Source organism: Sitophilus oryzae, unplaced genomic scaffold, assembly GCF_002938485.1.
Source record: "Sitophilus oryzae breed Bouriz unplaced genomic scaffold, Soryzae_2.0 scaffold_1111_pilon_pilon, whole genome shotgun sequence".
Lineage (NCBI taxonomy): Eukaryota > Metazoa > Arthropoda > Insecta > Coleoptera > Curculionidae > Sitophilus > Sitophilus oryzae.
Genome location: NW_022145740.1, coordinates 1,747,392 through 1,869,745, shown reverse-complemented (window position 1 = coordinate 1,869,745; position 122,354 = coordinate 1,747,392). Strand labels below are relative to the sequence as shown.

The 122,354-nt window shown below is 33.0% G+C and overlaps 3 protein-coding genes across 3 annotated transcripts in view; all 3 read left to right on the top strand.

Annotated features, from left to right (window-relative positions):
• Positions 1-933: 933 nt before the first annotated feature.
• LOC115881915 (nucleolar protein 4-like) lies at positions 934-64,523 on the top strand. Its single transcript, XM_030899645.1, has 9 exons — positions 934-1,214; positions 37,014-37,068; positions 40,764-40,906; positions 45,857-46,000; positions 55,942-56,148; positions 58,431-58,577; positions 61,218-61,384; positions 62,022-62,230; positions 63,886-64,523. Exons 1-9 carry the CDS (start codon positions 1,170-1,172, stop codon positions 64,047-64,049), a joined length of 1,281 nt encoding a protein of 426 aa, XP_030755505.1. The 5' UTR covers positions 934-1,169; the 3' UTR covers positions 64,050-64,523.
• LOC115881932 lies at positions 52,119-53,790 on the top strand. Its single transcript, XM_030899662.1, has 2 exons — positions 52,119-52,337; positions 53,136-53,790. Exons 1-2 carry the CDS (start codon positions 52,187-52,189, stop codon positions 53,786-53,788), a joined length of 804 nt encoding a protein of 267 aa, XP_030755522.1. The 5' UTR covers positions 52,119-52,186; the 3' UTR covers positions 53,789-53,790.
• A 51,695-nt stretch (positions 64,524-116,218) lies between the features above and the next one.
• LOC115881555 (cadherin-related tumor suppressor) overlaps positions 116,219-122,354 on the top strand; it is a 136,867-nt gene continuing 130,731 nt past the window's right edge. Inside the window, 1 exon segment of the mRNA XM_030899097.1 lies at positions 116,219-116,608. Coding sequence (XP_030754957.1) covers positions 116,219-116,608 — 390 coding nt within the window.

Sequence of the window (122,354 nt, the reverse complement as noted above, 5' to 3'; positions counted from 1 at the left end):
ATTAATTGTGAATATACAGATTCTATAGAATTTGACACAACCATTCACAACCAAAGCATTCAAACATATTAAACCCTTATAATAAATGCCTTATTTTATGTCCAAGAATCCAAAAATGAAATCTGTTCCATAAGAAAAAATTTAACTTTGGTATGGATCTTAGTTCTGACACACCCTGTACATTTGAAAATAATTTTAAATTATGCACATTGCCTCGCTTTATATACCCATAAAAAATTTTGTTTCTACATCTTTCCGTTTTCGTATAATCAACCGAGACGGATGAGTTGCGTCACCTTGTATATACTTAGTATAGTTATCACTATTTTTAAAAAATCGTTTTGTTGTTTTTGCGCATATAAGTGAAGAGATCCAATATTGAATTGCTGTATGCATTTTTATTGTTTCTATTTAAGATATATATATCGCCTTGAATATATAGAATTTACATTGAAGCAGCAAAGTAAAGCACCAGTTTCGTGTTGCTACTACTACACAAACAACAAAAAAAAACTAAAAAAATATCCCCCCACCGTCCAAACTCGCATCATCACTCTCCAAACGAAACCCCCTCCTCCTTTCCAATCCCTCACTTTCTCCCACAAAAACCAGCAAGAAAAAGAAAACCTCTCACCACCACCACCAACCACCCCCTACAAAAAAAACACAAACCCTACAGCAACGTCCGAACTCGAGAACGACTGACCACTTCCCCTTTGCTTCTCCTTTCCTATCCACCTGGACTTTTTCTCCACCAAGTCCCCCCTCGCCGTCGTTGTCATTCTTCTTCCTAGCCCCCCCCGTCTGTTCCCCACAGCGTCGCGACGGACGGTCGAAAAAGAGCGCACGCATGCCTTAAGACGCCGACACCTACCCGTTATGTGTTCCCCCCTCAATCTGCGCCAATGCCGCCTCAGTCGTGCCCAGGCAGGCGATCCGACGGTCGTAATGCTTTTTACGTCACGCCGATCCATCGTGCTTCCTAACCTCAATCTTACGCGGCCCGGTTTCTAGGTTCTACAACATAATAAGGCGCTGAGTGTCTCGAAGAGGGGTAGTTTTTGGTGTGTTATATTGGGAGTAAAGTGGTTAAAGATGGATTGAAAGGAATATCTTTGAGGAAGTTGTGCGAATCTGCGGTGTTGTAGTTGTTCGAGAAGGAAAGGAACATGTCTGCTAAAAGGAAAGCCTCGGCTGTGATACAGCATCATAAGGTAAAGATTTACTTGGAGATGTACAGAGATGTTGTACAGTGAAACAAACCGATTTTAAGAAGTTTCAATATCTAATAGTCTCTATTTTTGTGGACAATGGATCGAAAGAACGAATCAAAATTAGAAGCTTGGAAGCTGAAGAACTTTTCTAACAGTATTTTGGCTAAATACCTATCTTTGAAATTGGATTAAAATAATCAATCAAAATTTGTCGGGACCTTATAAATGCAGCATTATTGCTATATACATTTTAGAGGTGTTTTGTTTTTGAAAACTTTTTTTAGACAACTGTATGAACGATGTTAAGACTATTACCCCAAAATTAGTCTCTATGGCTCATAATGTGTGTAATAATTGGACTGTGTGTAGTAATTCTACATTGAGTATATAAACACTTATTTGAATGCCAGTCAATTATTAGTCATTAGTAAGCTTACACTTGTCTAGATACTTCAGTATTGTTGGAAAATCAATGGTCTCTAGTAATTTATAGGAAATATATAGAAGACGGGCTCTAATTATTAATCATAAATGAAGCAAGATTTTTGTGATTTTGTGAAGCTTCAAATACCTACTACCTAGTCTTTATTTGTTTTAATTTTTGTGGAAAATGAATCAAAAGAACGAATCAAAATCAGAAGATTGGAAACTAAGAAAGAAAACTAACAATGTTTTGGTTGTATCATGTTGAAATTGGATTAAAATAATGAATCAAAATTTGCCGGAACCTTATAAATGCAACATTATTGCTACAGCTATTTTAGAGCTGTTTTGGTTTTGAAAACATTTTTTTTCCAATAATAATGTTATAGTATACAAGCTAGACAAATGTATGAACGACTATAAGACTATTCCCCAAAATTAAAGAGTTTCTATAGCTCATAGTGTGTGTACTAATTGACATAGATAACTAAATATATTGCTAAAAACAATAACATCTTAGGAATCAACAAGATTAAATTGTTTGAGTATCTAGAATGTAGAATACTCAATGTAATTCTACATTGAGTATCTAAAGGAACACTTAGTTGAATGCCAATCAATTATTAGTCTATGAGTACATTCTATCATTACATTTAGTAAGCTTCCGCTGTACAATACCCGTCTTGTGTATTGTCTTGTGTAATAAGTAGTGAGCAGTGATGTGTATGAATGCCATTTTTTTGGAATTAATTTGGTTTAGAATCATTGGTTTAAAATCATTGGTTTAGAATCAATGTTCTCTAGTACTATATAGGAAATATTATACAGAATATGATATTATTGATCACAAATCATAATGATAACTTTAGAACAGCAAGATTTTTGTGATTTGTGTATGAACTAAATATATTGATCAAAACAATAACATCTTCGGAATAAACAATATTAGATTGTTTGAGTACCTAAAGGAACACTTAATAGAATGCCAGTCAATTATTAGTCTATTAGTAAGGTTCCGCTGTACAATAACCGTCTTGATCTACAAGCAGTGATGTGTATGAATGTCATTTATGTCTAGATACTTAAGTATTTTTAGTACTATATAGGAAATATTTAGAAGAGAGGTATCAAAAATTTAGAAGAAAATAAAAAAAAATTGTGATTTTGTGAAGCTTCAAATCTACTGCTCTATATTTATTTCAATTTTTGTAGAAAATGAAATAAATGAATTAAAAGAACAAATCAAAATTAGAAGCTTGGAAAAGGAAACTAGGAAGAAAACTAACAATGTTTTGGCTATATTATTTTGAAATTGGATTAAAATAATGAATCAAAAATTTTCGCAACCTTATAAAGCTACTGCTAATAATACTTTATTGCTATAGTGTTTTGGTTTTGAAAACATTTTTTTTCCAATAATAATGTTCTAGTATACAATCTAGACAACTTTATGTGAACGATGTTAAGACTATTACCCCAAAATTAAATAGTCCCTATAGCTCCCGTAGTTTCCGAGATACCCATAGAGAACATCGTAGGAAACTCATCCTGTAGAAGAAGGGTTGTAATTATTAATCATAAATCTTTAGAACAGCAAGATATTTGTGATTTTGTGTAGTTTCAATTACCCAGTAAGAAAAGTTTTGTCACATTTAGGGAACAGTTACATATCTGCGTTTGATTGCTTCATATTAGGCAAAAGATGGGCCTGGTAACGTAACACCGACGTCACCTAGAACACATTTCCCTTAAAGGAATAAAATGTTCACTTGGTACCTACTAGTCTCCATTTGTCTCAGTTTTTGTGGAAATGAATCAAAAGAACGAATCAAAATTAGAAGATTGGAAACTAAGAAAGAAAACTAGGAAGAAAACTCACAATGTTTAGACTATATTATTTTCAAAATTGGATTAAAATAATGAATCAAAATTTATAAGAACCCTTTAATTTCAGCGTACTATTGTAATAGTACTTTAGAAGTGTATTTGTTTTGAATGGCATAGGAGCTAAACAAGTGTATGAAACACGTTAAGATTATTAGTCCAAAATTAAATAGTTTCTAACACATAGTTTGTACAATAATTCATATAGATAAATAAATTATATATTAGAAAAGGATATACTTATAGATCAAAACAATAAGATTTTTGGGATATGAAAGATTTCTTTTTCTAAAAGTATTTAAATGAATAATTAATAACTATTATATAACTATTTGAATGCCAAATTGTCAAATAAGTATATTTTATTGAATATTACCTTTTATTGAATATACCTGATATGAAATGATACCCGGCAACCCTACCGTTACCCGGCAATCGCAATTGCCAGTATCGCATTGAGTGTCAGGCAAAAGTATTAGGTAATCCCGAAACATCGAGTTGTATTCAAAAGATTATACAACGAAATAAAGGCTTCACATTTTTAATAGCATCGTCGACTTGAGGCAACAAACTTTTACCAAATCTTTCTTTTGCCTGTGGAACTGACAGAAATGACTTTTGAATTAATATTTCAAAAAATGATAATTACAGTATGGCCACCGAGCGATAATCACTTAAATGATTATCAATTATTAATCACATCCTTCTATATAGGAAAAATATATATAGAGTTGTATAATCAAAATTATTACGGGCACGTAACCTGAACTGTATTTTTAATACAATTATTCAATAATTAAATTAGAAATTTTTCAGATTAAATCAATTTATTTTTCATCTCGTTTTGGTTAGTCACAAACCAATTTAAATATCTTTAAAAAATTAATCATATTATATCATCTATGGTTTCTTTTGATGCTGGTGTTAACAGCTGATAAATATTCTAATTTCTTAAATTTATTGCCAATCAAACGAAAAAAATCAGAATAACCAATTATTTCAAGCAAGGTTGATCGCTTCGTTATTCATAGTGGGTCGGCCAATAAGAATGTTGAAATCATGAACTGCAAATTTAAATCATGTTTATTGGCTAGTTCGTTCTGACTCAGGGTTAGTTTCATTAAGAACTGACATTATTTAATTCAATCACAACTATATTATGTTGTCCATCAAATCTTGCTCTTATGCCATAAATGAATAATAATAATAATAATAATATAGCGGTGGTCTTAATACAGCCATTCACCACTTCTAATAGCCCTATTTCTCATTATTCTTCTGATTCTCTTCTTATTCCCATGGTATCATTGACTGGTCTTCTTGTAGAATAGTAGAATGCACATTTCGCAGTCCACCCTGTAGATGTGCAACGTAGGTACCGCCCGGTCGTACTTCAGATACCAGTTTAACCTTGGCGACGAGGTAGACCGTTAATGTTATTAAACACGTTTCGCTTTTATTTTTTCGTGCCTTAAATGCCGCAGCCGACTGAGATAAAACGAAGATAGGTGCACAGAGACAAATGTTCCGATCGATTGATATACAAATAAATACATGTAATCGATGTGATAATAAATCTGAAATTAGCACATCAATTAGTAATTGATATGCTTGGATATGTAAATTGTTTATCAAGATGTCAGAAAAATAATTAGTCAGTGATTATTATTACATACCTAATTAGTTGATCCAACAGGTGATTTTTTTATAAACATTTATACCGTCGTTTGGGGTGAAATTGATATCCGGGGGTGAAACTGATCACTAGGGATCGGCAAGACAAGAAATCTTGTCTTGACCAGCAATTTCTTGTTTTGTCTTGAAATATTTTCAAGAATTAAAAAAAAATCTGCCACCACTTATGGCGCTGAAACGTGGGAGCTAAACAAATTAGAGAAAAATAAGTTGCTGTCTCTTGAAATGGATTTTTGGCGAAGAAGTTGTCGCATTTAAAGACTAGAACACATCTCAAATCAAAGAATACGAGAAATTATAGGAGAAAAAGAAACTATTCTCGACGCCATTGACGGCAAAATACTAAGTTGGTACGGACACCTCCAACGAATGGATGATAACCGATGGCCGAAAAGAATTCATTCATGGACACCAAGCGAAAGGCGGAAACGTGGAAGACCACCACGAAGATGGAAGCAGGGCGTAGTTGACGCTATGAATTCTAGGGGCCTTCAGGAAAAAGACTGGACAGACAGAAATCTGTGGAAGTTGAGAAGCGGGAGACGACGAATGTCGTAAAAATCCGCAATATATATATATATATATATATATATATATATATATATATATATATATATATATATATATATATATATATATATATATATATATATATATATATATATAAAAAATCTTGTCTCGACCATTTCTTGAGAGTTGATTTCTTGTCTTGGTTCAAGAAATCTTGAAATTTCTTGATATCTTGACAAAGGGGGAACCCCTGTTTAAAATTCGTTTATTAAAGGGGAACCCCCTGTTTAAAAGTCGAGGTCAGATTGGTTAATGTGATGTTTATGCTTTATGCGTAAAATCCAGGGCCTGGCATCTAATTTTCAAAAAATTAAAAAACTTTGGGCTCATTATACTACAGTAGCCAAAATCATCAGATTTACATAATTTTGTTAATTATTATTATTATTATTATCTAACATTAAAATGAGTGATTGTGATGGTTCGTTGAGCAGCAAATCTGAGCCATTCGTAATTGAATCTGGTTCAGAATACCTACCACCTCAGACACCTGGACGTAGAAGTTTAATTAATGACTTTGACAGTAGTGACGGTGATACTTCTACAGATAAAAACAGCCAAAACAACAATGATAAAACCTACTCTACTTCAGTAGCCTACATTAAAATGTATTATTTTTTTTTTATTTTAAAAGTTTTACGTTAATTCAAAAAGTCTGTTTGGCACTGAAATAGACCCGCTTTGCAAAGTTTTTTTTTAATCTAATATCGTAGACCATAACATATCCAAAAAATTATAAAAAAAACATTTAAAAATTAAAAAATTATTAGGCCTTAAAAAAAGGTTCCAATTTAATTTGGCCCACAGTATGCCAACTTTGGACATCCGACTTTGGATGTACTTATGTCAACTTTGGACATTTGACATCCGACAAAGTACCGCTTCGTACAAATATTTTTTATTAAATTGTACTGAAGCTGTGGTTGGTTCCTTGTCAAACATCGTTGAAATATTAGTATTTTAATAAAGCACGCTTTTAGATGTTTCAAAAAACTTTTAATAAGAGTAACTTTAACTCTACATATATGTTTCGGCTTGTTAGACCTTTTTCAAGAGTTTTTTAAGAACTAATCGTCTAACTACACTGTAACTATATATATATATTTACTATGGGGGTGGGTTCAGAGAGTTTACAATAGGGGTAATAAAAAATGTGTTCAGAAATCCTTGTTGGTCGTTAACATTATTTTCGTTTTTAACAGATTTTAGTATTTCTAACTGTTCAATGTAATTTAAGCGTCTACCTTTTGTTTCTCTGTGTAGTAACTTAATTGAGTTTTCATTAATTTTGTGATTATTTACTATACAATGAGTTGCAAGACCAGAACTATGCTGGAGATTATTAATAGACTTTACATGTTCTTTAATCTTCTATCTTAAATATCTAAATTTCTACCTGTTTGGCCTATGTACACGGCATCACAATCATTGCAATCCACCCTATATACACCCGACTTATTTTTGACATTAGTTTTGTCTTTATTATTTAATAAAATTTGACCTAAATTTCTTTTATTTACGTTAATAGTTTTACATCCTATTTTATTGAGATTATTTGATATTTTATTAGTTAAATTAGGAATGTAGTTTAAAAGTCGATAATTGTTATTGTCTTTAGAATTAGCGGAATAAAAATTTTTCATTAATATTTTCTTTTGTTTTTTCTTTAGCATATTATCAATAAGGGAACACTTATATCCATTGTTGATGGCGATTTGTTTAATAATATTTAACTCTTTAATGAAAAAGTTTACTCCTTTAATGAAAAAGTTTACTACACTCTTTAATGAAAAAGAGTTAAATATTATTAAACAAATCGCCATCAACAATGGATATAAGTGTTCCCTTATTAATATGCTAAAGAAAAAACAAAAGAAAATATTAATGAAAAATTTTTATTCCGCTAATTCTAAAGACAATAACAATTATCGACTTTTAAACTACATTCCTAATTTAACTAATAAAATATCAAATAATCTCAATAAAATAGGATGTAAAACTATTAACGTAAATAAAAGAAATTTAGGTCAAATTTTATTAAATAATAAAGACAAAACTAATGTCAAAAATAAGTCGGGTGTATATAGGGTGGATTGCAATGATTGTGATGCCGTGTACATAGGCCAAACAGGTAGAAATTTAGATATTTAAGATAGAAGATTAAAGAACATGTAAAGTCTATTAATAATCTCCAGCATAGTTCTGGTCTTGCAACTCATTGTATAGTAAATAATCACAAAATTAATGAAAACTCAATTAAGTTACTACACAGAGAAACAAAAGGTAGACGCTTAAATTACATTGAACAGTTAGAAATACTAAAATCTGTTAAAAACGAAAATAATGTTAACGACCAACAAGGATTTCTGAACACATTTTTTATTACCCCTATTGTAAACTCTCTGAACCCACCCCCATAGTAAATATATATATATAGTTACAGTGTAGTTAGACGATTAGTTCTTAAAAAACTCTTGAAAAAGGCCTAACAAGCCGAAACATATATGTAGAGTTAAAGTTACTCTTATTAAAAGTTTTTTGAAACATCTAAAAGCGTGCTTTATTAAAATACTAAATATTTTTTGCTTAATAATTTTTTTATCTATCAATTAATGGATATTCATCATTCATTCTTATATTTTCAAGATTCTTATATTTTCAAGATTAAAATTTCAAGATTTTCTTGATTTCTTGTCAAGAAATCTTGATCTTGAGAAGTAATTTCTTGTCTTGTCTTGAAAACCAAAAATCATTTCTTGTGTTGATCTTGTCTTGAAATCAAGACAAGTTCAAGACAAGATCAAGAAGTTGTTAAGAAAATGACGACCCCTACTGATCACTAGGTTGCATTTTTAATCATTCAAATGTAGCGCGCGAATCGTCGGTTCGTTTAATGTTAACCCGCCAAGTGTGTTTAGTAGAAACATGACCAAAGGTAATGTGTACAGGTCACGTCGTTAAAGCGCTGTTTTTTGTCTAAAAAATACATTCAAATTGCTTAACTGTTTTTTTTTTCATTTACAACTTTTAGAACTTTGATTGGTAAGTCAAATTGTGATATAGTAACGAGCACACTGATTACATGGCGCTATTTGTTAATGTTTCTGCAAATCATATTCCGAAATTTAGTATCGATCGTGAATTATGAGGTTATACTTTAATTTGTTCGAAGGGGTCAGATTAATCGCTTAGTACGGGCGAGATTGATCATCGAATGATCAATTTCACCCCGTGAACAATCTACTGTTCTTTTACGAATCTACTGTTGACTTGAGGCGTGGTCCACGATCGTGGTTCACTACCCGTGTCAACCTAGCTTGATATCCACGAGGAATTAAGAGACCTAGAGGAAGACCAAGCCTGAGATGGGACCATGATATTAGGAAATTAGCAGGGATAACTTGGGCTCGCATCGCCAACAATAGATAACAATGAGCCCAACTACAAAGAGAGTATCTAAACATGTGAGGGAGGCTACACCGTAATTGAAAATGGTTGAATAAGCTGAGAATGATGATGATGATGATTAAGAAAATAGTAAACATATTTTTAAAAAAATATATATAAAAAATTGGTACAAAGATCTAGTAGAATGAGATAAAAAGTGAATTCGTTAAACCATTCTGTGCAGCAAAAAATGGTTATAACTTATAACGAAACCTAGTGTATAATATATCCATTAATCACCTATTAGAGCCGGAAATGCCGGTAGTAGGCTATTAAGTATAGGTTTGCAATTAACAAATGTAGTATAGTGGGCACACCGCCTTTACTAATAGTATACAGACTTATTTTATAGGTCGGAAACCTTTGAAATAACTTAGGCTTTATTGATTTTAACGAGGATTTTTCCCATCAGAAGATAGGAAACAGTTACTTTGCAATACGTATTTGTATGAGGAGATTTGAATGGGAAATGAAAGTCCGTTTCCCATTTGAAACTGGCTGAGTACCTACCCAAAGCACTATTTCATAATATTTGGTTAAAAAGTTGCATATTCATATTAAATGCCCGCATTATGCCAACATAAGTACTTAACATGTAATGGCAACGAAAAACCTTATTTTTAAAGTTTATGATATAGCGATTTTCCCTTAAATTTAATGACATAATATAACGTTATGTTGTTGACATTCGAAGAATTTTCTCAGAACTTACGACCGAGAAAAATTACGAGGTTTTTAACAGGACACTCTGTCTCCTCGATAAACATCTCAGTAGATTCAAGCTATAAGAAACAACGGCGATTGCAGATTCTGTGTGAAAAATGGGGAAACACCAGAACACCTTATCAGTGAGTGCCCCAAGACGACAACCATTCGTGCAATCTAAGTAAACATATATTATAAACTTTGGTACCATTGATATCGGAGATGAAGAGCTATCCTTTGTAAAACCGTCTCGGATACTGGCTTTTATCAATGCCCTGAGACTGTCTGATGAGTTATAATTCGTTAAAACTCAAGAAAGGTGGACACACAATAGATCTGTAGATCGCAGTGATTAATCCTACTCCTAAATATAAGACAGCCTGGCTGTCCACAAGAAATTTTATGGGAAAAAGTGTAAATTTAGAAAAGTCCTTTTGATAGCAAAATATTTACGAATTTTAAGAACTTTTATACAGATGAATGCCTTGCTCTAGGATAGGTATAAGCTGAACAATTTTAGGATTTAAATTAGTTCATACTGAATAACGGTCAGTGATGCATCTGGCTAAAACCATGTGTAAATTATATAAATTTTAAACAATTTCAGTACAAGAAAATATTGAAAATTTATGTTAATATTGGTATGCCCATTTTTAGCCGACCATACCAACGGGTATGGTAGGCTATTAAGATCGACAAAAAAAGTTTTTTTAATTTCACTCAAAATGAGTTATTTGGGTCATAAATGACCTAAATACAAAATATTTTCTGTCTGTCTGTCTGTCATTCTGTCTGTCCGTCTGTAATACGATAACTCCAAAACCCCTAAACCGATTTTAACCAAATTTGGCACAAAAATATTGTGGCACCCGAGAACCTGGCCATTAGTTTTTGGTGGGGGTTGGTAAGGGGGTATGGGAGGGGGTTAAAATTTTAAAAAATTGTAACTCCAAAATTACAGTAGCTAGCGAAGCGCCGTTTTCAATTTAAGATTAGGAATAATATTTGCAACAAAATTTGTAATAACATCAAAATCAGTCAAAGTCGCAGTTTTTGAGATATTCCGGGTTTCCGTAGTCCGTTTTTGAGAAAATCCGTGTGGAGAACTCCAAACTCTCATCGGACGCGACCCCAGGTGGCGGATAGGGGAAATAACTGCGGACCAAAATTGGAAAAATTCCTTTACTTTGAAACTAAAAGAACTGCCTACCAACTTTTTATTGTGCTTTCCGGCGCCAATTTTTTTTATCAGATTTTTTTCTATAAAAATGTGTACGCCATAAATGTCCTACTATTTTATAGACACATATATATGCTTTAATAGCTATGTTTTATACAAGACGATAAAATGGTATTTCATAGTTTAAATATCTTTGTATTTCATCGTCGACCGAAAAGATTAATTCACGAGCGATGAAATCGCGAGTTATTTCGCGATTAATTTCGGGATCAATCAATTTTATCGTTGTGTATAAAATAATATTTTTTTCCATAATGAGTTTTAAAAAATATTCAGAAATTATTATTTTAAGGAATTTATTCCGAGTAGAAAAAATATTGTGCTGGGGTGGCGTTGGTTTTTATGTAAATTGACAAATAAATAAAGCTGACTCTTTAGTTGTCAGTTTTAAGTTAATATTTTTAATTCTATTTCGTGTCGATTGCTGATTGAATTGGAGCCAGAAATGGTTCAAAACGAAATAAGTAAATTTCCAACAGATATTCAGGCTGAGGCGACAGAAGCCATATCCAAACTACTTCCATTTGAATCCCGAATAACTTATGAAAAGGAATACAAACATTTTCAAAAATGGAAGCAATTAAAAAACATGCGAGAAGAAATAAAGTTTTTAACCTATCCTCACTGACAAAGTATGATTTAATCTACCCTTGCGGTTAAAGTACTATTTTATCTACTATTTTTGATAGATATAAGGCAATTTTAACAGTTGCTATGGAAAAAAAAATATTGCTGTATATGTAGTGTTAAAAGCTTGCATAAAGATTAATTAACAAATTTATTACATTATATATTGCATGATTTTTTTAATTAAAAAAAATATTTTTAATACGCATTTTGTGACGGATAAATCTGAACATACATGAAATCAAATAAGACCTGAAAATAGGAAAATAAAGCGAATGTAATAAAAGAGAAAAAACCTTGTTAATTGCCGGTTTTCCCCATTCATTATTCTATCCCCACTACACAGCACCGTGTCTGTGTGCCTCTACCCTAATTTTCTAAATGGTATCGATCGGGTTGGAAATTATTCACCGCTATCCAGCCTGGTTTACGTAGTAACAGCGAAAAAAGGGCATGGAATGTGTTTCGTTGAACTCCGCAACTGCAACGAACTGCATATACGGGAATTTGTTGAAAACGTGAATTTAACAGCCGGTATTTTATTTCAATATTTAGTTTTAAAAGCAAATATTTACACTAATATGGTTATATACTGTTTTTAATATATTGCTAGATATTTAGAAGAGTACCTATTGTTTAAAACCGATGAAAAAAGAATTGTGCGTGCGCTGTGTGCGCATATTTATTATACCTCATACTTTCGTCTGTCTGTTGGTCCGTCTGCCAGTCTAGTCTGTCCAACGACAAGAGCCTTGACATTGATAGATGTGTCTGGTGTCTGTCATTTTAATTTTAAAGTAGTTTATTTTATTTTACAAAGAACTAAGTTGGTACAACTGGAACGCATAGCACAGGAAGCAGGAAAGTAATATATTTAGAATTTGACTGATAAGTGATTACTTCAAAATATTGTGAAAAAAAACTGTGTAAAACGGAAAAAATGTAATCGAGTTATTTTATTATAAAAAACGGTATGTGTTAATACAAAACAAACAAGAACAAAACACCATTTACCAAAAAATATAAAAAAGAACTATTTCTTACTTTCAAGCTTCAAGAGACTTCCAGCATTTATTATTATATTTATCAATATAACTTATGTACAAATACAAATTTGTAATATTCCACAGGAATAAATAAAACAACAAATAAAACATACTATTTTATTAATAATAACACTTACCAACTTTTATACCTTAAAGGTTGATTAATTAACTTTAATCTTAATTTTTTTGATTATTGGGTTTGGGCAAAGAAGAAATACAAACCCGAATTCAGAAGAGCAAACAAGTTATTGGATGTCTTAACAGCCTCTGGTGGGACCGAAACTTATCTGCAACAACTAAAAAGAGACTTGGAAGAACATTGGTGGAGTCAGTTCTTTGCTATGGTTCAGAGCTGTGGACTCTGAGTGCAGACGCGAAGCGCAAAATCCAAGTTGTTGAAATGGACTACCTTAGAAGAAGTGCAAGTATATCTAGGATGGAAAAAAAGACAAACATCGAGGTCGGGCGTATCATGAATGCATCGGAGGAGACAGTACTGGATCGAATCGAAAAATCCAGCTTAAAATGGTTTGGACATGTTCTGCGTATGCCGGAGAACAGGTGGCCAAAAAGAGTTTTTCAATGGGCTCCCCAGGGCAGAAGAAAGAGAGGTAGACCTAGAAAATCCTGGAACGGAACGGTTACGGAAGCAATGGAAGCTCGTAACCTAGAAGCTGATGACGCTCTAAATCGAGATGTGTGGCGTAGCGTAACGGGAAGGCAGCAATAGGCTGTAGTTGGAAATGAGTATTAAATACTTAAACCAAATCCCGTTTATATATATAATCTTAATTTTTTTAAACCTAGTACCTTTTGACATTATTTTTCTGCTGTACTAAAATCCATTTTTTACCTAACGTGTGATATCGATATTTTACAGCTACTGGCCAGTAGTATATTATGTTTGTACGATTCTTGTAGCATATACGAGATGCACTTATCTACGATGAAATGGTATACAAACTTTATTGATGGTAACTTTATTGGTGTATAAGACTTTCTGCCTGGGCAGCGAGCAGGGCCGTCCTTAGACTCTTGGCCGCCTGGAGCAAGCCCGAAAAAATGCGCCCCCCCCCCTCAAACAATCGTTTTTTTTATTTGTGCGAAGTTTGATCCGAAGAATCGGGTGTGAAAAAAAATTATGAAAGTTGTGCCACAGATGGTAAGAAATATTATCAAACGCTTTCCGAAAAATAGGAAATAAATATTGCCAGATTTTCAGAACTAGCATTTAAATTTTATATTTAAAAGGAGAGTCACATGGTACCTAACAAGAATAAAAAACATTATATGGTACACATTAGCCAAACTAACACCTAAAACTAACTAGTAAATAAATAAAAAAATAATAAGTAAAAAGTAATATAAATTATTATAAATTATTACTAAACAAAATTCGTAATAAATACATAGACATAATCCTGAGAAACAAAATTGCTAACATGGTCAAAACTAAAACTTTTTTCTTGCTTTTTTTTCGGCAAACTCTGAAATAAAATCGTCGATGAACGTCGCTTAATCGTTCTTGTGTCATACTTGATCTCAGGTAATTCTCAATTATTTTGAGTTTAGAAAAACTTCTCTCTCCGGTTGCCACTGAAACCCGCAGCGTTAATAAGATTCTTATGGAGATGTAAAGATTTGAAAAGTTTCCAAACAGATCGTGAATTTTTAAATATTTTAGTGTTTGTTTTGGACCACTGAAGTTTTCGGCATTATTTGGTGGTATTAGAGCAATTAGAGCTAAAATCTCGTCCCAAAGCTCTAGCCCATTAATATCATATTTGTCTCCGTCCGTTAAATAGAGATGAAGATCCATACAATGCTTTGATATTTCCTCTCGGTTGATATTCCTGATAACTGTGAAGTCGTATAAAAACGAAAAATAGCCCGAGTGAGCTTTTAGGAGGTCAAACCTTTCCTGGAGAGCCTCATGGATTGTATCCAGGACAACAAAGAAAAATTCGATTTTAAACTTTTCCCGTGGATCTAAAATTGGCTCATCCACTGATTCATACAAAAACTGTCTAGTTTTTTTTCTGGGACGAGCTTTAATGTCATTAGTAAAAACTGCTTCAATTTCCAGCTCTTCTGCCAGCTCTGCAGCATCCACTAATAATTCCCTAAAATGGTCATCAGTCCTTATTTTGACAAAATAGTCGTCGATAGCTTTTAGAGCTTTTGTGGTGTAGCGTTTTTTAAACCACTACCACTGCGAACGGCAGCTTTTCATCGGAGAGCCGTCGTGGATAAGGTATTTCACTAGAGAGAAAATTAATCAGTAATAATTAACAAAGGATATATAGATATTGGGCGCCAGGCATGTACAGAGAAAGAAAACACAGTTGTATAATACTTAAAACTAATAACTATATTTATTCATGACGTTCTTTGCTGATACATGACATTGTAGAGTTCTAGTAAATATATAGTGGTTATATGTCAGAGAAAGTGGTGGTAAGAGTCGTACTAAATATCAATGAAAACAACTACGATAAAATACAGGATATGTACAGTTTAAGAGAAAATATGAAATGTAGCATTACTTTAATTAATCTGATATATTCCATATGATGCTAAATCGAAGATGTTACAACCTGTAGATTCTAGAATCTATGTTTGATTATCCATCTATTAAAATAGTGCAATAATATCTATAAAAGTAATACCATTACAAGACGTAATGCAATGAAACCTAAGATCTAAATTATATTTTAAAGATTATATCGACATGAATGTTCTTAACAATCTAACCACTGAACATAGTCTGTACGATATTACTTAAGATGTACGTTATTATTTAAGACTGAAAATATAGAAAATCTAAAACATAAAAACTAGAACGTAAATCTACACTTAGCTGTTATTTATGTAATCTTGCTTCAAACAGTAGCAGCGTGAGGTGGTCTCGCATCTCTGTACTGTCTGTCGGCGATCCTGTTGGTCAAAACAACAAAAGGGGCCAGATTGAGGACACCATGAATCCTTACAGCCGTAGCTACTGACTAGGCTTAGAAATGGGAGTGAAGCAGCATGGGACTCAAGCTACATCCACGCTGTGGCACTCAGATGTAAGAAAAAATCGTTCTTATTGGGGACACTCGTCCAGAGGACATCTGTACATAAGATAATGTCTGTACATAAGGCACTACCCGTACCTTGGAAATAGTCTGTACCTTGGACACAGTCCGTACCTTGGAAATAGTCCGTACCTTGGACACAGTCCGTACCTTGGACCCTAAAAATATGAAACTCTTGTTTAAAACCAAACAAGGTCTAATAAACAAAATAAACCTACCTCGAAATACTTCCGAGGGCTCAATAAATAATAAACAACATGTCCTTTCTTCCATGTGACATTCTGGAGGACAAAAGAAAAGGGACGCCAACGTGCCAGCAAAACACAAATACAAGTTGGGACATCCGTAACTCTACCCTAAAAATATTCAATAATAATATCGAATCTATAAAAGGTAATAACTCATCTTTACCTGTAGCCTCGAAATAGCAGCTGATTCAAATTATACAGCAAGACTTAAATAATCACCATTTCCAAAAGCTGGGATACAATAGAGCGTCAAAACAAAGTGAGGTTAAGCCCGGAGACAGTTGACAGAAGCGATGTTGACAGCGCCTCCTCAGAACAATAACAGGGTTGTGTCGAACGATAACAGGGTTGGCGTCTAGGGAACGTAAAAATTACGCGTCAAATAAACTATCCGGCCTGAACGAGAGAGAATCCGGTGATGATAGGCCAGACATCATATATTATATATAAAAAAGACATGTAACGAACTAAAAACGTTACAGTGGACTCAATGATGTCGAGTTCTCATTCTGAAGCAGTTTACTAGTTGCATTTATACTGTTGGAAATTTCGTATCGAAAATGATCATTTTTCCAAAATGTAGTACTGACGTACCGAATTTGGTCAAAATGTACCGAATTCAGTACAATTGTACCGAAACGGCCGCCCTCAAATTTGGCCGCCTGGAGCAACTGCTCCTCTGCTTCACCTCTCAGGACGGCCCTGCACAGTGGTTCCCAGATAGGTCATTACTTAGAAATATTAATTTCAAAATGTTTGTATGAAACTGTTGCAAATACTTTTCTTATATTCCCCTGTAAACGATACATAATAAATAACAAAGTCAAGTAAGCCTAGTGTAGCTCTATTTTTATTAGAAATGTCACATTTTTGCTACTGGTATCAAGCTGACATAAACAGTTTTCAGATAACGCCAATTAGTTACTTACTTTATTAAAATTGATAAAAGCTGTTGCCTTTTCTGTAATGCACGATCGAAAAGAAGGTAAAAAGAACTGAAGGCAAGAAAAGAATTGAAGGCAACAAAAATAGTATTTTTACATTTTTGCTTGTCACTCTTTAAGACTTTTAACTACTTTCCCTTTCAAATCCTCTTAAACGGCATGATAATACTTGTTGCTTAAAGTATATTGCATATTATAAATTGCCACTGGCTGTCGCGAATTACCGCCGGACATTATAACGGGTGGTTAAAGATTGACTTTTTGTCTTAAAATAAAAGTAACGTATTTTTTCCTCTTCGTGTCAACTTATTTCGTGGACACATTGTATATCAATTGACAATAAAATTGTATTTATAGAATGAAACAACTGTCTCTTTTATTTTTTCAACATTTAAGTAAAATAAATTTGACCTCTTCAATATGAAAAAAACATACATATGGGCCAACATAATCTGTATACCTTTCCGAATAGTTAGAACTTAAAATGCAAATCACACGAACTGGGCCCAGTTTTTTTAATACATATTACATTAAGTGTTTTATATACATTTATTTAGCATTTGTTATCAATTTATATTAAAAAAGGTGCAGTCAAGCTATATCTAGATATCTAACAGTTATGACCGCGCAGCTAATTAAAGGGAACCACTGTGCTCTGCAGCGAGTATTAACTAAGTATAAACTGTGCTCTGAGTCTACTGTTATATGAATGTTATATGTCTGTAATATGTGCCAAATACTAAATTTTATAAAAAACTTAATTTACGAATTAAAGTTGATATAATTATGTATGTATAGGGTGAGTCAACGATAGAGTAAAGTCCATTATCTCGTTTGTTTCGAGGTTTTCAATTCAAAAAAAAATTAAATATAAAAGTTATAGAGACGGTTAAGATACACATTTTAAAATTATTATAGAGTATACAGGGTGCTTCAAAAAAGTGTGGCGAATATAACATATGTTTTTTTAAATACAACACCCTATTTTTTATTTTATTTTTAGATTCTGCATAAAATTCCATAACTTTTTTATATATCGTGTTATATACCTAAAATTAATAGTTTTTGTAATATTTGAATTTGTTTAAACAAATGTTATATTGCAGTGTGATAAAAAATTGCCGGTGATGCCCTTGTTTCTTAAGTTGGACAACTAAAATTTGGTAGGAGAATTTTATAGAGGTATAGAAAAAGACCTATGTAAAGATATTTTAATTAGATGGTACAGGGTGTTCAAAATATATTTATGAATTTCAACTACTTAAAATTAAGAAATTTCAAATTTTTTTAATGGTACACCCTATATATTATTATTTTTTCTGGTAGATTTTGCAAAACTCTTCAACTTTTATTAAGTATGTCATATACCTATTTTTAATAGTTTGCGATTTATTCCAATTTTTTTTATTTTTACTCATATTTTTAATACAACTATGTATAACATCATAGTTGCCATGACAATAAGTAATAATTATCAAAATTTCATGTCTTTTAAGCAAGTTAAGAACAAAATTTGAATTTTAGTTTAACTTGTTGTAATAAGTATAAATGGTAGAGATAATAGTTACAGATTTTCCTTAAATGAATTAGTCAATGTGACTGATATACACGAACAATTCAAGAAAAACATATTTTTTAGTTCAGTACTATTTATTATATAATACTTTGCTAAGTACTATAAGAATAGATGTAGATTATTTAAAAAACATATTCAGTGTGTAATGAGACGGTTTCGCGGCAGTTGTAATATTGGCTTTACGAAATGAATTATAAACCAGAATTACTACGAGAAAAAAAACTTTACTGTATGTCGAAGAAAATTTCTAAATGATTCTAATCAGTAGTCTTCAACATTTAGGTAATCTAGTATAACCCTAATCTGTCGCTTTTCGCTCCGACGGAAAATCCAAGTGTCATCTTTCATAATATAGAAATATTCCAAGAAATACAGGACTGCGATTTTAGTTTATTTGAGCAAAGTTAATTAATTTTAACTAATACCTGCAACTGTAACTAATTATTAAGCTACTTGTTAAAGATAAGTAATAAGTAGTTTTGTTTTGTCATGGTAACTATGATTTTATAGCGTAATTGTATTAAAAATATGGGTAAAAATAGAAAAATTTGGAATAAATCGCAAACTATTAAAAATAGGTATATGACATACTTAATAAAATTTGAAGAGTTTTGAAAAATCTACCAGAAAAAATGATAATATATAGGGTGTCCCATTTAAAAAATTTGAGATTTTTTAATTTTAAATAGTTGAAGTTCATAAATATATTATGAACACCCTGTATCATTTAACTAAAATATCTTACATATACCATTTTTTTTTCATCTCTATAAAACTGTCCTACCCAATTTTGGTTCTCCAACTTCAGAAACAATGGCACCACTGACAATTTTTTACCACGCTGCAATTTAACATTTGTTTAAACAAATTGAAATATTACAAAAACTATTCATTTTAGGTATATAACATTATATATAAAAAAGTTATATAATTTTACGCAAAATCTAAAAATAAAATAAAAAATAGGATGTACATATGTTATATTTGCCACACTTTTTTGGAACACCCTGTATACTCTATAATAACTTTAAAATGTGTATCTTAACCGTCCCTATAACTTTTATACTAAACATTTTCTTGTGAACCTCGAAACAAATGAGATAATGAACTTTACTCTATCGTTGACTCACCCTGTACAGCTTGCTAAAAAAATCATGAAAATAGGGCTAAAAATAGGAGAAATATAACGCTTTAAAATTGACCAAAAATTTCTCCGTTGCGTTTTTTTTTGCATCTGAGTGTATAAAAATCTAACTTAAGCCTTATATAAAAAAAACACTTAAATCTTTTTAAAGACTTATATCTTTTCTAAAAATGCTATATAATATAAATATTTAAATCACAAATCCTCTTTGATTTAAATCAAAAAAGACTTAAGTTTTCTGTGAGCTTGCAGCTCTGCTTGAGGACGATCTTAAAACGCAGTAGAAACTAATTTATTAGTCTAGTAAATTACTCATTTACCACGCACATATCTTGCTCATTTTCATACGCAATATATCTATATATATAAATCTGACTGTCCTGACTGATACTGGCTCATCAACGCCCAGACCAAACCCTTGACCCTAGAAAGCTGAAATTTTGCACAGGGGTTCCTTTTATGATGTTTACGTAAGATAAGAAAGGATTTTTAAAAATTCATCCCCAAAGGGGGTAAAAAGGGGGGTGGAATATTACAATATTTTTTATTTAAAAAACGGTCAAGTTTCCGAAAAAACGCTGAAACACGTGTATTTTATTTTCTTTTTTTACATATTTTCAGATTTTTTAAAAATGTATACAGGGTGTTTCGAAAAATCTGGTCATTGATTAATCACGATCCTGCTTAAAGCGCTTGACGTAAAAAGCTGATTTTTGGAAAACGGATTGACTTTAGGGTGTAGAGGTTCGATAAGAAGGGATTTTTCGAAACTCGAATTCTAAGGGGTGAAACCGCCCCTCAAATATTAGAATATTTTTTATTTAAAAAACGGTCAAGTTTCCGAAAAAACGCTTAAACACGTATATTTTATTTTCTTTTTTTACATATTTTAAGATTTTTTAAAAATGTATACAGGGTGTTTCGAAAAATCTGGTCATTGATTAATCACGATCCTGCTTAAAGCGCTTGACGTAAAAAGCTGATTTTGGAAAACGGATTGACTTTAGGGTGTAGAGGTTCGATAAGAAGGATTTTTCGAAACTCGAATTCTAAGGGGGTGAAACCGCCCCTCAAATATTAGAATATTTTTATTTAAAAACGGTCAAGTTTCCGAAAAAACGCTTGAACACGTATATTTTATTTTCTTTTTTTACATATTTTAAGATTTTTAAAAATGTATACAGGGTGTTTCGAAAAATTGATTAATTGGTCATTGATTAATCACGATCCTGCTTAAAGCGCTTGACGTAAAAGCTGATTTTTGGAAAACGGATTGACTTTAGGGTGTAGAGGTTCGATAAGAAGGATTTTTCGAAACTCGAATTCTAAGGGGTGAAACCGCCCCTCAAATATTAGAATATTTTTATTTAAAAACGGTCAAGTTTCGAAAAAACGCTTGAACACGTATATTTTATTTTCTTTTTTACATATTTTAAGATTTTTTAAAATGTATACAGGGTGTTTCGAAAAATTGATTAATTGGTCATTGATTAATCACGATCCTGCTTAAAGCGCTTGACGTAAAAAGCTGATTTTTGGAAAACGGATTGACTTTAGGGTGTAGAGGTTCGATAAGAAGGGATTTTTCGAAACTCGAATTAAGGGGGTGAAACCACCCTCAAATATTAGAATATTTTTTATTTAAAAACCGGTGAGTTTTTCGGAAAAACTCTTAAACGTGTATATTTTATTTTGTTGTTTTACATATTATTTTAAGGTTTTTTAAAAATTTATACAGGGTGTTTCATAAAATATAACCATTGAGTAATCACGATTCTACTTAAACTGCTTGAGGTTTAAAGCTGATTTTTGGCAAACGGATTGACTGTGGGGTGTAGAGGTTCGATAAAGAGGGGGTTTTCGAATTTCAAATTCCAAGCGGGTGAAAACGACCCACAAATATTACAATATTTGTTTTTTAAATACGGCGAGCCTTTCGGGAAACCACTTGGACACGCATAATTGATTTTGTTTTTTTACATATTTTGAAATTTTTTAAAAAATCATACAGGGTGTTCCAAAAAGTTAGGTAATTGATTAATCACGATTCTGCTTAAACTGCTTGACGTAAAAAGCTTATTTTTGGCAAACGGATTTTTCGAAAGTCAAATTCCAACGAGATGAAACTACCCCTCAAATATTATACCACGTTATATAATAATATCGCCATATTGTTTTTTCTCATGCTGACATAAATGTAAGAAAATTTTATCTTAGTTTGTATGTTAATGGAAATTCTTGCTTTGCTTGATCATCACCATTACAAATGATTAATCCGACGCGAACGAAGTCGCGGGTACACACTAGTACTAAATATAGCGTAATATAACGTCATTAGCTTGCACCAATTCCCCCAATATGACCAAAAGCTATCGATCCAAATCGAAATGTATGCACCAACGAAGGACGGAGGGCAGTGAGCTAGCCATAGGCGGGGGCCCAGGGGGGAACCGGGAGGCCCAGAGCTGTCCCGAGTCGTTCACGTCGAGCCGGATATTCGCAATGGCACGCTAACCAGATAACATTCTTAGGGCGACGCCTATACAGGGCGAGGCGAATAATACCCATAGTCTGTTGTTTTTGATAGCTTAGAATATGTTCTATATAGAATCGTGATCGAAAGCAGTCTATTCAGGGGCTTATCGATATGTTTTGTCATTCGGTGCTTTTAATACAAATTCTCTGTTATTCACGTGTTTAACAACTTTTTACTAACAGCTATTAAATTGGAGAGAATTTAAGAAGTTGGAGAGGATTTAAAAAGTGGAATTATTTTCAACTTATTTCTGTAATCTGTACATTTTCTGTTTCTTGAATAACATGCAAATTTTGTGGAATACCCCCCAAAATACACACTTTTATGCAAATGCCTAATAATGTTAACGTTTAAATTTATTTAAGAAAGGGAACAGAGAGGACGTCCCAAGAAAACATGGATGGAAGGAATAAGAAGGTCGATGAGCGAGAAAAATCTGACCGAAGATCAATGGGAAAATCGCACAGGGTGGAAGTTAGGCATCGGACAACGTCGTAGGACGTTCTGACCCGAATTTATATATATATATATATATATATATATATATATATATATATATATATATATATATATATATATATATATATATATATATATATATATATATATATATATATATATATATATATATATATATATATATATATATATATATATATATATATATATATATATATATATATATATATATATATATATATATATATATATATATACAAATTTTGAACCTAACCAACAATTCGTATTTATAGTGGTTTACAGTGCTTTTGATAAACCTACCAATATTCTCGTTGATTATTGGTTTGAAATAAATATAACTATATTCTCCAATCAAAATGCAAGTTACTTAACTCTAATAATCCTAATTTTGAGCTAGCAAATGAGCTTTACCTAGACCGTTATTCAGAAGCTACAAACCTATCGATGAAAATATGCATGAACATTTACTTCCTAGCACACAACCAGAGAATATTGGTACCCAGGTACAGTACATCTGCTGGATCTGTGTCTATGAAAGGAATGCGGACAAAAAACATTTAAATAAACAGCAATATATTTTATACGCCGATTTGACGAGTGCGTCACCGCAAATCTCTCCGCCCACTCATTTTATTGGCTACTGACAAATTTGTTGAATTTTTATTGATGGGACGCGTCGTCTGTTTTTTTACGAAAAACATCGAGAGAATATCGTTTCCCCTCTCACGGATACCCCGTAGCTACAGAACGGACAGACGTACTGTACAATAACAGGTTTATTCTAATGCTTTTCATAGCTTTAAATCAAATTCCTACCATTTTTTTCTGGCTAGTTTGTGCATCAAGGTCATGTCGTATCAAGGCCTTGAATTTTTACTCCCATGGCGCGTAAAGATGTTTCACTTCAATTAAATACTGCCATGACAGGATGTTAAATATTAATGATGGGATAACTTCGATCGAGTACTCGATTATTGAAATAACCGACATCGCTCGATTATGAAAAAGCGATACAAGTGACGAGTACCAAGCGACGAACGCAAGCGATCCTAGAATGAAATAAATTGAAATCCGATTTTAATGTGACATACTCGATAAAAAGCCGAGCGAATTTTCTACATACATTGGAGGTAGGAAATTTATACGACGCCGTATAATTGTTTCTGTCTTTATTCGTTGCGTATCTGAGGGACAACATTTTACGACATACATCGACAATGCTTTGAAATAAACTAAATCAAGTGATCAAGCGAATCGCTCGCCGCTTGCTACTTATCATTCATCACTGCGCACGCAACTTACTGCTTGGCGCTTGGTGTTAACGAGTACTTACAACAAGCGACGGGTGAAAAACCGTATGTTTAAATACGAGTGATATTTCGCTCTGGCGATCACTCGGTTATTGCAATCGCTTGAAACTAGAGTACTCGGTTATTGAAATTAATCGGTTTTTCCCATCACTATTAAATATCTGGGAATAACCCCGGACAGTAAACTTCTGTGAAACAGGCATATTGAGAACATTACCAGCAAAGCCTCAAAGGCTCTTATGATATGCAGAAGACTGGCGGGAAACAGATGGGGCATTGATTTTTTCGTTGGATGTATACCACGATAGTAAGACCCATGATTACTCATGGAGAAGTGTATCAAATTGGGGCTATTCATCAAATAAGTGCAAAGTTACACTTGCTGTTGTAACCTTAGATTAAGAATAAAAAGTTGTAACGTTTATATATATATATATATATATATATATATATATATATATATATATATATAAACGAGATTTGGTTTAAGTATTTAATACTCATTTCCAACTACAGCCTATTGCTGCCTTCCCGTTACCTTACGCCACACATCTCGATTTAGAGCGTCATCAGCTTCTAGGTTACGAGCTTCCATTGCTTCCGTAACCGTTCCGTTCCAGGATTTTCTAGGTCTACCTCTCTTTCTTCTACCCTGGGGAGGCCATTGAAAAACTCTCCGACATACGCAGAACATGTCCAAACCATTTTAAACTGGATTTTTCGATTCGATCTAGTACTGTTTCCTCCGATGCATTCATGATACGCCTGACCTCGATGTTTGTCTTTTTTTCCATCCTAGATATACCTGCACTTCTTCTAAGGTAGTCCATTTCAACAACTTGGATTTTGCGCTTCGCGTCTGCACTCAGAGTCCATAGCTCTGAACCATAGCACAGAACTGACTCCACCAATGTTCTTCCAAGTCTCTTTTTAGTTGTTGCAGACAAGTTTCGGTCCCACCAGAGGCTGTTAAGACATCCAATAACTTGTTTGCTCTTCTGAATTCGGGTTTGTATTTTTACTTTGCCCAAACCCTCGTTGATGATAGAAGTACCCAGGTATTTAAATTTGTCTACTTGTTGAATCTGGACGTTATCATTAATGAAGACTTCAAAACAAGCGTTGGAATTGACAGCTAAGTATTCGGTCTTTTTTAGACTAACCTGAAGTCCCCATTTGTTGTATTCTTGATTAAGCCTCTTAGTCATGAACTCTAGATCGTATGAGTCCTGCGCAATCACGAATCACCTGCGCAATCACGAATCGTCTGCAAAGCTCAGGGTAAATAGTGTGTTGTCCTCAATGGGTATTCCCATACCTTGACATTTCGTCTTCCATTCCCTAAGGGCTACTTCGACGTAAGCGTTGAAGATCAGAGGAGATAAGCTACATCCCTGTAATGTTTAAATACATTAATAATAATATATACTAATATTTACAATTAAGTAAAGTTAATATACTAATAGTATTCATCTATTAAAATGTTGGACCGATTTTTGAAGTTATTTCGTTTGAATCCATTACACTTCTAAATGGCAGAGATTTATTTTAAAATTGTGAAGTGTTAGAAATCCGGTATTTGAATACATTTCATTCGCAAACTCTAGTAAAGAACTAGTTTCTTCTGATGTCAGATTATATATTTATTCCCGAAGACTAATCAATGTCAAAAGATAAGCTGGAGTCGGGGCTGTTTTATACCTTTTTGAAACAACTGAATTTGGATCAAGCTAACTTCCGCATTCCCTAATTTAACTTCTAGTTCATTCCAAATTTCTACTGACATTTTGTTCTGCAATAAGTACTTACTTTGCACTTTGAGTATTAGCTGGTACTAATTTTATTCTCGACTTCAAGACAGTCATGACTATTTCCAAAAAAATCCCTTTGATCTAAGCGGCCGATTTTATTTGCGGAAATAGGGGCATCGGCAAAGTTTACAGAATAAAATATATTGGTGACCGATGTGGAAAAACGACACGAGCCGTAGAAATACTAATATTGTCAATATCGGGCAGAGTTAAAAAGATTTAACCATTTAGGATAGGACTTTGAATAGAAAATTGATTAAAATCAAAAAAATACGATTTAAATAAAAAAAATCTGATTTAAATAATAAAAATCGATTTTTTTGATTTTTTAAAAAAATTATGACTAATGTGCACCCTGTACCTAAGGAACATACATGTAAGTGAACGGACTGTAAGAAGATTAAACGAAGCACATCTTATGTCAAGTAGGCCTATTTCGGGACCAGAACTTACTAGGTCTATTGACTAGGGAAACCAAAGACAAAGGCATGATTTTAATGTAAAAATTACCAAAAAATGTTAGTGTGCTCTTCAAAAGCGAATATCTCCAACAAAAATGAAGCTATTGAGATGAACCAAAAAACAAACTATCGAGAAAAGACGTACCTAGATGATAAAATTATTTATAAATCCCTTGCTGTCTTAGCATATTCCACAGGGTGTTTCAAACTTTCACAAAAATATCAACATTTAGTTTGCCCTCGTATAATTGACAGATGGGAACATTCATTTTTAATTTAGAAAGAGGTACTGAAAAGTCAAATAATTTAGCTACATATTGCGTAAAAAATCATCAAAATCGACCTACTAGAACCCAATATATTAAACTTTAAAATACATCAAAATTTTAAGGTGCCTGTATTTCGTGCCGTATGCCGGTGGGTGTGTATTATTATTATTTTAACCTTTTTTCCATAGCAACTGTTAAAATTGCCTTATATCTATCAAAAATAGTAGATAAAATAGTACTTAACCGCAAGGGTAGATTAAATAATACTTTAACAGCGAGAATAGGCTAAAAACTTTATTTCTTCTCGCACGTTTTTTAATTGCTTCCATTTTTGAAAATTTTTGTATTCCTTTTCATAAGTTATTCGGGATTTAAATGGAAGTAGTTTGGATATGGCGTTTGTTACCTCAGCCTGAATATCTGTTGGTAATTTACTTATTTCGTTTTGAGCCATTTCTGGCTCCAATTCAATCAGTAATCGACACGAAAGAGAATTAAAAAAATATTGACTCAAAACTGACAACTAAAGAGACAGCTTTATTTATTTTTCAAATTACATAGAAACCAACGCCAATCCAGCACAATATTTTCGCTACTCATAATAAATTCCTTGAAATAATAATTTCTGAATATTTTTTAAAACGTAACTCGGTATGGAAAAAAATATTGTTTTATACACGACGATAAAATTGCATTATCGTCTCCCGAAATTAATTCACTTGCGATTTCATCACTGGTGAATTAATCTTTTTGGTCGACGATAAAATACAATTTTATCGTCTTGTATAAAAGTAACTATTTATCAATTTATTTTATCAATACTAATTTAATACTTATTTTTTATATATGCATAATGATGATAGCCAATAATTATATTGTGGTTGATTGTTTATCAAAGTTCATTTCCTTTTCAATCGAAAGACATCAAGCAACAATAATTGAAGCAACAAGCAACCAATGATTAAACCTTGTATAACATACTACTGGTTTGATTTTGCGGTGGAAACTAGTCTAAGCGTCCCTTTGCATATATTGATCGACAAGTTGGTAAATTAGGGTAAAACGATGTTGGGACTAGTAGTGGGAACTATCGAATGAATACTATCGAAACATTCGATAGTTGCAATTCATTCGAATAATTCGATAGCTAGTAAGAAAACATTCATCGAAAACTATTCGAATAAAAATTATCGAATAGATACGTCATCTGCCTTGAAATATTGTATTCTAGTAATTCGGCAGCAAAAACCATTCATTTATAAAATTCATTCATTTATAGTGTAATGGAAGGAAAATATAAATAAAAAATTAGAAATCAAAATTATTTATATTACTTTTTATTACTTTATATTACTATTTAAAAATAATATTTACTTTTGCTGGCATTTACTTCAAAAAATAAATAAAATATTTCTTCGTAAAAAACTACATGTAAGAGAATTAGCATAAACAAAATACAAACATTGTTAACCTTTTTTTTAAATTGGCACGTGTAAAACTTTCAATTTAATTTTCTCACCCCAAAATTTGAGTTCGATAACCATTTACTTAACCACATCACTTAAATATGATTATTAAGTTCAACTAATTCATATTATTAAAACATCTAAGATACAAATATGTATTTTTAAAATTAATTGTAAGTTCATCTCATCTCTCTTAAAAATTGCTACTTCTCAAAATTTTCCATTAAAAAAATTCAATCTAACCTAACCATAATATACCATATAAAATTAAATAATTGAAAGATCGGGCTACGGAAAATCACACAAATTTTCGGAAAAATTTTGACCACTTCGCACACAATCGTTAATTAAAAAAAACTACTAATTTAGTATTTTAAATATTTTAATAAACGCAAAAATAGCATAGTATTTACAAGGCGAAGTTATAAAAATTTGGAAGAACTAATAATGCACTGACGCACACAAAAATCAAACGAATACTAAATTTCATTTATCAAAAGCATTCGATAGTCGTGGCGCAACGATAACCATTTAGTCGCACGGCGAGGTTGTCACATATGCTTTAGTATACAAATGAATGAATGATTTTATTCGAATAAAACCATTCGATAGTTGAAATCATTCATTCAGTAACCATTCGATAGTCTAATTGATTCGATAGTTCCCATCGCTAGTTGGGACCTGTTTGTTAAGCCACATGACAAAGGATAGCTACATATTCTGCCATTTTATTCTACAGAAAAAATTATTTGAAACTTTTTAAAGAACTCCTTAAAATGAAGCAAATTGTTAATTTTGAATGGTTTATACGAATTCGTTCTTGAGTTATGAGAGATACAAAAATACTAAATTATTCAAAAACATGCCACCTTCAAATTCAATCTTTTAATGTCAAATTGACTTTATTGTTAAACGTTTTCCAACCCAGTGTGAGTACATAACAAAGTAAAACCTCTGACGAGGGGTAGGGGACAAAAAACTCACGTGTACTCACTTACAATACTAAAAAAAATTGGTCAAGTGCGAGTCGGACTCGCGCACGAAGGGTTCCGTACCATTCATTATCTATACAACATTAGACACTATATTATTATAAACTTTTTTTCCGATTTAGCTGAAATTTTGAATGCGCGTATAAGTAATTTAAAAAAAAAATGAAGAAACACATTACTAAAAATTGTATTAATCATTATTGGAAATTTGTACGTTGTAAGTTAACTAGAAACTAGATTCCTATCAGCCAATAAAACAGGCAGGCATTCGAAAAGGTTTTTTAGTACCATCGATCATCTACAAACAATTAAAACAGTCATTGAAAAAACAACAGAATACAATATACCTCTACATTTGGCCTTTGTAGACTACCAAAAAGCCTTTGACAGCATTGAAACCTGGTCATTTCTAGCTGCAATGGAGGACGCGAGAATTGATTCCAGATATTATTCCATTATTAAAAATATCTATGATAGCGCAACCTTCCAAGTTAAATTAGATGATGACCTCAAAACAGAAAAAATACTACTCGGCAAGGGCGTGAGACAAGGAGATACCATCTCTCCCAAGTTATTTACACTGGCACTGGAAAATGTCTTCAAGAAATTAGAATGGGAAAATAGAGGTCTAAACATCGATGGGGTACACCTTAGCCATCTGAGGTTCGCAGACGATATTGTCTTGCTGAGCACCGACATTCAAGAACTAAACACCATGCTAAATGAGCTAAATGACCAATCCCAGAAAATTGGCTTTAAAATGAATTTGAAAAAGACCAAGATAATGAGCAACAATATCCATAACATTACCGTTGACAACGTTATTATTGAAAACGTAGACCATTATATATATATTTAGGTCATAAAATCAAGCTGGGCAAGGAAAACCAAAATACGGAGATCAAACGCAGGATCCATTTGGCATGGGTAGCATTTGGAAATATGAGCAATATTTTCAAGGATAAAAAGGTGCCCATGAACCTAAAGAAAAAAGCTTACGACAGCTGCATTCTACCTGTGCTTACGTATGGCTTAGAGACTATGTCAATTACTCGAAAAACAGCAGAACAAATACGAGTAGCACAAAGAGCCATGGAAAGAATCATGTTGGGAGTCAATATTAGAGAAAAAAATACGGAATACCCACATACGTCAAAAAACAAAATTAATAGATGTCGTTAAAAGAGTGGCAAGTCTGAAGTGGCAATGGATAGGACATGTGGCAAGACAGGATTCAGACCGATGGCCCCAAAAAGTAATCCTATGGAGACCTAGGGAAACAACCAGGAGTATGGGCCGACCAAAAAAGAGATGGGTCGATGACGTCAGGGCAGTGGCGGGAAGACAATGGATAAGATTGGCTAGAGATCGCGAAGCATGGAAAAACCTAGAAGAGGCCTATATCCAACACTGGATGGAACCAGGCTGAGAAAGAAGAAGAAGTTAACTTATATATAGCGACGGCAAGTGGTGTTTTGGAAGTAGATACTAAGATTTTAATACCACTTTTTGAAGCCAGACCAGTCCACTGGCATAAAACCTTGTATTCATAAAAATACAAAAACGAAAAAGTACGGAGTACGAATACAAGTATGGAGAGAAATTTGCATCAAACTGAAAGATGATTTTCCTTGCTTTTCTTTTCAAATAACGACAGCGACGATTCAAAACCACAAAACAATAACATGTTCACGTTCTATACCGTCTCGTCGGCGTCGCGATCAAAAATGCAATTGTACTGGCTCAAACCGGGTGTAAAATCGGACTAGTGTGAAAGGTCATAGTGAAACCGGGTAGCCGGTGCCGTCTATCCGGTTCCGGCATGTGTGCAACGGCTCTTACGCTTTAAACCACGCGGCCACCGAGGACTTGAAAGATTCTATGTAAAATTCTTACTTAAAAGATAATGTTTAGTGAAAGTACTATTTTATTAATAAACATTTAATTAATTCTGTTTTTAGTATTTGTTCTTATAGCGGCAACATAGATACATTATCTGTAAAAATTTCAACTGTCTAGCTATAACGGTTCATAAGATAGACCTTAAGATGACATAAGATGACAGACGGACGGACAGCGAAGTCTTAGGAATAGGGTTCCCGTTTTTATCCTTTGGGTACGGAACCCTAAAAATTTATAAAATTTGGCCTAGTTTCTTCACAAAAGTGAATTGTTTATAGTGATTAATAAATACATTTTCTTTTAAAGCAGTGTGTTGACTTATTTACAAAATATATTTAATTTTTAAAAGGTTTTCGTATTCCATTATGATTTTGAACTTGTTTCCATGGCTAACTAAGTGAAATTAGTTAAGAATAGTTAGTATACGAATTGGCTATAACTCAGAACACTCTTTGAAAAAAAAAACACATTATAGCTTCTATCGCTGAAAAGCTTAAAAAATGGCGTTTCTTATGAAGTCATGGCTAACTATATGGTTTCTATTTAAAAAATATATATTATGTTAGTGTCATATGTCAAAAATGACAGGATTTAGAAAAAATCAGAGAACACAAACTCGTTAGGGATGTGATTATCTACAACTTTTATCTGAAAACTTTTTGTCTAAAATAGATTATAATGGAATTAGGGACAATTTTTAAAATACCTGAAATTTGTTTTTTTCGAAATATCTAGTAAGCCATGAACTTTTTCAAAAATCTGAAAGGCGCATATTTATGACCCCACAAAACTGCAATTCTTTCCCGATTAAACCGACTCTCTATCTCCAGTAGTTTCCGAGATACCCATAGAAAATATCGTAGGAAACTCACCCTGTATGTGTAATAGATACTTAGATTAAGAATAAAAAAATAGATATAAGTTAAATGCCCAGTTTGAAGAGGTTTGATTAGAAATATGCAAAGCTATAAATATCGTTAAAATTGTTGCATAAAATTAACGTTTATTTGCTGTAACGAAGCTGTATTAAAATCATGTTTTTATCGGTATTGAATTACCAGGAATATCAAATTATTACTCTAAAAAACTTATTTGCATGTGTGTTGTAAATAAAAAAAATAGAAACAAGTTTAAAAACATATTTTACATAATTTAACATCAATTTAAAATGGTGGACTACATGAGTAATATCAAGAAATTTGTAATGGAGATATGAATATATGATGATACTCTAACGTGAATGATATTCTAACATGAAAATTATGATTATTTACTTATAATATTCTTTGACTCGACTGGACCAACAAAGGATTAAATATAGGATAGGATTAAGATTTGCTGACGACATATAGTCCTAATTGCCAATAGTCCTGAAGAACTAGAAGCACAAATTAACGAACTAAATATGGCCAGCAATAAAGTAGGTGTCAAAATGAATTTATCAAAAACTAAAGTAATGTACAACGAACTGGTAGACAGAAAAGACATTCTAGTAAATAACACAACACTGGAAATAATAGAAGAATACATATTTTTGGGGCAATTCATACACAGCTTGGGATCTCTACTACCAGAAATTAACAGAAGAATTAAGTTAGCATAGAGTACTTATGGAAGAAACTCGATCTTACTCAAATCTAGAATACCACTTTATCTAAAGAAGAAAACATTCGACCAGTGTGTACTACCAGTGATCATGATCCATCATCCATGATCTTGTAACGTTTTTAGTTCGTTACATGTCTTTTTTATATATGATATATATATGATGTCTGGCGTATCGTCATCGGATTCCGTATCGTTCAGGCCTGATAATTTATTTGGCACGCTTGGCGTAATTTTTACGTTCCCTAGTCGCCAACCCTGTTATCGTTTGACACAACCCTGTTATCGCTCTGAGGAGGCGCTGTCAACATCGCTTTTGTCAACTCTCTCCGTGCTTAACCTCACTTTGTTTTGCCGCTCTGTTGTATCCCGGCTTTTAGAAATGGTAATAATTTAAATCTTGCTGCAAAATCTGAATCAGCTGCCATTTCGAAGCAACAGGTAAAGATGAGATATTATCTTTATTAGATTCGTTATTATTATTGAATATTTTTAGGGTAGAGTTTTGGATTGACCCACCTTAACTCGTATTTGTATTTTGCTGGCACATTGGTGTTCTTTTGCTTTTGTCCTCCAGAATGTTACATGGAAGAAAGGACAGTTTCTTTGTTTTCCCATATCTATGTATTGATTCCAAGTTTCGGGCATTATCCAAGGTCCTAGTAGTGTTCCAAGGTACGGGTAGTGTCCCCATATTGCCACAGTATAGATGTAGCGTAAGCCCCATGCTGCTTCGTTCCCATTCATAAGCTAGTTAGTAGTTACGGTTGTTCCAATTCATGGTGTCCTCATTCTGGCCCCATTTTGTTGTATTGAAGAACAGCTAAGTGTAGATTTAAGTTCTAGTTTTACATTTAACATCTAAAACATTTTCAGTCTTAAACAATAATGTACATCTTAAGTAATATCGTACAGACTATGTTTAGTGGTTAGATTGTTAAGAACATTAATGTCGATTTAATATTTAAAATATGATTTAGATCTTAGGTTTCATTACATTACGTCTTGTAATGGTATTACTTTCATAGATATTTAGTACAACTCTTAACACCATTTTTTTGACATATCACCACTATATATTTATTAGAACTCTACAATGTCATGTACCAGCAAAGAACATCATGAATAAATATAGTCATTAGTTTTAAGTAATATACAACTGTGTTTTCTTTCTCTGTACATGCCTGGCGCCCAATATCTGTATTTTTTGTTTATTGATATTGATTAGTTTTATCTCTAGTGAAATACCTTACCCACGACTGCTCTCCGATGAAAAGCTGCCGTTCGCAGTGGTAATGTTTTAAAAAAAACGCTACAATCTATGCATGCGAAACCTGGACACTTAAAATGGAAATTATGAGGAAACTGCAGGTCGCACAACCCTCAATGAAACGAAATATGCTGAGAATAACCAAGAAAGTCCGTAAAAGAATAGAGTGGATACGACAAAACACCCAGGTAATAGATTTGATGTCATCCACAGAATTAAATCCCTCAAGTGGTAATGGCAGGACACCTTGCAAAAAGGACGGACAACAGATGGAGCTCAAAAATTACAGCATGGTACCCACGAGGAATTAAGAGATTTAGAGGAAGACCAAACCCTGAGATGGTACTATGGTATTAGGAAATTACCAAGGATAACTTGGACCCGCATAGACAACAATAGGCCCTACTACAAACAAGGATCTAAATATGTGAGGGAGGCTACACCATAATTCGAAATGGTTGAATATGTTAAGAGAATAATGATGATGATGATGATTTGGGTGAACTGTTTTTGAATTTATGTTTGTTTAAGCAATACAACCGCAAGCAAAAGATAGATCGAGAGTATTATTTATTAGGTTTTGAATTTACTATTTGTAGGCCAGTCGCCAAGTATTAAAAAATAGCTTATGGCGGGAGCAAATCCGGACAAGCTAGAATCAGTTTTATTTTGTTTAGTTTAGTGTAAGGAACCACGTGTTAAATTTGCACCACCCCCAAAGCCCGGATTTGGCCGCCATCTTGGAAAAAGTGGCTAAAATTCGGTTTATTTTTCATTATTTGTCAGTAACTCGATTTCTATCAACTTTAGTGCAAAAAATGTGTAGACCAAAATTAAAGACGAGGAAACTTTATAAAAAACGTTCTATGTACTTTTTCCGTGCGACGACCCGTTTCCAAGTTATCTCGGTTTAAACACGCTAAATATATTATAAGCAGTTATTATTTCCTCTATTATTAAAATTGTTTTATTACCGGAAATTCATTTTGATGAAAAAATGACGGAAACAGTGTCTCAGGGAAAATTCTTGTCAAATGAGAGGAAAAAATGTCGAATAATATCAATGATATGTAATCGTTTGACGAATGAGGGCTTCCGAGTCAAGACGGATGATGAAGATGCTGACACATTAATTGTCAACACTGCAATTGAAGAATCACAATGAAACGGTAATTATAGTCGGCGAAGACACCGATTTACTTGTAATTCTTACTGCCTTAAATGAAGTATTTATTTTCTAAAACCAGGTAAGTGGAAGTCGCAAAGTAGAACGTATGCACCCCATAATATGAATCTAAATGCTTCAGTTATGGACAACATTTCATTTTTCCACTCATTTTGTGGCTGCGACACCAAATACGCATTATACAGACAAGGAAAAACGAAAATCGTTAAAGTTTTACAGAAAGAAAGAGAATTATTACAGACAGCTGCAACTGTCAAAGACCCAAACGCACCCCCAGAAGATAAAGAAAAAGCTGGAGAACGATTTCTTCTTCATCTATATGGATCCAAAAAATGCGACTCATTAGATAAGTACAGATACCAGTGTTTCGAAAAATCTATAACCAAAAGCTTAACAAACCTAGCATCATTACCACCGACCAAAGACGCAGCTCGCTTGTACTCCTTCCGTACGTACAGTCAGGTACAGCTATGGTATGGGAAAGAAAAATTACCTCTAGATTGGGGATGGAAAAAATCAAAGAATGGGTTGATGCCCATTGCTACTTCCCAAGATGCAGCTCCCCAAGAATTATTAAATCTGATTTCATGTAAATGTGCCAAAGGTTGTAACACATCTTGTAGTTGTCGCAAAGTAGGTTTGCGTTGCTCGGTAATGTGTGCACTTTGTCAGGGCAAATCATGTACGAATAGTTTGGAGATGGCAAAATTAGACGAAGATGAGTACGAGGACAATTTTCCTCTCGATAAAGATCAACGAAAAGAATATTCTGCACCTTATGAACCAGATCCGGAATATGATACACATGTGGAAGACATTCAGGAAGATTATATTGAACAGCCAGTAACATCAAAAAAACGAAGGAACTCTGATGAACCTTCCACTTCAAAAGAAACCTAAGTTGACGATATGTGGATTAGGCCTATTGGAAATGGGAAGACCACTCAAAAAAAAATCGCGCCGTATACTTTACCCCAAGGAAGCTCCCTGAGAGATAAGTCGGTTAAACTTGATTTTCCACCAGTCGCGCAACAATAAAAATTTAGTCCGTTATTGCGGTCATAATGCAAATTGCGTTCTGCCATTATGACCGCGACAGCAGGCTACTGCCATCCAGTAGCAAACAAGTTTTTAGGCTTTATGTCTCGGGGGTGCCGCTCAAGGTGGTGTGGAAACAAGTACAGTTAACCCCGGATTTATTGAACACGTACATTGTATCAAACTTTAATTTTGTTTTCGTAAAATTCGATACTCTGGGTAGTCGCACGAAAAAACAAATACAACGTTTTTTATAGAGTTTTTCCTCTTCTTTAATTTTGGTCTCTACATATTTTGCACTAAAGTTGACAGATATCGAGTTATTGACAAATAATGAAAAATAAACCGAATTTTAGCCAGTTTTTCCAAGATGGCGGCCAAATCCGGGCTTTCCGGGGAGTGCAAATTTAATACGTACTTCTCGACACCAAACTAAACAAAATAAAACTTATTCCAGCTTGTCCGGATTTGCTACCGCTATCGATGCACTTGCCGACTGGCTTATTGTCCTACTAGAGAGAATAAAGATACCCGTTTTTGCTTCTGTTCCATCTACGGTTACGGAGATGAAGCAAGCATACAAATTATAATATTGTTAATATTTTAAATATCAAACTAACATTAATAAACCGCTATAATCCGAAACACTTTATAAACATTCTAGATACATGTTTCTCTAACCATATTAGCATGATCAACAAATGATTAAAATATTAAACATTGAAGTACTAACATGATTAGTGAAAGATGCGTTTCTTTTGAGATTTCTATTCGCCTTTCTTTATTCTGATATCATTAGTTCTTTATTCTGATATCATTGTTAAATACTTCTGTATTATTTCAGGATAACTTGTCAACCCCTGAATCATCTGAAGAAAATGGCGAAGAAACATATAATGGTAAGAATTTAGAGAATTATATTAACTATTTTTATTATAAGATTAGATTATAAGCTTTATTTTTGGTTAGACCTTAGAAATCTATTGCGTCCCCTTTTCTTGAGTTATAACTCATCATACAGTCTTAGGGCTTTCACAAAAGCCATTTATCTGAGATGGTTTTACAGAGGTTGATTTTCCATCTCCGATATCAGTCGTAGCAAAGTTCATAGCACTAATGGTTATCGTCTTGGTGCATTCAGTGATGAGGTGTTCTCATGTTTCCCCATTTTCCCCACAGAATCTGCATTCGCCGTTGTTTCTTAGCTTCAGTCTACTGAGTTGTTTGGTTTGGTTGTGAGAGGAGACAGCGTCCTGTTAAAAACCTCGTTGCAATCGGATGATTATTTCTCTGATTTTTCGCGGTCGTAAGGTTTGAGATATTTCTTCGAGTGTCTTAGACCGTTGGAGAATTCCCATTCCAAGTTAAAGTTGAGTATTCCAGATTCTTGAGCTCCACTTTCAGATGGTTTCCACTTGGGAAGCAGAACGGTTCTGGTCCAGTCAGTGGATTGTTCGCTCCTTTTCTAGCTAGATCGTTATTAGCTTTTTTTATTAGCTTTTATACCATGGTGGACAGGAACCTAGAGTAGAAGGACTTTATTATCTTTGTCTAATTTGTTTAGCTTCTCTAGGGATTTTTTGACAAGCTTCGAATCGATTGTTACTGAGTTGATTGCTTTTAATGCTGCTCGACTATTTCTTGTTTCCGATAGTTCTTATCTAAGACAAGTTGTACGCATCTTTCAATATCATAGATTTCTGCCTGAAGGTTGCTGGGGTAGGGGTGTTCATTGATTCGGATTATTTAGTTTTGCTTTGGTTTTGGAAGTATCAGTGTACGTTATGGTATGTTTTTTTACGGCTGAGCAAACTCTTCCAATTCTTTTTGTTACTCAATACTATGATGAGGTGTTCCTCAAAGTTGGATATTCTGGGTATGTCAACCACTGGGAGAAATGCCTGTATTACTTTAAGATTGTTTTTAGTGGTCCAATAGTCCCCTAACCAACAGCCCGAAATAATATAGAATTTTGGTTTTATAGATATGTGATATACATATATTTTTGGTGTATTAAAAGGTTCGATATTTAGGGTTCAATTAAATTTTGTTTACTTGAGCTACTAATTGGCTCATCCTTCGATGTGCTTCGATAGTGTAAGGTAACATCCTTGTGTTAAATATAATACAAAATATTTATAGCAAAATATTATGTAAGCACAGTTTAATTCTATAAATCACAAATAAAGTATCTTTACAGAACAACTACTTAAGTATGAAATTCTCACTTTTCCGCTGCTATTTGTAACTTAATAAATTTTGGAAGCAAACAAAAAAACCGGCATAATTATTATTTATCCATTGTATGACAATCATCAACAACATACTTTTTTAGATCTTAAAGTTCTAGGTAGCATGGTATACAAAGCGAGTCAGTGGAAATATTTTCGAAATAAGTGGAAATATTTTACGTGTGGTATATTTCGACCACAGGCACACGTCTATGAGGTTTTTTTCGCAAAAAATGTTGAAAACTGTGCATTTTTTATTAAATTTTTCTGTAAATTTTAGAAAACTTTTTAAAACTGCCTGTTCACCGAAAATGTTCCCATGGTATAATTTCTTAATCTCTCCAAAAAATTCTTTATGGATATTTCGCCACTGCATTGCAAGAAAAATCTACAAAATAAAATAGATATTTTTTGTAAACACTTCTGCTTTTTTTTTCTTAATCTCTGATATTACGACACTAAAAGGGATGGATAGAAAAAATCCTGTGGTTCTCAATTTTTTTTAAAAAAATATTTTTTTATTTTCAAACTTGAATAACTCGGTTATTTTGGACTTATTTGAAAAACGGTAAAGATAAATATGTTTCTTTTTAGTGGAGTGCTTTAAGCCATTATGGGATACAAACCTCGGAATTCATTTACTGTGAATTAATTTTTATAAAACTTTTTGCATTATATATTTTATTTTGCACATATATTGTTAATAAGATATATTACAAAGTTTACCCATTTAAATTCGTTGTTTTCACTTTTTACTTAAATAAACACACATATACAAATGCATACATATATATGTACAAGATAACTCCGTATTCCGGAAGGCTCTGTATCAGGATTCCTATTTGAGATTTTCACTCCAAACCTTTTACAAAATATGTGTTTAATAGTTCACATTTCAAAAATATTTTTATAGATATACAGGGTGAGTCAAATATATATCTATATTTGTTTAGTTCAGTGAATTAGCTATAAAATTCCGGTTCCAAAAATACCTTCAGACCATAGAGTATACGAAGTGGTTTTTGAATTATGGCCACGTCCATGAGGACGTCAATCTGGACGTCCAGGAACCTACGTATGAAAACTTCTAATCGAGACGATCGACTTCAAATTGATAATGAATTGCACTTAAGGAACGTACATATTAACTAACGGACTAAAAGAAGAAGATTAAATGAAGCAAATCTTATGTCAAAAAGGCTTGCTTCGGGACCAGAACTTACTAGATGTGTTGACTAGGCCCAAAAGCAAAAACATGGTCTTAATGTAAAAATTACGAAAAAATGTTAGTGTCTTCTTCAAAAGCGTATATTTCCAACAAAAATAAAGCTAATGAGATGAACCAAAAATACACCATCGAGAAAGGATATATCTAGATGATAAAATGATTTTTAAATTTCTTGCTGTTTTAACATATTCCACAGTGTGTTTCAAACTTTCACCAAAATATCAACATTTTGTTTTCCCTCGTATAATTAACAGATGGAGAGTTTCATCTTTAATTTAGAAAAAGATACTAAAAAGTCAAATAATTTGGCTACACACTACTTAAAAATCATAAAAATCGGCCCATTAAAGCAAAATATATTAACCTTTAAAATACATCAAAGTTTTAAGGTGTCCATTTTTCGTGCCAGTGAATGTATTTCAAAAACTGGTCATATACTTCTCTAAAAAGAAGTCATATACTTTTCTAATGAAACAAACCTTTATTTTTTTAATAGAATCCAAAAATCAATTAATATATAGGGTGTTCCATTACAAAAACATAACTTTGATGTGTAACTTTTTTTCGGGACACCCTGTAGAACTCTATATAATTTTAGAAAATGCTTTAAATTGACTTACATAAGCTTACAAAAATTTCACTTCAATATAAACTTTTGTTCTCCTTGCAAAAACCGCGTCGTATATGACGCGCCACCCTGTATAATTCGATTTCAATAAAAATTTTAATTATTAAAATATAAGCAGAATAGGTACAGCTTATGCCTGAGATTTATTTACTTCAATAAATTTACTCAGCAAAAGAATTTAAAAAAAATGAAAAAATTAAGAAGGAATTAATTAAGAATTTACTAAAATAAAAAATTAAAAACAACGAAAAAAAATGGGTAAACATTTTAGTATTTTATCTATAAAACACAATACAGAAGGTTTCACATTAATACATTGACAGTAATTGAATTCCGAGGAAAAAGTCTCTGGGCACTCCACTATTTATCAAGATCTACCAGCCCTGAAAATATTTGCACTTATTTAAGACTCAACCTGTATAACAAACACAAAACGCAGAGAAAAGATAATAATCAACCAACCCTATTCAAAATTACAACTAAATACATATTTATCCTTCCTTTCAGGTACCAAGAACGGTACCAGCGACATATCCGACCTCACCTCGATATCGGGGAACGAGGAGATGGCAGGCCTGTGGGCCCAGTACCATTCGGCGCTGGGTCTGGCCAAAGGCAAGACGACCCCGCCCTCCATCAGAGACCCGTCGGTAAGTTCAAGGTCGCGGCGGTGGTACTCGCCAGACTCGCGGCTTTGGCAGAGACTCGGGCGACTTTTTCAGGCGAAATAAGGGGTACTGACCGATATAGCGGTACTTGTGCATATTATTCGGGTCTAGTTAGGATTGAGAGGCGTATTCTTAATGCCGGTTTTTTACAGGGTTGGAAAAAATCATGATCAGATTTTTTTGATTTAAATCAGATTTTTTTGATTTTAATAGAAAACATTATTTAAATCGGATTTACAAATAATTAGGACTTAATTCCAATTAAAATCCTATCCTAAATGGCTAAATCTTCATAACTCTGCCCAATACTGACAACATTAACAATTCTACGTCGCGTGTCATTTTCCCTCATCGGTCACCAATATATTCCGCAAAAAAAGTCGCTCGCATCAGATGAAAAGGTTTTTTTTTGAAATGCCACAAGAGTATTAATTTTTGTCATTTCAACGTCTAGGCACAAGCCTAAGCACAAAAGTACAAAAATATATTATTAAACTGATATTAAGCGTCAATTTCAACGAGTGTACAGGGTGGGTCAAATTCGACGCTTTTAAATGGAAACACCCTTTTCTATAGGAGATAGACAAAAACTAATATCGGTGTCTGGAGCTCAATTTTTGTCAAAAACATGATGGTGAAAACCGCATATCGATATCTGTTACCGTTTCGGAGTTACGGGGTGTTTTTCAAAAATATGCATTTTTAACAAATCGCTGTAACTTTTTTGCTATAGAAAATTTTGTATTTTTATGAAAACATTTCCAAAGCATCTTTTTACGTAGAATTTAATGGTTTAAGTATATTTTTTTTAAAATTAATAATTTAAGAATTATCAACAGAAAATTTGATTTTTTATATGGGACACCCTGTATATTTTTAATTTATTGAAAAGAATTTAAAATTACCTTTTCAAAAATATAACACACTTGATATTTTGCCCGATTCCCCTTCGAGATATAGAGTATATAAAAATTCGCCCGCTTTAAATAAGGCTTTGAACGGCACCGGCTGTAATGTAAAAAAATTCTAGCTGTGAGCATCAATTAAAACGAAAATAATATTTGCTATGAGAGATGCAGAATTTTATAACAATTTAAAATATATGTAACCAACATCAACACATTTAAACTATATTTAATAACAATAAAAATAAATAGCAGATTTTGCTACATACAGATGTTCTACATATCGACCGTCTTCTGTAATGGACAGACGGGGCAGTTTTTGAACATTTCTCGCAGAATTCATCTCAGTGGGGGTGAAAGATACCTTCTCATAACTGCTAAGTATTTCTAATTCTTGTCTAGATTATACGGAAGAATAAGGAACCTTTATTTTTCCGCAAATATATCCATAGGATTAGATTCATGGGCACTAAGTCAGGCGGCCTCGACGGCCAACGGCTGGGATCTTGGTTAGCTATTCAATTATTCTTGAAATTGGCTGCAAAAATTTGCTGATAACTTCAGCGTTCAGAGGCGGTGCGTCGTCTTGCTGGAAAAATATGTTTTCGAGTTCCATTAAGGGCATATCATCAATAAGGGGTCCTAAGCCTACTAGTTAAAAGTGGCGAACTTTTAAAAATTCTGTATTTCGAAGGGGATTATAACAAAATATCAAGTGTGCTATATTTTTGGAAAGGTAATTTTAAATTCTTTTCAGTTAATTAAAAATATAGAGGGTGTCCCAAATAAAGAATCAATTTTTCTGTTGATAACCCTTGAATTATTAATTTTAAAAAAATTATACTTAAACCATTAAATTCTACGTAAAAAGGTGATTTGGAAATGTTTTCATAGAAATACAAAATTTTCCATAGCAAAAAAGTTACAGCGATTTGTTAAAAATGCACATTTTTGAAAAACACCCCGTAATTCCGAAACGGTAACAGATATTGATGTGGGGTTTTCACCATCATGTTTTTGATGAAAATTGAGCTCCAGACACCGATATTAGTTTTCGTCTATCGCCTATAGAAAAGGGTGTTTCCATTTAAAAGCGTCGAATTTGACCCACTCTGTACAATTTGTTACTCGATTACTTACAAGGCATTGCTTTTTATATTATTTGCAACGTTTGAAATTGAACAAAAAATTATTTGTAATGTTTAATTTGTAAAAATATAGTATATTCTACTCAGAATAAAAATGTACTTTTGTGCCTCTCTGTTTACGCTGGTCCGTCAAACGTACAACCTAGTCAAAAAAGTATAATTTTTAATTTTTACTCCTTACACAATACAATATTGTTCGGAAATAGTCTTAAGTCGAGAATCAAAAGTGTAAAATAAAGAAATATAAAACAGCATATTTTCTGACAAAGATTTGAAGATATAGTCTAACATCAAAAGAACCGTTTTCTGCACTAGAGGTTGCGAATGAAATGTATTTGAACAGCATTTTTTTGTCACTTGTACATAAATTTCAAAATAAATCTTTGCCCTTTAGAAGTTAAAAGTCTAATGGATTCACACGAAATTACTTTAAAAATCGGTCCAACATTTTAATTGATGCATAGATATGTAGTAGGTATATGTGTTATACAAATCATTTTTGTTTTTTTATGTTCTTTGACCATTAAAATTATATTTTTTTATATTTTTTCTCTTGGTTTTAGGTCAATAAATAATTTTCCTTTTATTTCATTAAAAATCAATTTTTATATTTTATAACATTTACAATTTTTTTGTTCGATTTATTAAACGTATTTAACCGTTACAATAGCAAGTGTAACATTTTATTTAACGAATAGATATAGGGTATATATGTTATAGAAATATTTTTTATAGTTTTCTAGGACACATTTTTATAACTTTTACAGTTATTTTTCGTTTTATTATAAAGTTTTAAAAAAGTTGATTTTTTGATTTAAATCATCTGATTAAAATTAAAAAAATCACTTGATTTAAATCATTTGATTTAAATCATGCCAACCCTGCTTTTTTATAGTATTTTCTTTTTTTGGTAATTTATGAATCTACAGGGTTGTTCACCACAGACTGTATTGTAGCTAAACGATTAGATTTTTACAAATTGTAGGGCTATTAGAGCTACAATTTAAAAATATTTTTACAAGATACAGAGTGTCCCAAATAACTAAAAAATATTATAGTTGTATTTTTTAAACGGATCACCCTGTATATTATTCTATTTTTAGATTCTACGACTGAAATAAAGGTAAATTTGATTAAGGTTATCACACTTAAACCTTAACCGTTTTTGACATATTTTCAATTTTGTGAAATTGCAGTAAAAAAATTAAGGCTTCATTTCTCAAAGGGCATCGAAGTTTTTAATACTAAATATTTATTGAAATTTATTTATTGATCAGATATTGTGTTGCAACAATAAACAAAATACTACCTTATACAGAGTGTCTAAAAATTTATATTAAGTAATTACTAGCTCTAAACGGCAATAACTTGTTTAAGTTAAATAGAAGACCCTGTATATTTTTTATGAACCAGATGCACAATTTAATTGTCTATCAAATTATATTATACCATTTTTTAACTATCTCTCCAAGTTTTCGTAGAAAATGCATTTTCTTGTAATTTAGACTTCATTTATAGCCATGGAATATTGACATTTTAAATTATTTTTAAAGATGTAACAAATTTTTAAAGAGTAATACCAATATTGTCGATAGAGTTCGCTTATTTCATTAAAAGATAAAGAACTGTTTAGTTATTTTTTTGTTAAAGATGACCAATTAATATGATCCCAGTATTCAAACTACATTAATTGACTATTTATGTTGATTAATAATAATTGATCCAAATACTAAAAACTCAATTTTGTGTGTGTATTTTAAACAGTGTGGTAAAAAGTAACACCTTTTACACAATTTTATCTCGTTTTTTGACGAATGTTTATTTATAACAACAGAGACGTTCATTTTCATAACTTATTATTGTATTGATTTCTGAGTCAAATCCACATTTATTTAAAATAAATTATTAAATAAAATAATTAAGTATATAATTAACTATGTTTTTGGCGGAAATATTAGTGGAATATTAATAATAATTAGTAATAATTGGTAGGTATACTCTTTTACAAAGATTTAAATAGTTTTCTTTTTGGAACCAAATGGGCTTGCAATATCATTATTTTTACCACCTGTACGTTTTGTACATATGTTGCTTTTAAAAAATCTAAAATATCGATATTCCATGGGTATAGTGATAAATGAGGTCTAAATTATAAGTAATGCATTTTCTATGAAAACTTGAAGAGATAGGTAAAAAATGATATAATACAATTTGATAGACAATTAAATTGTGCATCGGACAAAGCTTAAAAAATTAATACATTTTAAATTAATTAACGCTCAAATTTAATTTTGATTGATGTCCTCTAACGGACAAACTAAGCACTTTTTTATAAAGGTAAATTATGGGCAATTAAATTATTTTAATTCGAAAAATACACAGTTGTTCTATGTCCACGGAATATTAGAACTCCCTGTATAGTTTGTAGATCTGCTTTGGAAAAATAAATTCTCAAAAAAAGAATTTTGTCAAAAACTATGGGATGTGGCGATTTTTTACAAGAGACAAAAAATGTAGTAAATACTAGAGGGGCCATTTTGCAAAAAGAAAATTTGTTGTCGATGGAGTCGGAAAATATTTATACTAAAATTTATGTAGGGTTAGGGGTAGTTTTCACCCTTTCCGTACTTTTTCTTGATTTTTGTGAATATTTAATGTTAAAGCACCTAGCAGTACATAGGCATCCAAAATCTCATTCAAATTGGAATAACGGGTCTTAAAATATCTGAAAAAACTTGTATATTTTTTAAGTTTCTTGTATATTTTATAAGTTTCATACCCTATATACCTTTTCTTTGATTCCAAAAATACATGTTCACGGAATATTGGGGAACCCTGTATATTCATAGTTTTCTAAAATAACGAAAATTTGATTTTAGAGTCCGGTGAATGCTGAAACAGGATCCGCTCACGATGAAACCAGTTCAAGCGGGAACAAAGACGATGAAGATGATGACGACGATGACTCCGATGACAAAATAGATGCCCAGGCACACGATCCAGAAAGACTGAAAGCATTTAATGTAAGTGATTTTTACTAGACAGAAAGAAAAATATTAACTATTAAGAATATTAGATAATATGTTGTCTATACTGTTTTCCTATACTAAGGGCTGGCAAAGGTTAGTCTTGGGTCGAGATTTCCGTAGGTAAGAAGAGTACAATGCGTTTATAATGTACTGAACAAAAACATTATAAATATAGACCGAACATCTCATTCATAAATACTCGTTGGTGGTGTATCAAACATTCCAATGTGTCAAACAAGGACAGAAGAGAGAGAGAGAAGTCTAAAATTTCCGACCCCGGCAACTAGGCGCATTTGGATTGTTCTAATGGCCAGTGGCGTATCGTTTTTTGGAACGAATTTAATTAGTAAAGTAAAAGTAAAGTAATTAGTAAAATGTTTACTCCATATTAATATACTACATTAACACTTTTTCGTCAGATGAGTTTTGTTATAAGGTCTAATATAATAATATAATTAATATCCCACATATACTTATGTTGAAACGTTAGTAGGTAGTAATCGCTCCAACATCAATTTTCAATTTAAACTTTCAGTTAATTCTATATAAACTTTCAGTTACTTTTGAATATTTACAGGGTGACTCAGGCTTCCGAAACAGTTCTATATTAGGTTTGTGGTTGGTGACTTTTCTTTCAATTTTTTTTCAGAATATGCAGGCAATGGTAAAGCACATTTTAGACATTTTTGGCCGGTGGTAACATAGTGGCCGGTTTAACATAGGTGGCCGGAACATATTTTCAAACTAAAGTTGTAGATTTGCCATTAAATTTCCATTCCAGAAATACCTAGGGTTGCCACCTGTCCGTTTTTGAAAAGGACAGTCCTTTTTTGGAATAACTTGTCCTTTTGACTTTTTTTGACTTAAAAAGTCATTTTTATTTACGTATTTTCCCTGAGAAAATTACCTACAGCAAACAGAAATATTATTTTCGTCCAAATTTAATTAGAGATGTTATAAAACTTATAAATAAATTTTTCTTATTTAGAATAGGCAACATTTAATCTCAAATGATAATTTAGGTTTTAGTTTTACCTTTTTTGATCTTAAAAAGAACTTTTTAAAATTAGTAATTAGTAACGATTTAGTTAGTTCGCAATCGATAGCTTCCTGTAAAGTACTATGTAATAGTTATTTAATCTTGTATTATTAATAACTTCCTATACCTAAAATCAATATTTAATGAGAAAATTGTGTTTTTTTGAAAATATAAGACAAGATTTCACTTTCGGTCTTCTTCTTGTATTATGATGGCTCTGATACGAGGCAATTACCTTTTAGTCTCTCAATAGAAGGCATTTATCATTAAAAGTATCAAATCTGTGTGCTACAGTATGGGATTTCTGTCGCATAATAAGGAATATTACGTTTATTTACAAATCCATTACTTTTAAAGGTAGCTTCATCAGACAATCAAATTTTAGTTAAATGTCCCAATCTTCATGAACTGTATTAAGCATATGTATTGCGGTTTAAATCACCCCGAGAATCACCCTGTATGTTGACAAAAATATTTTGAAAATGTGCGTTACAATGGCCTCCATCTTATGTAAAAAATTGAAATAAAAATTGCAAACCTAAAACGTAATAGGTAAAAAGCTTTTTTGGAGGCCTGGGTCACTCTGTATATAGGTATGTATAAAACAGGTAGCCTAAGAATTATTTACAGTTCGTCCCATTCTAAAAAAAGGTAAACACACCGTACAAATAACTCTAGGAAGAGGTATTTGTATGGTGGTAAAAAATTGTTTAAACGAGGCCGAAGGGGCAGATATAATAATGCAATCAAATGTAAAAAAGGGCGGGTAAACACCTTTGTTTATTTGTTGAGCAAAATTCCTTTAGAATATCGTATATAATGACCAAAATATGACGCAATTTTAAGAAAAAAAATGTCACTTTCTGGCTTATAATAAAGTTTCAAATGCAACGTTTATATTCAAATTTGTTATGATCTACAACAGCTAAGTAGTAATTGAGACGAATTATAATTCAATTACCGGCTACTACGTTCTTGTTTTAATAGCTCAAAATTCAACAAATATAATTAGAAATTATTTTAATCGTGAGAGGCTCCCTTGTGGGACGCCTATGTACGGCGATTACGGGGCGGCGGAAACAATACCTACCTGTGAAAAGACAAATTCGGGTAATTTGAGCTTATGTTTCCACACATTTGACACTGTGGTACCATATTGAAAATTTGCAGATTCAAAAGTACGTTAAACAATAGCAAAAACTACTGAAAAACACTGAAAAGTTCACTTCGGGCTTGATTCCGACTTCAAACACACCGTAAGCTAAACGTAGTACGCTATAACGGACCAAGGGCCGTCGCGAGGGGTGGTGGGACGGACGGCTCATTTCATTCTGGAAGACTAGCAGCGACGTTGCCAATAGTTCTAGACGTTTCAGCACATTAAACAGTAAACATGTCCTTTAATAGTAACGCATACATCCTCTGGTTAATAACATATTATTACGTATGCTTCTTTAAAAATAAACTATTAATTTAATTAAGAAATTGAGATTTATTGATATCCGGTGAAGGTTTTAAAGTCACCTTTTCTGCAAATCAAACTAAGTAGATAGGCGCAAATTTGAGATGTGGCAATGTCGCCTTCTCTATCTCAGTTGGTTTTTACAGTACGTAGTCAACCTCCGATTGTTTGATCGGGTGAAAATGCAAAATGTGATATCTGTTTTTCCTAAATCTATGGTACTGAACAAAGAGAGGACAGTAAACACGTTGCCAAACGTATGAAATAAACCGAGAAACTGTGCACATCGCTAAGAGACGTGGAAGGGGATATAGCAGATTTGTCGCAGTTGACCGGTCGACCCAATCAAAACCTCTGTCAGTACTTAAAGTTCTAGGGAAAGGTGTACGTCATGCGTTCAGCTTCACGATTTAATTACGTCTCGTTATACTTGATTTGTTTATTTATTAACGAGTCGTTGTAATTTTTCCTATAGCTTGAATTTTTTTAAGTGCAAGCTAGAAACACTTGCATTTTTGGTAAAAATAAGTGGAATTGAGTGGGTGTTTGATAGTGGTCGCGCTATTAGAACTCTAAATTCAAAAATCGATATCTCGAAATCTATTAGAAATAATAGATTGTAGTTTTTTCAAGAACTTTGTTTATATTTCTGCTGTATTTTCTTTGTACAGTATGTAAAAATCTTTATCAATAAAAAAATTACACGATTGCTGATAATTGCTATGCTCTAAAAATAAATGGATGGATTGTTTACAATTTTTGAATGGAAAAAACAACCTTATCGAATTTTTCTTATGTAAACATATTGTAAAATATCCGATCATGAAAATAAAAAAAAGTTTCAATATCAAAAGTGGTTCTTGAGTTATGGCGTGTTATGTGTTAAAAAGTTGAGTTTTTAAATTACCGCGATTACTGAGGTTTTCTCGTTATAAAAAAAATGACACCCTAACGATATCCTTATAATTCCATTTCAGATGCTCAGAAACATGTCTAATGATTTTATCTAGTTATCTCTTGGAAAAAAAGTCTTTTAAAAATCGCCGCAACAGCACACCGTCGGTCGGTCGCATTTCTCTCACTCCGACTTAATAAGATCCCTATGCGATTTACTTCCACACATGTAAATGCCGACCCAAAAGTAACAGTTGCCAGCACGGTATATTTAACAACACGGTGTTCAAAAAACATGTGCCATCTCTCGCGGTGAGATTCATTTCAGAATACCAAATTTCATTTAAGTCGGACGGTTTTTTCTAAACCGTAGGCTTTGAATTTTTACTCTTTTTTTTTATTTTTTTTAAGATTGATATTGATATTTGCAAAGGTTACGAAACACGTTTGGGTTTTGACAATTATTTATGTTGTTTGTAATGAAACGATATTTTTATTTAGGCATTGATATATTTCAGAAAAGATTTAAGGATTAAAAGATATAATATATTACTTTAATTTCAAAGTATCTGCATGAAAAATCAACGCTATTTTTATAAAGTGTTAAAAAATAGATTATGAATATTTAAATGTTTAAACTAACCTAAAATAAAACAAAATAACGTTGAACTACCCTCTATTAATTATTTTTTTAATTATGTTTATTTTTTATTATTAGTTATTATTATTAAGAATGGTGTTTTTTTATATCAAGTTTAGCTGCAAATATATAACGTTAATTATGTTTTATACCGGATGTTGCATCGTCGAGCGGGACATAGGAAATCCCATGTAAATTTTAATGGGGTCAATTATTGGCTTCCCTAATTATTTTAGAGAATAATTCTATTTAGGTTTATTGAAGAGCACGAAAACCCACATTCAAAAGAATAACTTTAGATATTTTTTATTAGCCCGTTTACGAGTTATCGTCGATTTCTTTTTAAATATTTCCCCATTCTTATGGCCCTGTATTTACTTATGAGCACCAGTCAAGGTAAAAGATAATTGTCAAATGAAGTTGTCATTTTAGAAATTTATCTATTTAGTGCTTTATTATTATTATTAAAAACTGATACCTACATCGATACAAATATTAGCCATGAATTACACTACCGAAGAAAAAGTATTGATGATTAAATGGTATTATCAAGGAAATAGTTATCAAAAGGTGTCGGACATGTTTGCTGCTCTGTATCCGAATAGACCGATACCTGGAAAATCTACAATCGCAAGGAATATCCAGAGATTTGAGACCAAAGGTATCCTAATTAATAACTGCAGATGTGAACCAAGGCAGGAACAAAGAGAAGATGCAAGAAATGATACCGACTTGGAAGTTTTATTGTGCGTGGAAGAGAACGATGGAAAGATCAGCACAAGGAAACTTGAGGATGAAATAGGAATAGATCACACTACAGCGTTTCGAATTTTGAAATGACATAAATACTATTCCTTCAAATATGAAAAGCACCAAGAGCTACGAGATGGGAACGAAATACGGCGGCAAGCGTTTTGCTTTGATATGATGAATTTTTAAAAAAAACATATGTTTCACTGACGAATGCACGTTTACGTTAGACAATATATGATGCTGCTAGGGAAAATCAGGAAGTTTGGTACCAAATGGATGGCTGCCCGGCACATAGTGCCCTGGCTGTTCGGGAATATTTAGACGATAGTTTTAACTGAAACGTTATTGGCCTAAATCATACAGTAAATTAGCCAGCAAGGTCTCCTGATATTTCCCCAAATGATTTCTTTCTCTGGGGCCATTTAAAAAACAGGATATACAAGGATAAAAAATACCCAAATCTAGACGAGTTAAAAAATGCTATTTCTGCCGAATGCAATAGAATTTCAGTTTGCCAACTAGCGAATGTAAGAAGAAAATTTTATGATTGCCTGGGTTATTGTCTAGCAGTCGATGGAGGAATATTTGAACATCTTCTTAAATCCTAAAGTTCTAACAATTTAATAGTACCTAAATTAATAAGTTATTGAATATTGTAATAAGACTATAATTAACCTTGTAATTGATTACTTTATTTTACTTTAATTCATATTAATTAGTATTTATAAATACATCTTTAAGATATCCGATGTAGGAATGAGTTTTCAATAATAATAAAGCACTAAATAGGTAAATTTCTGAAATGACAACTTCATTTGACAGTTATCTTTTACCTTGACTGGTGCTCATAAGTAAATACAGGGCCATAAGAAAGGAGAAATATTTAAAAATAAATCGGCGATAACTCGTAAACGAGCTAATCAAAAATATCTAAAGTTAAACTTTTGAATGTGGGTTTTAGTGCTCTTCAATAAACCTAAATAGAATTATTCTCTAAAATAATTAGGGAAGCCAATAATTGACCCCATTAAAATTTACATGGGACTTACTATGTCCCGTCCGACGATGTGGTGTTATCATTTCCAATGTGTCTGATGGTTGCAGCGATTGTGAAATCGATTGTGAGTTTTTTTTAAAAGACTGAAAAATCGGGAATCGCATGTCAAAGGATCGATTTAATTCGAACATTCCTACCTTCCTTAAACTTTTTATTCAAATATAAAACCCATCCCTGTGCGTGTTAATTTGCCAGGCGGCGCGATTCCGCGGCGGTCGTGGCAACGCCGCACCGTTTCCGCCCGACCTTTGTGTATCGCAGCCGGCGGCGCAGCGCGTCTACATTTTCCATTTTACCGCTTCATTCGCCGTTCGAGTTTCGCCTAGACGGGGGTGATGTCACCACATTGGATGTCGCTAACAGAAGAGCTGATCGAGTGCGTCAAAGCCCACCCGATATTGTACGACCGGCGGAACGAGGACTACAAAAATTCGAACAAACGGGACAAAGTGTGGAGGTCGATCGGCGAAGAACTGGGACAAAACGGTAAGTACATTTTGTTTAGAAGGATTAAGCATTTATAAAGGTAAGACAGCGGCAAAACGTCAACGTTTTTCGATTCCGCTACCGGCGTCTACGTCCCACTAGTAAACTCAGACACCTAACAATGTTGCTAAGTTGTAGTGAAAGTATCAGATACTTTAATAAAAAAACTTTGGATAAGTTAAGTACTGGGTACCTTTCAAAAGTGACTCACCCCTATATTTTTTTAATTTTTTTTAGATAAAAAATTGAAATTTGGTACGTTAGTATATGACCTAAATTAGGATTGATTGACGTATTCAATTGTTGTGAACTTCCTGTTTCACCGGAAATGTAGTTTTTAACAGTAACATGTAGTTTTACGAATCCTGCTTGTGAGCTTCCTAATAATTTAGGAATTGCGGGCAGATATTTTTTGTTTCGTATTTAAGCAATGCTTCCTAAATGCCAGCGATCGATCCAGTGTAACCCCAAATATTTTGGATTACGGCAACGTTCCAGCTCCATGCCATTCAATTTAACTTTTAATTTAAAATTAAAAGAGTTTCGGACTTCCATTGTCTTTATTTATTTTGCTTACACAACGTTTCGGTTAGAAGTATCACTGACCGTTGTTAAGTGTGAACTGATAACGGTCAGTGATAGTTGTCAGTGGAGTTCACACTTGACAACAATGACAACGGTCAGTGATAATAAATGAATATATATGATAGAGAATGAACTTTTAATTTTCTATTGGCATCTAATAAAGATGTAAGCTTTGGCGAGACATATTTTATTTATATACATTTTTATTTCCAGCTAATCTATTAAAGAAAAAATGGAAGAACCTGAGGGATTCATACGCGAAACATGCACGAAGGACTGTTTCGTTTACCAAAGATCGGAAAAAGCAAAAAGAATTGTTGTGTAAATGGAAATGGGCGAACGAAATGGAACCATTGCGACCTTATGTAATTGCCCCATATCCCGGACCAACAGGACAAGAAAATTCAGGCGCAGACAATTCAGACTACGATATTGACAACACAACAACAAGCAGGAGCGTTGTACGTAGAAAAAAAACTACATCCTTCCACAATTCGTCGGTTTCACCTAGAAATATTGCTAAAGTTAAGTATAGCAATCGTTTGAGGACAGCACCAAATACAGACTCCTCTCCAAAAAATGTTATAACTTATTTGGACAACCAGAATTTGGTACAAAGTGACAATAAGAAGATGGATGCAGTTGACATGATTTTCTCAGGGTATGCTTCGACGGTCAAGACGTTTTCGCAGCGAATGCAGATAATGGCAAAACTGAAATTTGCCGAGGTAATGTCACAATTGGAATTAGAAAATGAACAAGAGTCGGCTACGTCTTCGGATCAAATTGTTCAGGAAGTTAACAACACCACATATGATGAGTGTGACTTTTCTAGTGATGTTAAAGAAAATATTGATTTAGAATAAAGCATTTTGTACATATTGGTGTATTTGTTTTATATTCTACTCTCTATTCTACTCCCTTTTACAACATTATATACAGATCTATCTAATAAATGCCTGGATGTTTCACCAATGAAAGAGGAATCTAAAAAAATATATCTTTGTAAAGTACCACTGCATAGAATTCAAGTGGAGACTAGCTTGCCAGTGGCTTTTTCCTCCTAAAGGTTTGTTTTCAGTTAGTTACCAGTGACAACAAGACAGTTTGCCACCAGCGACGATGTTTTTGATTTTTCTCCTTTTTAATAATTAAGCTGTGCATAACAATGACTGCAGCCTCGACTATTTCTTGGTCGTCCATTATTTTCGCCAAAACAACTCTGCTGTGCGCGCACAACTGGATCACTTCATTCGTCAAAAAATAAGTTTTTAATTTGAACGTGCGCGCACGCTTAGCTCGTGCGTGCTCAAGTCTAAACGCACCCTAATATCTAACTATCTTGTCTATATGTTCAATTTTTATCAATGATGACATGTATTGATTATTTCAATTCCAAATATCTTGGGAATCATTACTCATAGCTATTTTTACCAAGAGACCTTTTTTACGTAAAAATCTACAAAAATGTATATTTTTGACTCAGTAGTTTTATACAGGTATGAACGAAAAGTTGTTACTTTTCAAACCATGTATCCAAGGTATGTACCGGGTGGCCAACTAAGAATGGACGCCGGCTGTATTTCAGAAACTACTTATCGTATAACTTTGGGAAAAAAATTCTAGTAAGTAAATCGACCAAGAGAAATCGCTGGAAATTATTTTCAAGTTCGAAAAATGCCCGCCAGGGGACGTTTCTCTAATAGCCAATCAGAAAACACGGTTTTTGTCATTATCTGAATAATTTTTTAATTATCTGAATAAAATGAACTATCCATAATTTCTAAGAAATGATTTGCCAATTTTGTTAGGGGATCCATCATGATGAAATTGCATTTGTTGCAATTTCATCAGCATGAATGCCGTTGGTGTAGTTAAGGCAGTGCTGCCGCTTATTTTGCTACAAATGTGTGGGGCTTCTTGGATACCACTTACTTTAGTAGATAGAGACGCTGGAGCGGCATATTTCCATGGCCAGCTCCGTCATCGGATACAATATGCCTGGGTTTTAATTTATGAGATCGAATCAAGAATGAAACATGGATAGATAATAATTAAACGGTATTAAAATGAAATTAAAATATAAATATGTTTTGATATTTTGACGTAACTAATTTACCTCTTTTTGTTTCCTAGCCTACTACTATAATTTTTAGACTATATAATCCTAAGCGGCAGCCTATCATGATTTGTTCTCTTAATATCTCCGGTTAAAGGGAAGATAGAAAGTTGCGGTTTGCGCTGATATTTTGGAAATTTTGTGCTCTATTTAACTGTGTAAAGAGAAATATAGCCTCCTATTTAATTTTTTTACGCAAAAGCGCAATATCTGTTATGATATCAAACAGCGCCCTCTAGCTACCACGAAAAAAATTGTGGAAACAAAATTTATACTGGAGATTATTAAGGAAGAAAAGCTCTTTTAAACGAGCCCTAGTTTGTTTAAATCGCGTAACCTAAACCAGAGTTATCCTTATTTTAATAAAAGCAAGTTTAACCTTCCCCCACCACTTTATTTTATGAGATAGAGCAAAATACTTTATATCAAAAAAATTACAAATTTCTCGATGATTACAATAGTAATATTTAAAATACCTGTTCACCTGAATATTTTTGAGAAAAAACTTGTTTTCTGATTGGCTATTAGAGAAACGCCCTCTAGCGGGCATTTCTCGAACTTGAAAATAATTTCCAGCGATTTCTCTTGGTCGATTTACTTATTAGAGTCTTTTTCCCAAAGTTATATGATAAGTAGTTTCTGAGATACAGCCGGCGTCCATTCTTAGTTGGCCACCCGGTACAATTTGCATCGAAATATCGACCTTTGTTCAGAAATTATTTGGAGAAAAAATTATATTTCTACATCTGCAGAATAGGTGCCGAAGTACAAGAGTACAATTCATATCACCCTGTATACTAATTAATGGGAACAAACCAACGGAACGGCAATAAACCGTTTAATAAGCAGGGGACAACTAAGAATACATTACCTATCATAATATGATTAATTTGATTGCAGATGTTCGTGAGGTTATTCGTTGACGAGAACCTGGACAGGATGGTGCCGATCAGCAAACAGCCTAAAGAGAAGATCCAGGCGATCATAGATTCGTGTACGAGGCAGTTTCCGGAGTTCGCCGAGAGGGCGCGCAAGCGTATACGCACGTACCTGAAGTCGTGTCGACGGAACAAGAGGGCGAGGGACCCGAGCACCGCCTGGGATGCGGTAAGTAACTTAACTATACCGATCTGGTCAGCTGCGTGGTCTGGATTTTAATGTGTAGACAGGTTTGCCACCCGTCCCGATTTTGATTCAAAAGTCCAGCGTCGAGAAATCTAGCAATCTAGCATCTAGTTTTGGAACTTTATTTTTCGCAATTAGTTACTCGTTTTACTACAACTGTAATAAATTATATTTTTAAGCCAAATATCAATCATAACCAAATCATTTATTTTTTACACACATTTTCCTACAAACGTAAAAACCGGCAACACTGTATGCCGCTTTTTATTTTGTCTCTGTGTCTATCAACCGGTCATTTATATTTATCTCTGTCGCATGCATTAAAAGACAGACCACGTAGATGAAGTGACCAGGATGGTATAATACTCTCGCCACGCAGTTACTGGAAACTTGGAAAATGAGTTAGAATGTAGAATGTTTAGGAGGGGGGCACCACGTTGTCTTCTAGCACGCCAATAGAATGTGGAGTACCACAAGGCTCAGTACTAGGCCCTATTTTGTTTCTTCTTTTTATTAACGACATTGCTAACATAAACATCATTGGTAAAATATGTATTTTTGCGGACGACACTAGCTTCACTTGGAGCAACAAGGACGTCACGGCACTTCATAGGATTATATCAAATGACTTAATCACCCTTAAATTTTGGTGCGATTCGAACCTCCTGAGTCCCAACATTTCTAAAATTAAAGCTCTGTCGTATAAAAACTCGCGGCAGCCTTTTGTACTTAACAACACCACCATTGACGTCGTAAAATCTGTAAAATTCTTAGAGCTTGTAGACGCTTTGTCGAAAAAATTAAGCTCTGCCTGTTTTGCATTAAGATCTGTTTTTAAGGAGCTTAACTTATCAGTAGCTAGAACTGTTTATTATGCACTTTTTGAGTCGTACCTCAGATATGCCCTTCCATTCTGGGGTACGTGTTGTGTGATTTAATTTGACCGCATTTTCAAGCTTCAGAAGAGGGCTGTTCGATATTCACTGGGACTAAACAGCAGAACTCATTGCCAGGACTTTTTTAAACAATTAAAAATATTAACTCTTCCTTCCTTATTTATATTTGAATTCGTTTGCCTAATACGTAAGCATGTATCAGAAAGGCCATCTCACACTTACCAACTCAGGAACACGGAGCAAGACCTTTATCTACCTAGACTCAGAGTTAGTTAAAAGTTCAATATTATATACATAAAAATGCACAATCACCTGCCATTTGAAACCAAATTCATAACATCATTTTCTTCATTTCGCAAAGCATTGAAATCTTATTTACTAGGCAAGGCTTTCTACGCCGTAAATGACTTATATTTTGATAATCGAATTTGATCTTGTAAACACTGGTTTAATATTTGTTATTAAATCCTCTATACAATAGACTATTTCTTGGACATAGTTTTGTTCATTTAATTTGTTTCTTAGAGGTTATACACAGCTGTAGATATTCTATAAGTAAAAAAGTAATAATACAGATTCGTAAAAATATCCCACCTTACCGTTTCTAGTACTTCAATTTAGTGTGTTTATATTTTATACATATTGTATAAAATTGAATATCATCCACCAGAAGTATCAACAATTATGAGTTGAATATTACAAAATATGACCATATTAAGCAAAATTTAAGGCCTACAATTAACCTTGTTGATAAACACGATACTTCTTCCATGTATAGTAATGAACACACATAACTGGTTTACAGCTACAGTTTTACTAAATCTGAAGGGTCTAGTCTATATTAGACAATTACAAAAGGATAATCCATACATTTTAACAGTAGAATAATCTGATTTTTGTTAACTCTAAGCAGACTCTAAGAGTTATCGAAATACCTGGAACTGGGACGGGCGATTGTTAGGTTAGAGCCTTTTTGATTTTTCTCTTCTTTACTTTTAAAGAGGCATTTAGTATTAATTACGATTTACTAGATTTACCTAATATAGATTTTTTATTAATTAAAACTGGTATAGTTCAAATTATCAGAAAAAAATAATTTTTGGATATAGATTTCTGTATCCGGAAACTTACTATTGTCTTCTAGATTTTCTACATTTAGTATTCATTTTAATTAAAATTTAATTTATTTGAAGATCTTTAAAGTGAAAAGAAGAAGAATTTTAATTAACTAAAAAAATCAAAATAAAGTTAATTAACTTTGAGCAGAGTTCGACCTCGTCAAAAATAGCATCGATAGTCATTCCCCAGCCGCCTTTGACGCCGTTTTTTCTCGATCATACGGTATTAATTATAATATTCGTTTTATAGTCGAGACCGACTCCAGCTCATCTGACCTCAGTACAAGCCGAACAAATTCTCGCAACAGCATGCGAGAACGAAAGCCATAACGCCAAAAGGATGAGGCTAGGACTGGAACCTGTTAGTCAACCAATGCCTGTCGTGCCTGGCGTTCAAGTAAGTCTTTTTTCCCTTCTACTAATACAATCTTCTAAGAATGTATCTAGAATAAGTCTCACAAAGCTTAAACGGTATCAAAACCTCATTTATATTTGTCATTTTTGATTATCACCATCGAAAGTGGTAAGTGTAGATTGCCTACAATTTTTGTTTCGTCCAGAGTGTGCAATAAAGATCAAGAAAGAAATAATTTTTGATGAAAGAACTGTTTCCTAGTCCAATGATTCATTCAGACTTTACCATCATATTTTTGATAAAAATTGAGCTCCAGACATCGATATTAGTTCTCGTCTATCTCCTATAGAAAAGGGTGCTTCCTTTTAAAAATACCCAATTTGGCTCACCTTGTACAGGGTGGCTCGAATTCGACGCACATCATTGGGATTTCGGAAACCGTAAGAGATACAGGATCAGTTAAATGGAGGCAAAGTTGCGCAATTTGATGCTCAATAAAATGCCGTCTTGCATTTTTATTTTTTGTGCATAAAATATTCTGGTGATGGATTTTTCTGTACGAAACGTCGGCAAATATCAAAGGGACTATATATAGTGTTTTAAGATTGATGAAAGGATTTAATTAAATTTAAAAAAAAATCAGGTCCGTATTTAAAAAAATTAAGTTGATGATGGTCGCCAGAAGTCGAAACGTCAGAGTCAATATTTAATCACTCATTAGTTAGTTATGAGCAGAAAAAGTGGCCATGAAAAAGTGTTTTTCATTTTAAGTTATCTTAACAAATAAAGCCAGGAAACAATAGAAAACAAAATTGAAAATTCCATTTTTTTTCGAATATATTCGGAATTTTTCAAAATGCAACACGGCATTTTACTGAGCATAAAATTGCGCAATATTGCCTCCATTTAACCGATCCTGTATCTCTTACGGTTTCCGAAATCCCAATGATGAGCGTCGAATTCGAGCCACCCTGTACAGGGTGGTCGAAATTGTTCTGTTTTAATAGAGAAAACCTATTTCCTGACTAGATAGAGCAAAACCAACATAGATGTCATGGGCTCGATTTCTGAGAAACGTCTAATGGCGTAAATCGCCTGTTGATATTTTCACTGCTGACTGAGATACGGGGTCTTTTTTAATTTTGTACCATTTGGAAAATTGCCCATAACTTTTGTATTTCGCGGAATAATAAAATTCTGTAAAAACGTTCTTAAGGCACTTTTTTAAGCACAATCCAGTGGCGTACTCAGTTTTTTTCTATGCTTGTTATTTTTGTCAGAAATAATAGAAACTATAATTTTTTAAATGGAAATCATAGTTGGCTATGAACTTATAAAAATGCTGGCGTTTAACCCTTTCCAACGATATAAAGTTATGTGCATTTATTTCTAAAAATGAGAGAAATGTTACGTTTTTTATCTTTGTGTCGAAGCAGGCCTTGATTTTGTGTTGACCTATAGATGCTTAATTATTTTTTATCACAATTTAATATTCTATATTATTATTTATCCGCATAATTAAAGACTTTTGAAACGGTAAATCAACATTCTATATTAGTATTCCCATTTACAATTACAGGGTTACAACTGCACTATTAAATGGAGAATTTAGTGAGAATTGGATTTGAACAAAGGGCCTCATATCTTGGCCCCCATATCTAGGCCTGCTAGGTTCTGTAATTTAACTCCTTTCAACATTTTTATGGGGGAAATTAACAGACCTTACCTATAAGGGAACAACCATTGGGACGAGAGAAGGAATTGCAGAAGATTACTAGGCAAGCTTTTGGACTTATTACACTAGTTCGCCTAATAAATCGTTGCAACTCTATGCGCAAAAGATGTTTATTGTGTATTCAACAAGGATGGTGCAAGTTTGAACATCTTTGATGATTTTTTTTAGAAAACTATATTCTCCACACAAAAAATATGTTTTTTTAGTCTTGTTCTATGTTTATTGTATCGCTTTCAATTGTAATTACTAATACTACTATAGAATGTTAATTTACCTTTACAAAAGTCTTTAATTATGCAGATAAATAATAATAATGAATATTAAATTGTGATAAAAAATAATTAGGCAAATAGGTCAACACAAAATCAAGGCCCGCTTCGATATAAAGATAAAAAACCTAATATTTCTCTCATTCTTAGAAATAGATACTATATATATATATATAACTTTATAACGTTGAAAAGGGTTAAACGCCAGCATTTTTTTAAGTTCATAGCCAACTATGATTTCCATTTAAAAAATTATATTTTTCATTATTTCTAACAAAAAGAGCAAGCATAGAAAAAAACTGAGTACGCCACTGGATTGTGCTTAAAAAAGTGCCTTAAGAACGTTTTTACAGAATTTTATTATTCCGCAAAATAAAAAAGTTATGAGCAATTTTCAAAATGGTAAAAAAATCAAAAATACCCCGTATCTCAGTGGGCAGTGAAAATATCAACAGGCGGTTTACGCCATTAAACGTGTTTCAGAAATCGAGCCCATGACATCTATATCGGTTTTGCTCTATCTAGTCAGGAAACAGGTTTTCTCTGTTAAAACAGACCAATTTCGACCGCCCTGTACATAGGGTAAATTAACATGCATTTTTATTTATTACTGTGTGATAATAATTATCTTATATTTTTTTTTAATAACAAAATATAAATAAAATAATTCTTGTATAGCCTACAGATACAACCGCGGCCATAAATAGAAGTTTAGATTTCCCCAACAGTACAAAGATAGAAAACGATATATCCAATACATTCCCTTCAGCAACCACAGCACCTTCTACGACACATAATTCTATAACCAAAGGACCTGTCACCACAGAAATCAAAACGTCATTAAGGTAAACTGAAACAAAGATTTATTTACTAGTATCGCAAAACATTTTCCGATGTACGTCATCAATCATATCCCAATTGACACTAAACCCAATTTGTCTCTGTTTAAATTTTTTGTATAATTTAAGATACCGTACAGCTCCTTATTTTACTTCATAGAGCAAATGATTGTAACAGATATTTTATTTAGATTAAAGCTGCAAAAATTAGTTTAAAGCTACTTTTATTATCGCCATGTCACATTGCGCCACGATCAGCAAGGTTGTCGTTTATTATTTGACTATCATAATGTCAGTCATTATTTTGTATAATATCGTGTTGTTGTTGAATCTTTGGGAGTAATTTTCGTTTTTGCCGATTTTCATAATTTTTTTAAATTGTACTTCTAAGCACAAACAGTTATTTTAAGTAATTAATTACTAAAATATGAATTATGAAATTAAAAATAAAACGTAAAATTTTTTAAAAATGATATAATAAATATATTGTTTCCTAATTTTACATTAAGATTCATCACATAAATCCATCACAATCTGGCAGCACTGTCGCCATCGCTTGTCACGCAAAGTTGATTACGTGCATCGGAAATTGTTTTGCGATTACTTTTTTTGATGACATTTTCTATATGTCTTTGATTTTCAGTTCGTCCAACAATTTGGGCATCGTGACGACATTGAACGGCATCGGCCCGAGTCCCACCGTGGTAGGCGCCGTGGCTGCGGTGGCAGGTTCGACTCCCACAGCCATGTACCGACCGAACTTCTCTCAGGCCTTCCAGAGGGCAGGGCCGTACCCGTTGTTTCCTGGACCGCCGTTTGGCGCTGCTGCGGCGGCAGGCTTATTAACGACGGGTAAGCAACAATTTAGTTGGAGTAGTAATAGTCTACAGTATGTCCCCGGATTGTCTTTACAAAAGGAAAGACTTTTTTATTATTGACATTTTAAGAAAAATGTGTTCTTCGTAAAAATGTTTGCTTGTTCTAAAATAGTTATACCGTTTATACTTTTAAATCTTCTGAATCATCTAACTACTTTAATAAACATGTCATTTCAAAATGGTATTTTTCCAAAATGTCTTAAGACGGCAATAATCATTCCTCTGCATAAAGGAGGAGACAAAGATCAAATTTCTAACTATCGCCCAATTGCACTCCTTCCAACGCTATCCAAGATCATAGAAAGTTTGGTTAAAAGAAGGCTGGTATCTTTTCTGTTTAAGTACAAAATACTTACTGAACATCAATTTGGATTTCTAAGCAACAAGTCCACAAATGTTTTCCCTCCTTAATAAACTGCAGCACTATGGGTTCAGGGGAACATCTCTCGAATGGTTTAAGTCGTATCTGAGCAACAGAAGTCAACTTGTGAGGGTGGATACCACGTTGTCTTCTAGCAAGCCAATAGAGTACCATAACATCAGTGGTAAAATATGTCTTTTTGCGGACGACACTAGCTTCACTTGGAGCAACAAGGACGTCACGGCACTTCATAGGATTATATCAAATGACTTAATCACCATTAAATCTTGGTGCGATTCGAACCTCCTGAGTCTCAACATTTCTAAAACTAAAGCTTTGTCATATAAAAACTCGCTGCAGCCTTTTGTACTTAACAACACCACCATTGACGTCGTAAAATCTGTAAAATTCTTAGGGCTTGTTGTAGACAATTCTCTAAAATGGGACATGCATATCGACGCATTGTCGAAAAAATTAAGCTCTGCCTGTTTTGCATTAAGATCTGTTTCTAAGGAGCTTAACTTGTCAGTGGCTAGAACTGTTTATTATGCACTTTTTGAGTCGCACCTCAGATATACCCTTCCATTCGTGTTGTGCGACTCAATTTGACCGCATTTTCAAGCTCCAGAAGAGGGCTGTTCGTTATTCACTGTGACTAAACAGCAGAACTCATTGCCAGGACTTTTTTTGAAAAATTAAAAATATTAACTCTTCCTTCCTTATTTATATTTGTGAATCCGTTTGCCTAATACGTAAGCATGTATCAGCTTCTCAAGAAAGACCATCTCACACTCTTTACTTTGTTTGTTTACTTTACCTTTGTCTACAAATTGTAATTTTTTTGACAATAAAGGCATTTATTTATTTAATTATTATCTTTTAAATGGCTTTACTGAAGAAACCAGAAGGTTGATGTATAGGAACATAATATATCGTTGAAAAGCTATTTTATTAGTCTTTTGGGTTTTTAAATAATATACATAGGCTTGACTTTAAAATAACAATAATTTTAACGATTTTATAATCAGAAATAATTATTTCTTCTGATCTCCCTATTTGATTGATATGCAATCAGTTGATTTAGACAGATCGAATATGTCGACTTCCCTTAACCTATTATAATCCAAATTTTAGCTTTCAATATGCAGAATTTATCATTTAATCAATGCTTCAATTCAAGATCATTATCAAGACAATTTTATGTCTCCCCCCAAGAATTGTCCTAGTATATATGTCGATTTAAAAGTAATATATCATTTATATTTTAGGCCCTGCAGATTTGAGTATAAAACAGAAACCTCTGGTCAATCACAAGTTGAACACTGGCGAAATGGCCGCAGTCAGACAGCTAATCACAGGTTACAGGGAATCTGCTGCATTTCTGCTCAGATCAGCCGATGAACTGGAACAACTTCTGCTACAGCAACAGTAAACTACAATACTCTATATTATTTTCCAGCCTCTCAGAACTTTACATACTGAAGAGTAATATAATACATAATATTTTATAGTCTCAGATGTTACAGATACTGGGAAAAGTTGTGCTAGTGCCGACATCTCTTGGCTGGATGGGGCGGTTCTTTGAATAGAGATTTCCTTGTTTTACTAAGAGTGTCCCGCATAATATAGATTGTTTGGAAAATATATTTTAGACTGTATTGGTAGAGTTGTGTTGTAAACTGAGTTTAAAAGTAAGTTTTATTTTGAACAAATAATAATTTGTCTTACTCCATCGTTATAATATGACCTGGTATGTGCATAACCTGATTGTATATGGTTAAGTTGAATATCAGTCGATTTTGAAAAATAATACATTTCTATAATACAGGGTTGTTCACCACATACGACACGGAGTATTGTAGCTAAACGATTAGATTTTTACAAATTGTAAATTTTGGGTTCGTTGAAGAACTATTAGAGCTACAATTTAAAAATATTTTTACAAGATACAGAGTGTCCCCAACAAGTAAAAAATATTATAGTTGTATTTTTTCAAATGGAATACCTTGTATATTATTCTATTTTTAGATGCTACGATTGAAATAAAGGTAAATTTGATTAAGGTTTATCACACTTAAACTTTACAGTTTTTGAAATATTCTCAATTTTACGAAATTGCAGGAAAAATTTTAAGGCTTCGTTTCTTCAAGGGCAGGGGCGGATACAGGAATTTATTTTAGGGGGGGCCCAAAATAAAAAGTCATGTAGAATATGCTTTTTAAGGCGCCATTTTTAACTCAAAAGCCTAAGATTTAACCCAATATACAGGTTTTAGGGGGGGCCCGGGCCCCATGGCCCCCCCTGTGTATCCGCCACTGTTCAAGGGTATCAAAGTTTTTAATACTAAATATTTACTGAAGATTATTTATTGATCAAATATTATGTTGCAATAATAAAAATTAGACTACCTTATACAGAGTGAGAGATATGTTTTCTTAGAAAATGCATTTTTTTATAATTTAGACCTCATTTATCACTATATAGCCATGGAATATTGATATTTTAGATTTTTTAAAGAAACATAATTATGTACAAAATGTACAGGTGGTAAAATTAATAATACTTCAAGCCCGTTTGTTTACAAAAGGAAAAGTATTTAAAAGAGTATACCTATTTAATTGTATTATAAATTATTCTAAATAATTGTGGATTTAACTCAGAAACCAATAAAAAAATTATGATAATAATTTATGAAACTGTATATCTCTGTAGTTATAAATAATTATTACTTTTTACCACACTGCCATACACATACAAAATTCAGTTTTTTAGTATTTGGAGCAATCATTATTAAACAACGTAAACAGTCAATTAATGTAGTTTGAATACTGGGATCATATTAATTGGTCCTATTTGAAAAATATTTAAACAGTGTTTTTATTTTTCAATGAAATAAGCGAACTATATGGATAATATTAGTAGCTGGCACTCTTTGAAAATTTGTTACATCTTTAAAAATAATCTAAAATGTCAATATTCCATGGGTATAGTGATAAATGAGGTCTAAATTATAAAAAAATGCATTTTCTAGGAAACTTTGAAAAGATAGGTAAAAATTGGTATAATACAATTTGATAGACAATTAAATTGTGAATTTGATTCTCGTAAAATATAGAGAGTGTTCTATTTAAATTAAACAAGTTAATACCGTTTAAAGCTAGTAATTATTTAATATATATTTTTAGACACTCTGTTTAAAGTAGTATTTTGTTTATTATTACAACACAATATTTGATCAATAAATAATCTTCAGTAAATATTTAGCATTAAAAACTTTGATACCCTTGAAGAAATAAAGTCTTAAAATTTTTACTGCAATTTCATAAAATTGAAAATATTTCAAAAATTGTAAAGTTTAAGTGTGATAAACCTTAATCGAATTTACCTTTATTTTAATCGAAGAAACTAAAAATGTAATAATATACAGGGTGTTCCATTTAAAAAAAATACAACATTAATATTTTTTACTTATTTCGGACACTCTGTATCTTGTAAAAATATTTTTAAATTGTAGCTCTAATAGTCCTTCAACAAACCAAAAACTTACAATTTGTAAAAATCTAATCATTTAGCTACAATACTCCGTGTCGAGCAAAACTTGATTTCAGAGTTTGTTATAGTAGATTTCTGTTATTTGTCTTAAGTGGAACTGTCTTAATAATTTAATAACAATGTTTTTTCATATTTTTTATGCTATATAATCAACAAATGTATATATTAAGATAATAATATACAGGGTTTTATGTAGGGACACTCAGTGTATATTTGGAATAAGAAAACTATTTCCATAACGGGATTATAGCCATTATTTAGTTTGTACCAAAGATAAAAAATAATTTATTTATATAAATGAAAAGGAACAAAACAAATGGAATTTAAAAATGCCTATTTAACTATGTAAAACTGGGTAAAGATCTAGTAAATGTAAAATTAAAGTAGTAAAAATATAGGTTCAAATTCATATTAACACTAAAGAACATAATAAATATTGAACTAGGCATTGTTAAATCTCATTTTTAGATCTTAGCTCAGAGTATAGCAAATACTTGTGAACAATGGGTTTGAATGCCACCTGCATAAATGCATTTTTGTTAAAATATATTTACTCACATTGTGAATGTGCCCAAAGTCGTCCAACTAATAACAGTTTTCAGAGAAAAAAAAACTTTTTTGTATTTGTTTTTTTTTCATTATGATCATTATCTCAACATAATGTATTCTCTCAGGATTAAAGCTGTTTAATGCAGGTAATTGACTGGACACAAACCGTGGTATTATCGTCATTTTTTGGTTTTTAATCTTTATATACCATGTGTTGCATCGCCGACCTGGACATAGGAAATCCCATGTAAATTTTAAAAATGATGAATAAGTTTTCCCAATTTTATTTTACAGAAAAACTTATTTCAAACGTTTTAAAGAACTCCTTTTTTTTTGTTTATACGAATATGTTCTTGAGTTATGAGAGATATAAAGAGAGAGATATAATAAAAATACTGAGGTAAATTTGAAACAAATTTACAGAAAAGACGACATTAAAGAACAAACAGTCTAAAAAATTATTGATTACTGAGCTTAATTTTTAATGGAGCGATTCAAAAGCAAATTGCACAGTACTTTTAAAGAGTACTTTTAAGGGAAAAAATTGTAACACAACTTTAGCCGAAAAAATGGCCCCAAATGGCCGAAAAATTAGTTTTTTGCAAGTATCTGCCAAAATATACAATTTACAATTTTTTTCTTGGAATAAAAAATGAAGCTTATGTAATTGCCTACAAAAATTGTCCTTATCATTTTTTACGTAGAATTAGTAGTTTTCTAGATATTCCGCCTCGAAGATCCCTGAAGTCTTATTTACGGACATATATTTCATAATTTATTAAATAATTGGTTAATACCTCGGCTAAAATTTCATATTTTTTGATGACTCAAAGTCCATTTAAAAGGTAGAATCAACAACTATTTCATTTTGGAACTTGTTTGAATTGTGTCATATTTTATGATAAAAAAAACCCAGGCAAACATTCCTTAGCCCAAAAATTTGCAGATTTTTACAAACTTATTCATATTTTCACTAATAATAGGTTATTTGTGAAGATTTTTTAAAGGTTCTTTCTAGAATCTCTTTAAACAACTCGTATTTTTTTAATATTTTAATAAAAAATAACTAGATATTCGTAAAAAAGCATTTTCCGCTTTTTTGGGATTTCCGGGAAGTGTTGTAAATAAAAGAAAAAAATGAAAAAATCAATGAGGCGTTGGAAATTAACGATAAAAGTTCAAAATTACCTGCAATATCTTGCAACTCTTTCAGAGTATATTGTTATTGTCCTTTTTCCCAGATATAATGAACTTCCTTCACCATTTTGTCTGAAATATCAGCATCCAAGAGTCGTCCAAGGCCCTTTGATGGTCTAGGGACTGTGAAACATGACTTATAAAATTATGTACGGCAATGCTTGATATCTGGCACCCGCAAAAAAAGATCTTGACAAATAAGCTATTATTAGTGAAAATATGAATAAGTTTGTAAAAATCTGGAATTTTTTGGGCCAAGCAAGGTTTGCCCGGTTTTTTATTATCATAGAATGTGACAAGGTTCAAATAAGTTCCAAAATGTGATGCTTATTCAATATTTTAAATGAACTTTGAATCAATGCTACGTTTATCAAATCTATGAACGGAGCGTTAAGACTTGGAGAGAAAATTCAGAGATCTTCAAAGCGGAATATTTCGAAAACTACTAATTTTACGTAAAAAATGTTAAGAACCATCTTTGTAGGTAATTACCTAAGCTTCATTTTTTATTCAAGGAAAAATTTTGCAAATTGCATATTTTGGCAGATATTTGAGGCTATTTGGGGCCATTTTCCCCTCCTAAAACTACTCCTCAAAAGGTACATGGTTATGGTACCTCATGGTTTCAACCTTAATTTACTGGACTAAGAGACCTTTTTCTCACTCTATAGGCAAGCAAACAATGCATGAACGTAAACAAAATAAATAATTTTGTGTTAATATGATCAGAATATAAATCAGAAATAAAATATTAACATCCTACCTTTAACTTCTGCAATGATGATCTGCCACACAAATCCATATTACACTACACCTATTAGTTATTAAACTAGAATATCTATAAATGTTTGTCATAGTTCACAAAATGAAACGAAATACCGGTTTACAACACATTTTTGTGGTGTTTCAATGTTTCGCAAGGATAATATTAGCATATAAACTCAGTATTAAACCACCTTTTCTATTATTTCGAGTAAAATATCTATCATTTTTCGTAAAAACTTCCAAAACACAACGCAATACCGATTTTAGCAAGACAAGTATTGACACATATTCATAAAACGCAAGAATATCAACGCTTTTGTTTTTCGTCTAACGTCAATGTCCGTTGGCATAGCCAACTTAGGTGAACATCTCTGTAAAAAATGATAACAGTATTCAACAGGTCGTTTTATTTATATTTATTGGTATTCTAATATTCTATTTGGAACTTATTTTATGTAAATTTAATTAAGAAAAACAAACTGTATTTGTTTAATGACTATTATGTTAATACAATAATAAATACAGGGTTATTGAGGCTTACGAAAAAGCTCTATATTAGGTTTTAGGATTGTAAATTTTGTTTCAGTTTTTTTACATTACATTTTATTACATTGGTAACGTACATTTTCAAAATAATTTTGTCAACATACAGGGTGATTCAAACATATTTTCAAACCAAAATTGTATATTTTTAAATGGGATACTATATATTTTTTAGCTCGGCTGAATTGTCACTAAATCTCTTTTCCAAAAATACTATAATGTCATATACTATACCGAGTGGTTTTTGAATTACTACTAAGATTTACTGCTTATTTAAAGCCCTCTTAAAATTCTAAATGCGAAGAATTTTAAAAACTTTTAACAGGAAGTACTGTAAAATAGTATCTTCTTTAAAATTCGGTCTACTAAAATTTGCAATCTTGTTTGATATATACAGGGCGAATCAAAACTAAATGTCGTATTTTTCTCCACTATTTTTAATAGAACATCCTGTATTTTCTATCGTAATCGAACAAGGTTTTGTTTAATCTGTCATATTAGGGCACTTCCTAGATCTAAAATCGAAATTTAATGAGAAAATTGTTTTTTTTTTGAAAATATAAGACAAGATTTGTCTTTTGCTCATACAATAGTAGACGTTTATCATTAATAGTGTCACACCTATCTACTACAACAGTGTGGACTATCTATCAGATAATATTGAAATTATGTCAATTCAGGATTATTCATCATTACGTCTAATACATACACACATGGCCAAAATGATTGCATATAACGATATTTTTATTTTATTTTGGATCTAAAATGATTCTTTTTATATTTTTATTTTTGGACATATTGCCTTACTACACGACTAACTACCCATATAACACACAATATCCACAGGATATTCATAGAATGCTGGAATGTCTCATTATAAGATCATCTTATAAAGACATCTATAGGATATCCTCCAGACATTCTGAAATCCTGTAGATGTCTCAGAATAGAATATCCTATGGATATCTCTGTCGTATATCTAATGTACATCCAGCTGAGATATCCAAACATGCTCATGATAATAAAATATCTTATCAATATCGTCTAGATATTTAGGAAAAATAAATAATGTACTACTTTTTATATTACATAAAATGCAATAAACCATACAGATAGATATATATTACGTCAAAGCAACAAAATATCCTGTTTGTATCTTCTGGATAATCTGGATATTTATGAGCTTGGCCACTCCCAGTAATACAGAGAATTTAAAATGCCCGCGCAAAAATTTCCCACAATCCATCTCGACAGTTGTTTTTGCATCTTGCATTATTCAGTTCTTTGATTTAGTGAAATTCTAGGTGAATTCGGTCGTTTGTCGATATAGGATGGGCTTAAAAATGACTGAAACTAACAAAACTGGTTGAGTTTGACTTAGTTTTTTTCTTATACTCATAGTTCTAGCCTTGTTCTAGCAGAAATTCTATCCTAACCTCAACTAATGTCGAAAAACGACGAACGACTCGAGTCTCACAATGAAAAATTTGTGACAAAATTATAGGTAAAAATTTGTTGAAAAGCGCTTGTTCTTTATCCCTTAACCCATTTTCGTGTTTGATCTATTCAAACAGAAATCCTATTTTTGTGTTTAAATTGTGAGTTTCTGGAATGTGTGGTGTTAGAAATTATACCTGTATCTTGTGTGCTAACTTTGATGTAAACTGTTGCTGCCAGACTCCATAAAGGGTAGTATAATCTGGTATAATACCATACAATCGAAAAAAAAACGGCCTCAGAGGTGGCTTGGAAATGAAGATTGAATGTCATCGATCGTAATTTTCAAGCCAATTGAACGCCGTACAGTATAAATTGGTACAGTATAAATTGGTACAGTATAAATTGAAAGCTCTTAACTCATACAAATAAACTTCTAAAATTTGACGCAAAATTCATTGACATAATATGTAGGTATATTTTAGAGCTGTAAATAAAAATATCCAATGAATAACGTCAAAATGTGGCTAAATAAAACTAAATCGCGAACGTTTTTACTATAAACTAAGGATGAAGTAAGTATTGTCAAATAACAGTCCTCATACAATGTCCTAAAAATATTCTATAATGCTCCCAACATCATCCTTGTATTATCCTAGAAATATCCCAAATAATCGTAAAAGGCTTGCCTAGGGATGTCTTGAAGATGACTTTTTTTTTGTCCCACTTGGATATCCCATAAATATCCTCCTCTGGTTTTTGGATATCCCTAAGATATTTACTATATCCTTGGTGGATATCCTCAAGATATCTATAGGATTGTGTTGTGTTATATGGGTAATATAAAATTAAAAATCTAAGTGCAACTAGGCTGTTATTATAATTCTATTTCATAATGAGTAAAAATCAACAAAAAACAAATTTCATTTTAAACAGAAAATATTGTAAACAATTTTAATTATTTATCGCAACTAATAGTCTGTATTGCCTCCTCGAGCCTCAATGCAAGCTGTGAGATGACGTGGCATGTTCTCAATTAAGTTGTCTAGAAGATGTTGAGGAATGGCTTCCCACGTTTCGCGCGCAGCAATTATCATTTCATTTAAGGTACGGGGGGATCATTCCTTTTGGCACTATGGCGTTTTAGCATGTCCCAAGCATGCACGATTACATTCATATCTGGAGACATCGGTGGCCACCACAGTTGTCTTATACCCTCTTTCTCACAAAATTCCGCTAAAAAAAAACCGCTAAAAGAACCGCTAAAGTGCGATGGGGAGGAGCATTATCGTCCATGTAAACAAATTCATCCCCCACTGCCCCTCGAAATGGACGCACAATTGGCTCTAAAACGTCTCTAAGATATGAGGCACCTGTCATTGTGCCATCAATAAAAACAAGAGGAGTTCGAGCTCCGTGCATTATACCTGCCCATACCATAATGCTTCCCCCTTGAAACGGGACACGGGGTTGAGCTGCATTCAAGCGTGCTCGACTTCCAGATGCTCTCCAGACCAAAGTTAGTCGCGAGTCTGACGTTAGACTCTTGTTTCATCACTAATGACGTTTTTTTTTCATCATGACGAAATCCCAATTAAGTCCATTTGCTCTCATCTCCTCAGCCCATTGTAGTCGCGTTATTTTGTGCTGTAAATTAAGCTTCGGAACACGTAGAGGCCTCCTTAAATGTAATCCTCTGTCCTTCTTGCTATGGTCTTTCTTGAAACATTTACTACTTCAAGGCGAGCTAACTCATTTTTAATAGCAGTACTAGAAGCAGGGGATTGCGTCGTGCAATTAGGAATATTTGCCGGTCTTGCACAGCAGTAGTAACTCTCTTTCTACCTTTTCCAGGCCGGTCTGTAACCTCGTTTGTCTCCCTGATTTTTTTTAATATTCGCGAAACATCCCTTTTGTTAACTCCTACAATTTCAGCTATTGCAACTTGCCGGTAGCCATGTCGAGACAGTGTTACTATTCTGACTCTATTGAACTGTGAAATAATGTTTCTAGGCATTTTAAGGCCAAAACAATGGTCAAATTTCTTCTGAAACCCAAGAGACCACAAATCGAAATGTGCAAGAATTTGTAATATTGGGTCTGAACGATAAACATTGTTTACCCTATCCATTTTAACAAAAAAATGTTTATTACAGATTATCAAAGCTATATAAAAAAAGATTCTTTAAATTCCTTTCCGTATATTTTTAAACGATATTTTTTATTTATTTTAATTTGGGCCATGTGTGTACTTACTAATCCATAACTTTTAAAGGTAGCTTTATCGGAAAATAAGATTTTAGTTTATTTTTTATTCCAAGCAAAATTTTGTAGAAAACTGATTTTTAGGCTATCTGGGGCCATTTTTTTTGGGACCGAGCACGGTGTTATAATTTTTTCCCTAAAACTACTCCCCAAAAGGTATACAATCCGCCTGAAAACCCTCATTTACTGGACATTACACACATAATATTTATTGAAAAGTAAAGTAATATTTACTTATTTTCGATGCATATTTGTACATACCGTTCAAACCATTGTTCACAAACACTGTCTATAATCTAAGACTAGATACGAATAGAAGAGAGTAACGTAGTATAAAAACAGAATACGAAACTCCCTAAATTGTAAGTGGATGTGAATTGATTAGTTAAGAGTATATATTTTATAAAATAACAAAAAATGAATGTTTCTAATGTAAGAAGATTTCTTTTATCGCATAGATTTTACGATATTATTTATATATAAATATATTTAAACAAATTCCTGTGATTATCTCGTAGATGTGTAACCTCGTTATGATTTCGATTTCTTTTATATATAAAACAGTGCACTTTTTTGACACATTTCTTTTTGTATTTGAGTCTGCTCTCCCTTGTACATACCGCATCTGGTAAATGTATTTTCGTCTAAATTCACTGCCAGAGATGTTTAATAGTGATAATAAAACTGTACCTATCTGATTTTGTTTGTTTTATTTATTTCATTCGTATGATGTTACTGATAAATGCCTTTCTAAATTAAACAATTTCATTAAGTGAAAAATAATCACTATAATATTTTATACACATTTGACAGGTGAGAATACGATTTTTAAAAACAGAAATCAAGTTGACCATTGAAATTCCAGTTTAAAAAGCGATTTAAATCAAAGATCAAAAATACGTTTCATTTGGACAAATGATTTAAATCAAAGATACTTTTGTCAATAAGAAAGTATTGAGAATATAATCTGTTGGTAATTTACTTATTTCGTTTTGAGCCATTTCTGGCTCCAATTCAATCAGCAATCGACACGAAAGAGAATTAAAAAATATCGACTCAAAACTGACAACTAAAGACACAGCTTTATTTATTTGTCAAATTACATAGAAACCAACGCTAACCTAGCACAATATTTTTTCTACTCGTAATAAATTCCTTGAGATAATAATTTCTGAATATTTTTTAAAACGAAACTCGCTATGGAAAAAAATATTATTTTATACACGACGACAAAATTGTATTATCGTCTCCCGAAATTAATTCACTGGCGATTTCATCGCTCGTGAATTAATCTTTTTGGTCGACGATAAAATACCATTTTATATATTATACAGGGTTGTTCGCCACATACGACACGGAGTATTGTAGCTAAACGATGAGATTTTTACAAATTGTAAGTTTTGGGTTCGATGAAGGACTATTAGAGGTACAATTTAAAAATAATTTTACAAGATACAGAGTGTCCCAAATAAGTAAAAAATATCAAAGTTGTATTTTTTTTAAATGGAACACCCTGTATATTATTACATTTTAGTTTCTACGATTAAAATAAAGGTAAATTTGATAAGATTTATTATACTTAAAACTTACCGTTTTTGAAATATTTTCAATTTTGTGAAATTGCTGTAAAAATTTTAAGGCTTCATTTCTCCAAGGGTATCAAAGTTTTTAAAACTAAATATTTACTGAAGTTTATTTACTGATCAGTTATTGTGTTGCAATTATAAAAATAATACTACCTTATACAGAGTGTCTAAAAATTTATTTTAAATAATTATTAGCTTCAAACGGCAATAACTTGTTTTATTTAAATGGAACACCCTGTATATTTTACGAGAATCAGATGCACAATTTAATTGTCTATCAAATTATATTATACCATTTTTTACCTATCTCTTTAAGTTTCTGTGGAAAATACATTTTCTTGTAATTTAGAACTTATTTATCAATATACCCATGGACTATTGACATTTTAGATTATTTTTAAAGATGTACCACATTTTTAAAGAGTACAGATACTAATATTGTCGATATAATTTGTTTATTTTATTAAAAAATAAAAAAAAACTGTTTAAATATTTGTTAAAGAGGACCAATTAATATGATTCCAGTATTCAAACTACATTAACTGACTGTTTGCGTTGATTAATAATAATTGCTCCAAATACTAAAAAACTGAATTTTGTATGGGCATTAGACAGTGTGATAAAAAGTAACACCTTAAAAATGATATTTAATTTTTTAATAAATGCTTATTTATAACAACAAAGACTTTAATTTGATAACTTATTATTATATTGATTTCTGACTCAAAAATCCATATTTATTTATAATAATTTATTAACGAACACGATTAAATATGTCATTAATTAGTATATGGGCGGAAATAATGGTGTTATATTTAATTAATGGTATACTCTTTTATAAAGATTTAAATAGTTTTCTTTTTGCATGCAAATGGGCTAGTAATATTACTACTAGTAATATTATCGTTTTGCTAAAAACGATAATATTACTAGTCTGTACATTTTGTACATTTGTTGCTTTAAAAACAATGGATATATTGATAAATGAGGTCTAAATTATAAGAAAATGCATTTTCTACGAAAACTTGAAGGGATAGGTAAAAATGGTATAATACACTTGATAGACAATTTAATTGTGCATCTGATTCTCCTAAAATATACAGGGCATTCTATTTAAATTAAAGAAGTTGTTGCCGTTTGAAGCTAATAATTATTTAAAATAAATTTGTAGACACTCTGTATAAGGTAGTATTACTTTTATTAATGCAACATAATAACTAATCAATAAATAAACTTCATTTAATATTTAGTATTAAAAACATTGATACCCTTGGAGAAATGAAGCTTTAAAATTTTTACTGCAATTTCACAAAATTGAAAATGTTTCAAAAACGGTAAGGTTTAAGTATAATAAATCTTAATCAAATTTACCTTTATTTTAATCGTAGAAACTAAAAATGTAATAATATACAGGGTGTTCCATTTAAAAAAATAAAACTTTGATATTTTTTATTTATTTGGGACACTCTGTATCTTGTAAAAATATTTTTAAATTGTAGCTCTAATAGTCCTTCAACGAACCCCAAACTTACAATTTGTAAAAATCTCATCGTTTAATTTAAAAAAATACAACTTTGATATTTTTTATTTATTTGGGACACTCTGTATCTTGTAAAAATATTTTTAAATTGTAGCTCTAATAGTCCTTCAACGAACCCCAAACTTACAATTTGTAAAAATCTCATCGTTTAGCTACAATACTCCGTGTCGTATGTGGTGAACAACCCTGTATATAATAGAAATATATACATTACATTACTATGCTCAGAAAAGTGTTTAGAGCACACAGTAGTCTAGAATTGATCTCTGTGATACCGAGTAACTTCTAAGCTAAGTTGGAAATATTCACTGTCTCTTACGCAATTTTCTAGTCAAAATAAATGATCTCATAGTAATAGCATTTGTGTAACGGACTTTCTTGACATTGAAATCCTACCACACCAGAGGTATAACCTATAACCTAAGTACAATTATCTTATAGAAAATACCTCAAATAAAGCAAAAATGTATACACCTAAAGTTAAATATATCATCGTTTTCATTTGAATTAACTATTTTATAAGGATGGTGTATACCAAATATCACTGAGAGTTAGTTAGTAATAATAATCTTACACTGAAACCACGTTCCATATCTTCCAACTTCTGTATCCATATATTTCCGTGGTATATTTTATAGAACCTTTATCATTTGGAACAGTTTGTTAAATTAGTAATTAAACTGTCAAATTCGCACTAACTAGTATAATATTACTAACTATAATTGTAGTAGTATATAAGGTAATCAGATTAATTGAACAAACTTTAATAGATAACAAAGCTAGCTGCACCGAGGTTAAAAAAAATATTATATATAAAAAATGACACTTTTTACGGCGTATCACGTAAATTGGTCTCAGCATCATACAACTTACACACACACTTAAGTTATCTCATGTCTCATGGCACTGCCACTGAAATTTATTACATTACACTATTTAAAATGGCGTGCTACTCTCAGCTTACCAATGAGCAAATCTATGCAATTGGTTTATTTATTTATTTACTCGTGTCCAACTCAGTATATATAAGAAACAAATCAAGAAACACAAAAATATATATAAAATATACAAAACGGCTAAATTAATAAAAAGGCACATCATACATTTAAAAAAAACATAGTCCAAACCAAATCAACATAAATAGGAACAATACTTGTACAGAATTAGACAAACTACAAAAAATATATATGCTTACAGCAGTTATATACAGGATATCCAGTACTTGGTACACTCCAGAGCGTTGGTATTTCCCTCCGCGAGATCACTCTGATTGCATATTTTTTGGTGTATTATTTGGGCATACGAGAAGATGCCTCATATTTTGTTCTTCTCCGCATTCACAGGATACAGATCCGTCAAGGTAGCCCCACTGGTTCATGTATGTCTTGCATCTGCCAACCTGAGTACGCAAACGGTTCAGACTTCTCCTATGCAACTGGTGTAGCAGTTGCTATAGTAATCGATGAGGATGAAGAGAAAAAGAAAAGGGCCAGAAAAAAATGGTCAAGGAAATGTCTAACACAAAGAAAAAGTTATTCAACATGAATTTGATACGCGAACATACTCGCGTCTCGCGTCTCGCGTCTCGCGTCTCGCGTCTCGCGTCTCGCGTCTCGCGTCTCGCGTCTTACGTCTTAGTTAGTTTTATTTACACCGAATAATTCTATCGGTATTTGCGTGTTACGTCTTTCGTCTTACGTCTTGCGTCTTGCGTCGTACGTCTTAATCAGTATCAATATTTCCGCACCCAAAATTTCAAATTATGCGAGTTCGCAAAATATTAAAACAACTTTCTGTGAATTTTGCCGCCTCCGTATTTTTTGATATAAGCCAATAACAACAATATTCGCAATTCTCGTATATATGAACCTACCTTTAAACTGGTTAGTATTTACAGATCTATACAACAAAATAAAACGATTTTTTAGTATATCTTCATTCTGAAAGTCCACCCTAAAAAATGTAAACCCACGTATTTACGTAATGGACTTTTCATATAGCTTTCAAGATATAAATTTGTTGTTGTCACTCGGTAGTTTGTGGCCCATTCAAATACCGAAAGGGTCGAATCGAGCCCGAGGGTCGGCCACTCAAAAGGGCTTCCGGATATCGGTGAAAAGTGCTCTGGAGTTTATGTTAAGCAGAAACCTCTGAATGAGAATGCGATGGATCCGATAAGGAGCCCATTCCAGATATAACAAGAGAGATTACTCCTTTTTGTCCTCGATTTGGAAATAATCGAGAATATTATTAATGTACAGGGTGTCCCATTTTAGTTGAAATCATAGGGTATCTCCCTTAGTAGTGAAGTTAGAAGGGTGCGGTTTGCACAAACCTGTCCCACTTTTTTGTCAAACGGAAGATGTCGTAAACAAAATTTTCATAGCGCTCTTCGTTTCTGAGCTACAGGGTCTTTTTGAAAATTTTGCAGTTTGGGACAGCCCCCGTATCTCCGTTATTGTGGATGATATCGAGAAGGTGATTTATTACGTAGAATACAGTGGCGTAGTCTGTTTTTCTATGGAAAAAATATTTTAAAAAATATGAACTAAACTGAAGTTATGTTTTTTCAAGGGGAACACCCTGTATATTTATAAATCATATGATTCGTCTTTTAGGTTTGTGCAACCCGCATCTTTCTATCTTCACTAATAACGGAGATACCGGGAGATACCATATGATTTCAACCAAAATGGGACACCTTGTACTCATATACATATATAAAAAATATTTTAAAATTTCTTCTTATAAAACATTCTAATTAATTAACACCCCCCCTCCATTTATTTTAATTGCCTTACCCCATGATATTTTAATGTTTTCAAATTTAAATGCTTTATACTGCTCGCTACTATACAGGGTGTTCCGAACTGTATTCCCGAAACTTCGGCTGCATAATCTATAGATAAAAATAAGTTAGAAAGTTCGTATAACTGTTTGTGTGTCTTAAAATGGGGGGCTTAGTTTTGGAGATACAGGGTGTAGAAGTTTCATTTTAATTTCGATTTTTTCCAAGTAACTTCTCAAGTAACGTCAATATTTGGATGAAAATTGGTGTCTAGAAGTTTTTTGACATTGGGGCGCCACCTATATGTGTTTTAACTGTTTTGAAGAGTAATAAGTTTTCAGTTAACATGTTTAATTATGTCAATGATGACAGGTATTGATAATTTCGATTCTAAATATTGCGACCTAAGTAGCATCTATCTGACTTCGAACTAAATCTGACCTGAAGCGACGTCAGACTTTGTGCAAATTTAGGTCGGGTGCTAAAGCGACGTCGTTGGATCCGAGTCGGTAAATCCAACGATCTGTCGACGTACAAAATAACAACGTACCATTTTTGTTAATTTCCCAACGTCGTTCCCACGTTGGCTTGCACGACGTACATATACTTGAACTAGCCCGACGTCTACCCGTTGTCCGAATAGGATACGTCTCACTGATAATCCCTAAACTAACGTCCAATTATATTTTGTTGTATTTAATGTTCATATTTATAACCTAATTTACGTATCTCTATTTATGTCCGTAAATACAACCCATTAAGTAGCATTTGCGACCTAATGAACATCATGAACATAACCTAATAAAAAGTTTTTGTAAACAAACTTAAATTTTTTATTATGCCTAAAAAACACTAAAAAGGCATTTAGACATTCATCTACATTTTACAGAAAGAGGTCGAGGCTTTTGCAAAATAATAATAGTAGTAGTGATGTCTTGCCTCCACCCGTAAATGCTTTTTATCCGGAAGAGATGCTGCATGACACTAGTGCATCTTAATTTCATTTTTTAGCTAAGGATACCAGTAGACCCCATCCTCCTCCGGCATGTGAGGTTAGGCTTAAAAAAGGGGCTGCCCATTTTTTTAACGAGAAAACAAAAACTAAAATATAGTTGCACAAATTCACAAATCACTGATACGCAAAACGCAAAGTGAGGTTACGTGGCGTACGTTGGAATTATATACGTCATAATACGACGAATAATATTTCGATTTATTATGATTTTCTTCCAAGTACTTTTAGTGAATTGAATGAAATTTTGAGGGTAAAAGTTACTATAAGTGCTATGATGATAAAAGTTACTTTTAATGCTAAAAAAGTGTCGATAAATTCATCAGTGACGTGCATATGGGCTACCACTAGAATATTTTTCAAAAAATTCAGTGCGCCAGTGACTTTTTTTTTAATATCAAAATTGTGTATGCTGCTTAATGTCAATTAAAGTTACCTCTTGATATTTTGTCGAATTCGGCCTCTTTGATGAGATAAACACAATTTTATTAACCACAATTAATACAATTAATAAACTATATATTTTACCTAATTTATTATTAAATATTATTACTATTAGTTATTATTACTATTAGTCCAACCAACAGCAATTTCAAATAAAAAAAATGGTAATTAAGATTATTACAAAAAACCTAATTTTAAAATGTTTTAACATCCTGTAACTCTAAAACTATACATTGCCATATAGGAACTTTTTTCCATATTTTTTGATGAGGATTCAATGAGTACTTATTTAAAATTTTCGCAAGTTAATGATATTAAGATTTTTTAAAGGTTGCTATTAGACTCAAGGCTCATCAAGGCAAATTAATAAAATTGGGTTTATCTCAACAAGGAGGCCGAAATCGACAAAATATCAAGAGACAACTTTTAATCGGCATTAAACTGCTTACACTATTTCGCTAACAACAGAAAAAAAAGTCAGCGGCGTAGATGCTTTTATAAGAAAAATATTCCAGTGATAACCATATGGGTTTTTTACGTCCCTGGTGAATATGTCGACACTTTTTTAACTTTAAAATATATCGCATTTATAGTAACTTTTACAATTATAATAAATTATGTTAAATTAAATTTTTACAAAAATTATAATAATTCGGAAGTCTTTAACACCCTGTAGCTATGAAAAAAAAGCAGAATCGGACCTATGCTGATATGAAAAGTAAATCTTATTTATACGTGACGAATCTCCCACGAGAGATGTCACATGTTTCTTGAAACGCCCTGTATACTTTTGCTGCAGTTTACGTATAATAATGCTATGACATTTTCAATACGTGTTCAGGAATAATCCTTGCCACTTGAAAAGCTCTAGCCGGGGCATTTGCCACGCCGAGGTCACAATATTTGAATGAAAATTGGTGTCTAGAAGTTTTTTGACATTGGGGCGCCACCTACATGTGTTTTAACTGTTTTGAAGAGTAATGGTGGGTTCATACAGCCAAATAAAATAAAATAACAATAAAATAAAATAAAATAAGAAAGTTGGTTATATGGGATACCGTACATGCGTTCATACAGCCAAATAAAATAACAAATAAAATAAGAAGTCTTTATCTTTTAACTTCTTGTTTTATTTTATGTGAAAACGGCTTTGCGCACGCTTAATTCTAACCTACAAATATTTTCAGTTTGGATTTAATTTATTTTTTAATTTCACATAAGTAAAATGTATAATATAGTAGGCAACGAATAAATAAATATACTATAAATAGTAAAATACTATAAACAATCGTAAAAGTTAACTTTTATCCAGCCTCATCGTACTGCGCATGAGCAAATATATATTTCTTATTTTATTTTATTTGACTGTATGAACGCACACAAATAAGAATTCCTTATTTCTTATTTTATTTTATTCTTATTTTATTTTATTTGGCTGTATGAACCCACCATAATAAGTTTTCAGTCAACATGTTTAATTATGTCAATGATGACAGGTATTGATAATTTCGATAAAACCAAACCAAACCAAATATTGCGAGAACCATTACTCGTAGTGAATTTTACCAAGAGACATTTTTTACGTAAAAAATGTCGTAAATGTATATTTTTTTTTACTCAGTATTTTTATACAGGTACGGACGAAATGCTGTTACTCTTGAAACCAGTTAAAAAATATAGAGGTGGCGCATGGCGCTATCTACTAGTAGGAGACATATTGACATCAAAATGAAATTTGTCATGTCAAAACACTTCCAGATACCCATTTTAATCTAAATATCGACGTTAGTTCAGAAATTATTTGGAAAAAAATCGAAATAAAAGTGAAATTTCTACACCCTGTATATCCGAAACTAAGCATTTTGTGACATACATTTATACGAACTTTTTAACTTATTTTCATCTGAAGAATATGCTGCGGAAGTTTCCGGAATACAGTTCGGCCACCCTGTATACAAGGTGTTTCAGTCAGTGGCGTTGACTTTAAAAAGTACCAAAATATTTCAGTGCTGGACACCAGCACCAAATTTGGCACACAGCTTCTACACATAATAGGGCTTCAAAAATTGCCGGGAGACAATCTCTGGCATGTCCGGATCATTCTTTAATGACGTCATCAAAATGGCGGACAACATTTTTAGTATGAAATTGGATTATCACTTATAACTTTGTTAATATTTAACCGATTTTAAGTTTTAGTAGCTCATTTTAAAGCTTGAGTAATTTGCTAAAAAAAATCATCGATCTTCGAAAGGACAGTAATATTTTCAGTAGACTTTATATTGCTAGTCAAGTTAGACACTTGGACATTAATTATTTTTTTGCCAAGGAGAACAGTTCGTATCCATCATTTATATCGCAATTCGGAAAATTGCGAAAACGCTCAAAGAAATCTGACATTGTTTTATGCATTATGCATTATTCAGACAACAAAAATTACCGACCAATTTGTTGTGGTATATAATATATATATAATATAATAAATTATGTTAAATTAAATTTTTACAAAAATTATAATAATTCGGAAGTCTTTAACACCCTGTAGCTATGAAAAAAAAGCAGAATCGGACCTATGCTGATAGGAAAAGTAAATCTTATTTTTACGTGACGAATCTCCCACGAGAGATGTCACATGTTTCTTGAAACGCCCTGTATACTTTTGCTGCAGTTTACGTATAATAATGCTATAAAGTTTTCAATACGTGTTCAGGAATAATCCTTGCCACTTGAAAAGCTCTAGCCGGGGCATTTGCCACGCCGAGGTCAGTTATAAAATATCTTTTTATGTCGATGTAAAGAAAGATAAAACGAGCTTTCAAATCCTCTGATAAATTCGAAACTATTTACCAGGCTAGTGTTTCCCGGAGGCCACTAACAATACCTACTTATATTACAGCTATTTATCTCAATGTGGGTCATTCCTGGTGTTTCACATACTAAGTAAAGTAGACTAGTTATAGAACAATTGTAGAAATTGTTTGAAAATAGTTATACCGCTACGCATAGACAAACAAATAAAAAGAGACTGGCAAATTAAATGGCAAAGAGAGGGACAACGTTCCCGTAGCGCAACTCAGAACGCAAAATTTCGTTCTATTTATGTTGATCTGCGCATTGCGTCTATTGGGCCCACTATCTCATTCTAATATAACAAGAGAGAAAGAAGCAGCCATATAAAACGTAATTTCTAAATAGAAATTAGAACAATCGCCTTTCGTTTTCGTCATCATGACAACCAAGGTGACAACATCATGACAATTCGTCATGTTTGTTAATTTTTCTTTTGGTGATTTACCTTTTTTTCTAAACTCTCCATTTTATTGACTTATGAATATGGATAGGGAACAAATTCCTTTGTTCCATATAGGTATTTATATTTTGTTACTTATAATTTTAGGTTATACTATTTGTTATTTTATTTGCTGCAGGAGCCAGTATCATCTATTTTTTATATGTATTGGTGCCCCTTTCTCTGATAGATATGTTAAAGACACCCGGTAAAATAAAAGTAAGTAGTTATATTTATCATCTTATTAAGAAAAAAGTAGAAGTAGTAGTGTCAAAAATATTTCGAACCTCTCTTAACATAACAAATTAATACAATTAATTTTTTTCATTTTTTGGGTAGGTAGTTTATAGCTGGTTTATAATAACCAAATCAACTTTATTAATATACCTATTTTACTTTTGTTTTAGGATTAAAACTGGACTTGAAAATGGTTTAGGATCATGATTCTCGTAGAGTCTTCTTTGCTTGAATATTCACTTTGTTATTGCAATTAGGCAGTTTTTTCGAAAATGAGATTTTTAATGTCCTTTAAAAAAATTGGCCGATCGTTTCCTGCAACAGTCAGTTCTTTTGCATTTAGAATTGGTAGGTGGGTGGAATAAACACTGTTATTTTTTGTTATTATATTATAAAAAGTTTATTTATTTTTATGTATAAATAAATATGTTTATAAAACAGTACAATTTTTGCTTTTTTTATAATTTCCCTTATAATAATAGTATTCTTTCGTTCTGAAAGAAACTGCAAATTTTCACTTAAACTGATTTATTCCCTACACCATGATTTTTATTCCCTTTACGTGGTATAGGGAATAAATCAGATTAGGTGAAAATTTTCAGTTTCAGAGTGAAAGAATACTACTAATAATGGCTAATTTAAATTTTCCGCCAGCCAGAATGTGCGATAATGTCTTACGATACGTTTTATACCTATCCCTTTCTTTTTCATATAAAGCACACATAATAAAGAAAGATAGCAATAAAGACGTACGTCCTGCCATGGTCCTGCTAATTGGTTTCAAAATTGTTAATCTGAGTTGCGCTACGGGAACGCGGTCCCACTCTTTACCATGAAATTTGGCAGTCTCTTTTTATTTGTTTGTCTATGCCGCTACGTCAACGCTCGTCAGAGGCGCGCTAGATCTTAGATCATATATACTTACGTGGATAAGTAAATCACTATGGAAACTGTCGCAATCGCAAACATATCAACGACTTCTATTTATCTTCTTTTTTTTTGCACACGCGGTCCTTCTACTCTATCTTTCGTTTTCGAGGACCTATCGCCCGCGCGCCAAATTTGAACATTAATTTTAAAAATTTAATTTGTAAAATGCTTATATTTGAACAACAAATTGAATGTATTGTCACAAAAATTAAATTATAAAAAATACATCTAACCACTCCGTACGAATATCAATATTCTTAGGAAATCTAACCAGAAAGTATGCATGTGTCATTTGATTGATTGTGGCACTTAATGTCAGAATCCGAACATACTTTTATACAGGGTCGTCCGAACTGTATTCCGGAAACTTCCGCAGCAATTTCTGCAGATAAAAATAAGTAAAGAAGTTTCGAAGATACAGGGTGTAGAAATTTTTATTTTGATTTTTTTCCAAATATTTTCTGCACTAAGATCGATATTTGGATGAACAGTGGTATCTAGGAGTTCTTTGACATGAAAAATTCACATGAAAAAACCTACGACCGACGCGACGTTGGGTAAAAGAAAATTTACAGATTTCAAAAGAAAAATTCGTTTATTATCTTATCACTCTCCCATACTTCGTCTACATCGAAAACAACGATCCTATTTTTACAGTAACACATCTTAGTTAATCTTATTAGTATGTACATTTTATACAAAAGGAAAAAATAGACCATCCTTGAAAACTTAACGGCAACAGCTTCATCTTGCTCGGTGCAAGTTCAGCAGGCAAACGACGGCAACGCCGCACCAACCGGCGGATGTGTGAATTGGCAACGCTGCGGCGTCGTTTGTGTTTCCGTGCTGCATGGCGGCCGGATGTTCGCCTGGAAAAGAAAAAGGACTAGAATTAGATAAAAATAAAAGCTTGGTAGGTAATTTTAAAACTATTTTTACCAAATATAAATTCTTTTCTTTCGTATCAACACGGACTATTCAAAGAAAATAGCAATTTGAATTTGATTAAAATTTTAGGACTGGTATGTAGGTCTATTGGGACTATACTATACTAATTTATTTTGTGAAACTTTGTGTCAATTTCAGTTGGTCGTCAGCAGGTGTTCTTTTTCTTTAAAACCAAAAAAAAGTTTCACCCTAGTTTTTCGTCAAGAGAAAGGATTTTTTAGGGTGCTGCTGAAAAAACATAATTTTTATTGATCATCCTATAATACATCCAGAAATGATAATCTATCGTTGTTCTCAATTTCATGTTCAATATTTCGAAACTATGTATTTCGGTAAATTTTCGAATTTATTTATATACAGGGTGTCCCAGGAATAAGTGCAATTATTTTAACCGGTGGTATAGTTCGACCCCAGAAACACGTCCATGAGGTTTTTTTTGCGACAAAAGAATGTTGAAAATTTTATATTTTTCCTGATATTTTCCAAAATTTTCCTTGATATTTCAAACCAAACCAAACCAATTTCAATTTCGCCCTGTATTTGAGGAACTAAGAGGGCTAGGCTAGGACAAAAAATATGTTTGTATCATTTTTAGTTTCACAAAAAATAGCATAGTAATATGTAAAAACCGCGCATCTTTGTACTCCTGTAATAAATCAAAAACGCTGTAAAACACGCAAAAATCGATCATCCTGTGCAAAGTGTCACAACATTTAATTTAATCTTTGTTTTTATGTTCTTTATGCTTTATGTTTTATTTTATGTTATGTATTTTTTTATTTGCTTGCTTCATCCACGCTACCGTAGATGGAGCTAAGAAGGCTTAGGCAGGGTATATATAATAAATAAACAAAAATACGAGTAGCGGAAAAAGGGGCCAAAAACCCTACATATATGCTTATTCTCTGCATTAAGTTCATCAGATCGATCTGACCGACGAAAAGCAGAGAATAGCATTTGAGTACAAAACGTACTACTATGGCGAGAGTGCTAGACGCTCTACGCCATCTAGCGGTAGCTGTGACAATCACAGATCGTACCGCCAAAATTAAAATCAGCGGCCTACTGGACAAACATGCTTGCTTCATCTACGTTACCGTAGATGGAGCTAAGAAGGCTTAGGTAGGGTATATATAATAAATAAACAAAAATACAAAAAAATGGGCCAAAAAACAAAAATGGCGTAGAGCGTCTAGCACTCTCGCCATAGTAGTACGTTTTGTACTAAAATGCTATTCTCTGCTTTTCGTTGGTCAGATCGAGGGTTACAGCAAAGTCGGCCTGACGATGGAGAAAAATCTCCGAAACCGGTCGTCGAATGGCTGTTCCCTTCGGTCTGATGAACTTAATGCAGAGAATAAGCATATATGTAGGGTTTTTCGGCCCTTTTTTCCGCTACTCGTATTTTTGTTTATTTATTATATATACCCTACCTAAGCCTTCTTAGGTCCATCTACGGTAACGTGGATGAAGCAAGCATGTTTGTCCAGTAGGCCGCTGGTTTTAATTTTGGCGGTACGATCTGTGATTGTCACAGCTACCGCTAGACGGCGTAGAGCGTCTAGCATTCTCGCCATAGTAGTACGTTTTGTACTCAAATGCTATTCTCTGCTTTTCGTTGGTCAGATCGAGGGTTACAGCAAAGTCGGCGTGACGATGGAGAAAAATCTCGGGTTTTTTGGCCCCTTTTTTCGCTACTCGTATTTTTGTTTATTTATTTTTTTATTGCTGATTATATTAATTATTCTGAAAATAAATCGTTTTGTTTAAGCGATTTTATTCTCTTGTGTACCTACAATAAATTAATAATACTGATACTTAGTAAGAAAATCGGCTAATTGATAATACAAGAAAATTAATACTAGCATTTAAAAAAAGGTACTTTAATTGAATAATTGTGGTTGTTTCGACTTGAGGGTAATTATACTGATTTAAGTCATTTTACTGACTTTTAAGTCAAAAATAAAATCTGTAAAATTCTTAGGGCTTGTTGTAGAGAATTCTCTAAAATGGGACATGCATATCAACGCTTTGTCGAAAAAATTAAGCTTTGCCTGTTTTGCATTAAGATTTGTTTCTAAGGAGCTTAACTTGTCAGTGGCTAGTACTGTTTATTATGCACTTTTTGAGTCGCACCTCAGATATACCCCTTGATAATCCTAATTATAGGACACAAAGAGGAGGACATCTCCTCAAAAATACGGGAAGTCCTAGATGCAATTCACGGCGGGTGCACACTGGAAAAATTATGTGTAAACCCACAGAAAACCGTGATCATACCATTCACCAGAAGAAGGAAAATAGACAAACTGAAACCGCCCATTTTTCTTGGTGAGACAATTCCGTTTGCGGAGGAGGTTAAGTATCTAGGATTAAACCTGGACAAAAAACTTAGCTGGACCTCTCATCTGGAAAAAACATCAAAAAAGGCTTGCTATGCTCTATGGGCATGCCGCCGAATTTGTGGTAGAAACTGGGGATTAAATCCCAAAAATATGTACTGGCTATACGTGACGGCCATCAGACCTATTATCACGTATGGCGCAGTTGCCTGGTGGCAGAAAGCCAACCAGATAACGGCAAAGAATAAATTGTCGAAACTACAACGACAAGCATGCTTCGTGGTGACTGGTGCCTTCCACTCCACGCCGTCAAAAGCTATGGAAACCCTACTCAACCTACCTCCTCTCCAAATTCTTTTGGAAAGAGAGGCGAGATGGGCTACATATAGGTTCCAAAATATAGCACGAGGAAGCCAAGGAACAATCATGTTCATACAAAACCGGCTAGTAGAAGAACTACAGACGGATGAGATTCTGGGAATGGTTTCGGATCTCATACCACCAGTCCAACTCTTGACGCGCACCTACAACGTCCTGTTTCCGAATAGGGACGAGTGGGATAAGCCGGGAAACGGTTTATTACATGCGGAAATGTGTTGGTACACGGACGGATCCAAAAACGAAAAAGGATCTGGCACAGGAATTTACTGCAGCAGTCCAAAGACTGAGATCTACCACAGTCTTGGAAAACATACCACGATTTTCCAAGCTGAGCTATATGTTATTGAAACCTGTGTGCAACTGCTGGTAGAACAGAAATACATCGGAAAAACAATATGCATGTTTTCGGACAGTCAAGCCGCGCTGAAAGCACTTGAGGCAACGAGAAGCACGTCTATGATGATTCTTCATTGTAAGAAACTACTCAATATATTGGGAGATAGGAACAAAGTGTCGCTAATATGGATACTGGGACATGTCGGCCTAGAGGGAAATGAACGTGCTGATTCCCTCGCCAAAATTGGTGTAGGCTCGCCATTCGTGGGCCCAGAACCGACACTTAGCGTTCCCAAAAATTTCGCAAGAGACAGGCTCTGTGAATGGGTTAGGGGTGCGACGTTCCGGGACTGGAATGACAGTCCCGGAATGGAACATGCTAAGAAAATCCTAGCAGGGCCATCCAAACATAGAACAGGAGAACTCCTAAAGGCCGGTAGGAATGGAGCGCGTACGCTCACTGCAGTGTACACGGGCCACTGCCGGCTGAGATTTCACCTACAGAGGATGGGACTGGTGGAAGACGCCGAATGCCGACTCTGTATGGAAGATGACGAAACAATGAAGCACGTTATGTGTGCTGGGGGCAGGACCAGTTTTGAGATGTTTGGCAAACCCATGCTAGACCTATCAGACCTAGGAGACATATCACCCTCAGACATAACGGCCTATGTTAAAAGGCTTGGTCTTGAGGGTGAACTTTGACGCTCTTTGTATATTAGAGCTTGTAGAAACAGAGCCACAATAGGCCTTCGCGGCCGCAGTGGAGGGTCCCATGGGACCCACTCTTAGTCAATACAATACAATACAATACAGATATACCCTTCCATTCTAGGGTACGTGTTGTGCGACTCAATTTGACCGCATTTTCAAGCTCCAGAAGAGAACTGTTTGATATTCACTGGAACTAAACAGGAGAACTCATTGCCAGGATTTTTTTAAAAATTTAAAAATATTAACTCTTTTTTCCTTATATAATATTTGAATCCGTTTGCCTAATACGTAGGCATGTATCAGCTTCTCAAGAAAGGCCATCTCACACTTATCCACTCAGGAACGCGGAGCAAGATCGTACCCCACGCTCACAGTTAGTTAAAAGTTCAATATTATACAACTCGAAAAAAATGCACAATCACCTGCCATTTGAAATCAAATCCATAACATAATTTTCTTCATTTCGCAAAGTATTGAAATCTTATTTACTAGACAAGGCTTTCTACGCCGTAAATGACTTATATTTTGATAATCGAATTTGATCTTGTAAACACTGGTCTAATATTTCCTATTACTATATTTACTATAAACTTACTAAATATTTTTGAATCATATTTTTATTTTTTATTCTTTGACATTGTAAACATTTATAAATGTTTATTTTAAACAATGAGACTGACAATGTAATTTGTATACTTGCTTTGTATTCTCTTTTTTTGTTTATTTTACCTTTGTCGCAGCTCTGAACCAAACTCGTTTATAAGTATTTTTATATAAATCGTTTTTTATCTTCAAGTGACAACACACTTGTTTACAATATTAGATTGAAAACGTCGAAAAAAGGACCTGGCCTGTTTATTTCATGATCTATGCTATGTAATTTAGATGCTGGTGAATAAAAAAAGGAGGGAAAAAAGGCCAAGAGTAGCGAGAGAGCGAGACAGAACACGTAAACGAAGAGGGCGTCTTCGTTGGAGTTCGGTTAAATGGGTCGGAAAAGGACAGATAAAATATAAGAGGGCTGTCAAGATAAGAAGATTACTACGGATAAGGAAAACAAATAGTGCTGTCAGGTCGCGGTTGACGAGACAGGGTCGCATTTGGGTTTGGTGAGAGAGAGAGCAAAGTGTTGTAAAGACGAAGTGCCCGGTTGAAAGTCGTTTCTTAGTTCGCCTTTAAGTAAAACAACCTTTTTATCACTCGTTGTTTTATCGACGATGTGTGGTTTAGATAGATTTATTTAGATATTATTATTTTTATTTCTAGAAAGTGTATCATTATTATTAAAAAAGTCATTTTCTAATTCTCCACCTAACAAAGAATTAATATTCAGGGAGTCCCGTTTAAAAAAAAACGAGGAAAAAATATTTTATACTTCAGAAACTTTGTCGTAGAATTTTGAACACCCCGTATCATTTCATTTTTACTTAATAAAGGGTATGGCCTCCTCTACTGTTCATTACAGCCCTAGATCGTCTCTCCATGCTCCTGATCAGGTTGTCGATCTCTTCTTGAGGTACAGCCTGCCACGCTGCATTCACGGCCCGAACCAGATCCCTACGAGTTTCACGAGGCATACCCATTCTCAAAATTCTTCTTTGGACCGCGTCCGATACGTGCTCGATGGGGTTGAGGTTAGGAGATTGTGCCGGCCAGGGTAAGATGTTTAATTGATGAGCATTGATAAACACACTTACCACTCTGGCTGTATGAGGCCGTGCATTGTCATGCATGAGAATGAAGTTTCTCCCAAAATCATTGGCATATGGTAACACGACAGGCTCAAGAATTAAATCACGATATGTGATTCCTGTTAGAAACCTTTCAAGAAAAACGAGATCGGTTTTTCGGCCTAACTGGACTCCTCCCCAGACCATAACTGTTCCACCTTGATAAGGGTGCACTTCCTGAACATGATTCAACCGAATAAGATTTCCCGGTTCTCTCCATACCCTAAGCCTTCTCGAATCCGGATGAATTCCAAAGCGGGACTCATCCGTGAAGAGAACATTGGCCCATTGTTCATTCGACCACTGAACATAATCTTGAAAATTTATAGCACAGTAAGTACAGACCATCTAAAGTAAAAGTCTAACATACTTTTGATTTCAGGAGAGTTCTTGTATTTGTAATAATTTTTTAAGAAAGCCCGAAATAGTTATTTGTGTACCAAGGCCGTAAAGTTGATGTTTTTTGGCCGAATCTTGGCCTCGGCTACGCCTCGGCCGCAAATTTCAGGTGACGACGAAAGAGATCATACGGCCGAGGTACACTACACAAAGACGAAACTGGAAGATTAGATTCAAATTTGTATTAACCAAAGGAAAAGTGTATAATAATACACTTTTCAACCAACCTTTACTTAATAAAGTAACGTGAAGGATGTGTACAGAATTACTTACAGTATTATAAACAGAAGTTGGGTTATAAAGAAATTAAATGAATTAGGGCATTATTTGCTATTAATTGTTATGTTAAATGTACATTTATCATATTTTGAAAAAGTAATACCACTTTTAGACATGTTCTTAACAAACATTTAATTTTCTTGATTTTCAGTAACAATACATAAATAATAATATGACCACCCTTTATAATTTGACAATCATAATATCGTGGAAATAATTCAAATAAGTAAATTAAATGTGTCTAGTAGGCTGCCCTCATAATGACCTTGTTTGCAAAAGCGGCCGTAAAGTAAATAAGGCATAGATAAATGAAAAAAGTTTAGATTGGAAAGTGCCCATAAGGACAATGTAAACACTATTTGGCGCTATTCTTGCAACGGTCGCGACCCAAAACTTTTGAAAATTTCGGAGCGGTTCGGCTTTTTCCGGAATTATATCGCCAAATATTGTTTATTCAAATTTATTATTATTTTCGTTTAATTTTATAAATAAAAGACAGTGTGTTGCATACAAGAAACTTTATTTTATATAAGGACGCATGTATGAAATACCTATGAAACATTGGAAACCGACGTTATACCACGATCCACGATGGTTTTTGCAGACAGTTAACAGCACAGCTTTTTAAGTTTCTAATGCCACTTTTTCACAATTATCACCGGTATCATAGTAGATATGTGAACAAAAGAACATAATACTATCCCATTATAAAAATACTAGTACTAAAAAAACTTGAATTAAAATCACAAGATAGCAATTATTACTTTGAAAATCGACGCTATAAACACTTTTCGGAATTTCTTTAATGAGAGCGGTTTAGATTTTGAAGATTCTGACTTTGACAAGAGAAAATTATTTCTGTTTTTGTTTGCCGTATGTTCTTAGCGACCGCTATAGCAGCGCCAGATCGCGTATAACGGTCGCGACCCAAAATAATTTCGCGATCTAAAATTTTTACGGGCTTTCCAATCTAAACTTGTTGCATTTATCTATGAAATAAGGGCCAAAAAAGATACACTTTAGCGGCGTTAATAGATCCGTACTTTATTCTTTGTGACACTTGCTTAAAAAATTAATTTTTTTAATGCTGCTTGACTATCGGATAAGATGGATATTTCTTGTTTCCGCTGGTTCTTCACTAAGATGCGTACAAGTAGTGATAGGAATAGGAGTGCCCCTGTCCCTGCTTTGATTTTGTAAGCATCAGTGTACCACGTTATGGTATGGTCTTTTACATGCTGAGCAAACGTTTCCCACTTCCAATCCATTTTAATGCTCAATAAATACTACAGTGAGGTGTTTCCCAAAGTTGTATATTCTTGGAATATCATCTACTGGAAGGTTGGAGGAGTGAAATTGAAATCAAATAGTATACAGATAAGTAAAAATGCATCAACCCCTATAACGCTTTTAGGATCAAACATATAGATAGGAAGAGTAGGCATGGGGTCACTTTGGCTAGACAGCCACTTTCGGTCCAGACACCGAATTCCAGGAACCCAATCAGATAAGAACATGTAAAATACGTTAATAAAAAAGGATAAACAGGTTTGAGCCGCGGTTTTTGAACTGTTTTAAAGTTTTAAAACAACAGACCTGTTCATTATTTATTCAAACCTGTTTATTTCTGTTTTAAAGCGGTTCACCGCGGCTCGAACCTGTTTATCTTTATTTATTAACGTATTTTACATGTTCTTATCTGATTGGGTTCCTGGAATTCGGTGTCTAGACCGGAAGTGGCTGTCTAGCCAAAGTGACCCCATGCCTACTAGAAAGATATGAACTTTAACAACTAATTATTTGGTTTTGATGATTTTTAAATATTTATCTCAGCCAGAGAAAAATATTTCGAAGCTACAATCATGTTTGTTGGCAGTATTTTCAAATTATATTATCATTTTAAAAAAATTTTTGGTCTGCATAATTTGAGTAATTATGAGTGCCACATTCTTATAAAATACACAAATGAGAAATCTAGGTATATTTTATATGTGTTAGGATAGAAATCCAATCATTAATGCTATTAATGGGTGCTGTTCATTATGATTAATATTGCTGTTCATTATGACTATGTAAACTGTTAAAACTATAAATTTAGAGAAGGTATGAGAGAAATTATGCCAAAAATATTTTAAATATTAATATTTTACAACGTGGAATACAATACTACTGAGCTTTGTATTTTTAAGCTAATTAGTAAAATATCTGATTGTTTAAAGCTTCTAAAGACAAAAATCAAACAGAATTACATTATAAGGCCGTTTAGTCATAATAATGTTCTGTCTACTACCATTCATTCCACAATATAAATAATAAATTATACCACTAATTATTAATGAGTTTTGGTCTATCTAAAAATGAACAATTCTAGTGTTTTAAGTTTAATGTAACTGTTCAATTTTATTTCTTAAAAATATTCGTTAAAAATTATTTTTCTAGTTTTAGGCCAACAAAACTAGGTATATTAGTAAACCAATTTTTCAATAAAGTGCTTCAAAGATAAATATTACTTTTTCGAAGTAAGTTTAATTTGTTTATTAACCTAAAAATATACCGGGTGCGTCTCAAAAGGGAATCGCCCATATAATTTTTTTTTATTTTTTCAGATAAAAAACGAGATTTGGTATGTTAGTATATGACATAAATTAGGATTGATTAACGTAGCCAATTGTTTTCGGTTACCTCTTGTTTAACCGGAAATGACTACAACTTTTGATTTTTAAATAGCACCCTCGGTATATTTTTATTTTATTCGATAGAAAATGAAACTCTGAATAAAATGACATATCATATGACAACTTTTGACATTTTCGCTTAAAAAGAATATTATTTTTAATTTCAATCTAGAGTGCCATGGTCTTGTTAAAAACACTAATATTTAATCAAGGAGCAAAAATAGATTTTTCATTTGTCAAATTGTCGTTATCGACCGTATGTTACAATTTCAAATATTTATTTTTTCGTTCTATTCAGAGTATCACTTTCTATCGAATATAGTAAAAAAACACCGAGGGTGTCATTTACCTCATTAATATTTGTGTAACGGGAAGTGACCAAAAACAATTTAATACGTCAATCAATCCTAATTTATGTCATATACTAACATACCAAATATCGTTTTTTATCTGAAAAAAAGAAAAAAGGATGGAGGTGAACCATTTTTGAGACGCATCCGGTATACCCTTTTCATCTGCATAATTTAAGAGATTCTGATAGACACATTCTACTTCGAAAATATCCATATGTCTAAATTTTAAATGAGATTCCAGGTAACCTTAATATATTAGAATTCTCCGCAACATCCCTATAAAATATACAAATGTGGGTACATATTTGCGGAGAATTTCAACTCCAAAGCAAAATTATGGTAATTTTGCTTTACAGTTGCAGATATTGCTCTAAGTTAAAATATTAAAAACAAAATAAAACCAGATGTGTCTAATGTCTAATTTTCTGTCTAATGTCTTAGGTTAATTTGTTTTATATTTAATAGTAATCCCCACCCAAAAACCATTAATTCACTAAACGCAATACTGAAAGTTCTAAACACTTCAAAGTTAGGCGATAAAACTTTAAATCGCAACTTAATATAAGTAAAGTTTATAGACTAAGAGTAGTCAGTAAGCTGTACTCTAACAGACAGCTCACAAATACTGGTAGAAATAATACTTAACCCCGAAATAGACCAGAACAAGATAATGGACAAGAGACAGCCTCTTTATCCTCCAAAATTCAATTAATGGACTATCGATTGAACCACAACATCTAATATTTTATTTATTGTATCTGTCTGTTTCCCATTGAAAATAAAATGAAAGTGAATGTAACTAAATTGTATAGATATGATAAGAATTTATATCTCCAAAAAAAATTCTATATGGCTATTTTGCCACTGCAAGAAAATCTACAATATAAAATAGTTATTTTTTGTAAACTCTGATGCGTTAATCCAACGGAGACTAATTGTCAGCAATAAGGTTTACTGATAAACAAATTTGCTTAACGGACAAAAAAATGCTAAACGTTTCGGAAAGTTTATCTTTTTCCGTCATCGGAAGCAAAAAAATACAAAGAATAAATAAAAAACTATTTAAAATATTTAAATGCAACTGTTCGAGAATACTTCAGTTTTTTTTTAAACAGATACGTCTACAAAAACCGTTGACGTTCTGTTAAAATGACATTATATCAAGTTAAACTTCAAAATTAACAATTACTACCTGATAACAATTACTTAATAAGGTAAAACCAAAAAGCTTCAAACTTTCTGTATGATTATTTTTAATTTGTTTTTAATTTTTATGCATGTTATGTTTATTTATGTTTATTTAAGTTCTTTAAAATCAAAAAAGCTATTGCCATACATTACTAACATCTACAGATGCATGAGCAATACATTTATTTTTATTAGATTGTATTAAAAAAGCCTCTTTTATTTTTCTTTTAGAGGCTATAGCTTCTTTAATTATAATTTTGGCGTTGTTAAAACCTATTCTGTGCTTTGAGTCCCATGAATGCTGACAAATCTTTTTTTGATTTGTCAAAGATTTGTGAAAGTCGCCCTTTCTTAAATAATATTTATGTTCTTTAATTCGAACATTTAAGGGTCTAGATGTTCCACCAATATAAAATTTATCTTAATTACAGGGTAATTAGTATATAGGGAAATTAAAATAACTTCCGTTGCACATCATAATACGACCACCAGCAAACTCCATAAGACGACGCATGGTGTCATTGATGACGTGCAACGGAAATTGTTTCAATTTCTCTATATTACCGTTTTTATTTGTTATGTAGTAGAAAATACTACACAGTAGTAGAAACTACTACACAGTAGTAGAAAATACTTACTCATCTTGTAATAGTCTAAGAGCTAGCAACGTTTTCAAGAAAATATTTTACGACGTCTGGCTCTTTGATATATCTTTTACTAAGCTCTCTGGAACAGCATGCGGCCCCGTCTGGCTGTCGATACCCGTTGCGTTCACTACTGCGCATCGGAAAAAGATTCTATATATTTTATTAATTTAGTCCTATAAATTCTAGTATTGAATATAAATCGAACATGTCTCCATAGCGCAGTGCGTAGAGTTTCCGACCACGAACCGATGATTCAGAGTTCGAATCCGGGTCAGGGCATAGACTTTTTTATCTTATTTTCGTTTATATTCTGATAGTAAAGTACTAAATAATTCTGGTAATTAAAAAATAAACAAATATTTAATACTTTACTTTCAGAATATAAACAAAAATAAAATAAAAAAGTCTTTGCCCTGACCCGGATTCGAACTCTGAACCATCGGTTCGTGGTCGGAAACTCTACGCATTGTGCTATGGAGACATGTTTGATTTATATTCAATACTAGAATTTAAAGGACTAATAAAAATATAGGATCTTCTTTCAATGCGCAGTAGGGAACGCAACGTTTACCGGCAGCCAGACGGGCCGCATGCTGTTCTAGAGAGCATAGTAAAAAATATATCAAAGAGCCAGACGTCTTAAAATACTTGTTTTTCCGACGTTGCTAGCTCTCGTACTATAAGCTACAAATAAGTAGATATGTGAACAGAAGAACATCATATTATCCCATTATAAAAATACTAGTACTAAAAAAACATTCTTTATATTGAAAAAATAGACCGTTTGGCAAACAAAACATTAAAAATATATACAGGGTGGCCCATTAGTGCGGGGAAGTTCAATTTCGTCGTCGTTGTCGAAAATATAAAAAAGGTTTTATACAGATATTGCCTGGCTTATCATCATCATCATCATCATCATTTACAGCTTATTCAACGATTTTCAATTATGGTGCAGCCTCCTTTACATACTTTCTTTGTAGTTGGGCCCATTGTTGTCTATTATTGGCTATAATACGGGCCCAAGTTATTCCTACTCATTTCCTAATATCATGGTCCCATCTCAGGTTCGGTATTCTTCTAGGTCTCTTTATTTCTCTTGGGTACCATGCTGTCATTTTTGTTGTCCATCTGTTATCCGTTCTTCTTACCAGCTGTCCTGCCCATTGTCATTTGAGGGATTTGACTCTGTGGATGACATCTATTACATGGATGAGTAGTCAGTAAGGATCTATAGCTTCTACATCCCATTAGTCAACTCGTATACCCAACAATGTTGCCGTTTGTTGTTGCCTTATGTTATGAACGCTTTTAAGAACGGCGGAAAGTAACGCCTAGCTATAGGAATTTCGCAAGAGCAGCTGTGGAGCCATTGGTGAGGCAGTTGCTTCTGGATCGAGAGGTCCCCAGGTTTGTGTCCGATATATAGAACTTTTTTATTTTTTTATAGCTCTTTTTTTTTAAATAGTTGTAAATATGTAATAGCAATCAAAACTGTTATGCTGGAAGTACACGCTCGCTTTGGGTAAATTTTTTTCTTAAATCCAATTTAAAACCCACCTGAAAGTCGAGAAAATAAAAAAAGCAGTGAAATCCACAAAATTAAATTGCATATATTAGTTTCAAGCAGAAAAAGATAAATCCGCCTGTGATTATTTTTGTTTTCATCGTATTTTTGGTATTTTATAGAAGCAAACTCATCTACGCTTTGTTTTTTGATCCTTGGCTGTTACGTCACAGATTATTATCATTCTATCGTCCGTGTTTGTCATGAAAAAAAAATCATGAAAACCAATATAACGTCGAAAATGATGACGGAACTGCCAAGGATCTTAACAAACTGTATTTTCGACTTTATGTTGCCGAGTTGAGGTGCATTAAAATAAAAAAAAAACATAATGCTGCATAAAAAGTAAAATATTTGCTATTTTACCTAATAATATTAAAACAAACTAAGTATTTTATATTATAAAAAATAAATCTTCATTTTTAACTGAGGATAAAAGAGATTAATAAATAATTTCGTAATTAGAGTAATAATTCTTATGTTAATGAAGACAAAAAAGCGAAAACAGTATCTAGAAAGTCTGTATCATAATATCTTTCATGTACATTATAATTTTCTTTGTTTAAAAGACACAATAACGACACGTTTATACCAATAACGACATGTTTTTTGCTAATATCTCAAAATGGATTCGTTTTATTTGATCGCTTCTCAATTATTAAAATAAACGTTAGGAAATATTTTCACTAAAAATAAATTTTGCGATCATTATCTTATATCAATGAAAATAATAACATTCATAGTAGTTCTGTATATGGAGTTAAACGTAAACGAGTTAGTACGTACTTAATTAAAAGCCACTATGGATATTGTTAAACAAGGTATGTACTTTAAATTTAGTTCTAAACAAGTTCGTGATTGTTTAGTTTTTGTTTATTTTTTAAGATGATTCTTAAATGGGTATAAAAATTCAAAAAGGCATTTAAAAAAACATATCAAAACATATCGTATTTATTGAATATTTTTGTTGTCATATTCATACACTTTTAATTTTTGTATAGTTCACCTGCGTCTGCTTAGGACGAACTTTATTTTATAATACTTTTCAGATGGAGTAAAATTGATAAGCAATGCCGATCTGGTTTATACTTGGCTTGATCATAAGGACAAGAACTCAAAATTATTTGTATTTCAAAAAAGGTGTTCCTTATTAGATATTGATGAACCTTCCAGTCCAATGAAACAACCACTTGTGCCCGAAAAAGCCCATAATGTTGGAGCGAAACGTGGCATAAAAAAAGTTTCCATCTTTCAATTTATTATAAAACCTCATACCCAAGAAAACGAAAAAATAATATATGGATGTGGTCTATTAAAGAGGTAACTATTAACATCCGAACCCCTCATACCAACAAAAAGAACAGTAACAACGCGAAAAAGTAACATATTAGAAAATGATGTAGAGAAATATCTTATATGTGAGGATATTTCATCTACTTGTGATTTGGATACTATAAATTTGGAAGATTCTGTCAGCAGTGATTCTTCTGAATCAGAGTAGTGAGATCTATGCATTTTGTTGGCCTAAAGTAAATTTATAGTATCTTAAGTTTTTTTTAATTAAATATAGCATTAATGTTTCTTTTTCATAATGAAAAACATTTTTATCTTATATTAGCTTATATTGTAGGAATCATGTTCTAATGTTATTCCAATTCTTTTTTATCACAAGGATTTATTTAATACTTACACCGTTTTCATACTATAAATAATTATTTCCTTAGATGGAACACAGCTCCCACATTTTTATTATTTATAAGATTTTTTTTCATAAACGTGGGACTAAGAACATCATCATTTAGTACAATGAGAGTACTCATCATTTGTGTCAAATAAACCTAGTTTGAATAAATTGCCTACAATAAAAGAGAAGTTTTGCATTTTTGTCTTCTAGACTGTTCTAGATATGTTCGAAGCGCTGTGCGTCGCGGCGAGTGTGTACTTGCACCATTTAGTCTCTAGGGTAAGTTTTTTTTTTGTTTAGATTGCCAAATAAAAACTAACGGGATATAAAGGAACTAAGGTATTTTCATTATATGCTTTAGTATTAGTGATGGATTGTTATTTAACTATCTGTTATTTTATAACAATTATTTATAAATAACATAACGCAACCGTTACTACTTCTAAAAAATAACAGATATAAAATAACGACACGTAGAGATCGGCCGCTCGTAAAAGGAAAAACGAAGTCGCGCCGAATGCGCCGCCACGAAATTCTATGCTGCTCGAAGCAATTCCAAAAAACAACTAGTATGGATGGAAAACATGTTATTTCGTCAACCATCGATACAGGCGACGAGACAACGGACAACGGAGTGGGGAATGCGCTACGGCGAACGTAGCTGCTTCGGTCGATGCCGTCGATATTGGGCTTATAACAGCTTAAAAATAATAGGATATAAAAGAAGCAGTTTTTTTGAAACAGTTGCGGGCATAACGCCTGGCGGTCGAGATAACAGGAGTAGGAAAGGAACGCTGCTGCATCGGTCGATTGTCGATGGAGGCTCGCAACGGGTTGGAGAAGCAGTCATTTTAGATACGTTGTTTTTCAATCTGTTACGAGCATAACAGGGTGGCGGTCGAGATAATCGGAGTGGGAAAGGAACGCTGCCGCATCGGTCGATTGTCGATGGAAGTTCGAAACAGGTTGGAGAATAACGCATCAGTTGTTTTAGATACATTGTTTTTCAACCTCTTACGAGCATAACGGGCGGAGGTCGAGATATTATGGCGCTGTATGTTTCAGTACGTTATTAAGTTTCAATATTTAGGTATTTATTTATTCTGAAAAATTTTCAGAATAATATTTTCAGTTTTTTTAAAAATGTATACAGGGTGTTTTGAAAAATCTGGTCATTGATTAATCACGATCCTGCTTAAAGCCCTTGACGTAAAAAGCCGATTTTTGGAAAACGGATTTACTTTAGGGTGTAGAGGTTCGATAAGAAGGGATTTTTCAAAACTCGAATTTTAAGGGGGTGAAACTACCCTCAAATATTAGAATATTTTTTATTTAAAAGCCGGTGAGTTTTTCGGGAAAACTCTTAAAACACGTATATTTTATTATGTTGTTTTACATATTTTAAGATTTTTTAAAAATATATACAGGGTGCTTCATAAAATATGACCATTGAGTTATCACTATTCTGCTTAAACTGCTTGACGTTTAAAGCTGATTTTTGGCAAACAGATTGACTGTGGGGTTGAGGTTCGATAAGGCGGAGTTTCTCGAATCTCAAATTCCAACAGGGTGAAAACGCCCCTCAAATATTACAATATTTGTTATTTAAAAAACGGTTAGTCTTTCGGGAAAACGCCTAGACACGCATAATTTATTTTGTTTTTTTACATATTTTGAAATTTTTTAAAAAATCGTACACGTTGTTCCAAAAAGTTGAGTAATTGATTAACCACGATTCTGCTTAAACTGCTCGACGTTTAAAGCTTATTTTTGGCAAATGTGAGAAAATTTTATCCAGTTTGTATGTTAATGGAAATTCTTATTTTGCTTTATCATTACCATTAGAAATTATTAATTCGACGCGAACGAAGTCGCGGGTACACGCTAGTTTAAGTGTAAAATTAATTCGAACTCTAGTGTGTAGTTGGTTTCTTATGAAGAATATACTACATTTTCTTATATTGCTATTTTTTGACCGCAAATGGTAAAATCATAACTAAGAGCTTCTCGCCCGTCGAGTGAGATGCACCCTGTACACTGCTACGCAATTCAGGATCTATGCGGATCGAGGGGCAGGGCGTAGGTAGATCGCAATGTGTAGGGAATAGACGAGTGGCGGAATTTGGCTCTTTTTATATCGCAATTTGTAAACAGCGCTAATTTGTAAATAACCACCGTTTTTAGAGAGGTATTTTAGATAACAATCGATATTTAGAAATGTTTTGACACCCTGGAAATACTACCACCGAGCCCGTCATTGTTGCAACTTGCAACTGCGTTAATACGCCTGGCGGTGAGCGTCTCATACTCTTTCAGATATTTAGCAGTAAAATATAGAAACATGTTATTTTTAAGCTGTTATTTTAAGCTGTTTTTTATAAATAACTATAACAGTTTCAACTGTTATCTAAAAATAACAGTTTTGCCCATCACTATTTAGTATTCATCTATTTTCCCAGTAGTAAATCTTTTTTCATTGCGTCCCATTTCCGCGAAAATAAAAATTGAAGTGGTGTCTAAACGAGAAAGGAATCTATTTACCGATAGAATAGAAATAAATCTAGAAGTAATTCTCGCCTCGAGCACTTTCATTTCCGAGACACAATGCTCAAAACTCTAAATAGTTGAAAGTTTGGCGTAATCAGAAACAATTTAAGTTCAAAGAGCTCTCGGTTAGAGTAAGTTTCTTAAGTGGTAAATACGACATGCTAAAGATTGGACTAACGAGTGAAAGCGGTACAGTTGTACTATAAAAGAATTTAAAGAGAATTAAAATTTACGTTAAGTTTATTTATGTTTTTGTCATAAATGCAATCTCAATAAACTAGTATATAAATTAAGTATCGGTTAAAACATTTTGTTTTCCTTCTGAAGAATTTTAAAACAGGAAAAAAATATAAATAAAGGTACTAAATACATTTGTGTTGAGTTTAATCTCAAAATATTTTTTTTTGTAAAAATTGCCGTTTAACAGATCTTATATAAACTTTTCAGTAGCTTTTTACGCGTAATAAAATTGTCTAAAAACAAACTCATTGATTTTGATTGGCATATACTCTTTCAATCGTCATAAAAAATAAATAAGTTATCAATTTAAAATATATAATTTTAAATTGATAAAATTATATATTATAAATTCTATATATTATGTATAATATTTGTCTGAAATATACTTTGAATAAGAAGACTAAGGAAGGAGCATAATGCTATTCATGTATCCATGCATGGTGGGTGGAAAAAGCACCATAAAAGCACTCTAGGGTAGGGATCCTTGACAGTTCTGTTTGACGATTCATTTGACACATTTGAATTTGATTTGAAATTTTGTGGATTTGTCAGTCTTTACGGATCTTATTTTATGTTATTTATTATTTATTCTACTACTGATAGTTGTATAAAGGTAGTAAATCTAGATGGAAATTGTGGCAGCACTTAAATTAACAGTGACACTATCGCGATTTATCGAAAAAAGACTCTAAAATAGTTGGTTGTGTAGCGTGCGGTAGCTCTCGGCAAAAATTGAGTGAAATAATGGAACAACTTTTCGCTAGTAAGTGACTATATAATATACATACGTGTAGTAAACCGATCATTTATGAAATTCACTTAAATTAACTAAATTATATATTTTTCTTGCATTTTTAGCTTTTATTTATTGCTTGTCAAAGATTAGATGTCAAAGAATTTAGATACGTTAATTTGACTTACATGCTTCAGTAGCGTATCGGATGTTTGTGTTAATAAATACTTATTATAACTTATCTATTTTTATTAGAATTATATATTTTATAACAATTTTAATAACTACCAACATTTATTCACAACGTAAAATAAAACAACAAATTATTGAGTCTACCCCACGTCTACGCTACATCATAGTTTTACATTTTTTAAATAAAATTAGAACGACACTGATAAACCGGAATTTAAGTCGGCCATATTTGAGGCCCATCGCGGTGTACTAAGATTTTTGATATGTCTTCTTATTCAAAGGAAATATATGATAAAATGACACTCTGAATAGAACGACATATCATATGTCAACTTTTGACATTTTCGAATATGGTTTATTTGAAATTGTAACATGCGGTCCTTAACGACAATTTGACTAGAAATACCAAGTGTGTGATACCAAATTATTCGTAAAAATGCCTTTTCCAAATACACTAATGAGCCACACTTGTTCCATTAAACTAAATTGAGATATGATTAAAAATACGATTTGGGTATCTTTTCACCAGCCAGGACAAGACACGAAAATAATTAGGCGATCAAATCTATTTTTGCTCCTTGATTAAATATTAGTGTTTTTAACAAGACCATGGCATAGATTGAGATTAAAAATAATATTCTTTTTAAGCGAAAAGTCAAAAGTTGACATATGATATGTCATTTTTTCAGAGTATCATTTTCTATCGAATAAAATAAAAATATACCGAGGGTGCCATTTAAAAATCAAAAGTTGTAGTCGTTTGCGGTTAAACAAGAGGCAACCGAAAACAATTGACTACGTTAATCAATCCTAATTTATGTCATATACTATCATACCAAATCTCGTCTTTTTTTATCTGAAAAAATAAAAAGTTATAGGGGTGATGCTCTTTGAGACGCACCTGCTATATTTTTAGGTTAATAAACAAATTAAGTTTACTTCGAAAAATAATATTTATCTTTGAAGCACTTTATTAAAAAATTGGTTTACTAATACACCTAGTTTTGTTGATCTAAAACTAGAAAAAGAATTTTTAACGAATATTTTTAAGTAATAAAATTGAACAGTTACATTAAACTTAAAACACTAGTATGTTCATTTTTAGATAGACCAAAACTTATTAATAATTATTATTAGTGGTATAATTTATTATTTATATTATGGAATGAATGGTAGTAGAAAGAACATTATTATGGGTAATCGGCCTTATAATGTAATTCTGTTTGATATTTATCTCTAGAAGCTTTAAACAATCAGATATTTTACTAATTAGATTGAAAGTACAGACTCATTAATAGCATTAATGATTTGATTTTTGTCGTAACGCATATCAAATTTTCCTAGATTTCTCATTTGTGTATAAGAATGTGACGCTCATAATTACTCAAATTATGCAGACAAAAATATTTAAAAAATGTAAATATAAATTGAAAAATACTGCCAACAAACATGATTGTAGCTTCGAAATATTTTTTTCTGGTTGAGATAAATATTTAATAATCGTCAAAACCAAATAATTAGTTGTTTAAGTACTGTTATTGTTAGTGATGTGTCGGTATTTGAGTAACGCGATTTTGGAGCGGTATTTTTTTGTAACGCCGTGTCGCGCTCCACAACGAATGGGGAACCTGTTACTGAAGAACGACGATCATAATGACTACAAAATTATAAATTATTTATAATTTGCAAATAAACTATTTATAATCGCTCTTGAAGTTAGCTTGAACCGTAGTAACCGCATAGCGACGTGTTTAGCTCCAGCCGTCGCGATTTCGTCGGTCGCCTACAATAGTTACTGAAACTATACGTAGCGTGTCGGGCGATCTCGATGGCGACGGCGACGTGTTTGCTACAGCCGTCGCGCTCCTAGAGTTGTAGTTCCCTGTCGCGTAACTGCTGTAACAGGGCATCGACGCTCGACCTCGGCGGCGCGGCAGCCTACTTCGCTCCAGCCGTCGCACTCCTAGAGTTCTAGTTCCCTGTCGCGAACAGAAGTAACTGCTGTAACTGGCTATCGACGCTCGATCTTACTTCGTTCCGGCAGTCGCTGGAGCGCTTTTAGGGTTTCGTTTTCGCCTGTAGCGATTGGGTCGGTTACTATTGGCGTTTGTGCTCCCGTCGCTACGTTACTTTTGAAATAGCGATTTTTGTTATGTACTAAGCATGGTATAAAATAGCGTTGTTTGAAAGATGAAACGTAAAAGCAAATAAAATAAAATGAAAATTTTATTTGATTTTTTTTATACATTTATATAAGTTTTATTGTTTATATCTATTTTTAAGGTATGATGATGGCTGGAATTGCCGAAACCGGTCACCAATAAAGATTTCTTTTTTGACAGTGGTTTGTGGGACTAGGTAGGTAGTATAAAATAAAAGTAGGTACCAATGCCAGAAATACTACATAAGCGAGGACCGTGACATTTAGGAAGTTGGAACCTCGATTACAAAATGGCGGTATTTTGTCGCGGTATTTTTCTGGAACGGTCGCTACTGTAACGCGACTCATGTGGAACCGGTATTCCCATCACTAATTATTGTGTTTATACTATTCATATCTTCCTATCTATACGTTTGATCCTAAAAGCGTTAATGCATTTTTACTTATCTGTATGCTATTTGACTTCAATTCCACTCCTCCAACTTCCAGTAGATGATATACCAAGGATGTATGAAAATCATGCTTAAAGCGCGGTCTGGACGCAACGACTTAAGCCCGATTCTCACTATAACGTACCGTCACCGTCACGTCGAGTCCCCATATTATCAAGAAATTTTGTTTTTTAAATAAAAATTAAAAAAAATCAAAAATTTTTTTCAAAAAATTCCTTGTTTTCGAAATGTTTTTTTTTCTGGGGTCGAAATATACTAACCTTCCCCTAGGAGATGCAAGACCTTGTCGTTGGTGGGGAAGCTCCTGGTCAGGTGCTGGGGGGAATCCCCTCTAGCACTTGGCTTGGTCTAAGAAGCATCTCACTCATCGTCTTGTCCCTGACTGTAGTGTCGTGGCCAGGGAATTGCACCAAGACATATAACGATACCGGGCGGGGCTACGGACAGCCTCAACCTTAGCAGGGGCACCGGGGGGCACCCCATTGTATTTTACCCCTTACTTCTACATGCGGGGCTCTGTAGAAGTGGACCGACTGTCCCTAGCGACTCATAGGAACACTATGAGATCTGGTAATAATAGTAATAAAAACATCACCGGTGAAGCTGTGGGGAAACCCCCTAGCGACACTGGGAACAGTAACAATGAAAGTTCCAAGGGGCCAAACCCAAAGAGAACTACAGGAGAGGTGGCTGACACTTGCGTGAGACCATCCTCCGCAAGTGGCATACAAGCTACCACCTCCTCCAAGGGTCGGGAGCCTACCTCCTACCTCTAAACCCAACAGGCGACACAAGCTACCGTTTCGTCTACCCGGCCTGGGTCGTAGCTCCTCGACTGTGAGGAACACGGGTCTCCGTAGGAAGTCCTGGGACTGTATGATGAGTTATAACTCAAGAAAGGGGGACACAATAGATCTCTAAGGTCGCAGAGATTAACCCCCCTCCCACTTATTCTAATTCTAATATACTAACCCTAAAAATATTTGTACTTATTTAAGACTCATCCTGTAACTCAACATGTTTATTTTTGTCAATAATGACATGTATTGACTATTTTCATTCTAAATATCTTGAGTACGGTTGCTCGTATACCCTGTATTTCCGAAACTAAGAATTTTAAGACATATATTTATACGAACTTTATCTGCAGAATATGCTGCCAAAATTTCCGGAATCCGGTTCGGACCACCCTGTATGTTAACAGGCGCTTACAATGTTTTTATATGCAAAATATAAAAGCCAACCCTCGTGTCCCTTATATTCTTAACCCACTTTTTTAGGGTTCCGTACCCAAAGGGTAAAAACGGGAACCCTATTACTAAGACTTCGCTGTCCGTGCGTCCGTCTGTCACAAAGGTCTATCTTATGAACCGTTTTAGCTAGACAGTTGAAATTTTCACAGATAATGTATCTATGTTGCCGCTATAAGAACAAATACTAAAAACAGAATTAAATAAATGTTTATAAATAAAAAAGTACTTTGACTAAACATTATCTTTTAAGTAAGAATTTTACATAGAATCTTTCAAGTCCTCGATGGCTGCATGGTTAAAGCGTTAGGACTTTACGCTGCTATGACGTTGGAGCCGTAGTAAGGCAGGTTCGAATCCTAGCCAAGGCGACTTTTTAATCGTTTTTTTTTAATTTTTACATATTTATTTTTACTTTTTACATATTTATTATTGATTAATACAATTTTTAGTAATGTATTTCTTCATTTTTTTTTAAATTACTTATACGCACATTCAAAATTTCAGCTAAATCGAAAAAAAAGTTTATAATAATATAGTGTCTAATGTTTTATAGATAATGAATGGTACAGAACCCTTCGTGCGCGAGTCCGACTCGCACTTCGACTCGACCAAACCAATTTTTTCAATTTATCCTACTTAAATCGATCAATTCTCTCCTTATTTACCAATAAATTAAAGAAATACAATACAAAAAAGAAACATTAGTTTAAGAAAAATAGTCGATGGTCCATTCATTTCTTTTTTGCCGATAAAGAAGTAGCTGTTATCGCTTTAATTCAATTTACTATTAATTGAGGAAATTTGCGGGATGAAATGAAGTATCGATCAATCTATAAATTTTCTCGCAGATTTTCCAACAAATAAAGCAAGAACAGCCGGATCTAAATAACAATCTTAATGATCCTTTAATTGTTTGTCGAAATTTCAAGATTATTTTATTCGTTACAGTATTACAGTAATTATAATAGATTTTTAGTTCGAAGTAGTGATGGGCAAAACTGTTATTTTTATATAACAGTTGAAACTGTTATAGTTATTTATAAAAAACAGCTTAAAATAACAGCTTAAAAATAACAGGTTTCTTTATTTTATTGCAAAATATCTGAAAGAGTATGAAGCGGTCGCCGCCAGGCGTATTAACGCAGTTGCAAGTTGCTACAATGACATGCTCGGTGGTAGTATTTCCAGGGTGTCTAAAAATTTCTAAATATCGATTGTTATCTAAAATACCTCTCTAAAAACGGTCGTTGTTTACAAATAAGCGCTGTTTACAAATTGCGATATAAAAAAGCCAAAATTCCGCCACTCGTCTATACGTATACATTCCGATCTACCTACGCCTTGCCCCTCGATCGGCGTAGATCCTGAATTGCGTAGCAGTGTACAGGGTGCATCTCACTCGACGGGCAAGAAGCTCTTAGTTATAATTTTACCATTTGTGGTCAAAAAATAGCAATATAAGAAAATGTGTAGTATATTCTTCATAAGTAAACCAACTATACACTAGAGTTCGAATTAATTTTACACTTAAACTAGCGTGTACCCGCGACTTCGTTCGCGTCGAATTAATAATTTGTAATGGTGATGATAAAGCAAAGCAAGAATTTCTATTGACATACAAACTGGATAAAATTTTCTCACATTTGCCAAAAATAAGCTTTAAACGTCGAGCAGTTTAAGCAGAATCGTGGTTAATCAATTACTCAACTTTTTGGAACACCCTGTATTATTTTTTAAAAAATTTCAAAATATGTAAAAAAACAAAATAAATTATGCGTGTCCAAGCGTTTTCCCGAAAGACTAACCGTTTTTTAAATAACAAATATTGTAATATTTGAGGGGCGTTTTCACCCTCTTGGAATTTAAGATTCGAGAAACCCCTCCTTATCGAACCTCAACCCCACAGTCAATCCGTTTGCCAAAAATCAGCTTTAAACGTCAAGCAGTTTAAGCAGAATCGTGATTACTCAATGGTCACATTTTATGAAACACCCTGTATATATTTTTAAAAAATCTTAAAATATGTAAAACAACGAAATAAAATATACGTGTTTAAGAGTTTTTCCGGAAAACTCACCGGTTTTTAAATAAAAAATATTCTAATATTTGAGGGTGGTTTCACCCCCTTTGAATTCGAGTTTCGAAAAATCCCTTCTTATCGAACCTCTACACCCTAAAGTCAATCCGTTTTCCAAAAATCAGCTTTTTACGTCAAGGGCTTTAAGCAGGATCGTGATTAATCAATGACCAGATTTTTCAAAACACCCTGTATACATTTTTAAAAAATCTTAAAATATTATTCTGAAAATTTTTCAGAATAAATAAATACCTAAATATTGAAACTTAATAACGTACTGAAACATACAGCGCCATAATATCTCGACCTCCGCCCGTTATGCTCGTAACAGGTTGAAAAACAATATATCTAAAACAACTGATGCGTTATTCTCCAACCTGTTTCGAACTTCCATCGACAATCGACCGATGCAGCAGCCTTCCTTTCCCACTCCTGTTATCTCGACCGCCAGGCGTTATGCCCGCAACTGTTTCAAAAAACCTGCTTCTTTTATATCCTATTATTTTTAAGCTGTTATAAGCGCAATACGACCGTCGACGGGATCGACCGAAGCAGCTACGTTCGCCGTAGCGCATTCCCCACTCCGTTGTCCGTTGTCTCGCCGCCTGTATCGATGGTTGACGAAATAACAGGTTTCCATCCATACTAGTTGCTTTTGGAATTGCTTCGAGCAGCATAGAATTTCGGGGCGGTGCAGAGCGCCGACTTCGTTTTTCGTTTCACGAGCGGCCGATCTCTACGTGTCGTTATTTTATATCTGTTATTTTTTAGAAGTAGTAACGGTTGCGTTATGTTATTTCTAAATAATTGTTATAAAATAACAGATAGTTAAATAACAACCCATCACTAGTTCGAAGTTAAGTGATTAATTTCTATCCTGAAGCTACTTCGACATTTTCTTCTTAATTGTTTTTGATTTAAATCAGTTTGGAAATAATCAACTTCTATTAAACTTCTGTTTTATATTATTTAAAGGAAAATTTGTTTTATTTTAAATTAACCAATTGAAACATTATCAGTTTAGTTTTGAAACTAACAGAATTTCGGACTTCTATTGTCTTTGTTTATTTTGCTTACACAACGTTTCGGTCAGAAGTATCACTGACCGTTATCAAGTGTGAACTTGCAGTCAGTGAATCAGTGATGTAGCGAGGAAGTTGCGAGCCCGTGTTCAACAATTTTTTAACCCCTTGCCCTGCAACAATTTTTTTTTAATATTTTAATAACAAGAAAAACATTTTATAATATTATAATATACAGGGTGGTCCGAACTGTATTCCGGAAACTGAGACAGCATAATCTGCAGACTAAAATAAGTAAAAAAGTTCGTATGAATGTATGTCTTAAAATGCTTAGTTTCGGAGATACAGGGCGTAGAAGTTTTATTTTTATTTCGATTTTTTCCAAATAATTTCAGAAGTAATGTCAATATTTGGATGAAAATTGGTGTCTGGGAGTTTTTTGACATGAGAAATGTGGATTTTGATATCAATATGATTCGTACTTGTAGAGGGCGCCACCTACATATGTTTTAACTGGTTTGAAGAGTAGTTAAGATATATAAGATAGTAGTTAAGATATATAGATAGATAACTTTTCGTTCGTACCTGTATAAAACTACTGAGTAACAAAATATACATTTTCGATGCTTTTTACGTAAAAAAGGTCTCTTGGTAAAAATCGCTAAGAGTAATGGTTCTCGAGATATTTGGAATCGAAATTATCAATACCTGTCATCACTGACATAAATTAAACATGTTGAATATATAAATAGTTATTAGACTGAAATCATAAATTTGAAATGTTTTTGTGCCATTAAAAATCCGAATGTGAAGGACCAATTAATGTTTTATTTATATTATATTTAAATGGGTTGTAAATCCATTGGGGCTGGTTCTGGTGTTTTATTTAGTTTAAGAAAATAAGAAGAGTAATATTTAGGTAAATTAAATGTTAATTGAGATACTAACAAAAAGAATTATTGCGGATGTTCGCCTACCTTATTTCCAAGTCAGCTCCTTGCACGTTCTTGCACTTTTTCGTGGATAAAAAGTCTATTTAATTTCTTCGGATATCGCGATACAGAAAAATGACCAGTTGAGTCTGCGGCGGACTATATCGAAGTCACACTCGGAGTCGTAGTTTACTGCCCGAGGCGCAATCGCGTAGCGGGCGAACATTCTTATGAACAAAAAATTATGCGCGAAATTAAATTTATAAATGAATAGTAATAAAATACCGAACAGAAGCAATTCAAAAACGCGAGAAAAATAAATAGTTTTTAACTCATCCTCGCTGTTAAAGTATCATTTAATCTACTCTTGAGGTTAAAGTACTACTTTATCTACTATTTTTGATAGATATAAGGCAATTCTTAACAGTTGCTATGGAAAAATAATGAATTGCCCTGTGTCTTTTCTAAATAGATATGAACATGTTTATTTATTTTTTTTCTTCTTCATCTAAACCCTTCCACAATCTATCAACTCCAGATCAAACCGCATCGACAAGAAGAAGGTATTTTTCGAGCGAATCCCACCGAACGCCGTCGAAAATAAATCATGCACCGCGTACACTTATTTCATTCTTGCGACGCGACCGTCGATCCGTCCATCGTCTAGAAAAATGTTTTGATTTGTGCAAAACGGTGGGGAATCTGAAAATCGAACGGCATATGTTTGATAGACGAAAGAACAGGCCACGTTCGTTATTTCTTGCTCGTCTGCCCGGCTCGGGATGCTTTAGAAGTTCCTTGGAATGGAAACATGGTAGCTTGTTATGTTGTATAGTGGTTTTTGTCGTTTTTGATTTATACATTTATCAAGTAATGGGAGAAGATGTAAAAGTCAGGCAAATAATATTAAAAAATATAATAAGATAAATCTTACTGGACAAAGAGAAGGTAGACAAGATATACAAAAGAGATGTAAACAAAAAATCTACTAGGGGTTGCCATTTATTTATTATAAAAGATTATGAGCGAAGATTATAATAGAGTATTTCAATATACAAGTTGTGGAACGAACTGTATTTCGAAAACTTCAGATAAAAAATAAGTAAAAAGTTCGTATAAATGTATGTCCTAAAATGCTTAGTTTCGAGATACAGGGTGTAGAATTTTCATTTTATTTCGATTTTTTCCAAATAATTTCTGAAGTACCTAATATTTGATCCGAAAATATGTCTGGGAGTTTTTTTGACAGTGAGAAATTTGATTTTTGGCGTCAATATGTATAAACTAATGGAAAAATATACATTTCCGTGATTTTCTACGTAAAAATGTCTCTTGGTGAAAATCGCTACGAGTAACCGTTTTCAAGATATTTAGAATGGAAATAGTCAATACGTCAATGATAAATACATATACATATACCGATTTGGTCATTTTAGAAGTGTGCGTCTGGATTTTAACGTGTAAGAGAGAGAATAGTATAAATGACCGGTTGACAGACAGAGAGACAAAATCAAAAGCGACAAACAGTGTTGCCGGTTTCTACGTTTTTAGGAAAATTTGTACAGAGAAAAAACTATTCTAAAAACTTTCATGTATACTACTGAAATGAAGATAATATATCTAAGCTAAATACAATCTATAATATTATAATTGTTAAATTATAAAATTAAATTTAAAAATAATTAATATTTAATTGTTATTATAATATATGACTGAAATTATAAATTTTAAACTTTTTATTTTTTTAAATTAATCATAAATTGTGATAAACAGTTTCTGTTGAACTTTTGGCACAAAAACATTTCAAATTTATTGTTTCAGTCTAATAACTATTTCGTTAACATGTTTAATTTATGTCAATGATGACAGGTATTGATAATTTCGATACCAAATATTTCTAGAACTATTACTCGTAGCGATTTTTACCAAGAGACCTTTTTTACGTAAAAAACATCGTAAATGTATATTTTTTTACTCAGTAGTTTTATACAGGTACGGACAAAAAGTTACTACTCTTCAAATCAGTTAAAAAATATGTAGGCGGTGCCCTCTACAAGTAGGGATCACATTCACCTCGAAATCAAATTTCTCATGTCAAAAAACTCCTAGACACCAATTTTCATCGAAATATTGACGTTACTTCAGAAAATATTTGGAAAAAATTGAAAGAGAAATGAAACTTCTACACCCTGTATCTCCGAAACTATGCATTTTGGGACATATATTTATACGAACTTTTTGACTTATTTTTATCTGCAGAATATGCCAAAGTTTCCGGAATGCAGTGTTTGTATAAAAATACTTAACAAGTATCAGGAAGACAAACCTACCGACAATAAAAACCGAATCTTGAGAGACGTTTCGAAGATTGCACACGGGACACAAGTACCAATTTAATTAAGCAACGACTGGTTATGACGCGCGGCATTATTAACGTGAAACGTAATCCTAGACCATCGTAAATTGCGAATAATATTACCCGGTCTCAGCTCTGGAGTGGATTCAGCTAACAAGATTCTCCCAACATCTGAACGTTACATCTGAACATAAATTCAGCCGGAGTGTAAACGCGTAAGGGCTCTATTAAATGTGTTTAAACGGTTTTACGAGGCCCGACGCTGACTTTGGACGATAGTTTCCTGTTAGATTTAATCTGGTGTCGTCAAAGGAAAAAGTTGATAAGTCAAAGTACGTCAAAGTATTTCCAACTGTTTCGTATAAGAGAGAATTATGATTTTTTTCCATAGCAACTGTTAAAATTGTCTTATATCTATCAAAAATAGTAGATAAAATAGTACTTTAACCGGAAGGGTAGATTAAAAAATGATACTTTAACAGCGAGGATAGGTTAAAAACTTATTACCTATTTCTTCACTGATAAAAAAAGATGGACTTGAACTAAAGTCGTCATCGTTCTTGAAAAAAAAAAATTTAGTGGCAAGAGAATTTATTTTAGCGTAAAAGAAAATATTTTGCCTGAAGAAAACTCTTCTTAACTCAAGAAAACTGATTCTCTTGAAAAATTCGAAAATTTCTCTTGAATCTATTTTCATTCAACCAAGTGCAAGTTACTTTCTTTAAGATAATAAGAAAATACGCTAGGAAGTACTTCATTCAAGAAACATGGCCATTTTTCCAAGAGCTAAATACTCTTTTGATGAAAAATAATAATAACGACACGCAAAGACAATGACGAAGGACGGTATATACAATCAGTCGGCAGCCTGATCAGTCGTACGTCGCATTTCATAGGTCGCATCATAGTACGCACGGGTTTTGTTGCTTGAATTTTCCACTTGGAATTTTGCATAATTTGCTTTTTAAACGCATATCTTATAACAAATTAGTGATCGTTATTATTATGCACTTGTCATTTTTTATGGACAAATTTTAGGATATATGGATTCTTTAAAGCAGTTTCTGAGAAAATGGAAATTAGAGCATTTATTTGCTATATTTGAAGGTAAGAGACATTTACCTAATGTACCTGTTTAGATAATGCATACGTGACTATAGATAGAATAAGAATATAGGTTTCAATTTTTATGCAAATAATTACAAAATTTTAGAATTTCAAGTCATCGTATTAAAAAATTCAAAAATGTGACCAAAGCTTACAATTTTAATAATTTATTTACTTTACTTTGATTAATCGTGGTGTAACATTTTTTTGTAATTTGTAGAGTGATGAACCACCCCAAAAAATACCAAGGAGTGAAGAAGCAGAAATAACTACCATCGAGGAAAATAATATCACTTTACTTAATATACAGACCAGGAAAACCTAAATTTATCAGAAAATAATATACCTCGTAATATGCCTGTGTATGATGTATAGACTTCTCTTAGATCAAAATAAATTTTAGTTGAGTCAATAGTATGCGCTATTGGTTTAGGAAAAGTGTCTCTTTAATCAAGAAATGTCCATTTTCAATCAAGAATTTTTGCATGAATCAAAGAGACTCTTGTTCTTGTAGCAAGAACTTCTTTGCCTATTCATTTTGGGCCAAGAGTGAAATACGTTGGACAAATAGATTCTTCTATTCTCTAAAGTAATTTTTTAAAGCTTATGAAAAGATAGTTAATGCTTTGGGCAAAGAAACGTCGTTCTTGGCCCTATTGAAAAGCGCCAATCTTTTGGGTCAAAGTCATATTCATTTCGACTGAGAGATCCTTTTTTTCAGCGTTCTCGCACGTTTTTTAATTGCTCCACAACATAAATTATTCGGGATTTAAATGGAAGTAGTTTGGATATGGCGTTTATCGCCTCAGCCTGAATATCTGTTGGTAATTTACTTATTTCGTTTTGAGCCATTTCTGGCTCCAATTCAATCAGCAATCGACACGAAAGAGAATTAAAAAATATTGACTCAAAACTAACAACTAAAGAGACAGCTTTATTTATTTGTCAAATTACATAGAAACCAAAGCCAACCCAGCACAATATTTTTTCCACCCGTTTTAAATTCCTTTGAAATAATAATTTCTGAATATTTTTAAAACGGAACTCGCTATGGAAAAAATATTGTTTTATACAGGACGATAAAATTGCATGTACCATTTTATCATCTTGTATAAAAATAACTATTACCTACTATTATTTTACCCCAAACAAATGGGATCATTTAAAAATTCACATTCATCAAAGAAGAGATTAAAAGAAAGTTTTGTTCTCCTTTTTATCCTGATCGGTAGCCGTCTGGCTGCCTGTTTCACAGGCAAAGAAGCCGAGAATTTTGTTGTACCACCGACCACAGATAATATATCGGACGTACAAGCACAACCACACATCGCATACTTATCGGCCTATACGGCGACCAACGAAAAAGCCGATGCTCTATCTTATCGATTGTACGTCACTGTCGTCCCGGGCCCGCGTTCGCTTCACTTGTCAATTAAGATGACGTGCCGCGTTTTAGCCCCACTAACTGTCACTTGTCATTTTTTTGACGCTTCGGCCCGGCGAGCGGGGATTAGTGGAGGGACCGAGGAGAAATTTGAGACTGTAAAATGTTGTGGTTTGTTTTTTCTTCTCGGGAAGCGTTTTGTTTTGTCTGATCGTGTTGTTTACATTGTTTTTTCGGTGTTAAGGTATCGTATGAACGCAAAAATACGTGTATGTTTTGAGAGCGTGAACCTACCCAAGTAGCATTTTCACGACCTACGACCACATGTTTACTAAACACAACGTTGGATTAGTTACAAAAATAGTTAGCTGCGTACCTTGGGTATTAAAATAAATGTAAACGTTGTTGTAACGTTATGCCGACGTTGAACTAGTACTACAACAAATTAAAAGCTTCTGCGACGTCGAATAAACGTTGTCTTGTAACTTTTTTTGCTTAAGTGATCTTTAGGTGATTCGGACAACGTAGATACAATCTTGGGCAATAAAGAGTTTTCCGACGTCACTTTCAGGACCTATTCCAACGTTATGCAAACGTCGTCTGTTTTACTAATTCCAACGTTGTTTAGATTTTCTTATTCTTACGTTGGTAGAACGTCGAGCCACTACCTTTTTGCAACTGTATTGAACCATAACCCTAAATCTTAAATTTTCACTTCATTGTTCTGTTCAGTCAGACAGTTCAGTGCTGTTTTTGTTTCTATAAAAAAAACTTAATTAAAATGGAACGTAAGAAAGGCACATATAAAACTAAATTTAAATATATATCGACATATTACCGATACTTTATCCACTCCCTCGTTTATTTAGAATATAGAGGGCGGCACAAGCTAGACTCTAGGACGACTAAATTAGGCAATCTTGCGACTAGTATACTACCTGTTAAGGCTGAACTGCGACTTTATTAGTCCAGTATGCGACTACTCGAACTACTCCATCTTAATCTCCAAAACAACAAAGTGAAAGCCGCAATGATGTTGAATAAAAAAATGTTTCGTTCCTAAAATAGCAATTCCTGCTTTTTGAATACATTAACTTGAAATATTTGACCCTAATCAATACGCGGAAACAATTTTTTTTCGACTGCGAATAAATTATTCTCATTTTACTAGAAAAAAAAATTCAAGAAATTTTTTAAAACTTCTTTAATTTTAAGGCCCATTAGTATTTTTCAAAGTAGAAACAAAACATTTATCGATAAAGTTGTTTGCGTTTCACTTTTTTGTCTTGGGTAACGAGTTACAGAGTTGGTTAAAGTGTTTTAATAATTATGATCTTCAAACATCCTCCACACACTTAAATACTTTTGTTTTGTTTTCCTTTACTGCCATCTGGCCTATATCTCTAACTAAATCATAAAAAATAATATTTTTACTATAATTATCCCAATTTAGGATAAAACGTGACTTAGACGCCATATTATTATAGTTTTGTATTTCTGTGAATTAGGATTGTAAACAACGTTGCAGTTTCTACCAAATTAGGCTGCTAGCCAACGTCGGTATCCAACGTCGTTTCGACCCAAAAATTATTCTCCAAACTAGTGCAGACTAGGCTTGGCACGAGGTTGTGACGACGTTGCGCCCCGACGTTTGGTCGCGTGACACAACGTTGTCCCGACGCTCGACGTCCAAATGCTGCTTGGGTAATGTTGTTTACATTTCGGTCTTTGCTCAATTTAAAAACTTCCAGTAAAGCGGGCCTCACACGGTCAGTATTATTGACAGTATTTCGGAAAATTGAAGGTAATATTGACCGTGTGGGGGCAAAAATACTCATGGGACTGTCAGTATACTGATACATACTCTATTTTTTTTTCTCAGATATGATTTCGACAATGACAAAAAAAGCAGATGACGTCCATACCAATCCATTTATTTCTCTAAAAAAAGTGTCTAATATTTTTTAAGTTAACTATGGATGGGTTTAAATATAAATCCGTCATGCGTCGTCTCTTGTTGTTTTTAATCAGTTTTATTGGTTTATTTCAATGCGTGTCAAATACTCGTCAGCGAGTAATGGCGGTATACACTACTGGCAAAGGAATATTAGCAATAGGAGGTTTTCAATGCGATAAAAAAAGATGGTAAGGCTGCAAAATACACTGCAGTGCAACAGAGACGGATAAAGTGTCTTTTCCCTACCATCGTATAGATGAAGTGATCATAGAAGTGATACGACGAGAGAGCCCCTGCGAGAGGGGGCGCCGGGCGGGTCTTTAAGACGCTTGTGTGGGGGCTACCGCCTACTAATAGAACAGAATCGAAAAAATAGAAACAGGACGGACTGTGTTGCCATTCAATTAAATCGAAATTATGTTGGCTTGTCAAAATCCTAAATCTTCTAATCCCATTATCTTGCCTACTTAATGAAATATTAAATAAAGTACGAAACAATTTTACGAATGTTTTCTCTAGGCACATAACTTCTTTCTAAAACGAAAAGTAACATGCAAAACTTTGATATCATTTCTAAAATAGCAAGTGCAATTCTATGAAATGGCAATACTGTACGATCTTCCTAGCAGTCGCCCCGACACAGTCGGTCGGCGGCGGCGCTTCACAAAGCCGCGGCTGTGACAAAGGAATTAGGCCGAAAAAAACTTTATAAGGAGTAGACGAACAGGGTTGCCGGGTTTGTTAGATTATAATTCCATACGAGAACAAAATTCTCGGTAGATCTTCAACAAAAATTAAAAGTACAGAAACGAAATAAAATATAATATTTAAGTCCAAAATTAGCATTCCTATGTGTCGTAATAATAGATCACTCAAATAAAATACAAATATAATAAATATAACAAGAATTAGAAATAGCTAGGTATATTATTTAATATTAAAAAAAATATTGAATTAAATAATATTAATATATTAATAAAAACATATAAAACTATAATAAGTAGGGATAGCAGTCACAAATTAGTGTAACAGTCACTTTTTACCTTTGTACAAATTTTGATCAGTGATATCTAAAATTAATTTCATTTCAATGGGATAGCTGTAGCAACTCTCAACTTTTTTTTTCATATTAATATATTTTTTTGACGGGAAAATCACTAAAATATTTGTCCGAATTTAGGTTGTTTCTTAACTTAAATTTTGTTTTTTGTTTACATTTTTTGGGGGAAAATATGGGTTCAACTTTAGTAGATGAATGAAATAAAATCTTTTCAAAAGATATCAACTTCTTCGGGCATGTCGCCAATACCGCGCCTAATAAGGAGTAATAAGGAGTAATAAGGATTTTTAGGAATATCTCTGTAACTCTGCAACTAGACAGAACGATGACCTGTATGTGTGTTATTACTAAATAAAATTTAATGAAACAATAATAAAGTCAAATTATACAGATTCCAACACGGCAGTCGCTTAATTTTTAGTCAAATAAGTCAGCTTTTTATAAGTGCTTCTATTGTAAAAACTAAAGACGCAGTTGAATATATCGTTAGATTTTTCTTTAAATCGGTAGATCGGTAGCTTACAGACGAAACCGGTAGACCTGGCAACTCTGTGATGAACTGACGGGAGTCAGAATAGCGAGGTGCGGAGGCGCGGGAAGGGAAATAAAATAATGGCGATAAATAAAGGGCAGGGAGATGGGTATCATGAGTGGATGGGAGGTGGCAGAATTTCCAAAATTTGTTATCTTATTGGAGTTTGTCTAAGTAGACAGTCGTAGTGGAAGTGGAAACGGGGAAGTTGTTGTCCATCTCTGTTTAAGCATAGACTTTTTATAGGCGTTTCATTCCAATACATGTAATTCCTATGCCTAGAGATCCATTGCCGGGCATGTATGTATTTATTTACAAGTTAAGGCTCTTTGTTTATTAATAAGGATTTCATTTCCTGACACTTCCAAAAACATGTTAAAATACGCATAACAAATTCTAACCATCCCAGCGGTAATAATTCCAAAATAACATTAATTAATTCTATATAGAAACCTTAGAGAAATAAACAACTACGTCCAAACTAAACCACTAAATAAAAAAACATAGAAAAATTATAGGAACAAGATTAAAGATACGACAAATTCTTAACAAGATACAGCGTGCATCAAATCAACTGACATCAAATTAAAATACAAGAAACAGAAGAGGTAAGGGACCCCGCCAGCAGGCCAAGAAGTCTCTTTCGAATCTTCCGTTCAAAGAAAAACGAAGAAAAAAAAACACGAAGAAGAAACATTCCCAAAGTTATCTAAGTAAAAAATCTGAAATATCAAATGGCCTGCTCTGTTCGTTATGTATGCGCGGGCATATCACAAACGCCGATTCCTATCTATTGAAATAGGAAAGGTTCTCTCCGCGGTTCATTTTATGGTTCTTTTGACACGCTGATGGAAATAAACAGGAAAAAAATATAGAAGGATTTGGTCCGAAGGACATACACACTCGATCGGGCATCGTTTTGACCATATGACAGGTTGAATTTGGAGTTGGTAGGCTAATGAAGGTCGACTGTCGGTTTATCTAAAATAAATAAATGGCAATCTAGCATTTCCTCCCATTAATCGGGAAAATTTAATAAACGATAGAACTTGCAAAAATAAAACAAAAAGTTCATATCAACTTGTGAGATTTAAAGCTTCCTGTTCGAGATACAGGGTGTTAAAGTTACTTAAAAAAGAAAAAATTAAGATATTTGAAAAACGATTTAATCGATTTTGATATAACTTGACCCGTTTATAATACTTACTATGGGACTTAATTTGATGTAATTAGATTTAAGTTTAATGGACAGGGGCGGCGGTGGGGCATCACTGTTAAATTATTTTAAAGGAATAAATAGGCACGCCACTGCTTTTTTAGAAGTTCAATATTATTTTTGGATTTAGTATTTAAAAATATTATTTTTTTGTCTCCTGACTTTTTTGTCTATCTTGCTTACTTCTTGCGAAAAAAAATCAATTCTAATTGGCAATTAATATTATAATTGGTATTCTAATGGTACCCTGTATCTCGAAAAGGAAGCTTCAATTCTTACAAGTTGATAGGAACTTTTTGTTTTATTTTTGCAAGTTCTATCATCTATTAAATTTTCCTGATTAAAATCTGAGACACCCTGTATATTGGGTACCTTTGGTTTTTCCTATAAGTTTTTAGCATTTATAGGTGCCCCCCAGGTTCTGGGGGGAATCCCCCCTAGCACTTGGCTTGGTCTAAGAATCTAAGAAGCATCTCACTCATCGTCTTGTCCCTGACTGTAGTGTCGTGGCCAGGGAATTGCACCAAGACATATAACGATACCGGGCGGGGCTACGGACAGCCTCAACCTTGGGGCACCGGCGGGCACCCCATTGTATTTTACCTCTTACTTCTACATGCGGGGCTCTGTAGAAGTGGACCGACTGTCCCTAGCGACTCATAGGAACACTATGAGATCTGGTAATAATAGTAATAAAAACATCACCGGTGAAGCTGTGGGGAAACCCCCTAACGACATTGGGAACAGTAACAATGAAAGTTCCAAGGGGCCAAACCCAAAGAGAACTACAGGAGAGGTGGCTGACACTTGCGTGAGACCATCCTCCGCAAGTGGCGTACAAGCTACTACCTCCTCCAAGGGTCGGGAGCCTACCTCCACCTCTAAACCCAACAGGCGACACAAGCTACCGTTTCGTGTACCCGGCCTGGGTCGTAGCTCCTCGACTGTGAGGGACACGGGTCTCCGTAGGAAGTCCTGGGACTGTATGACGAGTTATAACTCAAGAAAGGGGGATACAATAGATCTCTAAGGTCGCAGAGATTAATAGAATAGAAAACTCCCACTTATTCTAAATTCTAAAAAATTCTACATAGAAACCAACGCCAACCCAGCACAATATTTTTTCTACTCGTAATAAA

Excerpts from the sequence above, each read along its gene's own strand:
- LOC115881915 (XM_030899645.1), top strand. The coding sequence starts at position 1,170 with ATGTCTGCTAAAAGGAAAGCCTCGGCTGTGATACAGCATCATAAG. Across the intron at positions 46,001-55,941 it reads AAAGACTGAAAGCATTTAAT|ATGTTCGTGAGGTTATTCGT; the intron begins GTAAGTGATTTT and ends ATTTGATTGCAG. Across the intron at positions 56,149-58,430 it reads CGAGCACCGCCTGGGATGCG|TCGAGACCGACTCCAGCTCA; the intron begins GTAAGTAACTTA and ends TTCGTTTTATAG.
- LOC115881932 (XM_030899662.1), top strand. The coding sequence starts at position 52,187 with ATGTCACCACATTGGATGTCGCTAACAGAAGAGCTGATCGAGTGCGTC. Across the intron at positions 52,338-53,135 it reads CGAAGAACTGGGACAAAACG|CTAATCTATTAAAGAAAAAA; the intron begins GTAAGTACATTT and ends TTTTATTTCCAG.